At 42.9% G+C, this 144,179-nt stretch overlaps 4 protein-coding genes across 10 annotated transcripts; 2 read left to right on the top strand and 2 right to left on the bottom strand.

The window, feature by feature from the left end:
• Positions 1-18,614: 18,614 nt before the first annotated feature.
• Positions 18,615-33,885, top strand: DDX18 (DEAD-box helicase 18). Its single transcript, XM_044438270.1, has 14 exons — positions 18,615-18,804; positions 19,930-20,118; positions 21,246-21,410; positions 22,403-22,538; positions 23,501-23,601; positions 23,722-23,921; positions 24,008-24,122; positions 24,622-24,761; positions 25,699-25,860; positions 28,416-28,568; positions 29,785-29,898; positions 30,824-30,880; positions 31,950-32,127; positions 33,205-33,885. Exons 1-14 carry the CDS (start codon positions 18,693-18,695, stop codon positions 33,348-33,350), a joined length of 1,968 nt encoding a protein of 655 aa, XP_044294205.1. The 5' UTR covers positions 18,615-18,692; the 3' UTR covers positions 33,351-33,885.
• A 6,293-nt stretch (positions 33,886-40,178) lies between these two features.
• LOC123027389 (hemoglobin subunit alpha-2) lies at positions 40,179-41,081 on the bottom strand. The gene is made up of 3 exons (XM_044438235.1): positions 40,927-41,081; positions 40,633-40,837; positions 40,179-40,421 (listed from the first exon to the last, which is right to left on the bottom strand). The coding sequence occupies exons 1-3, from the start codon at positions 41,019-41,021 to the stop codon at positions 40,293-40,295; spliced, it is 429 nt and encodes a 142-aa protein (XP_044294170.1). The 5' UTR covers positions 41,022-41,081; the 3' UTR covers positions 40,179-40,292.
• Positions 41,082-47,192: 6,111 nt separating this feature from the next.
• Positions 47,193-59,432, top strand: LOC123027388 (5-hydroxytryptamine receptor 5B-like). Its single transcript, XM_044438233.1, has 2 exons — positions 47,193-48,263; positions 56,285-59,432. Exons 1-2 carry the CDS (start codon positions 47,511-47,513, stop codon positions 56,612-56,614), a joined length of 1,083 nt encoding a protein of 360 aa, XP_044294168.1. The 5' UTR covers positions 47,193-47,510; the 3' UTR covers positions 56,615-59,432.
• An 84-nt stretch (positions 59,433-59,516) lies between these two features.
• On the bottom strand, positions 59,517-113,874 carry CCDC93 (coiled-coil domain containing 93). Of its 7 annotated transcripts, none has more exons than XM_044438229.1 (24): positions 113,662-113,851; positions 110,328-110,441; positions 106,151-106,245; positions 104,258-104,369; positions 101,113-101,211; positions 100,125-100,181; positions 96,405-96,505; positions 94,855-94,872; positions 91,833-91,869; positions 90,778-90,870; positions 89,749-89,799; positions 88,154-88,240; positions 83,637-83,753; positions 81,702-81,764; positions 81,132-81,205; positions 79,619-79,700; positions 77,937-78,008; positions 72,140-72,211; positions 71,744-71,852; positions 66,904-66,986; positions 63,287-63,324; positions 61,786-61,870; positions 60,525-60,638; positions 59,517-59,889 (listed from the first exon to the last, which is right to left on the bottom strand). In XM_044438229.1, the coding sequence occupies exons 1-24, from the start codon at positions 113,701-113,703 to the stop codon at positions 59,836-59,838; spliced, it is 1,869 nt and encodes a 622-aa protein (XP_044294164.1). In that variant the 5' UTR covers positions 113,704-113,851; the 3' UTR covers positions 59,517-59,835. The 7 variants fall into 7 exon arrangements, 4 of the variants coding, with proteins under 4 accessions (XP_044294164.1, XP_044294167.1, XP_044294165.1 ...); XM_044438230.1 differs by lacking the exon at positions 59,517-59,889 and adding an exon at positions 70,386-70,570 and having other exon boundaries at positions 60,527-60,638; positions 113,662-113,866; XR_006415507.1 differs by lacking the exon at positions 59,517-59,889 and adding an exon at positions 60,892-60,998 and having other exon boundaries at positions 60,563-60,638; positions 113,662-113,860.
• Positions 113,875-144,179: the final 30,305 nt, after the last annotated feature.

The raw sequence follows: 144,179 nt of genomic DNA, 5'->3' as shown, positions 1-144,179 counted from the left end.
CTGGCAAACACACCCAACATCCACACAGGGCTTGCCAGGACTCAGACATCACATCGACAGCTTTTGTTTAGGCTGCATGTGTCGTAGAAGAAAGCTACTGGTTAAGCAAGTGTTCCACAATGTTCAAGGACTTTTGCTTGGCATTCTTTCTACAACAGGGCTAAGCATAAGAGGAAGTCCATGAATGATACAGGGAGAGAGTCTGTGGAGCTTCACACAGCACTGCTTTATGCTGTTTCAGTAACAAAATTGTTAAAAATGGTGATCCTCGGTCCAGATGACCGCAGAAGACATTGTGAAGCACAGAAACAGACTATTCTCTGTGTGGTTTCAGAAAATTCATCCTACCACATAGGAATTCTGGAACTGGGTCTGGACAACACAATGATCCCACGACAGTAAGGTTTCACCATGGCTTGTCATGTCAGAAGAACCTGTCCAACACATTCATAATGTCATTTGCAATGACCAACAGAGATAAACCACACAAGTCTGATAAACCACACAACCGTCTGATCACTGGGGGAAAGAAGCCGTGATGGCTTTTCCCAGTGCAATCTTCCCAATTAGCCTCACGCTGCAATGGCTGTTATGTCATCCGAAGCTGGTGTGATACACAGCTGAGGACGGCTTCCGCTTCTCATGTTTGGACAACACAGCAAGCCATGGGTCATGAGGTAATTAAGCAAATCGTGCAGTACACACCAGCACGCACTGGTGGGGAAAAGAAGCCAAAACAAAGTGACAAACAGAAAATCAGCCACATTCTTTAGGGACAAGAAGGCCAACTTTTTCAGCATACATGTTTGCATCTGTCAACTGTTTATTTGGGATTTATGGTGTGCGCATACCTCAGGCGTTGTACTAGAGCCACTCAGACTCTTCAAGAGAACTTGGGAAAGCCTCACCTTGAAACCAAACACTAGGCCCAAAGGTATAGTCATTCCTGACTTTAAAGTTCTACACGGAATTGTCCTGGCTGGATCAGTTGGCACTACAACTTTACAATATCTCCACAGACTAGACAGATGAGGTTGCCAGGGACATGGCAATAAAAAAGTCACCTGCTTCAATTCTATGATAACACTACACATCTAAAACAACTTTCTTCATCCTTGTATTTCTGGCCTAGATGTTTTTTAACTCACTTTATTCCAAGCTCAAGATTTCTTTCTTTTTTAATAAGTTGTTATACCACTGAGCTGCTAAGGTCTTTTTGAATGCCCTGCCTCCCACTGTGCTGTAACATGTTTATTCTGTTGCCATTTCAAAGATGTGTGAAGGTTTCACAGAAAACCCTGGGTCTCGCTTAATATTGTTTTATTTAATCTGTCGAGGCTTTCCTGGACATATGCACTGTCTCCTTTACTTCATTCTTTCCTAGCCTCCAGTTATTAAGGTCTCAGGCAGTGAATGAATTCTGTAGCAAAGAATAGCGCATCCGTTATTTTTTTAAAAGTGAATTCCATCAAATAATGGTATAATTCTTTCTCATCACTTTTCTCATTAATGCAAATTTATGAAGATCAGTATAAATATTAAGTCCCAGTTTTTCTGAGACATCTCTCTTTTGATCAGGACAGTGAAATGGAGAGCCTGGGTTCAAATCTCAAATTGTCCTTCTTTCAGCTAAGTCCAAATGGGAAAACTCTGGCATTCTTGGAGGAACATTAGACAGCTGTCCAGCTGAATGCCTCTAGTGGAGGAGAGCCCACAGCCTCCCTGGGGAATTGGTTCCAGCGCCATACTGCTCTGACAGTGTTTCCTGATGTGCACACAGAATCTGCCTTCCAGCAACTTGAGCCCATTATTCTGTGTCCTCAGTCTGGCATGACTGAGAAGAGACCCCAGCCCTCCTTTGTGTGGCAGCCTTTCAAGTATTTGAGAAGAGCTATCTTATCTCCCCTCAGTCTTCTCTTCTGCAGGCTAAACATGCCCACTTCTTTCAACCTCTCCTCATAGGAGATGGTTTCCAGTTCCTGGATCATCTTTGTAGCCCTCCTCTGAACTTTTTCCATTTTGTCCATCATGTGGACAGTGCTAATGAGAACAGCTTCCATTTTGCTGACATGCTCTGTGGAGAAGACAGGCAGGCTCCCTCCACACATTTTGGACTATACTTCCCAGACTCCCTAGCAACTGGCCACACTATCCGGGGCTCCAAGGAGTGGTAGTCCAAAATACCACTGGGCACCATGTTGCTTATCCCTGCTCTGCCAGTCCTGCATTGTACCACTGATCCATGCAACCAGCTATTGCCAGCACTAATCGGTAGCTGGGTTTCTCCAGGGTTAGAGGCAGGATGTTTTTCTGGAGCATTCTGCATGCAAAGCATGTGCCACAGCATAAAATAAGAGGAATCTCCTTCCCAGCAGGAAAAATGCTCATCCATGGATTACAGAAAGCTCTGCTGGGCTTGGAAGAAATAGAACTGGGTTCGTTTTTGCCATAAAGCTCACTTATTTTACATCGGACCCAGCTGGTCAGCCTGACCTACCTCATGGAGCTGTTGTGGCAACAGAACGGGGTCACTGGTGTGTACCATCCTGAACTTCCTGAAGGAAATGTGAAACATAAAGGCTAGTATGTTGAGAAAAGGAGACTGTGGGTCCTTTAATTCCTATAAAGCCTTTTATCCACTGAGAACATGTTTGTAGAAGGGTATCATAAATAATAAAGGGATCCTTTCCCACTGAACTGAGCTAGCTGGTTCATGAGCTTCCCTCTGACATAGCATTGGTATGATTTAATTTCTGGCTGGCTTATTTGGTATTCTGTCTTGCACATCTTTTCTCAAGCCGGTTATCCCTTAAAATTCAGTAGACTTACCCTCCAGAACAAGAATTACTGAACAAGTAAAAACTTCAGATTGTATTCCCAGACCTGCCTGTCTTTCATTCCAGCTCTTTTAAAATTTATATATTTATATTTTGCTTTCATCTATTTAAAAACACTGCCATCTTCTGGCTTGTTGTTAAAGCAGAACAACATTTCAGCAAGAAGTGCTGCTCTGGTTAATGAATGTGTCTGATCATAAAAGTCAAGTTTGCTTTGAACTTTTACAGGAAAATGCCATTGATAATAGAGGAGAGTGCAACTGAACGTACATGGGCAGATTTATTATTACTGTTCTACACAGGTTAAGTTTAAGAGCAACATTATTATAGTCACGGCTCTGCAGTTTAAGACAAACTGCAGGCACTCTTAGGTGAGAGTCACATTCGCTACTGAGCAGCTACATTATCCAATGTAAGAGTCAAAAATTAATTTAGAGGGCTCAACAGAAAGGGCATGGAAACATAAACCAAACAGCCAAATTATGAAAGAAACACTCTGTCTGCCAACACAATAATCACTGTTCTTTTATAGTGTTGTGAATTTGGGTCACCTTGATTGCTGTAAATGGGCTTTTGCTCTGGTTTTGCCTGGAGTGTCACCTGGTGTGAGCACAGGGATGTGGCAAAAGACCTGTGACGGCGCTTGATGGCCCTCACCGCCAGGCACTGGCATCCACTGGAGGGGAGGGGACAGGGGAAGGCGTCCCAGGGGGCACAGGGCGACCCATGGACCCAGACAGCTGAGGCCCTGGGCTGCTCGGCTGGGTGCTGCAGTTGCTGCTGCTGCTGTGTTAATGTAATTAGTGGCTACTTGGAATATTGAGGGGGCAGGGGAGTGCTTTCCCTCTCATTTCACAACATTTACCTGTTCTAAATTGTGTCCAAATCGCCTTTACTGTTGCTTGTAACATACAGAGCCCTGTTAGTGTAACCACAGCGCTGGAAAGGACCTCACTGGTTATCTAGTCCAACTTCCAGACAATGCCATGAATCTACCAGGAAAGAATGCCAAGCAAGGGGCAGCGCAGCTCCCGCTGGAAATAGCCAAGCGAGAGAGAGCCCACCGCCTCCCAAGGGGACCTGTTCCACTGCTGAACAGCTTGCACCAATGCCCTTGCAAGCAATCTGAGTGTTGATTCAGGTTCTGTCCTGTGCAGAGAACAGAAACTGGAGGACAATTGGCTGCATCACCCCCCCAAATATCTGAGTATCCAGACCTTGTCTCTTTCTCAGGCCAAAGAGAACCTCTTTTTCTCAGGGGGCTGTTCTCAAGGCCCCCTGCCACCTTCGTCACCCTTCACTGGACTCTTGCTGATATTCTTCTTTGCATCAGTGCCCCAGGCTCATCCTGTTGGTGCTTGGGCAGACAGATTCGCACCCAGCAGGAGCTCCCCATTTGCCAGCTCTGAAATGCATTTAGTATATTGCTTAGTCCAACCCTGTTTCATAAAACTTGGAGAAATACTGTATGGACTCCACCCAGCCCAAACTGCTGTTTGATTTATTTACTTCCAGCACTTATATACCTCAACACTATGGCTGGTGAAAAGAGTTTCAAATCATAAAACATCAAAACTTGAACATCAAATAGATTAAAAGTCTCATCACCTACAAGGCTTTTATTGTGTTTGCTATTCCCCACGGACAGTAGTTTGCATGTGCTTTCATTGACATGATCACCCTGGGCTTCTTGTGTGCTTTCCAAGTATTATCATGAGGTGGGGGAGAAGGCTGACCAAAGAAAATCTAGCATTTTGGGGAATGGCAAAACGGACGCACAATTCCACTACACCACAGCGCCACCTAGAGGTTATATGGCAGAATGTACAGAAAGAAAGAAATCTGGAAAATACATGTGTCCCACAATGGAATCTGAAGTTGTGGGTTAAAACCCTTGCTGGAAATTCCCAAGAGAAGCATAGCCTCTCCCGTATATGTTTCTTCCTTGCCCTATGTGCTGCGGCATCTTATACATGTTCAATACTCTAGTTCAGAGGAGACACTCTCCTTCTGCCATGCCTGCTGTAATACAATGCCCAGTGCTTTTAGTTGCAGAAGTCCTGCCTTTAGGAGGGGACCACTCTATACATTAGGAGGACAGAGCCAGGGTTTAATGAAAAGGGGCTGCCTCAACCCAAACCACAAGCCACCCTGAGAACTTTGCTATAGTATGGCCTGTGAACACGACAATCTACCAGGCCTTTATAAAAGGAAGCACTGCAATACATATTCCCTGTCTTTCTTGTCTTTGCAGAGAAAATGACAGACGTACTTATCAGTGATCAAATGCTGATTCACTCATCTGCCTTATCCCCACTCCCTGTGACTCTGGCAAGCTGTCTTCCTTTTTATGTTTAATGCATTGCATCTAAACGCATTCAGTGAAGCATACATGAATCCCTTCTTTTAAAAAGCATGATCGTTTTTAAAACAGGCAAAAAACTCCTCTGACTGCAGGTGATGCAATGAAATCACAGGCTGCACCATGTGGGGCACCGCTGGTTGGACCGGCTTCCCCATCACCAAGCCCAAACTGATGCTCTGCGTGTTTACCCAGCAATGGGGCTTCTTCGCAACTTCCAGAGTAAGGATGCTCATGATTGCGGCTTTCATCTCCTACCTCCATGGCGTTTGTGAGGACATTCCTTCATTTTCTCCCATATTATAAAAGGGCTGCCATTTACTCATCTGGAGGAAAGTATAGCAGTTCCTTGGTAGGGACTACTGCAGCAGAGGTAAAACCCACTTCTCAAATTGACATTGCCTGATATGGCTTCCAATAAAGGGGAAAAGTTCAGGGGACGCAGAACAACGTATAGATTTTGCAATGTATGTGCCCATTCTGCAGCTCCGCCATTGTCACCTGCCTGTCAAAACAACAGACAGTCTGTTAGTTGCATAAAGTCTAGCCATCTCACAGGAATGTCGCCTAGATATGTTTACAATTCCTGCAACCCTATTTGGTTACTTTATAGAACATAAAGCTTGCAGTGCATTCTACTAACTTACCTCTTGGAAAAATAGAGGTAATTGCTTCTCCTGGGTTTCAAGGCTGTGATTGTAGAGTGTTGCCAAAGAAACAAGACTTACCACTATTTTGAAGTTTCTCGCTAGGCCCTGACTCCTAAAATTTAAATTCTCTGTAGGAAAATGAGCTGGAATAGGAGGAAGCCATTCGGGGAAAAACAGAATTTAACCTGTACAGTGCCTCACACACACCCTTGGCTCTCTCCACATTTTGTGGTGTTACAACTTGGAACTGAGATTGATTTTCATGGGAACTGTTAGCACTTGATGTATGCAAGAAACTTAACATGGTGCAAGTATTGAGTATTTTTACTGCAGCACAAAGCTCAAGTAAGCAAACACCAGCTGGCACTTACTGGGTGCAGAAGCAGCCACACTGACTCCCTAAGTCCACACTTGGTGGTAGCACCTTTGCAGCAGCTACAGCCTTGAGTCTTCTTCAGTAAGTCTCTATCCCATTAGAATATCTGGATCTGCAGTATTCCTCCACTTGCCCTGACCTGAGCAATTCAGCTTTAGCGGGCTGGTGAACAGATTCATACTACAGGGTCTCACTTGGACTGAGACCAAAAGACATTCAGGATCTTGTTTCTAAATTACTCCACTGGTAATCGGGCTGATCTGCTGGAAAGTGGCCCTTTGCCGCAGTCCCAGGCCATGCAGGCAGGCAGGATGAAGTTTTCCTCTAGAACTGCCTTGTATCTGGCTCCCTTCATCCAGCCCTCAATCCTGGTCCACTTTCCAGTGTTTTGCAACAAGGCCAAAAAGTTTGGTTCTGGTCTCATCAGAGCAAGGAACCTTCTTCCACAGGCTTGCTGTGTCTCCCACTTGCTTTTCTACAAGCGCCAACCATGCTCTGGCATGGCTTTGCTTCAGCAATCAGCAATGGCTTTCTTCCCACCACTTTCCCATAAAGACCAGCTTTGTGGAACCTACAGTCACCCCACGGATGGCTTCTCTCACAGCAGCTGCAGATCTTTCCAGCTCCTTCACAGTTACAGCTGGGTTCTTGGTTGTTTCTCTGATTAATGCCCTCCATCACTATGTTTTGGTGGATGACCTTCCCTTGACAGAGTTGCTGCTGAGTTGTATTCTTCCTTTTCTGAAATAATGATCTTTACAATGCTCTGGAGAATGGTCATCATTTGGCAGTTCTGTACAACTTTATCCTAGGGTTGCCGCACACTGCCAATTAACAATAGCAGGATATGGGTGGCTGGCAGCCAAGGCTGGAACACTGGGGCCAGGAGGTCAGTGTAAGAAGCTAGAGGGCCAGGGGCAAAGGAAAGCCCAAATATGGGCTGAGCTGAGGAATCAGGAAGACTAAGCAGGTTCAGAGATGGAGGTGCAGTCCAGAAACACACTGAGGTTGGACACCACTAAGGCACAGGTAGGTCAGGAACAAGGTGAGGTCAGGAACAGGTACACAACCAGGTGGGTTTGGACCGAAGGCAAGAGCCAAGATTGGAGCAGGCAGGAGACAAGGTACAACTGAAGGCAAGAGGAGCCTGGAAGCAGGACCAGAGGCACAATCCTGGCACCATGAAGGCTCATGCTGCTGTGATAAGGCTGAGCTATACAAGGAAGCCTTCTCGAGAGCCCCTCAGGGCTTCCAGTGTCACTGCATGATCGCTTGGGCTGTGATCCCTGTCAGTCCCTTCAGGACTGATTCTGGTCCTGCAGGCACTTGCAGGGTGAACTGTGGTGCTCTTTAGCATCATGCCGCCAGAGTGAGTGGTGCCAGGGCTTCAGATACTGAAACTGTCCATCGAAGTGCACAGTTGAGATCTGTCCTAGAAGACTGGAGCCGGTGGCAAGAATAGCTTCTCCAGCCCTCCCTACAGCCACCACACAGAGTTCCAGTGAGGGCATCTGTGCTGCCAGCTGGGGAGGTCTCCTCGTGAGCCAGTGATGTGGGTGACTCCTCCCCTCTGCACTGTTCCCCTCTCCTCTCAAGAGGTCCGCTCTGCACGGATGCACAGTGGTTGTCTACAGCACTGGCCTGAGAGGAGACTTCTCCAGCTGACAACACAGCTTTCCTCTCTGCCCTGTGCCACTGCCTGTTTTCAGGGCAGCGGCGGCAGGGAGTGGGCTGGGCCTCCTGCCAGCTGCTCGAGAGGAGACTTCTTAAGCAGCAGGCGGGGGTGAGGTCTCTGCTCCATGCTGCTGCCCTGAGCTCAGCACACCAAAGCAGACTGGGGGCCTCTCCACCTGCTGTTCTCGCATGCTCCCTATTGCACTACAAGGCACAAGACCTCCTTCCACTAAGGTGACAGAGAAGATGTTGCTACTGAGATTGCTACTCATTTCCCCACTGCACAAACAGGGCAATACAAGGAGGTCAGCAACAAGATAGTGGGCAGACCCCTCCCTGCATGTCCCAGTGGAGGGTGGAAGTTGACGCTGCCGTGCTTCAGGGCATCTCCAACAGCTGCAGCCTTCCAAAATCAGCTGGCAGTCATGATTGCCAGAGAGAGGAGACTGGTTCTCCTTTGCCATGTTCCCTGGGATACCACTGGGAGGAAGAGGGGGAAGGAGCGGGGACAGAGCCAGGGACTCACAATGAGCCAATCCTCTCCCAGGCTCATCACAGGTGCTTGGGGGCTCTACCAAACCATTTCTACCTCCCAGGAGATTGTGAACCTACCGATGGATTCTAACAAAATAATGATGATGGAGTTAAACTTTTGGATTGTTCTCCACCACCACCCATTGGCCATTTCAATGTATCTACCAGCTATTTGTTAAACCAGTAACTGGAACAAATGTAGGAAATGCTCACCACAGAATCACAAGAAACCCGAAAGCTATCCCTGGGGATGCAGTGAGGGGTATATACGTATGTGCAGGGTGAAACATCATAAAGTATCAACCATCCTGAGACACACAGCACTTTCATGACTCAAACAAAGGAGAAAAAACCATTGTGCAAATTAAGACCACACAGGATCTAGCCTTTAATTAAACATTAGAAAAAGCTTTTGTAGATGAATAGTATACACTATAAATTGGCAAAAGCTGCACCATTTTGTTGGAACAAAGAATGGTAATTCTTTCATTAAGAGATTTGAAAATTAGTCAAGGCAATACACTCTAGGAAAGCCTTTTACCCCAAAGACAATTGTAATGTTAAGGACCGTGTACCTGCCAAGTCTGTGAATTATGAGTTGGCTGCTGATTCTGCAGCTTTTGATTAATCCACTCATTATTCACTTGACCCAGCTGCAGCACAGCTTGCAAAATCTGCACTAGGTGTGTGGTTTAAATACAGGGATATTCGGCATTCTTAATGCAATGAAAGAATGCCATCATTTTGGAGAATTTAACCACATGCTGCCATTACTCTCACATAACCCCAGTCCTCTACCAGCTCCACTGGCTTCCAGTTCAAGTCCGGTCCCAATTTAAGGTGCTGTTTTAACATATAAAGCCTTGAACGGCTTGGGACCAGGATACCTGAAGGAGTGCCTCTTCCCTTACATGCCCTCACGCCCCTTAAGATCTGCGGGAGAGGCTCCACTCTGGGAGCCCTCTGTAAAGGAGATAAAAAGAACAACTACCCAGAGCAGGGCCTTCTCTGCGGTGGCACCCAGATTATGGAATGCGCTCCCTGGAGAGGTGCACCTGGCGCTGAGTCTATATTCTTTTTGGCGCCAGGTTAAAACTTTTATTTAATTGCTATTTTAAAAATTAGTATTTTATCATTAACTGTTGCTTTTTTGTTTTTGTTTTTATATAATTTTATGGAATTGTTATTGTTTTATTGGTTTTAATTGTATGTTTGTAAGCCATCCCAAGATGCCAAGGCATGTGGTGATGGCATATAAAAGTTTTAAATAAATAAATATAAAGGCCAGTTGATGAAGGCAAGCTTTCCTGGATGATCCAAATCACAGGACCAACATCTAAGAGGAAGCTTCCAGATTTCCTGCTTTGAGGAGGGGCCAGACATGACAGGTGCCACTGCCACATGGGCCAACGTGGCTCGGCTTTGTACAGGGCAGAAATAAAGAGTGACATCACCCAATCCTTTTTTTTTTTTTCCTAGCAGCATAGAATTAAAGACCATCATATTGACCATACAGACTATTTTAAAAAATGGAATAAAAAGTACCAAATAAGAGTAGGAAGTGCACAGGGTTTTCCCTTGAACTCAGCGTGAGATGTTAGCACTTAGCCGGATGTTTGTGAACTGCCGGTGACGTTTGTCCCAAAAGATGATTCCAGGACTAATAAATCCTGCAGCCACATGCCTTAGGAGCGACCCATGTTTAAGCACAGAGGCCTAGCGCATCAGAAGGTCAAGGCCACCACTGGACTGGACGTATTTCATCATCCGGAATAAATGACTGCCCCAAATCCTTGACATATGCTGGGCTTCTGAGCCATACCTGTATTGATATCCAAGCCTGTGTCCATATCCTTCTCTGGAGCCACGTGTATCCATTCAGGCTGGAACACAGAGTGAGCGCAGGGAGTGGTGGCGAGAAGCCGCAGGACAGAGCTCTGTGTATCACTCGGCCTTCTTCTGCCCCTGAGCCAGCCTGCTGCCCTCCAGGGCCACGGAGGGCCTTGTCCCACTGCCAGGGCTCCGCAATCCAGCTGCAGGCAGTCCAGTAGCCAGTCTAGCTTCTCTGTGTCAGGCCGAGGGGGTGGCATCTTGTTGCTTACCTCAGGCAGCAAACCACTAGGACGGCCCTCTGCCAGTTCCCTCTGTAGACATCAAGATTATCTACCTATAGTGTCCTGCAAACCAAGCATCCATGGAAAAACATGGCAGCACAGATTCCTCAAGTATTGTGTTCTCACCAGGAAATGTTAAAAAGATTTAAAGATGTAAGTTGTTTATTCTGTCAGACTGATCTTTCTCTCTCTGTCTCTCCTTTCTGTACTTTTATGTAAACCACTTAAAAATCGTAGGATATCAAGTAGAAAAAGAGTAAAAGAAGCATTGCAAAAAGCTCCCTGGCCCCTCCAAGAGTGCTTTGGTCAGAGGAGAATTTGGGAGTGGGGCTTCTGCTGGATTTATCTCATGCTGCATTCTGAGCAGCTGCTTAAACTTCCTAAAACAGGAAAAGCCACTTTCCTGAGGTATAGGGAAGTTGCTGCTCCACAAGAAAATGAAATTACGCTCCTGTATTCAGGCATACAAATAAAAAGGCACGGAGGGTTAGGATGTCTATGAATTTTTGTCTCTGAACTCCAGAAACAAGCCTGCTTCTGCTTAAGCCAATGTCCATATGAGCCCTTTTCAGTCGTGGATGAGGGAGCAATTGATGGTGGGGGAAGCCTCCTCCCCTCCCCTCCTCCAAGCAGTGACAAGCATTTATTAGAACAGCTGCTCTGGTGGCAAGGTTTCCAGCGCTGTGTAAAGAACCCTCTGCGAGGATGGCTGCTTAACGCAGGCAATTCCTACAGATGTTACTGTAAATGCACAGGCAGCGGACTCCTCTGGCCACTACGCAGCTGGGATTCTGAGTGCAGAGCATCGTTTCCCCACTCCTCCCACCTTGCAGCCAGCACAGAGAGAATATTGCCAGCTGCCTCAAATGTGACCTTGAAGAAGGGCTCTTGCAGGTCATCTGTGAGCTGGGGAAGGGGGGCGGCAGGTGCCACTGCACTTCAAAGTATCCTGGCAGTGCCTCAACCTCCCGCCTTCCTTCCCTCGTGCTCCAAGGCATAATACTTAGAAAGCCAAAACCGTCCAAGTGTTTTGCAGGGCAGATCTTTGCCTCTACACTCCTTCTGTCTGGCATAGCATGCCAGTACTCCTCCAAGCCTGGAGGATTCTGGGCATCCTGACGGATTGAGCCCTAAGCCCTTTATTAATAAACCTACCACCAAAACGTCTATTTTTTCATGTCTTCACACTACACAGAATGAATGGGAAAAGGTTCCAAGTTAGTTGAAAATATTTATTCTCTTTCAAATATTACTCCATTCTAAACAGCACTTACGCTTGAGGTAACCAGTGAGGTATATCCCTAAGCATCACTGTAAATAATCTTGGAATTCCAAACACGAACACACATTAAAACATTAGGTATCTGAGAGCCCTAAATCTGAATTTTAAACAATACCTTTAAACAGAGTTTAGTGGCGACCTTTCTACCTGATCAGCAAGTCTAATTTCAAAGAGTTATTATTCTGTGTGGTTATGGAAGAGAAAATTTCTCTCTGGAAAAATTTCTTTAAGAGATAAACACTGGGATTTAAATACGTCAGTTCAGATTTGATAAATTACTCTTGATTGGGCTCTTCAGTTATTAACTGGCTCACTTCCAAGAAGCTAGAAAAATCAGGTCAGAGAAACTAAGTGAGAAAAGAGTCCACTGTGGACAAACACTGACACCTTTCAGCCTGTGGTCTGCAGAAGCCAAACCTGGAAGTGGCACTCTTTCCCCTTCCCCCACTGATGCAAATTTGTGCTGCATGTGTACAAACCAGGATTGCCTTCATGGCCAGGATTTTAAGGGCACACAGGTTGTCCTGAAGCCTCCATCCCTCCCTCTGAAATGCTGTTACCAGACTGCGGTCTTCCCAACATTGTGCCTTCCAACACTGGGGGCTTCAACTCCCATCAGTGCTAGCTAGCTTAGGCAAAGACCAGGAATGCTGGGAGCTGCAGTACAAACCATGGGGAAGACAGCAGGTTGGAGAAAGCCAGTGAAGGTGCCAAAGATTGCCTCCACTGCTCTCTCGCTCTGCTTTGGGGGAGCATCAGCCTATAAGGTCAGGGCCATACATGCAGCTCCACTGGGTTCCACCTTTAAGGGATTACAGGAAAACAAGACAGTGCATTCATGCTTTGGGGAAAGCCCATGTGAACAGCCAAGTCTACGCTTAAGCCAACAGCTAAAGTTTGCCACAGTGTCTGCCTCCAGACTACATGAGATATGCCGGTAGAGTAGGAGTAAAACACTGTGTAAGTTCAGCCCAAGCTGTTCTGGGCATTGTAGGTAAAAACCACACCCAGAATTGTGCCGGGAAGACAACAGGAAGCTGAGGAAGATGCAGGACCAGCCCCAGCCACTCACTCCTTTCACGGCAGGAGGGTGCCCTGCGTTCCGCTGCAGACCGCCGTAGCTCGTCCGCGTGCATTACAGCAGCCCGACCTTGCGGCATTAGTGCTGCAAACCAGCTCCCCGTGCTTGAGACCTGCTTTGAAGAAAGCACTTCAGGAACCCAAGGCAATCTTTGAAAATATCATAAATCAAACTGCAGCTCTCATTCCTCATCTCTTTGATGCTATGTTCTTGCAGCCAAGTATTCCAAATTTCTGGTGACAGCTAGAGGTATGGATGGAAGGAACTCAGCCACACTCCGTAAAGTTAGGCAATCCTACTGTTGCCTTTTTATAGCTTAGCGATGCTTTCCCCTCAAGGCTTTTATTGTGGCATCAGCCTGCCACATTCATGGAACTTTATGGGGGTTCAAGACAGTGTTAGCTTTTATTTGTAATTCTCCCTGTAACTGCTACTTTTTTTCAGTTAAAAAGGAAAAGGTGGAATAGCTACGCAGTGTCTTTTGATGTGTAACACGAGCAGCCATCGATCTGAAAGCACCTCAGCAAACAAAAATTGGATTGAAAATTGGACTCCATTTTATGTTAGCTACTCAGACTTAGCAACCATATTTTCAGGATCAGGGCCTGAGCAACCCTGCAAGCACCTGCGGAACCAGGAATACCTTTGCAGGTGCTTGCAGGGAACAGCAGAGGAGCAATCAAGCAGTGTGGCCAGAGGGCCCCGAGACGAGTGTAACAGGCCTTCCTGCACTGCTGCTCTTTGCCACAGCATCACAAGATGTCCTGATCCCCATGTGCTCTGGCTTGCTGAATTGCCTGAATCCTGGTTCTTGCTGGCTTGACTGCCCACCTGCCTCATGCCCAGCTCCAGCCTGCCCCTGCCGCCATCCTTGTCTTCTGATTGGCCATTTCTCAGGGAACTTCACCCACCCTCTTGACCTCACCTTGCTCTTTCTTTCTTTCCTTCCTTCCTTCCTTCCTTCCTTCCTTCCTTCCTTCCTTCCTTCTGAAACTTAGCCCTGTGCGTTATTGGATTGTATGCTTGTCTGAACCTTATTGTCTCCCTGGCTTTGACCCTGGACTATTACTCAAACATATATCTAGTTTCTGGCCCACTGCACCTGCTACAGGACTCCACCTTGCACCTGGTCCTGGAGTTCCAACCTTAGCCTCTTGCTGCCCATGCTCCTGACCTTACGTGTATCCAAGTTCAAACTTTCTCAGACTGGGTTTATCATGTGTTGCCCAATCCTGGGTCCTCAAAATATGAAGAAATACAGACTGTGCCATTTGCGTCTTGTATTTGTTTTGAAAAGTGGTCTGCAGGTTAGACTTTGCAAGAAGGGCCCATTTCTTCAAGCTATCAAGGTTTACTGATGGGCTTAAAAAAACCCTCCAAAAATAGAGAGTCACTGTTGTAAGACAGGCAAGGTTAAATTAGTTGACATCTTCCTGTGCTCCTTGGGGAGAGGATGCTTCAGCAAACTGTCAAGATTTAGAATCACAAATTGTGACAAGTGGTGCTTGAAATGTCTCTCTAAGCCAGATAGAATGAAGCCTGCATGAAGGATTTGCACCTCCAATTAGCAGCTCCTTACCTTCAGTGACAACTTGAAATGCATCCCCAAGGTTACTCTTACAGAGTTGTCATCCGGCAAGGCCTTATTCATTCAAGTCATCCCAAACTTTTCTGAAGTTTTTCCTCAAGTAAACACTTTTTAAAAGGTCACCTGTAAAATGCTATCTGATCCAAATTTAAACCAGTTTTTAATATGAATTTGTTGCCAGTCATTTTTTATATATGTTCTCCATAAAAAGAAATCAAGAGTGGATGGGAACAAAAATAAAAGCACTGGGACTTGTTTAGGAGAAAGCTAAACTTATATTCATTCCTGCACCATCTTTCTGCACAGAAGTGATGCCACTTGTTATAAGTTGTAATAAATTATTCCCATTTCAAGAAGACGTTGTGACAATGAAAGTCCCACAGAATAGCTGTTCATTTTGCACCACCTACTGTCCAAGCAAGGGTGTGGAACATGTTTGTAAGCAGATGGATAGGACAGTGTCCTTTGAAGAGGGAACTAAAAGAACAAAAGGTCAAGAGTGTACACTACTGAAAGAAAAGGGCAGTGGAAAAATTCAGCTGCCTGACCAAGTGAAATGATGTTCAAGTCACATCTAGGAATTCAACCAACACGCCTGAATTAACAGTTGAATAAGAACCTAAACAGCTTCCATTATAGATCTGTCCAACATCAGGGCAGACAACAAAACAGAAAGAAATGCTAACAAGACCCAACAATGAGGCATCTCTCGCCCCCTTAGTGCCAGGGCTAGTGAAGTTTTGAAACATCAGGCAAATCTAGACCGGCATGTTTTCACACTGTCTTCTGCCAGTACTCAAGGCCAAAGCTAGATATTCCAGCCTCACCACTCCACGGCTTTCAATACCGTCTAGTTGAAGAAGACAAACGGCACAACTGTATTGTGTATAGCAGTTACTGTGCCCAGCTCCACACCTCTTCACTGCCTGCTGCACAGGGTGGTGGGTGGTGGAGGAACAGCAAGGAAATACTGAATGCAATGCAGACACACAGTGCCTGTTTCCAGTCACCCGGACATTCGGGGAAATATGGGAAGACACATGGTTCCAGTATCCTGATCAGCTATTTTAGGGAACGTCCAATAATAGCCAAGGAGCCAGTGCCGAAAGGTAAAAGGGAAGGTAAGAGGTGCTCATGAGAGGGTACCTTCAGAACCCCAGCTCCACCTTGGAGCACTTTTCTGAGGTTGGAGCTAGGACTCCAAATTATCCTATGACTATCGAGGCAGCATCTGGCAGTTCGTGCCTCAACAGAATTAAAATCAAACAACATGTGTGACATCTGAAAGACATCTCTTCAATGTTCTACCAAATGAAAAAATGCACATTCATGCAGCCATTTTTCTTCTGGTCAGGACAGTTTATAAAGCACTGTAAAATATTTGCAGTATTCCCAGCAGTTACTTAAAATAAATTAAGCCTGCAAATTTATGCACACTTACCTAGGATGAAATTTATTGTAAAAAATGGGTCTTCCTTCTGAGTAGACATGTTTATGGTGGAGTTGTACACCAGAAACAAAGTACCTGGACAAGAAATATTGTCAGCCCCCTTTTTAATTTGTGAATAGAGAATAAAGACAAATAACTGCAAAAGACAATTTCTGTACTATGGAACACCCCCCTCAAAAAATCAAGCTATATGTTATGGATGCTTTAAAAATGGCACTAAGCTTACCCACTGTGCTGCCCTATTTCCATATTATCTTAACACACCAGTGATCTCTGAAGAATATACCACTGCAGTGCTAGCATTATGTGCAAATGCGCCAGCTCATGTAGTAAGTGCACTGAGATGTGACTGGGTTTGTGCAGAAAGCTTACATGGGCATTGGCTTTACAGGAGGCTCATGTTTCTTATCCACAAGCCTCATTTACACACTTCTGTGCTGGAATTAACTGTTGAGAAGCACAGCCTTCCCCACCTCCTCTCAGACACCGATTCATTTTGGGTCGTTTTCCTAGGAATTGTACTTCCTCCAACTAATATATGTAAGCCAAATAAAAGAAAAACATGATGACAAAATTAAATCAGAAAATGCAAATAGGTCATCAGATGGAAGAGATCTTTGAAGAATTAACATCAGCCAAAAATCATACAGAAAGAAGCTACCCTCACACCGCCCTGCAAAAAGTCTGTTGACCTGAGAAATGCTGTACTGAAGAATGATTTTTTTCTATAATAAACATAAACCTTTTAATAAATGTCTGATTGTCTCTATCAGAAACACAAAACTGTTCAGTTAATCCAAATATAAAGGATCTTGCGATATGCAATACATCGAAGAATTCACATATCCATACATTTTCAGTGTGTGTGTGTGTTTATAAAACCTTTATACTACCTGCAGAACTTCTTTCCCAAAGTCTTCAAGGCACCACATATTCCAAAATATAATACACATATTTGCTGCAATAACTCTCCTTGACAGCAGATGCTGTTGATGTGGAGAGAACATCTAGGCATACTTCAGATTCCCAGATCCAGGGTTGGAGCTAGGGATCCATAGTCCCTTCTCTGTCTTCCATCACACCCAGCATGGAGAGATTTGTGTTCAGTGTTTCAGTGAACACAACATCAACCTCAGAGAGGGGTCAAAGGAAGAGTATGGTGGGGGGGGGGACCCCAGGATGCAAAGTATCCTAAGGATCTCCCAGCCTCCTTCACTCCCCTCTGAAGTGCCACAGCTCTATGGCCAAAATAGGCAGTCTTGCCGCAGTGCAGAGCAGAGGGAAGTGGGGAGCCCCTCTGTGGTACTTCCCAATCCACATTGGGTATTTGTAGGCTTCCAAGTTCGGAGTCTTCTGAGCAATGATTGAATGGCAGCTTAAGGTTAATTCCAACCATCATCCTGCTACTAGGTTTCTGTATTGGGGTTGAAGGGCCTTTAGGAAAGAAAATCAGCAGTGCTAGATTACCTTTTCTGGTTTCTTGGACAGAGATGGTATCTACTTTATCTGCTCTAGTAATTCACACATAACAGCCCTAGTATTATCTACTCAACAGAAAGCCTCACTAATTTCAGTAAGACTTACTGCCAGGTAGGTATCTAGAAGAGTGCAGCCTTAATCACAGCAATAACACCATTTAGCACGAATTATTTCATACTTTTCATTATATGTGCAGAAGCTGGCCATGTACAGCATTGGCACCAGTACGGAATGTCTTTCCCTGGCATATGATCAAGAAACATGAACCATGATTCACATTAGCAAGCATTTGCTTTGGACCTCCACATCCAGGACAACTTCTCCCCTTAAAAGCCCTACAAGGCAGTTATAGGTACCACACGGTGCTTTGTAACCATGTTGTCCTTGAACTCTCCTGCATATATGGGATTTCTAGATAGGGTATGAAAGTAGCAGGTACAGAACTCTGTATGAACCTGCAGCCCTTTTCTAGGATATGTCTGTCCATTCACTCGCCGTGCTTTTTCGTTGCTACTTCTGCATTAAAACCGGGAGTGTATGGCTCTCCACAGTGAGGAAAGAGGTCTTCTGCAAGCTCTCGAGTCGTCCCAGGTCTGCCGATACTCCCCTCTTCTGCCTACATGGCTGCATAAGGATGGTCACTTGCAGGAGGTGGAAGCCCTTTCTTCTGGCCAAAAGGCAGAACTAGCTCTAAGCAACCTGTGGGAAGGGCACTCTGCAGCAACAGGCGAGGGACGGCATCCCACACCTGGCATACAGACTCGTAAAGGGATTGCCGACACGTACTCTTATGTACACACGTGCTCGCGCACGCTTAAGGACCTGCTTAAGCCCCCCTTCGCGTGACAGCACAAAGGGCGACCCACCCAAAACAGTCACATCCCCCTCTTGAAAACGCAACGAGGCTCTTTAAACATCCTTCATGGGCTGTTTGCTTCTCCCCGCGCCTCCATGCAAAACGCGGCGAGAAACACGGTTCAGGTCTCTGGGCACCGCGTGCCGCCCGCTTTTGGCTCCAGGGGCGCCGCACAGCGCCGTGGAAAAAAACCCACGAGCCCCGAGCCCCTTCCTGTCCCGCACAGGCGGTGCGCCGTCCTCCCCGAAGCCAGGGGGCGCTGCAGGGGAGCCGGCGGGGAGAACGAGAGCCGGAAGCTAGGGCGCGTCAGCTGACGCACGATATCCGGTCGCTCCTTCCGCCCCGTCTCCTTTTGCCCTGGGCCGCGCACGTGTGGCTGAGTGGTCGCGCTCGCTTCGGCAGGGACGGGATGGCGGCCAACACCGCCAATCTGCCGATGCGGCTGCTACGCAAGAAGTTGCACAAGCGCAACCTCAAGATACGGCAACGCAATTTGGCCCAGCAAGGGGCGGCCGAGCCTGGTACGGTGGGGGGAAGCTACTGCGCTGGGATGTGGGTGGCAGATGGAAGAGGAGGAGAAGTAATGTCACGCAGACTTGTCTGTTGTGCGAAAGGCCAGCGAGGCGCCGGAGTATAAGTCTGTAAAATAGCTAGTAAAAGAAGCAACTGCAAAGCGAGATGTTCGCAGTTGTAGCCCGGCTCAAGCCTGGAGTTGACTGTTGGGCCTTAGGCAAGGCTTATTTCACATACAATATTCTCAATACGATAAAGAGATGATCGTGATGGTGGTGATATTGATCTCCTTTATGTGCCCATGGCAAATAGGAATCCAGTTAGGAGGAGAAAACCACCTCATTCTTTCAAATGTGATGGGGAAAAAATATTGACTAGCCTTATGTGGTTTTTGTGTCAGATTTGTATGGCAGGGAACGAGCAGCTACTCGAGACTGAGGACTACTAATTTATCTAGCAACTAAAACAATGTAAAATTTGTGTGACTAGCTATGGCCTTTCAGTTTCTGGTATGCAAATGTATGGGATTATACAGATAATCGTACATGTAAACTGCATCAAAGCCTTAAAATAGATTACAATTGAAGTAAATACAAGACAGAGTGGATAGACTTCAAGTTTGCCAAATTTGCTCGGTTTGTTTGTTTGTTTTTTTGGGGGGGGCTTAGGACCCCAAGATTCACAAAGCGCTGCCACATGCAAAACACAAGCTCTTAAAACTAGAATCTGGAGATTTGTTTTGAGTACAGAACTCACATTTTTTTCACAAAACAGTTCACTCCCAATTGCCCCATATAGTCATCATTTCAGCAGACCAATTTAGCTGAAAAAATATCCCAGTCTTGTACAGACATACATATTTTCTATGTGTGACTGGTGTTCTGCATTTTGGTGAGCAAAGGTATATAATTAGATAAATAAGAATTTTTATGCTCTGTGTTTTGCAAGACTGAGGGTTGTAGAGATTTGCTTTCAGTGAAAAGCGTTGCCATGTAGTTTTGGTATAAACGGGTATATGCTAGTGCCTTGGTACACAAATGTAGGACTTCTAGGTAGATGATTCTGTGGCTATTCCCTTTGAATACATTTTTTAAAGTGTCAAACCATGCTTGTATCATGGTTTGTTTCATTAGGGGCAGCAGCTGAAGATATTTCAGAAGAAGTTTCTGACATCTCAAGAGCAGTGGTGGAAGAAAACAAAATGATGGATGTAGAGCAACCAGATGTAATACTGAATGCTGAACAGGCTGGATGTACACAAACTGAAGTGAAGAAGAAGAAGAAGAAAAAGAAAAGAAAAATTGCAAATGATACAGAAAATGGTATTTTAAATTGTTTTTCCTTAATTCGTATTCACCTTTATTTATCACTCCATGTTATATCTGCAGTGTTGATACCTTCAGTATAAAGTGTAAGCTGAGTGTTCTTCATGGTCTCTTTACATCACACACATGGCCAGTCCCAAGAGAGCACTGAGACTTGAAAGACGGTTCAGACCCAGGAGGGAGCCCCTTCAGGTCCCTGGTGACAATGGTAGATGAGAGGTCCCTATTGGGATTGAACCATCTTTCATGTTTCAGTGCTCTTGGGGACTGGCCTATGTGTGAATACATAGATGACGACTCAGAGAATGACAATTACAGGTAAGCAACCTGACTTTCATTAGCAAACCACAGTGATACATATATGCTCAGGATGTCAAGTCTGCATTAAGTCAAAACAGATGGCTTTTGAAGAGATTTAGGCAAATTCATGTGGGACAGTTGCATTGATGCCCTGAGGCTTGGTAAGTACCAAGTAAACCTCCAAGCCCAGAGGATGCATATCTCTGCTATAAAGATCCAGCAGAGAATTGCTAATAACCTGGTTACTCCTTGGCTTCATTTTTACCTAGCTGTTCTAATGGATCCATATTGAAGTCAGTGTAGTAGATATAATGTGCGTTGGATCTGAGTCTTCAACATAAGTCATATAGCTCAGTTGAAATTACAGCCATTGTTCCTTTCTGTTTTTACGGACACCCACTGCTTCTTGAACACAGACAAGCCTCCAACCCACAAAAATGTTTATTTCTGGATTGGGACCGAACTGTTATGCAAGCTCAACTAGCCTACCCCATTGCAGAAACATGCATTTCGGATTGCACTAAACCTCTTTTCTGGAAGCGGTGGGCACCACTTGTAGGAGGCAGTAAATGGCTGCCTATGAGTTACTGGCTATAATGACTGATTCAACTTTGTGCAGAATTACCTTGGTCCACCTACTGTGGCTTAGATGCAGAAACGATGGGTGGTGGTTATATAGTACTATGGGTGGGGTAAGGTTGTCCATAGCTTAAATGTTTGATCTTGAGGCTCAGTACACTGCAGGGTTGCACTTTGAGCTCACCAGTCAGGCCGGCCGATATGCAGATATCCACTATTAACAGTTCACTAATTTCCTCGTGCAGGTACAGAACCTAAAAAAGCAAAAGAAGAGGATGAGGGTGCTCTTGTAGATGAGGTCTTAGATGGGGAGCCTGAAGAAGAAAACCAGGATGGCATGAATGAGAAAGAAGCTGATGAAGAAGCTGGTGAAGATGCTGATGGTCCTGTTTTGCCTCTAGGACTGACAGGCAAGCCTTTTCTGTTTGTGTTTCTCACAGTGGCATTTTGTATTTAGACAGTTTTTTCCCTCTTATAACAGATGAATATTTAAAGTTTTATTTGTTCATTTTCTGTGAATCTTTGTCTTTATAGAGATACCTGATTTTTATTGACCTTTGCGATTGAGCCATCTTAGATTTGCCATTAGTTAGCAAGTGATTTATTTTAGATATTGGTTCAGTGACTGATAGATAAGACAGGGCATCCAGTCATATCTGTACAAAGAAAAGAGATGCAGTGACTGGAATAATGCAGTTATTGTTAGGTTTTAAGTATGATTTATGTGCCTTGTAGGTAGTTTCCTACCTGTGTGGAAGCCCCTTTTCAGCAAGCCCTACCGGCATCCTGGCAGGACAGCCACACTGTAATGTGGTAGCAGTGAAATGTGAGAAAGCAAACAAGAAACTGTATATATTCATCACAGGCTCATGCGATGGGGCAGCATATAAGTTGTCTAAATAAATAAACAAACAAAGAAAGAAAGAAAGAAAGAAAGAAAGAAATGTGAGCCCATGCCTGGTATGCAAACTTTAATGTTGAAGCCAGCCACATGAACTCCTTTAGGCTTTTTAATATTGTTTCATGTGACTGTCATGTGACTGAATAGGTTACGTAAGCAAAACTGCACAGTGATGGTCTCATTAGCTGGCTGAAGCCAGTTAGAAGGTGTCTGTGATGGTTGTAGAACACATAAGAGCAAGATCTGGAAGTATCTTGATTTTAACTTGTAAGGAACTGTTGTGAACCTACCAAAAAGCTTCAGCTGTTGGACAATGTAGAAATGATGATGATGATGATACTTTAAAATGTTTGCATTCACATATGTCATAAGTAGATTTCTTTTCTGCCATCTGTGGAAATAAGAATTGATTCCGGAATACCTCATTGTTCAAATTCAGGCATTATTTGAACTCTTGGTAGGCTAACGCACAAAAGAGATTAACATTGCTTGTATCTTCAGGTGCTTTTGAAGATACTTCATTTGCATCTCTTAATGGTCTTGTCAGTGAGAACACTTTGAAAGGAATAACTGAAATGGGTTTTACACACATGACAGAAATTCAACATAAAAGTATCAAGCCACTTCTGGAAGGCAGGTAAGAAACAACCTTTACAAGCCAGGTGTGTGTTGCAACTCTTCTTGAGTCAAAATCAGTGAATATATGAAGAGAAGGTATCTTGTTCAGGAGGAATAAGTAACTTGTCTTTGCTCATTTCTGCTCATTTGCATGAGTGTTTTTGCTGCTGAAATTGGGGGAAAATTGCACTCCCATCTTGAGTGCATCAGCCACAATCACTGCAAAAATGAGGCATACTGAAGCTCACAGATATTAGTGAAATTGGGGCTGTAATCCTTTGCATGACAACTGGAGAACAAGTAAATTCAGTCTGATATAATTTATACAGTCTGATATTGTACAGTAAACTCAGTTTGATCTTAATTTATAATTAATGAATCGGATACATTTATTTCTATGGCAGGGCTAGAATATGGCATTAAATTGAGTAAGCCTGCTATGGAGAATGACTTAAAACAGTTGATTAGCATGGCATATATCCTTTATATAATGAGTAAAGATGACGTTTTCTGTCTTGCAAGTAGCATGTGATTTAGCCTGCACTCTTATACCCAACAGCTTAGTAACTACGGTGACTCAAGAGGCTAAATCCTTGGTTTTGTGCACCTTCAGGCAGTGGATTTTGGCTTCCTGAAATAGGCCCTTTCCCCTCCCCTGCCCAGGAAAGATAAAAGGAGGGAGAGCATCAAGGCATTTGAGCTCTTTTGAGGCAATGGCCTCAATGGCTACCAACATCATATACTCCCCCATCTTGGGGATGGCTGACAGGCTAGGTGATGGGACATGCTAGTGACCATGGGAGAAAGTTCTCTTACAAGTGTCATTGAAATTCATTGTGCACATGTATAGGACTGTGATTTTAGCCTGTATATAATGCTTAATATTAATGAGACTGTTCATAACTGAGAGTTATTTATTCCAGCTGACCTGGTCTCCTGAACCATTCCTAAGCTGTATTTTTTTCATTGTTGTGTATGCAGGGATATTCTAGCAGCTGCAAAAACCGGCAGTGGCAAAACTCTTGCATTTCTTATTCCAGCAATAGAACTAATCTACAAGTTAAAATTTATGCCCAGAAATGGTGAGAGTCATCTTTGGTTTATCACATAAAACCTTAAAAATAACTTTGGGGATACTGTTTGGTGTGATTTTCATTTGAGGGGTGCCTTTCTAAATATTTTTCCCTCCCCCCCCCTTTCAGGAACAGGTGTCCTCATCCTTTCCCCAACACGAGAGCTTGCCATGCAGACATACGGTGTTCTCAAAGAACTGATGACACATCATGTGCACACCTATGGCTTGATAATGGGAGGCAGTAACAGATCCGCGGAGGCTCAGAAACTAGCAAATGGCATAAACATCATTGTGGCGACTCCAGGCCGACTTTTAGATCACATGCAGGTAGAAAGAGGGGTACCGAGTAGCATGTTTGTGGTTTATTTTGTGTGTGCTCGATGGCTTGACACACTGTGTTTAACGTCTTGCAGAATACTCCAGGGTTTATGTATAAGAACCTTCAGTGCCTGGTAATTGATGAGGCTGACAGAATTTTAGAAGTTGGGTTTGAGGAAGAAATGAAACAGATCATAAAACTTCTGCCAAGTAAGTCAAATATTCAAACTGTCTTATAATACATAATAGTGAGCACAGCAATCCACAACTACTAGAGTTCTGTTATCCTGTTCACTTGTCCAGCATTCATTGTATAGTCATTTAACCATTGAACAGAATATAAAATAGGAATACCTTTAATCCATTGAGTTTACTAACAGATTTATAATGGAATTGTACATGTATGTATTTGTGATGTCATTATGTTCAACAGGGCGCAACTTCCAAGGAAGAATGTTTGGAATTGCAGCCTTAACATTGTATTTGGATCAGTACATGCTGATAAAGAAAACATTTAATGTACCGCTATTTCAGATGTGATACGAAATTATTTGGCTTGTAGTTGAGAAAGTTTGAGCTACTGATTTCAAAAATGCTTTTGAAGCATTTGCATTCTTTGGACATCTCTAAAGAGTTTAGTGATGTCTTACCCTGTCAGCATCTGAGAAACTTGTGACTATATTCCATTCCCATCTTTTTCCACTTTCAGAGCGTAGACAGACCATGTTGTTCTCAGCTACACAAACCCGCAAAGTGGAAGACCTAGCGAAGATTTCTCTAAAAAAGGAACCATTGTATGTTGGAGTTGATGACCATAAAGAAACAGCAACTGTAGAGGGCCTTGAACAGGTAACTTGAGCAAAAATATTAAAGCATTAATAAAGCTTTAATTAACAGATACTGTTTTTCATTTATACACCTGTCATCCTTCCTCTTTCAGCTGAAATTAATATACAAGTATAGGTATGCCTTTCTTTTTTCCAGAGTGATTTTAGCTATTGAAATGATGTTTTCCCCTTTAAAATATACATTTTCTTTATCAAGACTGAGTAACATGCGTCTCGAATGGCGCTGCTGTTTCTGAAAAGAAACATGGCAGGGGTGCTTGCCTATCTCCCTAGGCTGATTTACATGGAGTGTTCTTGTGACAAATACAATGTAATCCTGCCAAAATTACACAATTGGGTTGCATGTTAATTGCAGTCTTGCAGGTTCTTTTTATAGCCCTAGCTGCAGTGAACTTGAAAGTATACAATGGCACAGATTTTGAGAATTTAAGAAGCATAGTGTTGTCCAGACATTTTGGACTGCAGCTTTCATCAGCATCATCCAGCATGGTCCATGATCAGGATTGTTTGGGTTCATATTCCAAAACATCTGGAAGGCACCAGGTTAGGGAAGGCTGAATTCAAAAGCAAATGCTACTTAATCACTGAAACCTTCATTCAGGTAGTTTGATCTATTACAATCTGTAATATTTGAACAGCTTCACTGACATATCCCACTTAATTTAGTTGGATTGAGTCAATATATGTAGGCTGGAGCTGTAAGAAGTGTAACTTCTGTTTTTCCCTTTTCAAAATAAAACTTCTGTCAGTTCTTTTCCATTAATTTAACTGGAACTATTCTCCCTTCTTGAATTCTCATAAGAATTATGGTGTTCCCCAAATAAAAGTGAGCAGGAAAGGGGTTAATGGATACTGGTTCTTTTGCCAGATTAAAATGCGATGTAAATCCTTAATTTAAATGGTTACATACAGATAACTGTTTTTCAAATAATGTTTAGGGTTATGTAGTGTGCCCGTCAGAAAAGAGATTTCTCCTGCTGTTCACTTTTCTTAAGAAGAATCGGAAGAAAAAGCTGATGGTATTCTTCTCCTCATGTATGTCTGTGAAGTACCACTATGAACTACTTAATTACATTGATCTGCAAGTCCTGGCCATTCATGTAAGTATGCAACTAGCAATCATCTGCTTTAGAATTAGCACTGCTTACCTGTGACTGCTTGGTAGTGATGGACAGAGATGTGTTTTAGGTGAATATGCAATACATTTTAGGTTTATATGCAAGGCTGTCTTCTGAAGAATTTGAACCTGGCAATAATGCATAGTCTATTGGTTTTAACATGCCTCCTTTCCACTGGATTGGGATTAGAGTTTTGATTGCACTGGCTGAAGCATTTTCAAGTGGAGTTTCAAAAAACTTCCATTGCTGGAAGTTTGAGCAGGGATGGCCTCCTAGCTCTTCTCTTCTGGTCCTTCTGTGCTCCAACCTCTGAAACAATTTTTTGGAGTACATCAGTGACTTCTTGTATGTGTAGAATGATCAAAGATTTCTTCCTGCTCCATGGGGGAGGTGGGCAACTTACCTATGGGGAAAACATCAGCATTTTATGTTTAGGGGGAAATGCAACTAAGGAGAGGCATGGCAGAGGTGTACCAAATTATTCATGGAATGGAAAAAGTAGATGGGGAGGCATTTTTCTCCTTCTCCCACAATATTAGACCCCAGAGTCATCCCATGAAGCTGATTGGTAGTAAACTCAGGATATAAACTTCACATCGCATATACTTGAACTGTGGAATTCATTTCCACCTGTTGTAGTGATAGTCACCAATCTGGATGCCATTAAATAGAGACTGGATAAATTCACAGAGGAGAAGACTGCCAGTGGCTGCTAGTCTTACTTGGCAGGATGCTGTCAGAGGCAGTGTACCTATGTCCATTTGCTGGAGTGCCTCCCCTGGGTGGAGGGTCCTTCTCTTGGGTTCAATGGACCACTGGGTGGCCACTGTGTGAAGAGTGTGCTGGATTAGATGGGCCCTTGATCTGATCTGGTGCAGCTCTCTAATGTATCTGCCACAGTGCGCACATTAGGTTAGCAGTGGTTTCTGCTAGCACAGCAACACCATTGGACTTTTCCCAATATTTTTGGTCAGCCAAACAGCTGTAATTGTTAGTTGATTGCAGGTTTACTTTGGTTTCCTGAGGCCCACCTGTGCTTCTGTAGCCTGGTGTCCCAGTCTAACTTTTAGACTTAACTGATGTGTGAGGTTTTGAAGTTATTGTAACCTGCAGATGGCCCTTATGAAGGTTGGGAGTGAGCAACAGGAATGTGAGTGTCTCAGCAAGATTTCAGCAGTGGACTCATAAATTAGCCTCTGAATGCCATCAAGGGAACCTTTCTCTTAAAGCTGTCTTTACAGCGCTTATCTGAAGAACAGGGTTCTGTCAGCAAGGTTGAAGTTGTTTGTTAGAATGGTGTCTGCTGTCAGGCAACTGTTTTAAGTAGCTGGTCTGCCCAAGTGATTTTTCCAGTGTCCATATAAGGAAAGATTATGGAACATACTTTATTTCTGCATACATTTCTGTGAAAATGAAAATTAGGTGATTGTTCTGTGAACAGTTAATGCTCAGAGCTGTTGTCATGGAAATCTGAGTAGTGTGTGTTTGTTGAAGGCTGCAAATACAGTGGGGCAATCTGGACCTACTTGTAAGGCCTTACAAGGTATTATCCAAATGTGTTATTGCAACCAGGAGCTTTATGGAATAATCAAATAACGTTTTAGCCTTTGCCTCATGGCAAAGGATTTCTAAAACACATCCATGCAGATAGCTTTATTACATGCTGCCGCTCCTCTTTTTCTTCTTTTCCATTTTTTAAACAGACAATAATCAAAGCTTGTTCTTTTCAGCTTTCATAAGTTAAAACTCAGTCACCACAATGGGTTTACCATAATTCTTTGTCCTGTGTGCTAGTGGGGAGTGTGCAGAGTCATTGCTTTTTAAGTAGCTCAATACTTTTGCATTACTTTCTGACTAAAATGTTTGCATGTAACAGGTAACAAGATGCCATGATTTGCATTATATAACATAAACATAGTGAAAAGATGATTGAAGGATGATTGACAGACCAGAATAGAGTGTTGGAAAAAGTCATTTAGGAGAAGAACAGACAGAGGCAGATTTTGGGAAACAGGGAAGAGCATATAGTTAGTAGAGTGACCGTGAGAAAAATTGGGAACCAGGGTAGTAAATCACGAGTTCTAGAGTTCCCAGCATTCCTCAACCCACCATTCTGCTCAATGCCTTCACATTCCTTTACAGAAAGATTGGGAAGCCCAGAAAAAAGCAATATCCCACTACTTTCAATATTATTTAATAGCTAATAAGAATGTTTGAACATGCCATGAGTTGAATCTAAAGCTTTCAGACTATGCATTGTGGCAAAATGGACATCTCCTTTTTGCAGGCCCCACCCCAAATCTTTGGGGGGTTGATGGATTTGAGGTGCTGCAGCAAGGAGCATTGCAACAGATTTTAGTTTTGTTGGGCAATATAATTTGTAATAGTTATATAAGCAGGCCAAAATTTCAATTTAATTTGAAGTTACTTTTAAGTTAGCCTGATAGCTCCACATTACAGAATTGATTTGAGTTTCAAGTTCACTTTCAAGGAATTCTGCAGTTGTTTATGAATCTGGAATACCTGTTTTCTTCTAGGGGAAGCAGAAACAAACCAAACGCACAACCACATTCTTCCAGTTCTGTAATGCGGATTCTGGAATACTCTTGTGCACAGACGTAGCTGCCCGAGGGCTGGACATTCCTGAAGTTGACTGGATAGTTCAGTATGACCCACCAGATGATCCAAAGGTATTGCATCTTCTAGAAAGTTGTGCCATTTCAAGGATATATGGATTTAAAACTATGAAATATTAAAACATACCTGGCACTTTATTAGTCTGGGTTTGTTAATAAGTACAATTCCTGAAAAGCCTGTTTAACTTTTACAGTTTATTCATTACATTTGCATCCTGCATTTCCTCCTCAGTGCTCAGTGTCCAGTAAACAGATTTCCCTGCCAAGAATACCCAACTTTTACCTGCTTAGCTTCAGTAAGAGTACTCTGCTGCTTCTTCATTCAGATGGTTCCCTGTGCTGCTTCTTAATGTATTATTTAGATCCTTCTGTACAATTAACTCCATTGTGGATGTAATAAAGACTGATAGCTTATGTAACAATCTGAAGAGTTAAGAAGAGAATATTTAGCTTGGAGCTGCATCAAAATCCTTTTTTTAAAAAAAATGAAGATGCTCTAGAAAACCTGGTATATGGGGACCAGAAACCAATATGTTACATTTTATAGAGTTGCACGTTGTTTAACATCTTCACACATTACTTACCTTCTCTTCCTTTTCCCTTCATCACAAAGTCCTTACTGCATGCTGCACTGAAGCCTCACTTGGACAGAGGCATGGGTCTGGTGTCCTAATTGCGGATCTGCATGTTTGCTCTCTGCCCACAAGATGATCTGTCAATACGGTGCAGTAACAACAGCATCCTAGGGAGGACAGCTATGGCAGCCAGCGCAATAATTTGAAATTACAACATATTCAGTTACTGTCACATTTCAGGCATGTAGTCTTAACACTGAGCATAGTTCCAATGGTGCCTGAAAGGCAGATAGAGTGGCCTTTAAGGGAGCCATCAGGAGGTGTTACCATCTGTCTTGGCAATGACAAAGAGCGGGGGGGGGGGGCTTGGGCCATCTTGGGGGCCCCCGGCGGGCCCCGGGGCGGGGGGGTGGGTGCCACCCCCAATATCAGTCATGACTGCTGTTCTGGCTGCTGCCAGTCAAAAATAAATGCTTGTTTTTCCCCCCACTGTGTCCAGCAAGACCCTGTTTTTCTGATTTTGATTTTATTTTCCATGAATACAATATGAACTTTTGGGAAGCAGGAAGGACTAAGTCTGATTGCTTATCTGTGTATGTATTAACTTTCTTGCTAGGCTTTTGTGATTACCTTAAAAAATAACCATTTGCATCAATATATTTGTTGCTCTCACTTTGCTTCCTTTTTTAAAAAAGGAATACATTCATCGTGTTGGTAGAACTGCCCGGGGTATAAATGGAAGAGGACACGCTCTGCTTATTTTACGACCAGAAGAACTGGGTTTCCTGCGTTACCTAAAGCAAGCCAGGGTAAGTCGATATGAAATTCTAAAGCGCAGCTGTAATGATTAATCAGATATTTCAAGACACCAACCCTCTAATTGCCTAAAGAATACTTGATGAAACAAACTTAGTAGAAATGCAGAGCAACTGCTACAAAAAACCCCTCATGATTAGCATACTGTTTCCATCCCTTGAATGTGGGGCCGAAAAGAACACAGAGAAAATTAAGTGCAGGTGCCTTAAGGGGTTGTGCAGATAATTCACTGCCCGGCTTTCAGACCCTGGCTCCCGGTTTTATCTCTGCAAGGACAAAGAGAATTGACTTCTACCTCCTGCAATGTCAGGAGCAGCCGTAAACTGAGAGGAAAACGTACTTTGTATGTTTTTCATCATCATGGCAAGAGCATCCTTGGAAATGTTGAGCAGTCCTGCTGTACATATTGGTGAGAGCCTGGGGAGTCATTTGTATAAACTTGTTTTCCTCTCTGAAGATGACTCATATGCATCTTTTATGGGAGTTATGCAAATACAGAAACTTTTGGGATGCATTTGCACAGGAATTCATCAGGCTGATTGTCCTTGGTGGTTATAAAATGTGAGATACCTTTAGTTATACAGGCACTGCTGAAAGTAATTGCAAAGTAGCTGCCCATGCTGCTTTTCTAAAATTGAGGATATTTCCTGAACATTACCTTGCAGAAACCACAGCCCAAATTAGAATGCTTCTCTATAAGCAATAAGTTCAGTCTTGTGGAAGAACAGGGCACAGGACTGCAAAGAAATAATGGGCTCTAGAGGCTACATGAAACTAAGCATCGGGCTCTCCTGTGGCTCTCCCTGTTCTGCTTAGCCACTTCTTTCCATTTTGTCTCAAAAGCATGAACTGTTATTTAAGCAGTTACTTTCCTTCAGTAATTTCTGCATATAACACCTCTCCTTAAATTCCTGTTAGGTTCCATTAAATGAATATGAATTTTCTTGGTCCAAAATTTCTGACATCCAGTCTCAGGTAATGTATACTTTATTACCAGCAGTAATAATCTCGTATACTTTGTGTGCCCAGAGCAATTAGTAATGTAAATATATATTTTTTTAAATCATTGTACAACATTAAACACATAAAGACATAGCACCTTCACTTTTAAGCTGTTGTGGGTGAGGTTGGAATTATGTCCAGATGATTTTTAAACCAGGGACATTACGGTGACTGTAGCCATCTGTTCTATAATGGAGGCTAATTGCTGATAACTTAGCATTGACTAGGTTAACATAAGAGCCAGCCTGCACTCATTGTTGAGATGGGTCATTGAACCGTGTATTGTGGTGTTCTGTGAATCCTGCTATACTAACAGAAACAACCCACAAAGACCAACCGTGGTTTGTTGTATGGATTGTTTGTGAACCAATGAAGCATGGTTTGTGTGTCTGTGTTTACACAGTGCAACAGCCCATACTTCAGCGTTGGGTGTGGGTTATCATATTTTGCAAACCCACCCACTGTATCATACACATGTTTCACATAAGCCACCAGGCCTATGCCCTGTGGCCTTCCAATTCACAGGGGCTTTGCCCTGATGGGTCCAGCATAGCATGGGTATGTAAACTGAGCTGACAACAGCTATGTAAGTCCGAGAGAGAATGGTGGTTTAATAAAACCTTGCTTTCTTGAGCAGTATGATTTGTGATTTAAGAAAGAGCCTATAGGTGGCAACATATGCAGTATGTATGGTGGATTATGGAAGATGGAGGCAAGGATATTTTTGATGCAGCTGTCAGAGTCTCACTATACTAGATGAAATTTTCATGCACTATTGAACAAAGGAAATAGATAATATTTAACTGGTACATCAAGTAACCCCTTTTATCACAGTTTTAAAACTTCAGTATTTCAAGACATTGGGTCCGCTTTGCCAAGTTTTGAAAAATACACTTTGGTAAATTTGTATGCTATTTCAACTGCATTTTCCTAAATGTGCAAATGATAAATGTCAGTGTCAGCTATCTGCAAAATGTTCTGTTTGCTCATTTATTAAATGACAGGACATATTGATTGTGCCTCTTGCCTTTTTAATTTTCAGCTGGAAAAATTGATTGAGAAAAACTACTTTCTTCACAAATCAGCCCAAGAAGCATACAAAGCCTATATAAGAGCTTATGATTCTCATTCTCTAAAGCAGATCTACAATGTCAATAACTTGGATCTGCTCAAGGTTGCGCTCTCTTTTGGCTTCAAGGTTCCACCATTTGTGGATCTCAGTATCCTTTTATAGCAAGTTATTAACTCTTTCACAGATACCCTTTTGATGGGTTCCGAATATGCTGACATCAACTTCTGTTAATCAGTAAATCGTTTTTTAGAAATACTAGTAGAGCTGCTTAAATGGAAGTTAGAAGCTGTAGTTGAAAGTAAATCAAACATTGTTAAAGTGTTTGAAAAGCATAGCCAACACAATATCAATTGAAAAAGCCAAGTAAAAAAGATATCTTGTCCTCTTTCCTAAGTGCAGAGAGTGGATTCTGGTCACCACTCCAGAGAAAACATGTTTCAGAGTTTGGGTGCAACACAGGAAAAGGCTTTTCCTTGGGTTCCCAACCAGCGAACCTCTGCGGGAGAGGTATCTTCACAAAAGCTTCTCTTGCTTATCTCACTAAATGAGTAGTTTTGGATTGAGATAGGTGGTCCCCTAAATAACCCTTAGCAGCCCTAAGCTGCTTGGAATTCACGCCCTGACTTAAGCCCAGAAATCAATTGGCAGCCAGTTCAGATCATCAGTGGGGTGGGGTGGTCCAGTTGCCATGCATCAGTTGGCAGCCTAGCTGTTGCATTTTACAGCAGTTTTGCAAATGGGAGCAGTCAGTTTGATTTTGGACATGATATTCTTCTCTGGCTGGGGGTGGGGGGGTTGCCGGAGTAAATACTATGTATTTCACTTTCCTCTGTCAAACTGGGAATACTTCTTTTGGAGTCTAATTTGCAAACTGGTTTTGTTCTTGATTGGAATTGTTGGGGTAGCCTTTGGAAGCATGTATACGTTAGCTACAAGTTTAATGTAATGATGGTATCTTAGAAGGAACTAAATTAGTTCTTTCTAGGAAAATCAAGTCAGAAACTCAAAAGCATTGATGACCACAAGGTACTTTTTTCTTTTTTCCTATAGACACTTTCTTCTATCTCATCACAGTCACAAGTTGATTCTGAGCTGTGCATGCTGTGACTTTTTAGGGAATGGTACATGGGCCTTCCACTGTGAAATAGTCACCATCCTTAAGAATTGTAATATCTTAAGCTAATCTTTATTTTTATGAAATTGCATTCCTTGACACAATTCTCAGATGTTAACAGCAGCCATGGGAGGAGATTGCAAAAAAGAGGTGGTGGAGGAGGATTCGGCTACCAGAAGTCAAAAAATGTTCAGAAATCCAAGATCTTCCGGCACATTAACAAGAAGAAAACAGATAGCAGACAGTTTTCCCACTGAAGGGCTTACTTGGTTTTTCACAAAATGGCTTTTGAAAGCGAGATTGAACTTCTTCATCCTATACTGTCCAGCAGAACACATAGAACCTAGTAGAGATTTTAAAGATTGGACTTCAACACATGCTCTGCTTGGGCAGGATGTATTCCATGGCGGACATGGGCTCTCCCCTCAGCCTGTGCTCCCCTGGCAAATGTAGAGGCAGTGGGATCAGCCCTGATCACTCATCAGCAGGCCTGTGCCTGTTGCTGGCAGCTCCATGCAGGTTTCCCAACCCCTCTGTGCAGTGCAGGGTACCAGGCCTCCCCAACCCAGCCTGTGTTGAATTTTCCAGGAACAGCTCTTTCTGGTCACAGCAGAGTGGGCCAGACCAGATCTGCACCCCTAAGGAGCTGTGTTATGCTATTTACATGTTAGAGTGTCCTGTATTTTCTTTCAAGACCTCCATAAGTGATTTTGGTGTCTATGGGAATTTCAGTATGGTAGGCTATATGTTGCTTTTGCGAGAGATAATTAATACAATTCTTTTTTCTACTCAGATGTTTTTGTACTGAGAGCTTCCTTACACTGTCTTACAAAGCAGAGACAGATCTCTGTCTTGGTGTGCTATGGGACATTCAGAAACTCTTGAGAGGTTGACTGGCCACTGGGACCTACTTCGAAATTCTAAATGCTTTTCTGTTTTGCTTGCCTTACAAAATGGCATTCTTTTCCTCCAAAGCTTCAAAACATTATTTTACTTTTTGAAGACCAAAGGGTGTTTGAAGAAGAAAGACCTTTTTATCTGACACATATATAAAGTGATACCTTGAAATGCTTAAAGTTTAGAGGTATTGCACTCTATAAGAATTGAACTGACTGGTTAGAACTCAAAAAGAGGAGATCAAATGGTGATCTACTATGTGGTATGCATTCAAGCCTTTATTGCCCCGGGCTGATAGCACCTTCTTTGAATGTTGTTTTTTTGCCAACAAATACTTTTCCTTGTCACTGTTAGAGAAGAGGGATATTTTGTATGGGCATCCATATTATGAAATCTTTCCAGAGTAAATTGCAACCAAACATCCAGAAGCACAAGGCACAAGCACATAGCCAGGTGCTTGTCCTTTTTTCAGTAACATTCATGAATTGCTTGCATACTGATATAAATTGTGTAGGAATGAGCCACTGCAAATTCTCAGAAAGTTCTGCTTTCAGCATGACTAGACTGTGAGCCCTTAGGGCAAACAGAACAAGGATTCATCACCGTATTTGTGTACCCAGTAGTATTATGAACAGATTAATAATTCTTGTGACTTAAGAATAGTCAGACTTCCAAAGGGTAACGTATGAAAATTTAAGTAAAAGTTTTTTGGAAATATTTTCCAGGTATATATAGTAGATTTCCATATATGTGGGTATCTTTTGCTGGAATAAAAATATACAGCACCTGTATATTATTTGAAAAACATTTTAAAATCCCACTTGAAAAAATGAGCTTTACTTTTGTCAAAGGTAATTGCTATATATACCGGTGTGTAGGATGACCCTTAAAATGGAACACAAAAGTTGGGGGTCATCTTATATGTCTGACATAAATAAACAGCCCAAACTACTGACCTTGTCTTAGGTGCAGTTCACCTTATATGCCAATATATATGGGTATTTTTCTGAAACATACTTCCTGTTTGCTTGTTCCACACATTATTACCATATATAATGTAAAAGACAACCCTTGAAACTGGAAATGACAAAGCAAAAATTGAGGGTCATCTTACAGGGCTGACATGACAAACATCCGAAAAAAACCCAAAATATCAACCTTATATGTGAGTTGCCTTATATGCCAGTATAGATGATATTTCAGTAAAATGTGGTAGTTTCCACTGTTCCATCTTCTTGAGGAGATAACATCTTGGGAAGAAGTTTAAAAGTGGGGACACCCTTGAAACAGAGATCCTCAGGTTTCCCCATGGACTTTGGCTGTAACGTGCGATCCTTTTCATGAGCTAAGGTTGCCTGTGCTTGGATGCATTCGACAGCTTATCTATGGGAAACATAAACACTTGAGCAATGCCCAGGGTAGGTACCAGCTGGACCTCACCAGCAGACAATCCTTTGTGCTTGACTCACTTGAGGCTCCCCATTCCTACAGTTGTATAAATGGGATTAAAAAACACAAAAATTGAGGAATATTTTTAAAGATAACTGGGCAGCCTCTTCAAGGTTCCCCTGGGCCATTTAGAAGAGACTACCCATACTCAACCTTGGGTAAAGGAGTCTTTAATTTCTTGGTAAGTATGTTCTTCCACTTGCAAGAATATGGGATTATAAATATTTTGTAATCTTGGGTATGCTGTGCAATTTACATAGGCCCACATCAAACAATAGTCTGATAATGCTGGGAAACTTTGTAGCTTACTTATGTTTGGTCTTACACACTCGTACCTTTCTGTGCCACTAATGACTAGCGTGTATATGTAGTCAAGTGCCCTTGTTACTATTTTTTACCTGAGCTAATTAACTTTTATAGGCTTACTTTGCAAGAATGGACCTACTATAAAGAGATCTCTTCCATTTTTGAAAACTGGCTCTAGCGATACACCAATTCAGAGTCCTTCTCATTTGATTGTGCAGAGGCTATTGAATTAACCTCTGCTTATTTACAGGAGATAAAGCAACTATGAAATAGCTCTGTGAGACCAAGGAAATTTAGTATATACAGTATATGCATGCTACTATATAAATAAAGTAGGATAGACCTACTATAAAGAGATCTCTTCCATTTTTGAAAATTGGCTCTAGAGATACACCAATTCACAGAGTCCTTATTTGTGGAGAAGCTATTGAATTAACCTTTGCTTAAAGCAAGTGTGAAATAGTTCTGAGAGACCAAGAAAATTTGACTTCTGTATTTTGAGCAGCACTGTTTCTCATTTTGGATGGCAAGTCGGTTTTGAAAAGGAGAGGATCCTGGAAAGGCTTCTGGTATGGCATTTGAGGGGAGGCAAGGAGTAGGTTGAGCTGCTCAAAGGCAATGAAAAAGATTTACTGAGTGAGTGTGACCCAAACCAGCATTCTGACCCCATCTGATGTATGCTGGAAGCTTGGGAGGATGGCTTAGTTCCTGCTGAGCATTGGCTCTCATACCAGTAGCATTACAGGACACTGTAAAAGGCTATAAAAATGAACTGGAAGCATAAGGTTTCCTGTGCACTTTTTCTGTTATCAATCTTATGGGTATTTAATAGACCTCAGCCATCACACACTCAAGGCTTGTCTCATAAAGATGACTGATGGTTTGGCTACTAATACAGAGTTTCTTGAGGAATTGCCTCCCACTCAGAAAACCTTGACGAGGAAATTGGACTTTGTAAGCCAGTTAAAGAGAGGTGATCAAAATGATCATGTGGGGAGATTTTAAAAACAATCCTGCTAGAGACCCATAAAAGAACACACAGTTGCCTTGCTGCAGCTCCCAATAATAATGATGAATAAGGTACATACGTTGCAGGAACATCTCCCCAGATTGTTAGAGTGCTCTGCTGTTTTGTGCAGATATAAAATACCAATTATTATCAAAAATCATTCAAGATAAAGTGGTATAGAGGGAAGATGTACTAACAACACAACCCAAGTTTCGCAACTGGCCTCTTGTCTGCCTTTTTGCAATTGGGGACGGGGGGGGGGGGGGTTAGAACCTGCTAGACTTCTCATGAGCTATAGATTAACAGCTCAGTTTCTCCAAATGAGCAAAGGCAGCACATTGGAAGATTTTATTATAAAGGTCACTTGTTATCTCTGCATCTCCCCCACCCCCACCCCTTCTTTTTAAGTGTACTTAAACTGAACAAGTGAGTTTTTGGCACAATCTACTGATTATTGGAGGTTGTGTGATTGTCACTATATTCTGTAACATGGCTCTTCTTGACTCCACTTACCTTTGGTGTGGTGGTTAAGAGTGCAGGGCTGGGACTCAGGATTCTGGATTCTAGTCCACACTCAGCCATGGAGCTCACTGGGTAACTGGCCCCGTCGCAGATTCTCAGTCCAACCTACCTCACAGGACTGTCATTGTGAGGATAAAATTGAGGAGGAGGAGGAGGGGAATTATGTAAGCCACCTTGAGTTCCTTTAAAGGAAAAAGGTGGAATATATAATAAATGAAAAGTTATAAATTTGGTTTTGAAAACTCATGCTGTCCCTCTTTCTAGAGATGGCCCTGTGGTGCTTCATTACAGAAGCCCATCTTCCCTCCTTTCCTTGAGTGATCTTATCCCTATGTACTTGCATAAATATCTGAAATATCCTCTAATACAGGGTGGTCCAACTTTCCATACCTTGTCGGCCACATGAGGACTTCAACATGGAATCCACATTCCACACAGTGAATTACATTTCCATATTGTAAATTAAAGTGTGTGCAATACATTTATTTAATTTAATATACTCAGCCTAGCTAATTAACTATTAAACAAGGGAGAAGACTGAGATGAGGTCTCAGAGTTGGCTTTTCACTGGGAAACAAATTAAATATAGCCCTTCTAGCTGACAAAACTGGAGGTACACTATCAGAAAAGTGAAGTGAGCACCAATATCTTACGCCAATAATAGTTGCAGACTGAAAGCTTTGTGGACCTCTGCAGCCTGGTAACTGCTGCAGGGATCAGGGTCAGCTGCTTAATTTAAGATTTTAGACTAATTTAATGAAAAAGAGCCTGTGATCTTTGCAGAGATCAAAGGCAGCTCCTTCTCCAGCCACAGCCCAACCCAAGGCCCACCCCCTTTCTTGTTTCTTCCGTCCAGGAACCTGCCCATGTGCCACCCCCTCCCCAGCCGCCCTTCCTTCCTTGGAATTGGCATGCTGAGCCACTTGTACTTGAGCCAGCAAGCTCTCCTCAGCATGCCCCATGCTGGCAGGCGCAGAAGCACCTGACTCCTGGGAATACTCATGGCAATCATGCCCATGCCATTGCTGGGGTCCGGATTTTGGGGAGGGGGGGGAGGGGGGCTCCAGGAAGCAAGAGGGCTGGCAGAACAAAGCCTTGGGGGGTGCATGCAGGACCACCCCAATATAGAAGGTAAATATCGATGATATCTGGCTTGTTATTCCAAATCTGTAATCAGTCACATACTACACTGTTTTTCTGCACTGGATATCCTTCTGCACTGGATATCCTTTCACATCCTTGTATGTGGAAGACTCGGGGAAAGTGTTTCCTGTGACACACATCTCCTCACTCTTGCAGGGCAAGCTATGCTGCCTGCACCTGGTTGCAAATGACATGGGGCCACCTTATTAACTAAGGGTATGCCTCATCATGCACAGCCTCTTTTCTAGCTGCCAGATGTGTATTTAGGGTGTATGCAACTGGAGTAACACCAAATTGAAATCTCAGGCAGTGCTGAGGTTGCCTGGGCTCCCTGCTAGGGTCTGCTAGGTCACCTGTAAAAATGCATTCCCTTTCACCTGTGCCGTGGATGTCTGCAGGAGCACATGGGCACCTTGTGCTCTTTTCATAGGCATGACCCAGAGCTCCTAGGAAGCCTTCCCAAGCTCCCTGTGCATGCTATGCTAGACACAGTCCTTTTCAGTTCCCCATATCCTCAATTCCCGAGGCCCATCATACAAGGCTTTCTCACTACCCACCCTATCGCTGGCAAAGACATTTCCAAACAGCAGCCCAGCTGGTGGCTTTCTGGGTGGTTTATCTTCTGCCTGCTGCAGCCAGATAGAGGAGGAGGCCCACCCACCACCCTCTGCAGCTGTGCTAACCAGATCGCAAAAGTCCGACCCCTTAGGAGTTATCTAAACTGAGCAGAGGGGCTCCTCCCTGCTTCCATTACCAGGACCCACATAGGGTGTGCACAGCCAAAATGACCCTTGAGGCTGGGTGTTTGATTGGGAGAAGCATCTCATACCCGGTGCATCTCCATTGGACCAGCCAGCCACATGGTAACAGAAAAGCCATGCTGCATCAGACACAGGATCCATCCAGTCGGGCTCTCAGGGGCAAACCAGCTCCCTGCAGGCACCCACAAGCAAGACATGAATGCAGCAGCCCCCTCCTGCCGAAGTTCCCAGTGTGTATCGGCACAGTGCCTCTGCTAGCATGGAGGAAGGCAGTGTGTAACCAGCAAGACTAGAGGCCACTGATTGCCTTCCATGAAATTGTCCTGCCACATTTTAAAGCTGTCTAAAACGGAGGCTGTCAGTGCATCTAATGGAAAGGAATTCCACCCTGCAGTGATACACTGTGGGAAGAAGTTTGGTTTTTTTTCTTTGTGAACCCCCCACCAATTTCTTTTTGGTTTGACATGGTTGACTTCCAGTAATATTTCCCTCACTGCCTCCTCCAAACCATGCATGTTTATCATGTCTCCTCTCATTTGCCTCTTCCCCAACGTCAGCTGTTGCAACCGTTCCTCACAGGAGTTACTTCAACCCCTTTCCCAACTGTACAATGTCCTTTTTCAGGTGCAGCAACCAGCATTCTATGCACCAGCTCTCTCAACCACTCACTCAGTTTCAATTTGTGTATACCTGAAGCTGGCCTTTGTTGCCCCCACTAGCATTACTTTACATTTTCACAGAACTGCATTTTTCCATGTTGATGCCAGTTCTTCCAACTTGGAGAGATCCTTTTGGAGTGCCTCACAATCCCTTTCTTTTAAGCACTCTAACTAGTTTGGGTCATCAGCACTTGCTGTTGGAATATTTCTGTTCCAACGCAGGAAAGAACCATGAGCTGCTCCAAAGAGCCTGACAGTCTCCAAGACCCAGGGACTGTGAGCAGCCTACCCACGCTCCTCCCACCCCGCCAGCAGCCCAAGAAGATGCCAAAACAACAGTACTTTTAAAGCCAATACAGCTTTATTGCAGATAGGGTGGGACAGAGACGGGGTGCATGGGCAAAGGAGTCCAGGGAGCACCTCTCCCACACAGCCTGGCTGGTATCTTCTTATTTAGCGGTACTTGGAGACAAGGACCTTGCACACTTCTTCCAGGAACTTGTCCAGGGAGACAATCAGACTGGCCTTGAGATGGTCATGCAGGTTGGCAGCGATGCTCACCTCAAGGCAGTGCCTCAGGAACTGTGGAGAAAGGAGGAGAGCAGAGCATAAGGTACACACACAGGTAAGCAGGCAGACAGGGCAGGGCGAGCCTCCAACCTATGCTCGGGGAGGAAGCCTTAGGCTGGAGTGGCTCGAAGGGGAAGGCAAAGGCAGGGCAGTCCCCCAGCAGCAGCAGTGCTGCAGTCCCCCAGCCCAGCCTTTGCACCCTGCTGCTGGGGAAGCGACTCACGCCGAAGTTGACGGGGTCCACGCGCAGCTGCTGGGCATGCAGGTCGCTGAGCTTGGAGAGGGTGCCTCCTATGTCATCCAGGTGGTTGACGGCCTGGTTGAGCGCGTTGGCCACCTTCTTGCCGTGAGCCTTGATGTTGGCCGAGTTGGGGGAAAAGTCGAAGTGCGCGAAGTAGGTCTTGGAGGTGGGGTGCGCCAAGAACATCCTGTGTGGAGAGGAAAGCCCAGCCGTGGTCAGGGGCGCCTTTTCCTCCGCCCCAGCACAGGGCGGACGGGGCCGGGGGAGCTGGCTTACCTGGTCAGGGCATCGGCCGCGATTTCTTCGGCATGGTTATGCACATGGCCCCAGAGGGTCTTCACGTGGGTCTTGTCGTCCTCGGTCAGCACCATCTCTGCGACTTCTAAACTGCGGTGCCGGGGAGGCCCGGGCAGTCCTTTTATCGGGGCCGCGGACCAGCAGCCCGCGCGTCCCGCCCCTCGCTCGGGCCCTGGCGCTTCTCCTCCGCCACGCCTCCGCAAAGCCTCGAGGAGGCTGCGGGAGCGGGGCGAGTCCCGCAGGGGGCTCACCGGCAGCCGCCAGTGCCCAGGGAGCGCTCCAGCCCCTGCGAGGCTTGCGTCCCCGCGCACACGCCCTTCCTCGTGCCGAGCCTTCCTCGCCAGGCAGTGCTCGTCCGGGCAGCCCTGCAGTCGCAGTAAAAGTTTGGGGCGGGGGGGGGGGGGGCTGTGTTAAACATCGGAGCGGTACATCTGTTTTACTGGCCTTGTAAAGACGTTGCAAACTTCTTTTGAACATTACTTCCCTGAGAAGTTGGGGCCTGCAGAGGAACCCGTGGCTAGAAGCCTGCTTGCCTGCCTGCCTGCCTGCGGGGCGGGCGCATCTCTCCGCGCCGCCGTCAAGGCTGGCCGCCGCCGCCGCGGGAGCCCGTGCGCGGCCTGAGCCTGAGTAGGGCGTGCGCTCGCCGCCTGGCGCTCCCAGGCGGCCACCAGAGCGCTTTGCGCCGCGCTGCCTGCCTGCCTGCGCACGCGGAGCCTGGCTGCACCTCGCAAGGGCTTGGAGGGGCTTCTCGGCGCTGCTCCGTTCGGCTGGAGCGCGAATGGTGCCGCGGGCGCTGCCGAGGCCGCCCGCGCGACGGGCCCTCTTCCCGAAGAGCCTTAGAAGAGCTGCGCTCTCCCTTCCTCCGCAAACGCCGGAACGTTATCTCCGCAGTTCTTTGCAGCTGTTTTCTGGCAGCCGTTAAGCGCGGGTGAAGCCCAGTCTAGTCGTAACCACATTTATTCAGAAGTGCCAGTAACTGCAATGGGACTTGCTCCTAACAGCCAGCATAAACTTGCACCGAGGTCTGTCCTCAGGCATGCCCGCGTCTTCTGAAGTAAGTTGGCTGGTGACCAGAGAGAAGCCTTCTTTGCGGTGGTGACAATATTGTTTGTTGAGTTCATTTTCTTATTTAGTCTATACTGCCCGGTAGCTGAGGCTTGCTGGGCAGTATACAACTACGCAACTCTGGTTTTAGCATCGGGCAATGACTTTTACAAGAGAAAAAGACATCTAAGGAGCTTTAATGAAGTTTATGGTATTGATGCAGTGAGGGGATTGGCTCTAAATTTAGTTATCCTTAGAATACACTTTCTGAAATCAGTAGGGCATGTTAGCAAAGACTAAGTCCCGTTTGTTTCTATGGATGACTAAATGTGGATCCAACACTATGTTTGTTTCCAATTGCTTTGGATGTTCTCCGGAAGGACATCACAGAAATACTTTAAACAACAAACTTCATGTCATTTTTCTATCTTTTTTCTTTTTGGAATAAAAATATTTTACTCATAATTAATGCATACAATCAATTGCCACTTGTTTAGGTAGCTGTAAGGGAAGATTAAGAAGTAGCTCATGGAGAATATGACTGTGAGTCTATAGAAACTCCCATGTTTGGAATTAAAATTAAGAAGTAACGAGCAAATTCATATGGTAGGATCTGTAATTGTTAATGGGGGTCAGACTAACAGATTTCATAGTAGAGAAGATGGTTTATAAAAGCAGAGGTGAAATGTCAGCGGAAAATACAGGGTTTGAGGTATTGGTGCTGACAATTTACATCATTTTATCATAGCATAATTTGAAAAGTATCCCAGTTGCTTCAGCTTCTATCTTCCATTAATTCCAACAAAAAGCGACTTCTTCAGGGCGACTTCTTATATATTGTTATTTATTTTATATTGTTATTTTATATTTTATATTGTTATTACTGTTATTTCTTATGTTGTGAGATGCCTCGAGGCTTCGGCGAATGGGGTGGCATATAAATGTTTTAAGAAAGAAAGAAAGAAAGAAAGAAAGAAAGAAAGAAAGAAAGAAAGAAAGAAAAGAAAAGCAAGCAAGATGGTATCTGGACCATGACAATAAGGAAAGAAAGAAAAACAATCACATAAACTTGCAGAGTGGGTGGCAAATAATGCCATAATCTAATTTTTCAACAAAAACATGACTTTTAGGCACACATTTCAGCATCGCAGTAAGTGTGGGAACAGCTGGTGGCTTTGATGTCAGCTTTTCCAATACAGCATATGTACTTATTTCCAGTTTCTATTTTGCCCATGTCCTTCCTGCATATGTGTATTTTCATGTGCCAAACTGACAGAAGAGTTTTGCAAGGAGATTCCCATTTTTCATATCTTTCCCCACTCCCCTTTGTCTTGAGGTATGGGGTCTATAGAAAGCATACTTATGCTATTTTGCATTCATGGCTGGATCCCACACTTCATGCGTTGCAACAAAAGAAATAATAAAAGATAATAAAAAGTTGATTCTATCAGCTGTCAAGACACCAGGCTTCTTGGGATAGACAGGAAATTGAAGCAAGGGCATTCCGCAGATTATGACTGTAGCCATCATGGAGAAAAAGTCAATTTGAACAGTCAGTCTGCAATCCACAGCACCTAATAAAAGCAGCATTTTGCATAACAGTAATTGCAAACATCCTAAGAACTGTAACTCCTCTCCCTTTTCTTACTTAACAATCACATTGTGGAGAGAATAATGCCCATCACTTGATATTTGCCTTCATTTCTATTTAGTACAACAATTGCTTTTCCATTACTTAAAATTTATTTTAAAAAAATACATGGAGACTTATTTCATCATCTAATTCTATCTTTTTCTCAAGATTACAGCTTTGCTTTTGAGTTACGGTAAGGGGTTACCATAGTAACATGCTACAGGACAATAAAATTGACTTTCCCAAAATGAAGTTGTCATTGAGAAAAAAGTAGCAGCAACAGAATGTAAGGGGAGATCCCTCTCCAAATAAAAGCCCAACCGCAGGAAGTGATTCTCCTACAGATACAACCTTTCTGTGCCACTCATGCATGCCATGAAATCCAGCTATGCCAGTACTGCCCTTCCAGTACATCCTTCCATAAACCTTCCGGTAGAGCCTTCCCTTGCCCCTTGCCTAATTTGCTTTCACAGCGTTCTCAAGTAATGCTGCCGATACATCCCGCTTACAAGCTAGCCCCACTGAAACAGATGCTGCCCTCACGGCAAGCACAGTGATTGGCTGCCAAAGCAGGGCCGCTCAGAAACTGCAGAGAGGTATCAGCATGCTTAGCCAAATCCCAAGATACGCCAAAATATAACTCACTAAAAAAATAAAATGGGTGTCTGCAAGGGAGAGCTGAATAAAGCTGTGTAATGGAATTGGCTCCAGTTGGGTGGAAAGCCAAAAGGCCAAAAGTGAGTTGGCCTCCTTGGGCCCCTTACAATGTACATGTCTGTATTCTTGAGGAGTGGATGGCTGGCTCTGACTGGAATCTTGGACTGGAACAAAAAAATGTAGAGTGTGATGGTCCCCCACACTGCTTTTGTTTTTCTTTCTGATGTTAGAAAGCAACAAACAATGATATGCAATGTAAATGTACAGCTTATGGGAAAACTCCAAACATAAATGTCACCCCTTGTCCAAAAACCATTTCTATTCTACCCCTAACACTTGACATACTGATTTTTCCTAGCTATATTGTATGGCTGGAAAATTCTATGACAGCTTCTTACTTCAGAGTCTAACAACAGAACAAAAAGCACAGGAAGTCATTTCATAAACGTTTGTCTAAACAATCCAGGAAAGAAACAAGATTGGAAAAGAAAGTGAGAGAAAATTGGGGGTTTCCATTCTTTCTGTCTTTGAAATGTCTCTCAGCACTTCTACTATCTGGAGACTTCCTAAGACACCTTAGTTGTATCAGATGCAAAACCAAACAAAAAGAACAAAACTCCCTATTTAACAGGGTAGGAAAGGAAAGTAATTCATCTAAAACACCAAGGACTGCATCCAATGTTATACAAGTTGGCCTTCTGCTTGTGCAATAGGTCAGTTTGTGATTTATTACACTGACAGCCCTGGATACAAGCCTGTTTGTGAAATCTTGCTGTAATGAATTGCACCTATATTTACTCATAGTTAGCAGAGACCCATTGAAATAAAACATAAGTTAGTAATGACTAACTCAAGTTGCACTGCTTTCAGTAAGAATTTCAGAGACAAAGGGCTGGACTAAGGATCAGCTTTCCATGGATGGAAGGACTCCGCTCATTGAAGAAGTCTGCCTGATTGTCAGGGATCTTTCTCAGTGCCCCCTTATAGCTTACTTCATTCAGTAATACCTCCTGGAGGAGGAGGTGGAGTGGGTAAATTTGCTTCCATCATCCCAGTTGCACTTACCTAAATCCAGACCCAACCTATTGTGTGTGAAGCAATGCATACAAATAAATAAATAAATAGCATATTCCAGTATGGTGACACTGTGTTCATTTGGAAGGCATTCATGGCATATCCTTTTCACCAGCCATGTGGGTGAGAAAACTGTTTCCTACGGCCATGTATTGAGTATTATGGTGAATAGTTTTTCAAATGGTATTTTTCTTGCAATGTAAACTTAGGCTTGTTGCAAAAGTGATACATAAAAGTAAACATGTTGATAAACTGTTCTGGCAATTAAGGTGGATTGTGTGAATTATGTATTAGTACAAACTGGTCAAATTTGCAGAAGTTGCTTAAAAACTTTTTTGGGAGTTTGTGCCATAACTTCTAAAGTTACTACTAATATATTTCCCCATCTGTTCAACATGTCTTATCATCCCATAAAGTGAGCAATGCAAGACACCAACTTTTTTTTGGATACACGCTGCTCTTGTAGAAGTAGGATATAAATAAATATACACTCATCATCTTCATCATCATCTGTACTTTACTGAAGAAAGAATTGGACATCCTTACTTTGAAATCCAGTGAACTGACATGATAACTTGTTAGGGTATGAGTGGATACAGACCAGAGAAGGATGGTCCTCTCCCCTGCCCCCGTAGGGGTATCGGCATGAGAAAGACATGCTGGACCAGGCCAATGGTCCGTCCAGTCCAGCACTCCATTCACACCATGGCAAACAGGACCCCTTAAGCAGGACCCCTTAAACAAGACGTCCCCGTCCAAGCTCCTCAGCAACTGGTATAGCACACAGCCAGCAGGCACCAGCAAGCTAGAAGCCATTAAAGACAACCTCCTCCACGAATTTGCCCAACCCCCTTCTTAAAGCCAATCAAACTCCTGGCCATCACTCCTCCTGGCTGCAAATTCCAAATTCCATTGCTTAAGTTGCACTGTGTGGAGCATGTTGTTTTTTCTGTCCTGAATCTCCCACCAATCAGCTTCATGGAATTACTCCTGGTCTGAGTGTTATGGGAGAAAGAGAAAAATGTCGTCCTCTCTGCTTTCTCTACATCATGCATACTTTTGACCACCTCTATCATGTTTCCCCTTTCCCACTATTTTCCTAAGCTTGAAGAATCCCAGTTCTAATCATTCTTCACAGGGGAGTTGTTCCAGCCCCTTCATCATTTTAACTGCCCTTTCTTCGCAGTTTTTCTAACTCAGAAATGCTCTGCTTCATGTGTGTTGACCAGAACTTTGCTCAATATTCTAAGACTGGTCACACCAAAGAGCTGAGTAAGAGGAATAAGAACTGGGCAGTTTTATTTTTGATTCCTTTCCTAATTCTAGCCTGTAAAGCTGAAGTATACGGTTGTTACCACTTAAAATGAGATGTTAAAAGAATATGTTGGCAGTCATAGGGGTGTAATAAAACAAAACAAACCTTGATTTCTGGAGGGGTGGGGTTGAGGGAGGCATTCCCTCTCCAAAAACGGCGGTAGTACCAATTTTGTTTCGTATGTGCATTATAGAAACCCCTCCCCGCCCCCAGAAAGAAACCAAGCCCCTAACCATGGATGATTACTTCTATCAGACTGTTCACGCCTCAGTAAGAGTGGACCGGGGACACAACTTTTTCCTCCACCTGTGAGAGAGAAAGCCCTGATTTTAGTGGAGATGTCGCCATTATAGTAACAGAAGTGGGCGCACGTGTTGTGAAGTAATTAGGTGGAAAGTTTAGAAGCAGCTGCTGTGATTTCCTGGCTTGTCTGGCAGAGTGTCGGTTTCCTGGCCGCATTCCCAGACGCGACAGAAGAAAACCGACATCGTCGACAGCTCGCCAGGACCCTCTTCGCCCTCTCGCCCGGCGGCAGCGCAAGCACAGCCGTCCCGCTCGCAGCAGCAGCAGCAGCACGTGACGGGAGCGGGGCGACTTTTTCCAGGCGGCCGTCGCTGGCGCTGTGCTCGGCCGCGGGAGGCACCGGGCGAGCTGCCCGCGGACTGGACTTTCAAAAGCAGTTCCTGCAACGGGGGCGGCGGCGGTGGGTGGCGTGCTTTGGGCTGCAGGACAGAAGGCCGTTTCGAGGGGGCTCCGCCTTGCTCTGCCCCCCCCCCCCCCCCAGCTGCCTGGGGGCTTCATGCGCGCAGCGGTGAGAGCGCCTCTTCCCGCCCGCTGGCCATGTCGCTGAACGCCTCGGCAGCGGAGGGCAACCGCTCCTTGCCGTCGTCGGCGTCGGGGGGCTGCGGCGGCCCCGCAGGAGGAGGGGGCGGCGGCGGCGAGGACGAGCCCTTCTCCCTCCTGAGCCTGCTGGCGCTGAGCCTGCTGGCGCTGCTGACGGTGGCCACGTTCGTGTGGAACCTGCTGGTGCTGCTGACCATCGCGCGCGTGAAGACGTTCCACCGCGTGCCGCACAACCTGGTGGCCTCCGCGGCCGCGGCCGACGTGCTGGTGGCGGCGCTGGTCATGCCGCTCAGCCTGGCCAAGGAGCTGTCGCCCGGGCGGCGCTGGCGGCTGGGCCGCGAGCTGTGCCACGTGTGGGTCTCCTGCGATGTGCTGTGCTGCACGGCCAGCATCTGGAGCGTCACCGCCATCGCGCTGGACCGCTACTGGTCCGTCACGCGGCACCTGCAGTACACGCTGCGCGCCCGCTGGCGCGCCTCCGGCGTCATGATCGGCGTGGCCTGGGCGCTGTCGGCGCTCATCGCGCTGGCGCCGCTCCTGGGCTGGGGCGAGAGCGCGTACGGCGCCGAGCAGCAGCGCTGCCAGGTCAGCCAGGAGCCCTCTTACACCGTCTTCTCCACCTGCGGCGCCTTCTACCTGCCCCTCGGCGTGGTGCTGTTTGTCTACTGGAAGATCTACCGGGCAGCCAAGTTCCGCATCGGGGGGCGCGGCAGGAGCAACGCCGTCGCGCCCCTCCCGGAAACTGGCCAGGTAAACGGGCAGCCGCGGGGATGATGGGCGGGGTGGCTGCACTGGCCTCGGTGTCGCTCGCCCCCAGGAGTTAGGCGCAGCCGAGAGGGGCAAGCCGAGTACCGGCCGAGAAGTTTAGCAGAGCTGGCGGCTGTACCTAACGTTAGCACTGCTTAGCCGTAGACCCACCGAAATGAATGGGATTTAACACTGACCTTAATTTTAGCCAGTACGTAATTCCAAAATAAAGGCCCAGCTGCCTGTTGTTGAGCATTTCTCAAGGGAGAGATTTCTTGGGTTTTAACTTGAGCCAAGGCAAGCATTGACCTTGTTTTCAGTGTCAGATCATAGCCCCTGAATGTAGCACCTTATAAAAACAATAAAGCATGTGAAGGAAGCAGGTAGCCACAACTTCCCCAATGAATCTGGGGGTGGGTGGGGGGATTGCTGATGGTTTACAAGTGTGAATTATAAAGGGAAAGAGGCAAAAGAGCTAGAATTAAGAGGGAGGTGTGGAAAAGTGAACAGGTACTTTATTGTAGAGGTATTGCTTAATCCATCAAGCTTCACTTTATGCCCTTGGAGTCCCTTTGATCCAAAGTATGTGGGGCCAAGTAAAATTACATAGTGATGTTCTGGAACATCATGAAAAAAATCATACTACATCTTGAGATATTCCAGGTCTGTTGAACTTAAGCACGCTTAAGGACAGATGAAATGGACTCTGACTTTGATTAGAAATACTGTATAAGGATAGATGCTTAAGGACGAAGTGCTTGGGAGCATCTCGCTGTGATGTGGCAGGGGATTGGGTAGTTCTGTGATAAGAATTGCAAAGGCCAGGCCAAGCCCGGCCCCCACATCAGGGATGGAAGATAGGCCGGTTGGACATTAGCTGGCTGCTATGATGGAGCTGTCCCGGACATAACATTATGCATATGTGAATGAGCATACAATATATTTATTTATTAAAAGCTTTTCTAGCCCATCCTCTGCTGGCGTCTTGGAACGGCTTACAAAAATGAGTAGAATAAAACAATCACCACAGCATCCAACAATTGAAATACTAAAACCCCAGTTAAAATCAATCAAACATTAAAATAACAGGAAAATAAAAAGTTTTTGCCTGATGCCAAAAAGAATATAATGTCGGCACCAGGCAACCCTCCCTGGGAAGTGTATTCCACAGTTGGGGTACCATCACAGAGAAGGCTCTCTTCCAGGTGCTCTACTTCAAGGGGGCTCCCGAAGCAGGACCTCCACCTCAGACCTCAGGGGGCGGGAGGGCGAAGGCGTGCCTTCAGGTATCCCGGACCCAAGCTGTTTAGGACTTTATAGGTCATCACCACACCTTAAATTGGGCCTGGACTTGAATTGGCAGCCAGTGTAACTGATGGAGGACCAGTATTATATGTGAAAACCGACTGGTCCCCATTAACATCCTGGCAGCTCTGTTCTGAACCAATTGAAGTATCTGGACCATCTTCAAGGGCAGTCCCATGTAGAACACGTTACAATAGTCCAGCCAGGAAGTTACCAGAGAGTGGGTCACCATTGCAAGTCAATGCCCATCCAGGAAAGGCCACAGTTGGTGGATCAGCCAAAGCTGAAGGAAAGTGCTCCTCGCCACCACTGCCACCTGGGACTCCAGGTCAAGGAGCACTCCCAAACTGCAAATAATATACCAGGTATGCTGCCTTCTTCTGTGCTTTACCAACAAAATCCAACTTTAAGTTATACTCATTATCTAAAGAAGACATCCTACATACAAAATATTCATTAGTGCTTACATCTGTTTTAAGATGAGCCCCCCTCCAAAGTTTTGTGTTTTCTTTTGTCTGCTGACACAACAGCATTTAAAAAATGAAAATTATTTCATGCAACTATAATTAGACCTTATGTAGGTTTAGTCAGAAGTAAATTCTATCATGTTCAGTTGGACTTCCCCACATAAGTGTATATTAAAATGCAGCTCCCGTGTACTTGTCTACTCAGAAGTAAGTTGCATTAATTGAGTAAATGTGAAAATTGCTTCCCCACCCAATCTGGGGCTGATGAAACAGCCCAAACCAGAGTATTTACAGGAATGTCTTCTGCATGTTACCTGCTTGGTCTCTTTGGCAGCTTTCAGAGACTCCTGTCAGTGCTCCCGCCAATGGAAACTGGACTGGTACTCCATGACAGGGCCTTCTCACTGGTGGCACCACCCCACTTATGGAATGAATTCCCCAAAACATTATCCTAATGTCTGCATTGTTATCTTTTTGGTTTCAGTTTTAATGACAGCTATGCAGACTCTCTCATAGGCCTGGTTCAAAATGTACTTTAATGCATTGGATTGTAGTGACTTTGAGATAATTTAAAACTGTCTTTCCCAACATTGCCCTGAATATTTTTGGAGTATATGTCCCATCAGCCCCAGTCAGCATGGCCAATGGTCAGAATGCTGGAAGTTGTAATCCAAAACTCCTAAGGCATTAGGTCAGGGTAGCCTGATTAAAAACATCTTGAATGAACCAGATCGCACTGCTGTTGTCCTTTATGTTATAACTCACATTGAAAGCTAGCCTCTCTTGAGTGAATATATACAGTTTAGGCACAATCTTATGTGCATCTAGACAGTATTACAAGCTGAGGAATGCTGGGAGTTGTAAATTTCTGTCAAAACATACGGATTTAATAATTGTGTCCTTAAAATACTAAATAACAGAATGCATAAATATTTTTTCACACATATCTCTTCTTTTCTCCTGCACTAATTTCGTGACATATTAACAACCATTTAAACCATGGGTTTATTTATTATATTTATATCCTGTCTTTTTTCCTTCCAAGGTACTCAAGGTGGCTTGCATAACTCTCCTCCTCCTCTTAAGCTTATCTTCACAGCAGCAGTCCTGTGAAGTAGGTTGGGCTGAGAGTCTGTGACTGGCCCAAAGTCACCCAGTGAGCTCCGTGGCTTGAGTAGGGACTAGAACTCGGACTTCCCGAGTCCCAGCCCCACACTCTTAACTGCTCCGCCTCACTGTCCCATTGCGTTCCTTTGTGTGTGGGTTCAGAAAGGTCAACCCCTGTATCTCTCAGATTCAGCAACTGCTTTATTCATCTAGTCTTCATCATTCTCTTAGATGGAGCTGGTCTCTATGCATGCAGCTTGCAGGTAGGACCAAAGCAGAGAAGGTTACAGGAATTAACACTGCATGTTACCTAAAGGAGAAGAGGGCTTTTGAAGGAGGTAAGAAGAGCTCTGCTAGATCAGGGAGTTCCTTTAGTGCAGCCTTTCCCAACGTGGTGTCCTCCAGATGTGTTGTACGACAACTCTCAGCAATGCTGTAGGCAGTGTAGCATATGTGGAAGGGACTAGGTTGGGAATAGGGGTTAGGAATAAGACAGAATAGTGTCTAGACCAAACAGCATCCTACAGTTCTCTGCATGTAAAGGCACATTCACCCAGTAATTTGTGCCAGACATTTCATATCGGACAATAAAGCCAGTGCTGGTGAAAGCAGAGATAACATTCTCCTTGACATGACACATTCCTCATTGCTTGCTGTTCCAATTCGTGCATGATCTCTACTGCTTTCAGCACAGCTTCTTTGGATTATCTTGCTATTAACAACTTTGATGGATTCCAGGTTGAAATTACCCACATAAATGTTTGTGTCTCCTTTGTGTGCCAAATCCATTTGTTTCCTTATACATCAAACCACAACCTCCTCTGTTTCCTGCTTATGGGTTTAAATTCTTCTGAACCTATTTCTCAAGCATCAACCTATGATTTTTGTTTGTTAGGCTGCTTTAGCCAAACTCAGGCTTTCTGCATTACACAGATAAGGACATGGGGACCTACTCCCTGCTCTGCCAGATAACTGATGTGAGCAAGCAAAACTGGGTCATACCAGGGTCTTGGGAAGAATCTGGCCCAGTTTTACTGGTGGAACTAAGCACACAGATAGTTTGGAAGAAGTACTTCCCATTGCTTCAGGAATGGGCCTTTTATATTTTAGAATAACAGACATTTAATGATAGGATATAATTCTGAACCTGTGCGTTTCACCACTGCTTTGCATACAGCAACAGTCTTCAAAAAGATGACCTTTTAAAGCTTTTAGGAGTGTATTACCTCTGTTCTAGTTCAGCATCTCAGTTTGCTGAAAGTTACCTCTCTAGTCATGAATATATACCAAATACTTTGCTAAAGAATCCTATACCATTTCTCTGGGAGTAAACCACACTGAACACGATGGGACTTACTTCTGAGTAGACATGTATATGATTGCATTGTAGCTAGATCTTTTAAGAAGAGTAAAAAAGAATGCATGTGGAAGTGAGATATAGAAGTGAATACACAGAAGGTAGAGGTCTGATGTCTTGCTTTTATAGCCAACAGCTAAGCCTGCAGGAGGAAAATCTCTATATTTCTTAAAGCAAATTTCCCCATCATTTCAGAAATTGTAATAATGCTTTTTTTAAAAAAAATCCTATAATTGTCACATTTAGTTTACAGAAGTTTGATCATTGTCTGCAGCAGTAATAAGATCAAACCTGAGAAAATCTGAATATGTAGGAAGTGTTTTAGACAGCTGATCATGGAGAAAACGTACTTTGTGGGCATACTCTTCACAAAATTCAAAGGATATCCTGATGAGTCTTGTACCAAGAACACAGGCTTAAATAGAGATGTGAAAATTGCAGGCACTCCATTGCCCAGCAAAATTTTATTCGCCTAGTAATTTGAAATACTGATTCAGCTTCATGCAAGCTGAATATGCTGTGTAGTCCAAATAGAATAATGATTTTATTATTTATTAGGAATTCAAAGTAGAAAATAGTACAAAATTGTTATGTAGAAAACATTGATGTGATTTTCTAACACTTGAGTGAACTTACAAAGTGTCATTTTCAGACTAGCTTGGTTTCTATCCCCTAAGCTGCTTCATGTCTCATGTCCCATTTCCCCACCCTTTAAATCAGCTAGTTCAGCTAGCCTGAGAGTCTGTTTCCAAGTTCATTTTGACTGTATTTGACTGGGGTCCTGTATTTGACTGGAGCAGGACTGTAGTAAAGTCCTTACATTCATGAACCCCCAAGACAGGTCTACACAGAAATATCTGTGGTGTGCTGGTCCCATGCTCATAGGTCTATGCCAGGGCAATGAGTGTGCTGCTCCAGGCTTTCGGAGCACAGCTCTGGGAAGACTCCCACTTCCAAACTTCTGACAGGAGATCCCACAGCAATAGTCCAGAGTGTCCACAGACTCTACCACATTTGTATCTTTTTATGTACATATACCAGGACTTTGCTGTCCTTCCCTGACCTTACATGGTAGAGCAAACCAAAATGTTGCTACAGTGGCCCAGAAAGGTCCTATCCCTTGTTTCCAGAAGGGGAAATATAGTCAGGTAGTTTCCTTCTCTCCCCCCCACCTCTGCATGTCAAAAGGTTTGAAGCACTGACCAACTTAGGAAGAACATTTGGCTGTACCTACCCTGAGCAACAGTTGTGGTTGAGTGCCAGTGTCAAATTCTTCATGTATTTTTTTTAACACTGCACTTACATGTATATCCCTCCATCTTCCCTTTTGCAAGGAACCAAGATGGTTTGCAACTTTCTCTCCCTTCCCATTTTATCCTCCCAACAACCCTGTGAGGAAGATTAGACAGAGAGTCAGTGTCTGGCACAAAGTCACCCAACTGAACTTCATGTCCAAGGGGGGACTAGAACCTGGAGCTCCCCAGTCACACTGCAACATGCGAACCTCCATGCCATGGTGGCTGTCCCTCTTCTGTCAAATTCACGTTGGAACTAAAGAATCTAAGCACCTGATAGATTGGTGGACATTACCAATAACTGTGGGCAGTGCTGGTGTTAAATGTGCCTACTAAAACAGTTCTTGGAGGCCACAGTCAAAACGAGACACCACAGTCAAGGCAAATTTATTTATTTATTTATTTATTTAAACATTCATATGCCGCCCCATTCGCCGAAGCCTCGGGGCGGCTTACAACATAATAAAAATTACAAAGTCACAATATAAAATAACAATATAAAAGAAATAACAATATAAAAGAAATACACAAGACAGTACCTGTGCTGTGGGGAATACAAATGTACAGAATATTCAAGATGCGTTCGTTTGTTCTAAGCTTTTTATATGCCCTTTAGCCAAAAGACTCCTGCAGTTAAGTAGGAGAGTCCCTGCCAGTAGGTGCACGATCATTAAAGGGCACATACAAAGGAAAAGGAGAAGAGGGTGTGGAACATCCATTCTGATGAATGAGAGTTGCCTTTAGCTGCCACCCAGAGGGGAGCTGGGGCTGCTCTCCTCTTAGCATGCTAGAGGGGTCCTTTAGCCATCAAGAAGGTTGCACGAAGGTTGCATACAAATGGAGAACAGAGCTGGTCTCCTACAAATGCACCCTTGAGATAGGCAGAGCAACATTGAATGCCCATTATGGTCTCACTTCAGTGGGAGTGTGAACAGCTCTTTGTTTTATTCTTCAAAGGCTGGTTACTGAAACAAGTTGAGGATGGACAGCAGAAAGATACTATTCCAATCAAAACAGTTCCATATATAAAGGTACTTTATGCAGAGAGATTTGTACCATGCCTGCTATCAGTAAAAAGGGCACTCGGGGTGATCACCAATAACATGCAGAACTATAAAATGAATGCAACCTAAAGACCCTCTTAGTTGTGGTCTTTAGGAATAAAAAAAGACCACACTGCTGGAATAAAAAGGACGGCAGAGAAGAAGTCTTCACTGTTCACCCAGTAAAGTTTCATACACTGAAACTAAGATACGTCCAAGAGTTTGTTCTCATAACAGGGATGTTGCAGGGATGTTGGAGAAATCTTCACTGGATTCAGGTGAGGTCAGAATGCTCGAAATGGCCAGGGACCAGTGTGGCATAGTGGCTAGATGTTGGGCTGTGTCTTGGGAGAGCCAGGTTCTAGCCTTCACTCAGCCATGAAGCCCACTGGATGACTGAGCCTGCCATGGACTCTTTGCCAAAGCTTTCTCACAGGGAAGCTGTGAGGATTAAAAGCAGAGGAGGAAGAGGATTGTGCAAGTCTCTCTCTCTCTCTCTCTCTCTCTCTCTCTCTCTCTCTCTCTCTCTCTCTCTCTCTCTCTCTCTCTCTCTCTCTCTCTCTCTCAGGAAAAAAAGGCAGAATATAAATAAAATGAATAAATTCAGCCTGTGGATTCTACAACTGAGTGGCTTTTTTGTGTATCATGTATATTACATAGGCTAGTAGAATGGTTTTGTTCACTTTGGTACAAGATTTGCATCAATGTAGACTTGCACAAATGCATTAACCTGCCTAAGTTACTGCACATTAGAGCTAATCCACATTAACTAATGTAGATTAGAGTATTTGCATAAATGTGCGCTAGTGCTAACGTAAATTAGCATGTAGATTTTAAAAATCCAGTTCCATCAATGGATGATGGAAAGACAGACATCTGATGATCTGCAAAACAGAATGGATTTTACAAATCTGCACATCGTATTTGTTAGAAGATAGTACTAAACTAATTATACTGACTTCTTCCTATACCAACTCAAATCAGAGTAGTAATCAAGTCATTTAGGGTACAGTTCAGTATGTTACCCATAGCACTCCAGACTTGGAGCATTATGGTTGTTGTTAGCTGCGAAGTTGTGTCTGACCCATTGTGACCCCATGGACTTGGAGCATTACCAGTATCCATTTAGACATGAGCATCCATGGGGCCTTGCAGTTTCATCTTCTGGAATTGGTTCATGATGCTGCTCCACATTATTTCCCAGTAGGAGTAGTAGGATAGGAGGTACTGGCTGTTTCTGGGATGCAAAATTCAACATAGAAGCCCACTTATTCCTTATTTAAATAGCTTTCTCTCCACTCTTCGGAGGTCTAGTTCATTCATAGTTTTCAAGCTCTCAAGTTTGGAGTTATGCACAAATGTTGTGTTGCCATTCTTAGCCAAAGATGATTATTATTTCTTTCAAAACAAACCTGTCTTGATAAGAATTCCTCTTTCCATTTATGTCAAGGTGAAAGAAGTTTCTCAGCCACAGATGGTGTTTACAGCTCGTCATGCGACTGTCACTTTTCAGACAGATGGAGAAACATGGAAGGAACAGAAAGAAAAAAAAGCTGCTATGATGGTTGGCATTTTAATTGGTGTGTTTGTACTTTGTTGGATTCCCTTCTTTGTCACAGAATTAATAAGCCCTCTCTGTTTCTGCACCATTGCACCTATCTGGAAAAGTATCTTCCTCTGGCTTGGCTACTCCAATTCTTTCTTCAATCCTCTCATTTATACAGCATTTAACAAAAATTACAACAATGCATTCAAGAACCTTTTTGTGAAACAGAGATAAAAGGCTGCAGAAAAGACAACTGCTATGTTTATTTTGCGCTACTGATATAACTTACGCAAGGTTTCTTTGATATGTGAAACAGAGCAAGATGCACACATGGAAATTAAAGCAATAACAGAAGTGCTTGAGGTATCAATCAATGAAGTTAATACAGCTCATTGCAATACAGAAACAGAAGCCTAGAATGTTTGTATGTGTGGATGGGTTGGAATTTAATAACTGCAAAGTCCTCCCCCACTTTTGGCTATGGAGGTGTTATGTAAATCCCAAACTCACAGTTTTCTGGCTTCGTTCCATTAAATCATTTTCAGACAAAAATACCATGTTTCTTGCTAGGTGAACAGTCACAACTTCAGCTTTTAATCTCATGAGTGGAAAATCACAGAGTTCCTGCTGCGTTGTATAACTTAACTGCTTCAGTCTCATGAGTATCCAGATGGCTGCTCCCATAATGACTCTGAGTAAAAAACTCAGTGACTGTTAGGATCTTAGAATTATTGGATTCATGTGGCAGAACCTCTTTTAGTTTAAGGTTGCAACAAAACCAAGGGAAGATCAGTAATGCAGAATGACCCAAGAAAGATGAATTTAATTCCCTGTAAGCATAAAAGACCCTGAAATCTAAGTTGTTTCAGGCTTACTTAACTTTTCTTAACTGGATATGCATACACAGAGTCACCATGTGTGTATCTCTCGGCCAGTTAATGCAACTCAACATTCTTATAAGCAAGGTCTCACTTCCCTGGAGATTAAATGTTGGCTTATTCTGGAATGATCATTTTACCTTTCTTTTAGTCTGCCTATTCAAGGATAGGAAAGCATATTGCATTAAATGAGCAGTAACTTGAGACCGTCAATTATAGGCTACTCTTTTTCAGAAAACTTATTGGCACTACATTCCTCTTCTAAAAGAGCACTCATTTGCATTTTGCACATTAAGTGGCTACCAGGCCGCGGAAAGTACATGCAGTCTTAGAACAAGCACACTTGTTTTGCTTTGCTTTTACTAAGGTAAGTGAGGTGATCTTTTTCTGTGAGCAAACGGCAGATTTGGGTTCTCCAAGGATTAATGGTGTAGCAATAAGCAAAAGTAATAAACATTCAGGTTTTGTCAATTTACTGAAGTAATGACTAAATAGATGGTGAATCTCCACCACAACCAGATGTAATACAAAGGGATCATAAACTGTGGAAGGGAAAGTAGGACATTTGTGTTTTGGAGTCCTAATCTCAGAAGCTAGTAATATGAAAGTTCTCTAACCTGACCATTGAACGATAGGTTTCCTGTATTTGAAAGAGTTCTGGTGCAGAACTTCAAGCTCAGAAGCCAGATCCAGCCCTCTTGGGGTGCTGGCTTGGTCCTCTGGGGTTGCTTAGATGCCCATGGCAGCTTCCCCACATCTGCTCCATTTTCTTCAGCCACCAATTGTTTGGTGGTTCCCAGCCTTTGTGCAGTTCTGTTCCCGTTCTCAGAAGGGGAAAGGCCTATCTGAAGGCTTTGTGACTGGAATGAAGAGCTTTAGGCTGCAATACGCTGGCATTTTAGTCCTGCATCCCTTTGCTCCCCTCACAACTCACTGTTAGAATGCCCTGCTGAAAGTTTTCAAGAAATGGAATGTGGTGTTAGAGCTACAAGAGGCGGCGTTCTGCCAATGGAGAGATGTACCCACAGACGCATGCAATACGCTGGCACTGTGGTGACCTCAACATAGGCAGCCTCCTTGTGCTGAGCTGGAGCGCATGGACCCACTGCAACATGCACACTAGTGGAATTGAGTGCACAGGACCTCTTGTGAACTGTATCGTTTTTTGGTGATTGTTGTACATAAGACCAGAGAGTGTCAGCTATTGGGTGGTATGATGATGCAACACCAGTGACATTAGGTAACACAATGGAATTCCCCAGAAAACATTGGCTGCAGTGCCTCCCCTCTCTCGCCCATCAGTGCCAGCTTCAAGGTTGGTCTTGCAAACTCAAAGCTTCAGCCTGTGTGGAAAACTCTGCACGAGCTCTAAGAAGTGAGGGTGCTCAGAATTCAGAGTCCCTGGTTCGACCTCAGAGCTCTTATCCAAGGTAGGAGCTGGAACTCTGACTTGCCATATGGCCATTTAGACAGTGAGATTGGGTCCTAAAGCTCACACTGCCAGTATCTAAGCATTAGTGAGGCATTTCCAGCTATTAGAATGGGAAAGGCTGTACAAAGGCCAAGATCCCACTAAATGAGGATTAGGAGGAAGAGGGTGGGGCAAGGGAATGGCCTGTAGACACCTCCATAAGCCTGCCTTTGGGTTCCTGCTATAGGATATCCCATTCCCCAGGTGCATAATTGGAAGTACCTTCTGTTTGATCACACGGCAATTTAGAGTCCATTCTTTCTGGTCGCAAAGCAGACAATGTGTTCGATGTAACTAATGTGGAGCGAGGCATCTATTGCCATTTGCACTTAGTCAGATTCTCATTGTGTGAGACCTCATATTTGAAACCAGTGAAACAGTAGATTTTGTAGAGGTATTTCTATTTGCTAAATCCATTTGTTTTGGCTGCTTGGACAAAATAAACTTCAAATCCCTTCCTAATCTTCATTTGAAACACACAGAGATACTCATAGTTTAGATCCTGAAGGAGCCATCCAATTCCAAAACAACAGCATGGAAGTTTCTGTGGAGAGTTGCAGGTGCCCTTAAGTGGCAGCTCATCATAGAGGTAGCAAAACTCCATTTTTGTATCCCTCACTCTTGATCAAGTGGTTTTGATTTTTATTGTCCAAAATGTTTCTGTAATGAATATTGTGTACATAAAAAGAAACTTGACTTAAAATGCTTTGTTTCTTTATATAAATTATGGTGGAAGAAAGATTTAAAATGCCTTTTCCTCATGGTATGTTTACAAACAAGTCTGGGATTTTAGTTCAGTGATTATTTATTGTATTTCTGTTTGAAACATAATACATGTTTTCTAAAGCATGTGTATTCTTTCTCACTTGTTAACAAGAGCACAGGAAAGTAAAATAAGAATGCCAATCTTAGTGGCTTCACTACATACACTCACACACACAAGAAATCAAGTTAGATCCCAACTAAGGTAGTAGTATTTCCCAACCGCAATGACACTGCATTGAATTTTTAAAATTAATAAATCCTAGTCATTGGATGGATCAACTTGAAAAAAGGTTGTGGAAAATGAACTCAGTCATACAAAAGAACCAAGCGTCTCAATTTCTTCAAGAACTCCTGGCCTTTAACTTGGCCAGCAGCATTTCATTCTTGCGGCATTCCTGTTGATAAAAGAAACAGATGGAAGCTTTAAACATTACAAAAGAAAACATAGATTTAAATTGTACAATCAAACAATGCAGTCCTCTGCATGGCTTTTCAGTCATAAGTTCCATTTTTAACCAATTCCAGAGAATGTAAGTGAACTCTATTGAACGGTCAAAGAGGAAAGTATTGAAGCAAAGGATGCAACAGTTTCCCATGAATCATGTTGGAAAGCAAAAGGCATCTGACGTGTAATACACTATTTTTCATTGCTTTTAGCCTTCAACTAGTAACACTTCGTTCTGGAATCTTACAGTGCTGAAGCATGAGTGCACCACCACACACACGCACACTGCAGCATCACTAAATCCTGCTCACAATCAGCCCAATTCAGGGATATGGTATCCAGCTACCATTGTTGTTGTAGAGCAGGGATGGGCAGAAGGTATATCACAAGATGTTTTGGACTTTAATCCTCAGAAGCTGCTCTCAGCATGAACAAAAGTAAGGAATTCCGGGAGCTTTAAGTCTCAAGCACCCACAACGACCTTCCATCTGCCCTGATGTACAGGACAACACTTGAGGCAGATTCTCGCTGTGTATAGAAACACTACCACCACCACCACCACCACCACCACCTCCCTCCTTTTACCTCTTTGAACTCTTTGACTGTTTTGAAGTAAAGCCTATGTTTTTCTAGTAGTTCTAGATATTCGTCGTTTAACTGGTCCCTTCTCATTTTGTTTTCTTGCTTTTTCTTCTCCATCTGTTGAGAGAGCAAGGAGAAAAGAGTTAAGAGACCATGTCATGCACAACGACTTCATCCACGTGATTAACAAGCAAACACAAGCTAAGTCCAGCGTTTTGTCACCTAAAAAAGTCTTGCAGAGCCCCTTGTCCAAGCTTCCTCAGACGGGAAGCAAATTTGGAGCGTGCCTTAGCAGAGAACACACAAACAGCAATGGATTAAAAAGTGATGCTGCCACAAGTCAAGTCATTCTGGTAGCAAATTTACTTACTCTTCCTGCCCAAAATCCAGAAAGTAAAAAGGATTATGAAACTTGGCCTCCGCTTAGAGTCTTTGGCAAAGGGGGAGATCATTCCTCATTCTACCTCTATTTATTATCTGGAAATAGGTAAAGAATATCACAGTATGTCTTAAATGCATCTGCTTTCCACTGCTGAGTATGGCAATTTCATGGAAGGAAGACAATAGGTTGGTTCACATGATCAGACAGCTCACCATGGTTTATTTAAGCCCCAGTGGGCTGTGGGAATGCTGGCCAGCTGGTGATTTTGAATGTCCAACACCTGACTGTGCCTTGCTGTATTATGCAACCGTCCTTGCGAAGCCCATTGTCTCCAGGTTTGTATTACATCGCAAACCACGGCTGGGCATGGAAGTGCAAACCCCACCCAGCAAGTGCCACAGCACATAATAGGCTGTTCTGTTTGTGTGAACCAGGGCACAAGTTTTCTGTGAATGAAGCTGAAAAGACTAGGTAAAGACAAGAAAGAATAATGGAAGGACATTCTGGCAGAGAAAAATTACCTCATTGTGTTTAATTCTCATCTCTGCCAGAATTAAAATGCATTTTAACAAGTGAAGGACATGTTGCAGAAGGACATACATTTTCTACATTTCAAGGAATTTGTTTTTAGGGGAGGGAACGTGAAAGCAAGCCACTTCCACCACACTTGGCATACAGGTGTTTCTCTACCCATCTGGTTTTAGCAGAAATGCCACAATATGGTATGTTCATATGCAGAGCAGAAAGAAGACAATGTGGCAACACAAGGAATAAAAGCATCTACCAGATGCTCAGTCATTTGCACCTGACTGCAGAGATGTTAAAAGTTTCTACTGGAGTCTCAGAACATTCCAAGTGTCTGAGAAAATGAAGTGTTCTGACCTTCATTCGACTCTGTTTAATTCCTTCTACGATCTGCTCCATCTGCCGTAGAAATTGGTCTCGAGCACTAGAAGATGCCATGGCTCTGAAAGGAGAATGGATACCAATGGCAAAAGTTAGTTAAGGGAAGTAATGAGTGTCTACACTTGGTGTTTTCATTTTGCATGGATGACTTTCAGTAAATAACTTTTTTAGCAAGTGATAGGAAAATAGAAATCAGAAAGTGACTGGTTGAGATTAGAGTTGGAAAAATGTATTTTCCCAGATACTTTTCCTATTGCAATATGCAACAGTTAAAATCAAGGGAGAAAAAAACTTTAAGCTTATGGGATATACCATAAGCTTTGTCTTCAAGGTCACCAAACAGAGCTGGATGCAAAATAGTGGCTTAGGCAACCAGGCACAGAATTGCAAAACAAGGTGTTTCTGATCACATGCTCAACTTGGGCATTTGTTTTGGGCATTAACACCTGAGTTCACACAAAAATCAATTCATACACAAATCTACCCCCATTTCCATCCCACCCCCCAAAGCTTTGCTTTTTATTAAAGAAGCCTAATTAAGGAAGGGGGAAAGCCTTTTTGTGGTTGTTATTGTTGAACCATTGAGACTTGGACACCCTTGCTGATCTGATGCAAATAGTTCAGAGATTTGTCAGTCATTCCTGATGGAGCCCTTCCCTGGATTAAGTGGGCATAGTAAGAAAAACTACCATATTTGGCTCATATATTACTCAAAGAATCACTCCATTAACTTTATAAGTTCTTGGCTGGTAATAAGCAAACTTTCAGGATGCAAGGTAGGCTTCAGGTTTCCCTCCTTTATATCTTACAGAATTTCTTGGAATTAACTAGCAGTTTACTACACATCTCATACATCCTATGCTCGTTAATGGATCTTGCTCCCAGGTAAGTATACCTTCTGAAAAGCTGCCCAAAAGCTAGGAACCCCCCCGCCCCCGAAGCAATACCCTATGAGCTATAAAGAGCTGTTCCTAGAAAAAGAGAAGAACATGTATCTCAATGAAACACTGATTTTTTTTCTGAAGTACATAAATATCAAAAGGATGTGGCAAAAACACAACTATTCTACACTTTTCCCTGAAAACAGCAAATAACACAATGTCTTCATAAAGCTCTGGAGGAAAGGGAACTGAAACACGTACAACATGAACAATATAACAGCTAAATGCAGCTATATTGTTAATTCGTTTTATATTTTTAGTGTATTATATTTTAATTGATGTTTTGTGAGCCGCCCCAAGGCTTCAGCGAATGGGGCAGCATAGAAATTTTCTAACTAACTAACTAACTTGTCCCTGTGTATAAAAAACCCTTAAAAGGCATCCTATGAAGTATCCATGGCCAGCAATGACATATTTTAAAGGCACGTCATGGTTACTGAAATGAGAGCTGGTCACCATAAGGAGGTGAGATAGCCAAGCTCTGCCAATAAGCATCGTTCTTATGAGCCCATTCAAGAGAACAGTGGACTACTTACTGCTGGAAATTGTCATGAATTGAGTTAAGCAAGCTAACCTGGAAAAGACAAAAAAGAATGCATGTTTATGCCAAGTTTCCTTGGTGAAAAGTTAAATGCAAAGTCAAGCAATATGATCTATTCATAAACATTCACAAGGCTTATTTTGCAGTGCTAGATTCCTTTAAGTTTTACTTAACTATGGGCAAAACAACATGTAGACTTTTGAAAGAACAGCAGGACCCCCATATCTGCCTTAGTTACCACCACTGCACTTAACCAAGGTTGATCATCAGTCCTCCACATGTGGACATCTCTAGGGAACTATGCACTCCGGGGATGCCGTTCTCTTTATCTCGGTACTAGCTAGCCTCATATGTTTATCTTTTAGTGGGCGTGAAGACTAGAAAGTTGCAGTTTTTCCTTAGAGATAGTCAGTTTTTCCACTTTGGTGGGGCTCCTGTGTCCCTTACCCCCATGAATGCAGTTTGCTACTGTCCGTGGTTCCAGGCATCTGCTGGGGGGCTTGGAACCTATCCCTCGCAGATATGGGGGCCCTGCTGTATGAAGGCACTTTTACATGAGAGCTTTTCTTGGTGGCTATGACAGTACACCTGAACATACCCCAAGTTATCAAAAGTAGGCAGGTATGCTTGGACCAGCAGTGTGCTACCCTAATGCAACAAAGAAATGCAACAATGCGCATGCATGCATTTGGAGTGCCACAAACAAAGTATGTCTTGACAAGAAAACGTTATTGCTGTAAAGAAAAAATGGGGGGGGGGCATCTGTTGTTATCAGTTATATATTTTGTTTTGGTTGTGAGCCGCCCCGAGGCTTTGTTGCAATGGGGGTGGCATAGAAATGCTATAAATAAGTAAGTAAGTAAGTAAGTAAGTAAGTAAGTAAGTAAGGACATGTTGGCACTATTTGTGAAGTACTGGGTACATTTATAAAACATACATTGCCTCCTATTAACTTTTCCCTATATAAATACCCTTGGCAGACCCATCAGGAGAAACCTAACGACTGAACAGTCTCTTTAATTTGCTCAAACAGCTTGAAACCAATCCAGAAAATGGGCTTACAAAGTTAAAAAGGAATGGGAATGTAACTCACGTAGTAATATTTATCCATTCACCCACCCAGTGCAGACTTACAAGACATACTTATGGTAAATTTGGATGGTAAGGCCATTAAGCAGCTGAGAAGTTGGTTTTACACAGGCCAGAGAAAAATATTTTGTTAACTGATCTCAATTTGATTTAAAAAAACATATTGAGGCCATAATATTCTGTGTTTCTTCAAAGGCCAAGATCTGAAAGTAGCAGCAAATTGCCACCCTGATTAAAAATACCTAGAAAGCGGGACTGTGTAGCACCAACATTTTATGTTGCATTGTCATGGCTGTGCACCCCATCCTGAGAAAATGAAGGGTGGGCACCAGTCCTCCAGCGGCCGCTTCAGGATGCTACCACCCTGACTCCGAACTCCTTCTCCCTCTTGAACTTGTTCAATCCTTCGTGAAATAACTGATCTTGTTACTGGAAGATAAAGTGTGCCCACGTGGCAGTTACAATTTCTCTCACTGATCCTCACGTAATAAGCATAATGCAGAGTACATTTAAGAACCCGAACACTTTTGCAGATCTATCCTGCTTGTGTGTCAAAGCACCACTTGGCTATTTTAAATATCAATAGGTGTTCAGATCATTCTCCTGTGCCAGGCTGTGCAGAGCTTAAGATTAGGCCAGCCCTCTTCTTGCACTTGCACTGCAACAGCTGCTGGAAATGATTGCGGTTATCTGTGCAGCAGAACAATCCAAGGCAGGGCAAGTCTCAAAGCGCACCCACTTGACAAAATGCAGAAATGAAGAGACACATTGCTGAATTCAACAGGGCAATCCTGTGGAAGAGCAAACAGGAAATTTTTGTAATTGCCTGGTTGCTCTGCACGCTACCTTTGAAGTTCTGCTTTGGCCTATGCTCTTTGTTGTTGTTGTCATTGTTCAAAAGTGTGCATTTCAAACAGGAAAACACACTTTTTTGGGGGGGAGGGAGTGCACTTAAATGAATACATCCCCCATAAAGTAAAGCCTGAAAATGCATTCATTTAAAATTGCAAATTCAAGCTTGGGAATTTGCAAGCATGTTCAGAGAAGCTGCACTCCTACTTGCAGTCAAGGCTGTGAACTGTACATGCCCGCAGTTTACAAGCATACATTCTCATACATCCCCTTCCTTAACTCTACCCAAGATCTTGAAGAATTGCCGCCTGTCAGAGCACCCAAAACTGGGAGAGGTGGAGTAAAGGTAGATCCAGATCTACACTGTTTTAGCTGAAGCCTTGAAGCACTCCAACCCTGCTGGGATTAGACAAGGAGCCCCGCAGCAGAACGGCCTGTCGGGTTTGGCTATCTACCACCTTGGTGTCCTTGCCCCATGAGTGGCTTCAAAGGGTTTCCTGCATAAGAAGGCAGCACTTCTACATGTGTCCTCCCCTTACCCACTAGCAGTGTTCTCTGTATCACTTCTTACATTGTTCTTTAGGATATCCCAGCCCCCAAAGGGTGGCAGCAGAGGTAAACGGGGCAAACCTTCTCCTTCCAGCAGAACTTGGCTCAGGAGCCAACCTGTACCTCCTTTCTCAACCTTCTCACACAATCTTCAATTCACTTGCTTTTCTCCCAGAATGTAGCAGTATTTACGATTAACTAATGAAGCAAGTCCAAGAAGAAATTAGATCATGCAGCACCATGAGTTTGTTAGGTGTGCAAAAAAAAAGTTTACACAAGGCAACCTGAGCAACAGGAAGCTTGGCTGAGTTTCTCACTAGACGGGGGTTGGCAAAATGCTGCCTGTAGATAGCAGGGCTTCCCTGGAAACCTTCCAAGGAAAACTTCCTTGGTGTCAGCCAAAATACGTAGACACGTAGTTTTAGATTTTCTTTCTTGCAGCTGGGACTGCTTCTGAATGACATGGGAACCTCCAGTTCTGGCTATCAAACTTTCCCATGAATGCCTCTGAGCAGGTTTGTCCATCATTGCCCACCCAAGCAGGCCTGAGAGTTACTCAAATTTCCAGATGTAGCCATTGCCTCGAAAGATTGCCTGCCTCTGCATCAGGCCAGCATGAAGAACTTGAGGTTTATTCCCTGACCCTGGGCTTTTTTTAGACCTTTGGTCTCACTTCAAGGCTGGATACATCTGCCAATTTGCCTGTTTAAAGAACCAAAGAAAGGACTTGGACTACTAAATAACATTCAGTTTTTTCAAAACTCACAGGTAATGTGAACAAGGTAAGACATCCTACCTCTGCCAAGCAATTCTGTAGCCACACTAAAGTGTAAGGGAGTCTTTAACACAAGAAATCTTGTTTTGTAAATATCGTAAGAAAAACGTCAAAACACAGAAGGGAAACAAAGGCAGAAAGTGTGATGCTAACAGGCGGCTTCCAAACAAATTCAGTAAATAACTAAACAAACTCAAAGATATTCTCCAGAGCTCCACTAATACAGAAAATAACCTCATGTGAGTTTGGTATATTTATTTATAACCAGATTTATTTATAACCATAGCTTAACATGTAGCACAAGTACAAATATTAAAATTATTAAAAATAATATATCAGCAGCTTACCTCTTTCTCCAAATATACCTTCTTATCATCCAGTGTGTTATAGAGGGTAAAGAACTGCTTGGTTTCTTTGTGAGTTGCTGATACTGCAAACAATTAAAAGACTTTAGCCAAGTGGACCTAAAATCCTTCACCCCAAACATACACTGTTAAGTTGAACAGCTCTTTCTGGACTTAAATGAAAGCCAACTTTCTTGGGGCTCCAACCAAGTCAACCACAGTAAAACACAACCCTGTACAGGTTTACTGACTTCAGTGTGACTTGATCTTGTGTTAAGGATTACAGCTTCAGGGTTTCCCCTTACAGTCACTGTGTTCCATAAATGTTCCTTGTGTTTGTTTCCCTTGGCTTCTGCAATGCCCAAACCTAAGCTGTCCTGTAACAAATTTTCATTTTCCTTTTTTATTTTTTTGCATTTCATTCTATCTTTTTCACATATTATATCAGGCTCCCCATCCTGGCATCCTCTTGATGTTTTGAATTTCAACTCCCATCAGCCCCAATAAGCATGGCCAATGATCAGGAATGCTGGCACTAGCAGCCCAAAATATCTGGAATGCACCAGGTTAGTGAGCCTGCTCTATATGATTTAAAATAAAACCTTATAAAATGCTATTAAGGAAACCCAACAGTAACAAGTAGTCCATCAACTGAGACATTAGAATCTCCCACTATGAGAATTATTATAGTTTGGGGCCATCTGAGGATCAAAACTACTGGAGAGTTCAAATAGGAACTCCTGACATTTCTTTTTTAGCTAGTTAAAATAATCTTTAAGATACTGTGAGGGTAAAACTCACTCAAAGTGGCATATGGGATTAAAAACACACACAAGTTTACAAATATGTAATGAGAATATATATAGTAAAATATTATTTAAAACTTTAAATGACCAATTATATCACTAAAACCCAATTCCATAGATTATGGGAGGGCCAATGAAAACAAGAGGGGGCTCAGAGCTTTCCTGAGGACCTGCAAAAGAGGGTCCTGCATGGAAGCCAATGCCACCAGGCTCTCTCCTGCACCAGCAGTAGCACTGGACAAGTTTCTGCGACAAACAGGAGCCACACCAGTGACAGGATCTGGACATGGAGGGGAAAAGTGCAAGCTTAATTAGGAAGGGCACAAGCCTGCCATGCGTGCACTGTAGTTTATCAACCCTCCCCTGCATTGTCCTTCCCCAGCCACCAATTCCTCCTGTGTAATCACTCCAAACACGTGGGGGATCCTTTGAGCTGGCATTGTGTGGAAAGGAAAACTGGCCAAGTCTCTTCTGACCATGAGAAAGCACTGCCAGAGCACGCACGGCCCCCCTGGAATCCCAGCCAAACTCTAGAAAATGCCAGTTTTGCCAGAGTTCGTTTAAGTTTCCAACATGTTATAAAAATGTAGAGAGGGAAAGAGCACACTCCCAGCTACTCAGCCAGCCTACAGAAGCCAGGCAATATATCTTAACATAAAACCAACATTCTGTGAATTGTAGCTCACATAAATTTATTGGAAGTGACAGGACTTCAGCTTGTAAAGCAAAAAGGGTTATTCTAAATGATTTGCAATGCTCGTTTAGCATAGATCAGGCAGGCAAAAGGTAGAATTCTCCTAAACCATCAATTCAGTACATTAAGCATGGCTGGGGCAGTGATACAATGATGGTTCCGTCCTAAAGAGAGGTAATGCACTTTCTGACACAGAACACTCTTTATAGCCATTAACAGTACTGAATAGCAGTAAAACCCATATATTATTTTGCTGTAGCTACCGATAAAGCATCAGCATACACACACGCACGCACACATAGCACAAAGTAGATTTTATGGAGAAAAACAACGAAGTGACAAATTACTCTGCTATGCTAACAAAAAAACACAGACTGAAAGTATAGCAACAGAGACGGAAAAAAATGTTCAGTACCAAGGAAAAGATTGCTAATTTTTCACAAAGACAAATTTGAGTAATAATTACAAGGATTAAATAAATATCTAATAAATAAATAAAACAAAAAAATAAAGTTCTAAATAATAAATAAATAAAAAAATTTTTAAAAATGCATGCCAATAGTTATCCAGACCTCAAAGTCTTCCACTGAAAATTGGGGTTATATAACAACTGCAACATGCCTATCATTCAAACTGTAACTTTCATAATCAGAAGCACTATGGAAAAACATAGACAAATTCCAAGTGTGAGCACCAGCATTACTGGGCATGGGAAAAAAATCTTAGTTAATGTTCAACCCAAGGGCTGCTCTGGTCCTCCTGACTGTATGGCAAAAACCTGCAACTGTAAATTTCAAGCTATGGTTAAGAAAGAGACTGAGCCTTTCCTCCCTTTCATAGTTCATAATACTCCAGTCTTGCTCATAGCAAAGAGATTAAAAGCAAGGAATAGTTCATCCAAGGCAAGCAGTCTCCCTGTATAGGCAAGGAAGCTCTTAAGTTTTGTTGTACACTATGAAAATTCTAAACCCATCTATGGGGCTTTTAAGATGTACAAAAACTACAGAGAACTTCAGAACAACCCCGATCAGCTCCTACATCCTCCTCTTCCACTCATTATGTCTCATGGTGCCACTGGGAATCAACCAAGGGAAACCTAGCCAACAAAGGAAACATCAATGGAGCTATAGCAAGAACAGAAGATTTCTTTTTAAATAGAAAAAAAATACCTGGGGTTATTGCAAAATTAAATAGCATGGTGATGTTCACTGTTTAAATATACATTTCAAATTAAATGCCCGATTTTACACTCCAAAATGCTTGAGACGCTGATGGACATAAGCAGAATATCAAGTCTTTGAAATTTACATCTTTAAGTGAGACATGATAAATGAGCATTGCTGTCTCCTGAAATTTATTTCTTGCACACATGGAAGGTTCTGTGCAGTGCTGCAACTCCATCTGCTGGAGGCAGACTATCCACAGAACCAGGGGGATATTCATTCCCCCTTCCTGGCCTCACCCTGCCCAGGCACCTCTCTGGAAAATCCACCAGAATAAATTTCAGGGCTACTTGGGAGGACAGGGTTGAAGAAAGTTCAGTGGTGTAGGGGACCTCCAGAAGCCCAGAGGTGCACAACCTCAGGCCTGGGGTCACATGGGGCCTGCCTGGGGTCCCCTTCAGGGCCACCACACCCCCCCCCCACAATCACCAATTATTTGATGGCTTTCTCTGTTTTGTGCTGTTTTTTCCTCCATTCTAAAAGGCTAGTATTTTGTAAGTTTGGCCTTAGCTCTTCATATGCAGCCTGGACTTTTTTTGCCTTCAATTTCATACAGTATTGGATTATGGCCTTTATCTGAAATGAAATCCAGGTGTTGTGCTGAAAGATTTTCATTCGTGTCCTAGCATAACTGATTTAACCCAGAGTTAATACAGACAACCAGCAACTCAGAAGATACCATGGTCATAGGAAGCTGGCTGCCTTCTAGAGTTCTCATCCACAGAGAGATCCAACCAACAATGGATGAATGAGCTTGCTCACCAGTCCACCCCAGTTCCAATGATCCAGCAGTAGCTTTCTTATACTTGGTCCTGTAGATGACACCTGCCCCTCCATCTTTGGAAACAGGGAGGAAGGGATAGAACACCTGGCTTCTAGAGTGCAGAACTCAATGAACAGAAAAGGGTACATGAAAAAGTAGACTAGGTAGACCAAACTGCTACAGCCTGTAGATGGAAAACCAGGGCAAAAGTTATTTGTCCTTGTCAACCCATCTTGGAATGGGCTTTCATCTGGGTAACTAAGTCAAGAACCACTTTCATCAGAAGAAGTATCCCTTTTTATTTCCTCTACAAATGTCATCTGTGTTCCCTTTACTTTTTTGCTTGGAAGCCCCATCATATGAGGAGGCCCTCCAGGAATTAAGTGTGACCACCTGAGTAGCAAGCATTTGAAGAGTGGCTCTAGAAGTGGGCTCCTGTCAGCCTGCACACTAGTGATTATCGAATACAGAACAGAGGACCCTTTCCGGGCATCTTGGTGGTGTTGCTGCTGGAGTTTCCACTAAAATGGTCAGCCACTAACGTATCTAAGCCATCGGAGGACATATCCACTGGGGCAGAAGGGCTACAAGGCTTCCCCAGCTTACCATCCACTGCACATCCATATCCAAGGGCTTGTGCATGCACACACACAATGGGCAACGTCCACTGCAGCTACTGTGCCTCTGCTGTGTTTGTGTCGCACCAGCCATGCAAATGAAGCCAGCACTTCCTACAGCAGCACTGGAAACATGCTGAAACGCAGTTTGCAGAACAAGACAGGCCAGTGGGCCTCCCTTTCTGCCTCGCTTTGCTGATCTGTTCCATTCCAGAAATGAACGTTTTGGTTCATTTCTGGTTGCTTCAGAAAGCGTTGCCTTCTGGTTGCACCAGGGGCGTGTCCTGCTGGCAGTCAGGCAGCCTTTGGTACTGCCTGCTACTCCCTCCTTTTACGGAAGTGGACGAATAGCAGGGGCTGGATGCGGCCCTGCACGTGCCAAATGACATGACCTGTGGCAGGTGGGGATAGCCCTGATAATCCACTGCATGTTCTGGGAATGGAGCTTAGTAATGGCATAACTATACTGGCTTCAAGAGTCAGTTTCTATATACGAGTTGTTTCTCCAAGTGGCTTAGCCGGCTACACACGTATGAAAACCCATTCCAAAGGATCACAACATCAAATCTTCCACCTCGAGGGAATTTTTATAGGCGCTGTTTAAAACCTTGCAAGCAGGCACATCTAAGGTGAATGTTAAGGAGCTGTCAATACAACTGCATTAGCAAGGTGGAGGCGTCATGCTCCATAGGTTTAACGCACTTTGCTGCTAGGAATACACCTCCACTTGATATACATACCCTGACCGTAAAGTTCAATAAATCTCTTCTGGTACTGTGTTAACTCAGCTCTGCTGGGCACTTCATCAATCTTGCGTTGTAAAATGGCTATTTCTCTATTTCGCCGGGCCTGTGGGTGGGGAAGTAAAACAAAAAAAACAAAAACAAGAACTGATTAGGTTTTTAAAAATAAGACTGATGTTTAAAAGCAACCTAACAATGGGGCCAACTGCTACAATGCAGCTGCCTCTCCCTGACAGCTCTTCTGCTACACAGGTAACATTTCATATGATTACTCCATTTAAGCTTTGAAATATTCATTACAAATATAGTGTGACATGCATACATAAACCACAAATTAAGATTGTACAGAACAGGAACGCATTTAAGCAAGTACATTCCCCAACCCAAACTCACCAGAAGGAGTCTGATTTTTTGCAACTTCTCTCTCTCAGATTTGTACTGTTGGTCTATAATTTTAGCAGGTTCCTGACATTCAAGGCATAAAGAAAAAAGACAAGATCTTATATACTGATAAAACAAATTTAACCAAAATCAACTATTTTAATTAAAAGTTCGTTGTTTCAATAATGTACAAGAATACCACATTTTTGAATTCTACTATTTTCTCTTGCCTAGGGTATTGCTGTTCTACAATTCTGGTAGATTAAGATTAAGGCAGGGGTGGGGAACTTTTTCCAGTCACAGGACTGAATTCTCTTTCTGCATTCCACTGATAAATGAACCAAAGGCAAAAAGTTTAGGGCCCAAAATACCAGCATATTTCATCTTAAAGTTCTTCCTGTCAGAGGCATTTCAACTTTTTAGAATGGAGCAAAACTACACAAAAGCTGAAAAACCACCAAATGCAAGGGACACGTGAATCTGCACAGGAATACAAGAAGAACAATTTAGTAGTCCCACTGAAAGCTTCTGGCTTAATTTAAAGGAAGAAAAAATAAGAAAAACATACTTATTGGTGTCAATTACTGACCACCCAGTCAAAAAAAGAGGACAAGGATGCAACCTTTAAAAAGCAACTTGCTAGTGTTTCAAAGAAGAATGATGCAGTCATCATGATGGACTTCAATGTCATGCTGGGAGACCATTTCTGCCAAACATGGCCCCTCAGAGATTCCTGACATGCATTGCCAACAACTCTCTCCAAGAAGGCAGAGAAAGGAACAGAAGGAACAGCTATCCCAGATTTAATTCTAACAGGGAAGACCTACTGGACAAAATAGCAGCCATGGAAACCTTTGGGAAAAGAGACCATGCAATACTTGAATTCTCTTCTTTTAATAAAATTTTATTTTTAAGAGTACAAATATAAAAAAATCATATAATAAAAGAAAACAACACAAAATACACCAAAAATGTTTTTAAAAAACCACAGGGCACCCCTCCACCAGGACCATGGCTTGCTAGTAATTTTTCCTTCATTTTTACACTCTCTCAGGAATACCCCCTGCCATCCAAAACTGCATTATATCCACTGAAGCTTTAATACTCTCCCCTTTTATTAATACATATTCAATAAACCAACCCTGTATTTTGCTAAAATCATTATTTTCCGGTCCTTTTTTCACCTTGCTCTCACACATCAACTTAGCATTAACCTCTGTATTCCAAACCTCTTTATACAATTCAATTAAGTGAAGATCTCATTTCTTCTTCCAGTTCTTTGCTATTATCAATTTGGCTGCTGTTACCGAGTTTACTATTAATTCTTTGATGTTCCATTTCTTTTCACAAAATATTAACAACACTTCTATTTCAGGATCTGCTTCAATGTTTAAGTTCAATATCTTGATAATCTCCTTAAAATTATTATCCAAAATTTCTTAATATTTTTGCAATCCCACAACATATGGAAATAGGTACTCATATTTTGTCCTCACCTCAAGCATTAATTAGAATATTTATTACCCATATAAAATAATTTCACTGGCAGCATATACCACTTCCATACTAATTTATAGAAGTTTCCTTAATTTTAATTGACATACTTTTTAACATTCTTGTATCCCATATTTTCTCCATTCTTCCTTGTCCATATCCTTCCCTAAATCCATTTCCTTATAATCCCCCTTGTTCACATTCTGCCTTGTGTCTCCCTATTCATTACAATGTCCTCAAATCTGGTAAGGTCTCTACAACCATTTTTCTTCAGCTATTCCCTAGTCCATTGTTCCAATCGTGTAACATTAAAGCAAATTAATTCTTCTTTTCCAAGTAGTGCCATTATCCTTTCCTTATTATCCATTTTCTTCATCCAATCTTTTACTCTAAATATTTGTTTTTCTTTTAATACCTTTTTTAAGCTAGCTCTCAAATTTTCTGGAAATCCTCTAATCTCTGTAACAGAAATTATTGGTGAGATAGTTGACATAAGTTCTTCCCTATATTTCACCCAAACTTGCACAAAATTTCTTAAGAAGGGATTTGCTATAAAGATTAACTGCAACCAGACATGAACCTTGGACTTCATGAAAGCCAACCTTAGCAAATTCGGAACAATGATAAGTGAGGTGCCATGGCAACTCACTCTTAAGGGAAAAGGAGTCCAAGAGGGGTTGGAAATCTTGAACGAGAGAGAGAGAGAGAGAGAGAGAGAGAGAGAGAGAGAGAGAGAGAGAATCTCCAAGCACAACTACAAACAATTCCAACAAGAAAAAAGTTAGCAGACGACAGAGGAAGCCCCTATGACGACCTGACAACCTGAAATAAAAAAGAACATGTATAGGAGGTGGAAGAAGGGCCAGGCCACAAAGGAAGAATATAAACAAATAGCAAGAAATTGAAGGGATGGCGTCAAGAAGGCTAAAGCAGAAAATGAACTGAGAATAGCAAGGGATGTTAGGAGCAACAAGAAAGCCTTCATCCAAAACAAAATACATGTGAAAGAAAAAGGTGTCCACCTGCTTAAAGTGGATGGCAAAGCAACAACAGATGGCAAGGAAAAGACAGGTCCTCAATTTCTACATCACCTCAGTCTTTTCCCACAAGAAAATCTACAACAAAGAGGATGTTCAAGCTCAAAGTGAGAGACAGCAGCCCAAGAATGGCAGACAAAGAAAATCTAGATAAAACAAACACATTCAAATCTCCAGGGCTAGATTAACTCCATCCCAGAGTCATAAAAGAGCTAACAGAGGAACTCTCAGAAACACTCTCTTTTAATCTTGATAAAACCTGGAAAACAGGAGAAATGCCACTGCAGAAGGACTAAAATTGTCCCCATCTTCCCCCCTCCAAAAAACCAACCAACCAACCAGAAAAAGACAAACCTGGGAACTACAGACCAGTTAGTCTGACATCAATCCCTAAAAAATTCAGGAGAAAATTATTTTAAAAATCAGTCTAAGCACCTTGAAGAAAATGCACTGATTAAACAAACAAACAAATGTCAGACTAATCTAGTCTCATTTTTTGACTGGGTAACCTCCCAAAAGGACAGAGGGAACACTGTGGACATAATCTACCTCAATTTTAGCAAAGTTTTTGACACAGTGACCCACAACATCCTGATAAGCAAATTAGCAAAAAGTGGACTAGCTAAAAAAAACTTAGGTGGATTCAAAGTTGGCTGCTAAATTGAACACAAAGAGTGCTCATCAAGGGCACCTTCTCAAACCAGAGGGAGGTCACTAGTGGGGTGCCACCAGGTTCAGTCCTAGGCCTGGTGCTCTTCAACATCTTTATTAATGTCTAGATGGAAAAGTACAAAGAATGATAATCAGAGTTGCAGACAATACAAAACTGGGCAGAATAGCAAACACCCTCGAAGACAGAATGAAGATCCAGGGTGATCTTGATAAACTTCAATGCTGGGCTGAAAGCAACAGAATGAGATTCAACAGGGACAAGTGCCAAGTCCTCCACCTAGCAAAAAGAAACCAAAGGCATCGATACGAGATGGGGAATACATGACTCAACAGAACGGAAAAAGAAAAAGACGTCAGAGTCATTGTGAACAACAGACTAAATATGAGCCAACAACGTGATGCAGCTGCCAAAAGGGCAAATGCTATTTTGGGATGCATTCATAGAAGAATTACTTTCAAATCACAAGAAGTAGTAGTAGTCCCCCTTTACTCCTCACTAGTCAGACCCCATCTGTAATATTGTGTCCAGTTCTGAGCACCAAGATTTAAGAAAAAGAAAAAGAAAAAGAAAAAGAAAAAGAAAAAGAAAAAGAAAAGAAAAAGAGGAGGGCAGAGGAGGGCAACAAAAATGATCCAGGTTTTGGAAACACCACCCTATGAAGAGAGACTGAGAGAAATGGGCATGTTCAGTCTTGAGAAGAGAATACTGAGGGGGCAGGGACATGATACCCCTCTATAAGTACCTCAGAGGCTGACACAAGAAGGAAGGTCAAGATCTCTTCTCACTAATAACAGAGCGTAGTACACAAAATAGCCAAGTCAAGTTGGCAACAACCAAGGTTCAGGCTAGATGTCGGGAAAAACTTGCTCACTGTCAGAGCAATACAACAGTGGAAGCCAGATGCCTACAGAGGTGGTGGGCTCTCTCACACTGGAGACATTCAAAAAGCAACTGGGCAGCTGTCTGAGTGGTATGGTGGAAACTGGTGAGCTGCAACAGCAGGGGGCTGACCCAATGACCTTCTTGGCCCCTTCCCACCCTACTACTCTATGAAACAATGAGTGCTTGGAAGGAGGTGGGGAAGGTTGGGGAAGGGCTCTGGCCTTTTGGGTACCATGGAAGGCCATTTTTGTCCCCTGGACCTGAGGTTCTACTCCCCTGGTTTAAGGTCTGTTTCCTTCTATTTGTATAAAACCAGGAAAGAGACTACCTAGATAAACTAGATACAACCAGCAGCAATTACTAGCGGGGGGGGGAGGGAGGGGGAATGTTTGACAGTTCTACCAGAAGTACATTGGTTAAAAGAAGTATACTGATTAAGTCTTCCTTGTGGGGAAGCATATCCTCTTGATATCTTTTGGGGGTTCTGGTTTGCTCTACTTTGTGAACAGGAAATATCATACAGCTCATCAGAAATAAGCAGGCTTGAGCTTCCACTTCTCCCTCTCCTATGTGGCTTTGTGTTATGCGCCAACCATGATTTCCTGTGGCATCCTCATTGGCAAGCTGTGGTTAGCATTTCTTCAAACTGTAGTTGGAAACCATATTCCGACCATGTAGCATGATTATCTCTAAACGGGAAAGCAAAAGGGAGGTGGTTTGCAGAGGTGGGCCAGGAGAAAGCATGAGGTCGGAAATCATTGCTGAGATCAGCAGTCTTCTTCAGGAAGAGTCAAGACGCATGCCTACTTTCTGTACTTTTAAGGTGCTACTTGTGAGGGAAGCATCCTGTTCAGCAATCCAGATATTTAGGCCAACTTGCTTGCCATGCCTATTGTGAAATACGCACCATGTGTTTTTATAGAAACTAGAAAACGATGGACCCCTCTGACCTGCAGAGCAAATGAGAGAGGGAGAACCAAAGACACACGAACCAGCCTGTCCCACACCATGCTAGGCTCACACTGGAAGGACAGAAGGTGGTAGAAGGGCACTGATTTCCCACATTTGGCATTCCTGAAATGCCTTCTCCCCAGTGATTCTACCTTAAGGGAAATAGAACTGTGAGGCAGCTCCAGGGCTGAACTATTCTCGCCCTCATTCTACAGGCATGCTAGGAAATAGGGAGGGGTTAGCTCTTACGCATCCACAGCCCGTCTCCCATTTGTCCTCTTCAACTCTGGAACGGGGGAGTACCAGCTGCTGATCTCTTAGTACAATTATGAAGTCTAGTCTTTCTCTTTCCTATGTCACTCTTCCGTTCCTCCCCAGGATAGCTTCCTAGGAACCACAGGACTGCAGTCCCAGTATATTTTAAATGGGAAACTCTGTCCATTTTTTTAAAATACATGCACCCTAGGAAATGATGTAGCACTTAAGCAGGCTGGCATGCAGTACACTAATTTTTGTACAAGCAACTGCCCCCAGTAAGAACAAGACAGGAATTAATAAATGCACTTGTGTTAAATAAAGCAGAGCATTCATTTGAAAATGGCATGAGATGGAGTTGCATCAAAGCAGATTAGAAAGACAAAAATGCTTTCAGCGTTCTAAACAAGAATGCTACTTGTGCACCAAGGGGGCTGGATTTTACAATTCTAACAAATTAAAGGATAAAGATTTCATAGTACTGCTTCATAAGAATGCCCAGATATTTTCCATTTACCTTTTCTTCCCCATTTTCGGCTGCTTCTGCCTTCAGATGTTCAATGTTTTGCTGGAGGCGTACCATCTCTTCCTTGAAGATCAAGAAACACAATAATTGTATATTTTCATAAAAAGCACAAGGCTCTTTTAGGGAAACTGAAGCCAGGGATGTCTGCCTGTCATAAATTATGCATCCCAAAGAGCCAGAGACATGCATGCACTGGCAACCAAATAAATTGGGGAGTTCTGTGCTCAGGGCACCAGAGGCAAAGGTTGTTCATTATGTAAAACAGCGTGTGGTATTGTAAGTGGTTTCATATTGTGGCAAGAGGGAAAGGAAGCCTACCTTCTATTTCGCATGCAAATGAGGCTGGAAAGAAAGGGGGCGAAGAATGTAAGTTTTCGCATGCCACCTTTCCAACAAAACGTTACCCCACCACCACCACCACCACCACCACCACCACCACCACAGTGTATGAAAAGGACTGAAAAAGGGGTGTGTGTGTGTACGCAGACACACACATTTGAATAATTGCTTTCCAACAGTATATATTTCTCACCTGAGACATATTAAGCTACTAGCAATGAAAACTTGACTTGCACGTTTGCCCCATTTAAGTTCTTTCCTCTTACATTTCAGCTAAGCCCCTTCCTGAACGAAATTATTTTTTCAAGCATCCCAGCTGCCCAGCGGAAAGGACAGATTAAAATTTCAGCCTGATTCATATATCCGGTTGGCAAGGTGTGGACTGCCAGTGCACCATCACACCTGGCATTTGTGGCATGTGAGTATCCAAGCCTGCCTTAAGCCAACACAGATCATCATCCCATTTAGCCCAGTACTGTCAACACTGACTGGCAGCGACTCTCCAGAGTTTCTGACAGGAATTTTTCCATCTCTATCTGGAGATGGCAGGGATTGAACCTGGGGCCACTGGCATGGGATGCATGTGACCCATGTGACTTATGCAACCAACATTTTAAAAAAATGCATGAGCAGCAATTCAGGGGGATCTGGGAGACACTTTTAATGTTCCAGACACCCTGCTACCACAAACTGCACTCCCATGCTAATGACTTTGTCTGCGGCAGCAAAAAACCAAGAACAGCGGTTGCCACCAAATTTTGGCAATAAACCAATACAGGCAGATAAAATAGATACATTTAGCTTCAGATTAAATGTGCCCATTTTGGCCTTTGCAAGAGTTCATTGCTTTACATCTACAAGGTTTCCAGAATGCATTGTATAGCAGGGGTTTCAGCATTAGACTTCTCAGTTCTAACTTTGATTTTTTACTAGAACATCAATATCCACCAATCAGAGCCAAGAGGAAAGGACTTAGAAATAAAGCAAATGGTTTCTGATTTATTTTAAGTACCAGAACTGAACTGAGCTCACACTTCTTTCACCCAATTGTCCATTTCCTTTCCCCCCAAGTTTACTTCAGACTAATTTAAGCAAAACCTGATGACTACTGTTAACCAATGGGAGTCAGAAGCCTGTTGCCCAGTCCGTGCATAGGCACCTGAAGCAGCTTGAGGCCTGACTGGCCATTTGGAAGGTAGCTTTTGATGCTTCCTAAATTGCAAACAAACCCAGGCAACAGATCTGACCACGGGTCCTACTTTGTCCAGACAAGCACAGGAGCCCACCTTGACATCCTTGACAGAAATCCTATGCAGATCCTTCCTAAAACTTACCCTGCAATGTGATCTAAATTCTTGCTCTTGGCTTTTGAGGTTTTCATTCATTGCTACCAGTGCCCGCAGCTTCTGCAATACACTAAATAAAAGCAATTCTTTATTCTTGGGAGTTTAGAGAAAGCAATATGAGAAAATTTAAGATTTGAAGGGGGAAACTCTTTCCAATTATGTTAAAGAAGTTACTTAGACCATGCTGCAAAATGTAAGGCAACAACTGTGCTGAATAAAATACAAGGGTGAAAAAACAACAGCCTGCAGTGCACCTGTTCACAAATTGGATCTCATCCAGTATAGTATCAAGGGTATTTAAAAAAAAAAGATGGAGACGGGCCAAATATGGGATCATCTACTTTGAATATATATAGCTTAAAGAAGAAGATCCAGTGGGCAGGGCTCAATGTAACTTAAAAGTACTTAAATCCCACTGGTTTCAAGGGAAGAAACTTAAGTGCACACTTAGTTCAAACAAGCCTTAAAGTTGCCTTCAACAAGAAACTGGAGCTGCCATCCTATGCAGACTGACCTGGAGTCAGCCCCATTGAACCCAATGAGGCTTATTGCTCAACAGGCACACATAGGATTGCACTCAGGCAGAGCAGTCCTATGGGATGGAGAGGCCGTAAGTTGGTGGAATTCCCTTTTTCTAAGGCTGGGCAGAAGTGTTTCCCCTCTTCCCCTTGGTCTTTTATGGTTGTTTTTGAAGTTTTTCCTTCAACTTTCAATGGAAGTGAACTAAACAGACATAGTTCTTTCCCCTTCTCATTAGGGTCTGTGTCATGGGAATGGCCACACCAGCATGCCTCCTTTTGGCCTTCTGCAATGTCCGGGATGCAGGAAAGATGTATGTGTGGTCAAATCTCTCTCCCTGAGGGCTTGCTCTCTTTCCTTGCTTTCAGAGACTGGAATCCACAAATTCCTACAACAACCCAAGGATCACAGCATCGTGCCCCCAAGTCTCCCCTCTGTAATATTAGACTCATATCATAGGGATTACTGAACTAATACAGTGCCTTGCAGAAATATTCACGCACACACACCTTGACTTGTCCATATTTTCCATAACCTGCAACTGAAATGGGTTTAATTGGCATGTTTACCACTTGATATTCATAAGATACTCAATCCTGGTTTTGTCTCAGCTTTGCGATCTAAGCTCTACACAAAGAGCTTTTCATTTTCATCTTTTCCAATACACAAGTCCTAGATAGAGCTATACTACAACAATCTAGCCCGAATACAACCAGGAGATAGAGCACCGTTTTTTAAGATGCTCGATCTTTTCAGTGTCTCCTAGAAGGTGCTCTGAAAAAACAAACAAAAAAAAACGAAAGAAAACTGGAGGATGACCACCGAATACAGAGTTCACAAGCAACTGTGAGTAAGGAATCACAGGCATACAGTCAGTGTTCAAGTAGAAAACCCCAAAACTGGAAATTTAGCCCAATTTATACAAAGCAAGCCATACAGTTTATACAAAGTAAGCCCGGGTGAAGAGGAACTGAAGACATACTTTGAATCTGCTTGGGATTCCACTATTTCTAAAGCTGCCAACTCCTTGTCCAGTTTCTCGCTGTGGTTCTTAACCTAAAAGGTTGGAAGCAATAATGTAATAATAATGTAAATATAAAAGCAATGTAAACAAGACTGAGTAGTCAAAATATGCTATCAACTTAACCTGGAGGCAAATTCCTCTAAGGTTTATGCATGACTCCCAAAGGTGCATGTAGCTTTTTTCTCAACAAAGACTCTGCAGTGGCTCACAGGACCTAGCACGAGGCCTCATCATTGGCATAAGCAGATTTAGGAACTCCAGGAGCAGCTGTGTCCTGAGCCAGCTCTTTGGTCCATCTAGGCCAAATACTGTCAACACAGGCAGGCAATGGCCCTCCAGGGTTTCAGAATTTCAGAAGGATTTTTTCCAGCCCTTGCTAGAGGCTCTGGGGGTTGCGCTAGAGACCTTCTGCATACAAAGTATGCACTCTGCCACTGAGCCATACCCTCTTTGTTAAGCCTTGCCATCAGGAGCTGAGTTGAGCCCAAGCCCGAGCCCGAGGGTTGCGGGAGAAAACAAAAATGTTACCTCATTGAGAGTTTTCTTGGCCTCACTACATTCTGCTTGTAGGTCTGCACATTTAGCCTGCAACTGTTATCAAAAAGAAAATGACAGAGGAAAAGCCAAATGAAGTAATAATGAATTGGGTTAGCCAGATCTTTAGTTAAGTACAGAAAGTGTTCTTGACTAAAAGAATGTTTGGATAATGGATAAATGGCATTTGTATATTGAGAAAACTGTACCAGAATTATTCCTAATGGTTCTTCTTATAATCAGTGTTCTAATAGGCCTATTTAGTCAAAAAACATGCATTAGAGCATTTAAACCTTAACAAATACATAAAGTATAGATACAACTAAAGTAGTTGTGCTGGTTCATTGCAGTACATTTTTCAGTAGAATGTAACATTTGTTAGGGCCAACAACATAATCTTTCAGGATATACAGTTAGGGCTGGATTGTCAGGAAAATAATTTCAGCAAGTGGAAAGAAATTAAGAAACAGGTACTTCCCCCTTTTATTCCTTGAACATTCAGTCTGAGGAAGAATTCAGTGTAAAATGCACATATTGCATAATGCACATTGATTGGTCATAGTAGAAAGGTTGCATTTTAGTGCCTCTCAAGACATGGACACTTCTCACATTCACGTTTTATATCCTGAGGCAGGCCTCCTGAACCCGGTGCCTTCTAAAGGTGCTAGACTACAGCTTCCACAAGGCAAGCCAGTGTGGGCAACAGTCAAGGATGGTGAGAGTTATAATACAAGCAACTACAAAAGTGATTCACACTAGCAGAAGAGACTACCACTCACACAAGGCAAAGCATTTTAACTCATTTCCTTAATCTACTGCAGCCATCATACAGGGGGACATCATGAGAAGGCAAGACTCCCTGAAGGTGGCAGTCACGCTAGGGAAAGTCAAAGGCAGAAGAAGAAAAGGACAACCGAATATGAGATGGACCGACTGCATCAAGGAAGCCACTGCTCTGATGTCCAAGAGCTGAGCAGGGCCATCATAGATAGGGCATTTTGAAGGGTCTTCATCCATAGGGCCATCTTAAGCCAGAGACAACTTGACAGCACGTACCAACTGCTGCAGCCCTATCTGCTATATTCTCTACGGTTCCAGAGGATTTCCCCAACCATCAGGAATAGCTGTTCAGGAGTTACCAGCAGGGGCTGCAGCAGGTGGAGGTGCAAAACTTAGCGAAGCTTGGTAATGCTGAGTTCCACACACAGAAGTACTTTCCCTTAGTGCAAATCAAGCATTGTATATAACCCAAAAGTCTGCTCGTCTCAACCCTTCCATCACTCTGAGCACTCAAATTAAAAAAAGAAAAATGCTAGCAGAAATGAACAAATAAAGAAGGTGCAAAGGAAATACCACACAGAAAAGTCATTCTGGAAAAACAGGCTGACTACAGTAAATCATATTCCATTGTGCTTCATGGAAACATTAGCATGGGGGAAAAGGCAGATGGTGCAGAGTAAATGGCAATGAAGTTTGAAACTTCACAGATTGTGGCATGTACAGCAATCATTTTAGTGATGGCCTGGTAAAGTCAAGTATAATATTTTACAGGAATGAGTAGTAAGTTGTCACAGGGGAGCCTCCTAGCGTTTGGGAAGGATTTATACAACCAAACAATTCTATAAGCTTGTAAGGCCTGCAGGATTTTATACTTATCCTATACAGTTAACAACTTTAATTCTGACTTTCTGGCAGCTGGTAAACAGCACAGTTACTTATGCAGAGGTCATTAAGGAGAATATGTCTATTTCTCTGTTTGTATAAAGGCAAGAATAAATCCTTTTAATGAATGCTTGTTCAGACACTGATTTCTGATCTATTGATTCTCCTTGACTGACTCTGAAGCTACAAGCAATGTATCCCCATAAGTTTGGAGTGGACAAATTATAAACATTTTTTAAACCATTATTAAAAAGAAAAAAAGCATACTTCATCCAGCTGTTTCGTTTTCTGGAGGATCTGCTTGTTCAGAGATGCCACCTTCCTTCTGTGTTGCTGGGCCGCTCCAAGCCTTTCTGGACGCTCCTCTGCCACAAGTTCTGATTGCTGGGGGAGGAAAATGGGGATAGAGGAGAAGAGAAAGTGCACCAACACATTACTATTGGGCATTTTTTCCATTCCTGGGGATAGTCACTAGGCTAATCTTTGTGCAGGTCTGCCTACAAAGCACTGGATAGCTTCCTACAAGAACGCAGAGCTTTGCAGGTAGAGAACAGGTTAAGAGATTATGGTGCTGCTTCATTTTGTTTACCACATTTGCATGCCACTCAACAAACCTGTCTGAGTAGTTTACAAAGATTCAAACACTTAAGATTGCAGTATTGTACATGTATAAAAGCCAGTTGCATAAAAACATTTAAATCTTTCAGAGGCACTTGGAGAAGGGCTTAGATGATTAACATAGCATTAACCACCCCTGTGTGTGCCTCCTGATTTCCCTAATTACCTTCACTAATTGTTACAGGTGGCTTATGTGTAACTCTGACAAGGTGGCTGGATTGGGTAGTTAATGAAACAGCCTGAAGCCACGCTGGCCTGATTTGCAGGTAGCAAGAAGCCTCTGCAGGTCAATTTCCCTGTGACACTTTATCCTGAATTGTGGCAGGGGCAGGCCATGGCTTCGCATTACCAGTGAATCCTGTGAAAGTGGCCGGCTTTAGTGGGGGCTTGTTACCCACCCCAATAACCAACCTCAGCAGGTTCACACATCACAACTGTGGCACCCAGCAAAGATAATGAGGAAGATGTGCCAGTACAGGCGATTGATTGCTAAGCCACTGTAGTTGCTAACTCCCTGTGTGTCATACAAGCTGGGTTTGTGAGTCTTTGTTACAGAAAGCAAGCAAGAGCCAACATCGGCACTGAGTTATTCTAGTAATAAAGCCTTTCGAACAACTCTATGCTACAAGGAGCGGACATAGTTTGATTATTCTATTTGGAGCACTTTTACACATCTGACCAGTCATTTCCAGAGTCCTAGCATTGCAAATCGTTTTCAGAATCCCTATGGCTCAACAGAGACAAGATGCTCCCACTAGGAGAAAAATGGCCAAGCTTACAAGCAAAGCACTTCGTTCACTGTAAACTGCTTTAGAAACTTATTTTCTTTTATTCATGAGGCTCCCTATTTAGGTATAGATTCCAAATTCTCAGTTTAATTGCTATATTATACACCTCCAGGCTAAATGCATGTGACTGGACTTGCACTCACGCAACAGGACTTCCAACTCTCGTTCCTTCAGCCCACGTCTACTTGCATGTTGCCACCACATCTTTTCCAGGAACCCCATATCTGTTATATTATTTGTTTGTTTGTTTATTTATTTTCGATTTATATCCTGCCTTTTTCCTACAAAGGGCTCAAGGCAGCTTATACCTCCTCCTCCATCTTATCCCCACAACAACAACCCTGTGAGAGTCTGTGACTGGCCCAAAGTCACCCAGTTGGCTCCATGGCTGAGCGGGGACTAGAACCCAGATTGTCTGAGTCCCAGTCCCATGCTCTTCACCACTGCACCACACTTGATTATAGGCTATATCTGTCACACAAGCACACTTGTTCCTGCCCTCCAGCCTCTTGCATCCCACCATTAGAACCTCCAGAGTAGACAACAACAGGGATGGAGAGAAGAACTTGTTTCACCAACAGTGTCCATTCTGCTGGAAGACAAACATCACTGGATGCAATACAACATCTGGCCTTCCAGTGATTTCCCAAAAACCTGTCAAGCATTTTCCCTATTGCTCCTAGGCAGAGATACAGACCTGTATGGCACCATTGGTCCCTCTCAGATCAAACAAGACTAAATTTATCCTGATGCTTTCTTTCTCAAATAACTTCTACTTCTTTAGATTCAATAATGGCCACAAACAGATGGAATGCCTTGCATTTAAGGTGTAATGAAGTGACAGCCCTCTATTAGCCAACATGCTCAAAGACACAAAGAACAAAACAAAACATCCCACTGTTTTAAACCATCTTCATTACACTCTGATGAAAAATCCATTTCATCGGCCCCAAAGCCAAAAATAGCACAGCCAGATTCCTAAAATCTGTAACTACAGAAAGATTGGAAGCATGGGCTAGGGAAATAAATGAAGAAAATGGCAGGGCTGCTTTACTGAGCAGCCGCATCAGTCCGCTTCCACACGGGAAGCTCCACAGGCCGCTCTTCTGCCCAAGTCCATAATCAGCCGCAGCACCAGACATCTGCTTTTGACAGTTCCTCTGCACACTTAATATGCCTCAGTGGGTACAACATCTCTCTCTCCCTCGCTATCTCTATAGTTCAGGAAACGCACCAATGGAGACATCTAGAGCAGGGAGGGTGTTATCGCCAGAAACTGTTCTACATTCCTGGAACCGTCCTGAGGCAGCCTTCTCCAACATGATGCCTCCTAGTGCTCCAAACGTCAACTGCCCTCAGCCACAGCCTGCATTGCCAACCATCAGGAATGCTGGACCTTGTAGTGCAAAACATCTGGAGAGCATCGGATGGGAAAGGCTGCTTTAGGATCTGGAAATAAATGCATTTTACTCTATAAATGGTCCAGTTCTGCAGTTTAAAAGCTGGCTATATATTTTAATATATAAATATTATTTTTACATTTCTATGATATTTTATAACATGATTATAAAAATTAATACTGATGTATGCAATATTAATATCAACGTTTTAAATGTGATTTTAGTGTATATGAGCAAACCACTCGGGTCCTTATTATACTTAACAATATTTAGAAATCAATAAGTAAAATATTTTATTTATTGATTTATACTTTCATTTAGATGTTGCCTACTACTGCAGTCTCAAGTGGCATATAATACATCTGAGACACAACAATTGTAATATTTATTTTTACTACAAGTTTCAAACAAAACTGCAAAAAGAAAAAAATGAATATTTAATTATATATATTAACATATATAAAATACATATAAGTTTCAACAAAGGCAAACCAAATATACATGTATATATTCATTTGAGAGTGACGTTTATTTGTCAAAATAACCCAATCTTGTTGGCAACATTTTGCAGCAGGGGCTGGACATTTTGGAGCACATGTGCTCAGTCTTAACTAGCTAGTGCATGATGCACACAGACACATATCTAGACAAACACGCTCAGCACATTCAGTACCCCTGGGTCTTACAACTTGGTTTCTGATGGGCAAACGCAGGATGTCCATTTGAGGAGTTGAAAAGAGACTTTGCGGAGCCATCTGCATTATAGTGAGGGAGGCCACTGATCCATCTGCTCCTATTCCATTTACTCTGACAGGCAACAACTCTTCAGAGACTCAGGCAGAGATCTTTTATCTGGAGATGCCAGGCAATGAGGCAGGAATCACAGGCATCCAAAACCTGTGTACTGACCCCACCCCCCTTCCTAAGTGCCTCTTGTCAAGGGCTGGTACAGAGGAATAAAAGTTCCTTCTAGATTCTTGTTAAGAACAGAAAGACTATAGCTCCAAACAGAACGCATCTGCCTCCCACAGACATTCCACTGAAACTAGTAGTCACTCTCAAACCAGACAAATCTATGGTATGACCCAGTCACACTTGAAGGGGACACCAGCAGTCATTTAAAAGCGTAGAAAGAAGGATGGATGAAAGACAGAAATATTCCCCCATGCATTTTTCCCACTCCGCAACCACCTCTGTTCAGCTGATTTCCTTCAGTTGAGGCCACTTCCAGTAACGGGCAAAAATGTTTAACAAACGGAATGAAACAGAAATCATTAGGCACAGCAAGAGGAAAATGTTGAGTACTTGACATCTATCTCTGCTGAGCTTTAAGATCACCCTCACTTTACACGTGATTTTTTTTCAAGATCCAGGCTCTACTTCATCAATTTATTTGCAAGAACTGCCCTGGGTAGATTATGGGTATTTGATTGCTGATGGTGCCTTTGCATTTTTGCTGAGTTTTGACTGAACAGCGGTTTTGGAGAAATGCTTTTCTAGTTATCAAAATGCTATTGAAAGGTCAGTATTATATGCCAAAATGTATTGAAATGTTATTGGTATTGATGGATTCTTTTTTATGTATTGCCATTACTGATATTCTGCCCATGTTGTTTGTCTTAAGCCACCTGATAGACTATTTCTTTTGTGGGAAGACAGAAAAGAAAGAAAATTCTAATTGAAAATAATCTTAAACAACCTTGCTTCTGTGATGTGCAAAAAAGAGGGAACAAACTCTCTTCTCTTCAACATCATACACAGATTCATGAATCCATCTGAATTTCATTGTACTGGATCCAGATTATGCTTCCACTGCTGAGGGCTAGAAGGGACCCTCCTTGAGAAGGGTGAAATATGTGACATTTATATTTTATATTTAAAAGCAGAATAAAAAAAGCCAAAGCCCAGATAGTTGAAGCTTTTAATAAGCAATTGTTCAAGCATTGTTTGCTTAAGACAAAAGGTATAAACCTCCTACCTTTTCAGCATACTCAGAGACGATCTGCTTGATCTCATCAGACTGTAGTCCAACTATCTGTCCTACAGTGCTTGCAGTCAGTCTGCCCTGAAAGGACAACACCGGTCTCATTTATTTATTTCTTTATTTATTTGAGTGATAGCCCACCTTTTCCTTAGAACAAACGGAAAGCAGCTTGCATCATTCTCCCCTCTCTGCTCTGTCAACCCTACAACCACCACCACCCCGTGAGGTAAGTAGAGCTGAGTCTGGGACTAAGCCAACGTCACCCAGTGGCTCCATGGCTGAGCGAGCACTAGAACCAGGTCACCCGAGTCCCAGTCCTGCACTGTTAACCACTGCACCACACTCTCTCTTGTTAAGCACACGTGGGCTGCTTGCTGTAAGCCAGTGTAGCCTGAGGTAAAATGCAAGCTCTGTTTCAAGTGAGTGCCATGCTGGCTTCCATGAAAGCAGATGGAAAAGTAGTACATGGGGTGGGTGGAAGAGAAGAAGCAGGATAAAGATGGACTGGAGAGTAGCCTACAGCCACCAAACCTTCACTGATGTTCTGAATCTGTTTACAACGGGGGGCGTAAGTAGCTCCAGAGGCCATTTCTAGCCCCCAGACACTCCCAGTGGGCACTAGAAAATAAAATAGCTTACAGAATTTCAAATGAAGTCTGTAGCAGGCCATTTCCCCTGGCTCCTTCCACGGAGGCAAAGAAAAGGCACAGAGTGAGGGAAGTCCCAGACCACCTGGCACTGCACTTCCTTAGGAGTGGGGCTTGAGAAGCTACATGTGCAGGATGACAAGAGTCCCTCAGCCAGAAAGCCAACCTTTATGACACTCTTGCCCAGAGACTTCCTTCTTTCAGCTTTGCCACTGACCGACTATATCATTCAGGTTTGGACAACACAACAGGTCACTTAGGGCTTACTAAACCCCGGAACAAGCCATGGCTTCTTGGGAGGGTCGCTGGAATCAGGTGGGGTTCACACGACATGCTAATCCACCCTACCCACCCCACCCCGTGACACTCTGCGCAAACCTCCATGGAACTCTTTTCAGCAAATGAATGACATAAAAGGATTATGACAACAGCACCTATAAGAATGATGAGGATGAGTTTGGAAGTCTTTGCAGGCGAGAATGTGCCACTTCCCATTATTTATTTAAAACAAACAGTATGGCAGTGGCCCACTAGCCCACAGTCGTTAAACAGGTTAGAAGAAAGCCAGGTAGTTTTGTCCTCATGTCTATTTACAGGGTAGCTTAATGCCTCAGGCAATCTCACCTCAGTTAACCCTATTTCAAGGGTCATGACAGCCTTCAAGTCAACGTGCAGGTGCAGAGGGGGAACCACAGGGATGCAAGTGAGTTGTCTGGGCTGTGCTACCAAACTGATTTAACCAGTACAAAGCACAACTCGATAGATTTCCTCTATAAAGTCACAGTTTAAACTGATTTCAATTCATTGCCTGATGAAGAAGGAACCTTTCAGGAACCTTGCTTGTGCATCCCTATTAAACTGCCAGATCATTTAGGTGTGTTCTGGAAAACTACTAAAAACGTAAAAAGCAGAGGTAGCATCAACAAACCAAGAACTGCTTACCTCTTCTGTTCCCATAGCAGCCATCTCAGTCATCAATGTTTTGATACGAAGCTGGTGAAAAATAAACGACAATGTCAGAAAAGTCGATTTCTTAACTCCATGCTTATTAGATAATCACGTGTGGCAGTCTTTCCAGTCTGATGTACAAAGCTTACCAAATTGACATTGTGTAGTTAAATTTACACAGAATTTCCCAACAGGTTTTTAAACCAAAGTAAAAACTATGTTTATACTTAGGAAGCACAATACATGTTGCATCATTTATCATTATGATTTATTTGTGAAATTGATGCATTTTTCTCTAATTGACAAGAGTGGTAAATAATAAAAAGAAATGTGATGGGGTGGAGGGAAGGGGAGAATCCAAAAATTAAAAGAGAATTAAAATATTTAAATCTAAACCACAACAGATCAGTCAGGTAAGGCTTGTTTAATGAAAAATGCCTCCAAGCAGGCACTGACACCAAAACATAGAGTACAAACATGAGGAAGGTGCTACACTATGGATGTCCCCTGTGTAACCCAGGCATTCTCATGACATTTGAGTGCTACATGAAGAAGGCATGCAATAGTGCAGGGATGCATAACCACTGGCCCACGGGCCATCTCCAGCTGACATACTGGCCAAGTCCAGCCAGTCAGCTTATGCTTCCCACACGGCCAGGCCTCTTTTCCTTGTCTTCCTTCCCCACAGTCAGTCCGGCATGGACTAACTTTTGATAGATTCCTGACTTTTGTGCAGTTCCCATCTACCCATTATTCGAAAGGTTGAAATGTCTGTCCCAAGGCTTAGTTACTGGCAGGAAGGGCTTTCAGCTGGTGTTTCTGACTCAATCCCATTTGCCTTTGTTCCCAACAGAATTGCTGGGATTTTGGTAGTGTCCGTCACTTCTGCTACCAGCTACTTTCAGTGGTGGTGGAGCTGCAGTGTGAGCCCACAGGTCTCCAAGGGGTCCAGTTTAGTCCCCCAACCCTGTGGCAAATAAATTACTCTGGATCAAGCAATCCCTATTTATTTGTTTTGTGCACCTCTTCCGCAGCTTGGAGGTCGTCCTCAGTATAGGTCTCAGTCTTCCCTACTGATAAAAGCCCAGCAGGCACTGCTATTTTCTTGTCTTCGGCCTGTTAAAAGGGAGAAAATGTAAGCTTAAGATATACGCCCAAGGCAACAAAGTAGAGGAATACGGTATCTACAACTAACAAGGGGAAAAATACAAACAGGAAACAATCACATAAACATGGACTACATAAATACATTGTAGATACGAGTTTGAATTCAGAAAAAGGCAAATGGTGTTTCTACGTTTGGAATGAGGCTGCCCACAAGAACTTACACATAAGATGCTATAGGAGCAACCAACACAGAGCAGGGAAATAAATGCTAACCATACCATGCAGCACCAAGCTATCTGCCTGCACAAGATTCTGAACTCCACCGCCAAGTGACTTAGGTTGAGATGACAAGTTCTGGCTCTCTGAGGTACAAGTATACAACATCAATAAGATATGGCTGTGAAGAACTCCCCTTTCTTGTCATGTCTGGGTAACCTGTGAATTTCTCCTTCACAAGATTAAATGTAGTGATAAAGTTACTGATAAAGATAACTGTAAGTTTTCTTGGGATGCCTGCAGCCCAAATGTCAGAAGAAGACCCAGTTAACTGGACTGAACTATCTCAGCCCTAGCAACCTTTCATTCCTGCCTAGACTGTGCGGAACAAGGGCAGCCCCCTTCCGCCCTTCACAACGGGCCCCTTTCACAACATTGCAACACTTGGACCTTTTGCACATGTAAAAGATAACACAACTTGTTTTAGTCTCTGCAGGATTAAAAACCATAAGCAAGAAAAGGCACATTCACTTAAATTAACTAACCATCTAAGGCAGGCGAGGCCAACTTTGTGCTCGCCAGAAACTTTGGACTGCATCTCCTAGCGTCCCTGATGATTATTTGTGCTAGCTGGAGCTGATGGGAGTTGAAGTCCAAAACAGCTGAAGAACACTGGGTTGGAGAATGCTATTCTTGGGTGAAAAGCACTGTTTTTTCCAATACCTCATTAGGCGTTTGAACAAGAAACAACTTACCTTCCCAGTTTTAACTTGCTTGCTGAACCCATACCTCCTGTAGCACATAAAGGGGAAGGGGTCCGGCAGAAGAGAAAGAGACAAAACAAGTGTTGTGGTTGGATTCACTTCATTTTCACAAAACATGCCCTTTTACACATGCGTGGGTCAGCTTTCAAACACTGTTAGAGCAAAACTGAGACAAGATATCAGCTAAAGGTTAGTTGTATGCTGTGAAAAGGTGCCCTGTTGTTCATACAGAGTGACTGGACTTTAATTTTCTCTCCTACTGCCTTTGGTCAACATAGAAAACTCTTAGGGTGCTTTCCAAACCTTTGCAGGACTGCAGGATGCCAAAAACAAGACAATATCCCAAGTCTACACATGGGAGAATGCAGCCCAGATTGCTGAAAAGGGAAACTAAATTTCAAACACTGCCCACAGCTTTGGCGTGCAAATGCAAGACACCGGAGAACAAGGCTCAGAGGCTTATTGCTGATTTGCTTTCCCACGGCATTTGGCTTTCGTCCTCTAAGGGACTAACAGCCCCATCTTCTTAGTCTTATTCATGTGGCCTCTATCCTGTAATTTCCTCCTCCAGCTGCTGCAGCTATATTTCACCTTCCCACAAAGGAATATTTCCACTATATGCAAGCAGTCAAGCAATACGTTGCAAGGGCTATTAAAAAGTGGAGCAGAAAGAGCTGTGTTTCATGTCCAGTAGCTCCAGGAAAGCTTAGCAAAGGTGCAGAAAAGAACAACCAAAACAGTCAAGAGAGTTGGAGCAACTCCAGTACAAGGAGGAATCACCAAGCCCGGCACTCGATAGCATAGAAAAAAAGATACTGGCATTATTTAGAATAGAATGCAGAATGTGTCAAAAGTGCAGTGAGTTTCTTCCTCCCTCCTTCCTTCTCCCATAATACTAGAGTCATGCCATGAAGCTGAATGGTGAGAAATTCAGCGCACATAAAAGGAATGTCTTCTTCACTTAGCATGTAGTTCGCTACCATGAGGTATCGTGATGGTCACCAACTTTAGAAGGGAACCTGACACTACTTCTGGGTACAGAAGCAACTGGCTTCTGAATACCAGTTGCTGTGGAACAACCACAGAGAAAGGCCACAGCAATCAATTGAGGGCTTCCCATAAACATCTGGCTGGTCACTGTGGGAAGTGTGGTGCTAAGCTAGATAAGTCATTGGTCATGGACCTAAGGCAGTTGGCCCACTGCTCTGAGTTGGTGCAAGACAGCTTCCATGTCCCTACTTCTGTAATAACTGTTCAGATAAAAATATCTCAACATGTTTTTAAACAGCTTTTCTTGTCTCTCTTTCAGTGCTGTTAAGGTAAAGGTTTCCCTGTGACATTAAAGCCCAGTTATGTCTGACTCTAGCGGGAGGTGCTCATCTCCGTTTCCTAGCCAAGGGAGCCAGCATTTGTCCGCAGACAGTTTCCATGGTCATGTGGCCAGCATGACTAAACACCGAGGTGCACAGAACACTGTTCCCTTCCCACTGAAGTGGTACCAATTTATCTACTTGCATTTGTATGCTTTTGAACTGCAAGGTTGGCAGGAGCTGGGACAAAGCACGGGAACTCACCCCATCTGTGGATTTGAACTGTCGACCTTTCAATCAACCAGCTCAGCAGTTTAAACCACTGCACCACCCGCAGTCCCTCAGTGCTATACATTGCTGTTATTATTCTTAATAATAATCACAACAGCCGCAGCAAATACCAAAGGCAAAACCATCATAGTGGCACTGACACAGCTAGAATACACTGTGCAGCAAGAATGACAGAAACATATTGAGCTAACTTTCACAGCTCAGTGACCGCATTCTCACATTTTACCAAGCCGTGGTTTATGCTAACTACCGATTGCTGCTGTGTAGCCATGAACTGCACTGCACAAGCAGACAAGCCAGCATTTGTTTCCCCTCTTCTCATTTGTGTCTCTCGCGCTCATTTTGTCAACCTTCAAGCAGTTTCATTTTCAGGCTGCTCTGGCTGAGGTGCCTGTTTCAAGGCAGAACAGCAGTGCAAACAAGCCAGGGTTCAGGGTCCAGCTACCACAACAAGGCGTGGTATAAACTAGTGTGGGGTAGTGGTTAAGAGCATGGGACTGGGACTCAGAGGATTTGGGTTCTAGTCCCCGCTCGGCCATGGAGCCAACTGGGTGACTTTGGCCCAGTCACAGACTCTCAGCCCAGCCTACCTCACAGGATTGTTGTTGTGGGGATAAGATGGAGGAGGAGAGATGATGTAAGCTGCCTTGAGCCCTTTATAGGAAAAAGGCAGGATATAAATGGCAATATAAATAAAAAATAAATAAATAAACAAGGCAGTCGCATTGCACTGCCTGCTCATGCCTGGCCTAGGATTATTTCCTCTTCACATGCACTGCTGCCATGCCAAGCCTCCCTGATCCCATATTTGTGCCTGTGATTTTCTGTACCTACATTCAGGACAGCACGTTTTATCTGATGGATTCCACCCAGCTGGTTTTCACCCAGGGTTCCAGCCTGTTTCACTCAGTTGACAGCCAGCATTAGCATTACCGACAAGATAAAGGGGTGCCATTCTGTCAGCACAGCTGAGCGCTTGGATGCAAATCTAAGTGTGGCTGAATATTTGGATGAGTTCATTCTGATTTGCTTCGGAATATAAATTTTGGCAGGACTAACAGCTTAAGAATGAATACAATGCAGGATTTGTTTGCGTTTGATGACAAAGCTGCATAATGAACTCAAACTGCTTTTGCCTTGTAATAGTATCATATTTACTATGTGATGCAGTGACCTACTGGGGAATGCTCGTATCAACACTTATGAACTGCTCATTCCTCCTCACCCCACAAGAAAGGGGTGGAGGGTGGCATTTTTTAACTTTGTCCCACCTCCCATAGCAACTTTCACGCAAAAAACTGAACTTTCATTTAATAATACTATTAAATATCAAACTTAAAGGCATGTTAACAAGAAAATAATGCAAAACTCAAGTGAAAGAAAACACACACACACTCACAAGAAATACTCACAAGTAATAATCACTGAAACTAAGAGAAGGGATAACAAAACAAGATGTAATTGAATATAGGATTGAGACAACCACAGTAGAAAACCTATTAAGGCAATATATTGATTTTTTCTTCAAGAAAGACAGGAAAAAATTAAAAACACACGTTAAAAATACTTGCTAAATTAATTTCTTGGCCTTTGACAAAATGCTTACTTTTCCTGCAGAACACTGGAATTAGCAAGTGCATTAGATATGCTCACCTTCAAGAAACCTGAAAGAAGACACTCACTGTATGAGTGGCTTACGTTTCCTTAAGTGCCGAGCAATTAGTGCACCTTTCCGTACCTACATCATCATCACTGGTAGACTTCTTCTCTGTTCGGGGCTACCTTTAAAGACTGCTCAGAAGCTGCAGCTAGTGCAAACTGAGGTAGCCAGATTAGAATCTGGTGCATTTTAACACTAATTCTGGCCCAATTGCATTGGCAGACTCTATGCTTCTGAGCCCAATTCAAGGTGCTGGTTTAATCTGGGGAAAGCACTGTATAAACAGGCACAACTGCTTGTTGCCCAGATCCCACACCATGCCATATCCACAGTGGGAAACCAGGTTCCTGTTCGTGAACTACTGATGGTATATGTACTGACCCACTGTACCAACAATCAAACAGGAAGTGAGGGCCAAGCATGAGATGCAAGGAATCAGTATATGTGGTTCTTTAGTTAAACATAAAGAAAACAGCATATAAAAAAATTAAAACATTTGTACCCCTCCCTCCTCTTTTCTTTCCCAAACTTTTACAGGTATGAAAAGGCTTACAACGCTTGTAAGATATATGAACCCATGTCCCAGCCATCTGACTAATTATTGTTCTTACTATTATATTATTATTATTTCCATTTCTATGCTAGCCAGTATCTGAAGCTCTCGGGACAGTTCCCAACAATTCACAACTGTTAACACTATTCACACAGGAGGTTTCAAGGACATGCTACCAAAAGAAACTCTTCCAAACCAGGCTAATTCACACCTCATGGTAGCAAAGTGCACGTCCCTTGATTCGTTGAGACACCGGCCATTTTTACACTCTGTAACCAACTTCTGATTGATGTGATCAGAGGTATCAGCATGACATGCAAAGCTGGACAGGTGGGCCATTTTGCTCTGAGCTGTTTGCAGTTAACCCATGGTTTGTTATTAAATAACTCAAGATTTGCTGCCATGACATGTGGACATGCTCTTTGACTTAATGACTGAGGAACTCTGTGGTATTGTTACAGAAAATCCTACGGTGTATCCTAGAGGATTTCTGTAGAGCATCAGCTGAACTTCATAGGCTCACCATCCGTCCAGGTGAACAGAGCATGCAACCAAAACACATTCATTGCTCTACTGCAGCTAAACTTGGGATGGGGAGCTCAGAAGAGCTGGGTAAGCAGTCTTCCAGAGCTCTCTTGTCACTACTGATCTTCTTAATCACTAGGGAATTCTTGAAAAGCCTTTGAGGTATCCGAGGGTTCTCCGGAACACAATTTTAAAAGTCACTGCTATTCACAAAATTAATTTACCTGCCATATTCCAAAAGTGTAGCATGAACTTTAGATTCCTCATCCACTAACTTTTCTGCTCCTGCTTGCCGTTGGTATTTCCTTTGTGGCTTGTAAACATCCTGAAAGACAGCAAGTGAGCATAATATTTTAAACTTCAAATGGTTCAAGGCAATGAAAGTACCAATCTCAGCCTTTGGATTTTCTCTTGGGGTTGAGGCTCATTAAAGCCAAACTCCAGGAAAGACCAAAAGCTTAAATGTTGCAGACAACATCTAACTTAAGTGGGTGTACATTCACTTCTGTAATGGGCATTTAACCTTCTCTTGTTCCCCCAAATCTCTCAGTTTTCTTGAGCAGGTCTTGAGGATACAAAGGGGATCACTCCTACCCACCGCATTGATGGAAGAACTTTCATAGGCAGAAGATGGTAACTGGGTGCCATACTTAGAGGAGATACACTAGATGACAGAAATGTAGAAGCTATTAAATCTCTGTTTTGCTGTTACACAACTGGTAGGTGCTAGTTATTACCAGAATTCACAATTTATTCAACCTGTCTGCAGTCATATCTGCAAGACAACTGAAAACAGTAAGGAAAAAAACCCCCACTGGTATATTTTTAGAAAATAACCTTGCATGATTAAACAGAAAAGTCTTAATTTTGAGTCACTGAAGCTCTCATTAATTGTACTTCTAGTTCCTTATTGAATAATTATGCTTAATTGCCAACCATTTAATGATAGCTGCTTTAGCCAGTCACACAAGAAAGGAAAATTGATTTTAGCATAACTAGGGTGGAGGAATAAAGAAAAATGCTTCTAGCTTGTCATTAACTGTCAAAAGCAATAAAGAAAGAGCTAGAATATTTAAACTCAACGCAATACCCAAATTTGACCCACATCTTGAATCCCATGCATCTATTTTACTTTGAGAGTATGCAAGTTATAACTCACTGGGCAACATTCTAACTCTTGACAATAGAACCCAGTCTTTTTTATTATATTTATATCTCATTTTTTGTTTCCTTTCAAGGAACTCAAGGGGGCTTACTTAATTCTCTTCCTTCTCGCAATCTTCTCCTCACAACAGCCCTGTGAGGTAAGTTGGGCTGAGAGTCTGTGACTGGCCCAAAGTCACCAAGTGAGCTCCATGAGTGAGTGGGGTCTAGAACCCAGGTCACCTGAGTCCCAGTCCCACAGTTTTAACCACTGCAGCACACTGGCTCTCACATTTGTAATAACCTCACATTCACTCCAGGGCTCAGATTTACAGACCCCAGGCATACTTTTACTGAAGTAAATACTGCATTCAATCCACATACAACAGAATTAGTGGTTGTCTTTAGGCTGCAATAAGCAACATGTAAAGGACACAGTTGTTTGATTCAGAGTGAATGGAAGGGTGCAATGGGAGAGAGGAGGAAATACTAAAAGAAAAAACAAAACACAAGAATAAGTTGAAGGAAAGCCTTTAAAAACCCAGTTTCCATACAAACAACAGTTCTTGTATAGTGCTACAAGAGTGAACACCACTAATGCAAAACACCCTGTATAAGAAAGATGAGAAGAGGAACATCTGAATCCCTTCTAATGACATTCCATTCTTTCCACCAGACATAGCGACCCAGACAGTTTACTTTCTCCAAGTTACAGTGTCAGACAAAACCACTGTTTGCACAACTTAGCTTCTCTACTCTGTTGACTCTACCTGAGGAAGAGTGTCAAAAGCTTTTTACCTTTTATACCCTGCCTTTTTTGTATCATTGGCTTTTGTTTTGCTTTTGGGAAACTGGTCTTGATCAATGTTGGCAGTTTCACAAGTGAGAAATCTTTTTAAACAATAGCATACCAGCTAAGATGTAAAAGCCATTCAAAACCCTGCATCTCTGAGTTCACAGCAGCAGCAGTTTTTATTTTATATGGTATTTTAAACTGACATCACTTGACGGAAACAGAAACAAGAGGGAAAACTATATACGAACAAACAAGTGAAATGCTTTTAGCTAGAATTTAAAGAATGGGATTTCAATTTATCATTTTTAAAAACACGTTTTAATCCACATCTTTTAAAAAACCCCTAAAGATGCCAAGTACCACTTTAGGAACAAAGGAAGCCAAGTTAAATTAATGGTTCATCCTGCTTTGTATTGGCCACACTGAGTGGAGACAGCATTCCTGGCTTCAGCACTGGGGTTCTGGAAATCAAACCGGGGACCTTCTGCTCACAGGTTTGGTGTTTTACCAATAATTCCCACCTTAGAAGAGGCACCCCCCTTTTCTGTTGGGGGGAGGTAATCCCTCTAATGTTATCCCAGCTATGACATGTGGCTTTAGTTAAGAATATCGTGTGCTTCTTGTTTCAGAAACATGTTCATCCATATGTAAATTTTACACACACACACACACACACACACACACATCCATATGTAAATTTTACACACACACACACACACAGAGCTTTCTCTTTCTCTCTTTCTTTGCAGCTGCCATAGAAGTAAGCCCCCATATCTTCAGTAGGACTTACTCCTAAGTAGGCTTGCATGGGAGTGGAGCCTAAGACAACCTGACAAAGCAGTTTCTAAAGCAGCACTTCACTTCTCCCACTGTATGCTTGAATCCCATGAGGGAGAGAACAAGAACAGGCTGGTGAATAGGCAAGGTGGTCTAGCCCATCCTAGCCCAGTCTTGCAGGCCGGAAAGCAGAATTCAACAACATCTCCAGATATTTGCTCTAAGGCAACAGCTTCTCTGGGCAGGAGAAGGGCAAACTGCACACCTGCAAGCCCCACTCATTCATTTCAAGCTGTAATTTAAAAAGCAACTATCATTTAACATTCCAGTGGAAAAAAGATTCCTTTTCTTCTTGTACTTCATCATACATGACTCCAAACTGAGAGTGACCAGCTCACAAGCTTGTAGCTCTTAGACCTTGTGACATTTTAGTCTGCTTGAGTATGCTAAACAATTCATACATCACATCAGAGGTAATGTGACCACCTTACAAAGGGCTACTGCTGTCCTCTATCAATTGCAAAGCGGCATTCTTACACAGCAGTCCTGTATCTCAACTCAAAACTAAGTCCTGCTGAGCTCTGTGGTGCCTATTTTTAAGCAAGAGGTTAGAATTGCAGTCTCACAAAGCAATCTTGTGTTACTACCAGACGTAAGTCTCACTGAGTGCAGAGGGATTTCACTGCAGAGAAGTGAGTATGAATTGCAGTCTTACATTTCCAATACATGGTCTGACTTCAGCTACAAGTCAAGATATTACACACAGCATCTAAACAAGGCTGCCTTCTGTTGTAACCCAGGAGGAATGCTCATTAGAAGGCTGCACTTTAATTACTGTTAATGAGTGCTGGGATTCTCTTCAGCATTTCACAAACAATGCCAATAATGGGGGATGGAAAATTTTCTACCATCTGTGACAAAAGATATTTCTAAAAAACCCAAAAAACAAATGCTTTCATAAAATGAATTAGGACATGACAAACAGATACAACTCAGTCAAATTGGGCAGTTTCAACTTGTCATTCACCTGAAAAAAAATGTGGTTCCTGGGAAAGAGAAAAATTGATATATCATACTTGCCTGGTCTATTTATCTGTAAAGAGGAGGGGGAATAAACAGGAGGGGTCAATTGAAATGAAAGGTGCACATAAATCAGATTTCAATCAATCTGGAGCAGGGTGGAAGCAGCATCTTCCAGAACACCCACATCCTGGCGTCTTTTACTTACACAGATCTCACTAACTGTTTTGATAGCCTTCTCTTTTCTTTGCATGAAGTCATCATCCTGCAAAGCAATTAAGACAACTGTAAGCGGCAGTCATGCTTGTATGCACAGTCGGGGACTGAAGTTCAATCGTGCTGACAAAGATGTGTCACTTCACAGGTCAACATCGCATAGCTGTGATGTTCAGGTGTACAAAGGGAGAAGATGCGTCAGTGCTGCATATTCACAGCAAGTCTTACCAAAGAGCCACTTAGCTGGCTATAAAACCCGCTGAACCCAAATGGGGCTTACGTCTCAGCTTGAGTGCCTGTGCACAGGATTGCTCTGCCAGTGTTTCATGTCTACATCAGAGAAACGGTGCTTGCAGAAAACATGAAAAGGGACTTGGTCCAACAAGAAGTAAGAATGTATGATTATAGCTCCAATGCATTCAACAAACGAGACACGAAAAGATGCTGACTGGCTGCACAAACAGGACAGAGCATTCTCTCATACAGACTAAGTTATGTTCATAAAAGTTTCTAAAAATCTGAATAACAGATTTTAAATTTTAAAAAAATCTTTTACTCCAATGGGCAAATATGTTAAGATGTTCATTACCAAGAGCCAATCGCCTTTTCCTCATAGAGAAACATTTCTTCTGGACTTCCATTCCTTGAGTATTTTTCCTCCAAAAAAGTGGGTAAGCTACCCATAAGCATGGGACACGTTAGTGCTTTATGTCCATTCCAGATCATCCTATGAACATACTTCAGTGCACTACAAAATCCATCCATCCTCATGATATATACAACCAAACATGTAAAAGTTAAAGAATGTGATGAATTACCTGATGGAAATTTTCTGCTCCAAAACCAGCTCATTAAGTTTTATCCATCAGGACATGTCCTAAAACCTGTGAGCCAAATCAGCTTTGCACTGGTTTTAAGATGCTTATGACAATCAGTTTTGTCTCTAATTCTGAATTACAACAAATGTAACCAATGTTTACCTCAGGTAGTCTGTGTGTCTTTTGAAACTGAGCTATGGAATATGAGCGAATATAATCTCCCATTTCTTCACGTGTTTCTATTGCACGTTTCACCAGCCACTGGGAACAGGAAGAAGAGAGGAAAGGAAGTGAAAATACTGACATTGGAGCAACAAACTGCAGATACAGTATTTTCCATTCTTGTGTACATCTATCAAGGAAAACAAAACCAACGATTATTATAAAAGAAAACATTTAGAAGGAAGGCTTGGATCCCCGTAGCCCTGGAGTATCCAATGCCTTGCCAGGCCGCTGCCTGTAGGGTGGTAGGAATGACAGAGGCCAGTTTCATCTCTTCGTTCTCATTTCATGAAATTAGCCTCTGAGCCCGAGAGAAGCATGATGGAGAGGCCAGGGCTGTCCTTCCTCTTCCTCACCATCTGGAACAGCTCTTTTTCCTTCCCTCCAAGGTAGCACTGCAGACCTCAGCAGCACCACTGTGACCTTTTCCATGGCAACTGCAAGGGAGGGGGACTGGAACTCAGAGCTCCCCTCTCAAGGTCAAGGCAGTGTCTGCAGCCCTGAGACGCTCTCCCAGGCACCACAGGATTGCTTGGAAATATATTATGCCTGTATCTTCTTCATATTTGTGAAGCTGCCCCGAGGCTTTGTTGCGATGGGGGCGGCATAGAAATGTTTTAAATAAATAAAATAAATAAATATTTTGAAATGTTGGGGCACTGACTCAAGAGATGCTTGTCCAGGATCTGGAGGTCTTCTAAGTAACCTTGCCTAGATTTCATATTTGGGATGCTATTAGAAAAAGCTGTTGCACAATCAGTCATGCTTACTTCAGGCAGAAGCTTGGTGTGCTCCTTTGGGAGAAGACATTTCATTCACATCTGATGAGACATGTTTCCTGCTATAAATGGGCAATAGTAGAATTGGGGTAGCCATTATCTTTCAGCCTTAACCACTTTGTCTTTGTCCGCTCCCACCAGAGGAATGCGAACCCACGAGTTTCTCCAAAAAAGAACCCAGAGCTTGGGCTGAAAGTGTTCCTTCTCCTTGATCAAGACATCAGTTTTCAGCAAACTTGCACTGGGCACAGACAGGGTATCAAGAGTCACTGTGACATAGACAGTGTGGTATAGTGGTTAAGAGTGCTGGATTGGGATTTGCGAGATCTGGGTTCCAGTCTTCACTTAGACATGACTTGGGCCAGACACAAACTCTCAGCCCACCCTACCACACAGGGTTGTTGTTTTGAGGATAAGCCATTTGGGGTTCCTTGCAAGAGGAAAAAAGGTGGGATAGAATATATAATTACTTGGAATGAAAACAAAAATAGCACTGAGACAGGAGAGACCTGGATTTAAATTTCAATCAGTCATAAAGCTGAGGATGTGGCAATGGCCCATTCACTCTTCTAAGCTAATCTCCCTCGTGTTATCCTGGAGATTGTGAAATAAATATGGAAAGTGAGAGTGCAACCTAGCATGACTCATGTTAGGTCTACCTGCTAGATATTGCAGATCAGTGTTGTCTAACGTTGTGCCTTCACATTCCCATCAGCCCCAGTCTGTATGGCCAGTGGTCAGTGCTGGAAGCTGGCTGGGAAAATCTGGTATGGATTAATCCAGTCTAATGAAGGAATTCTTCCACAGAGGAACTGGGCTAGATGGAATTCTGAATCCCACTTTACTGTGATGCATCACCAACATAAAACTCATGCGCACTGGGCAAAACCTAAGCACTCAGGGATGACAACCTGAATGCCTAGATCTAAGACGCCATTTGCATGGCAGGTTGCCTGAAGTCCGAGTAGGCTAACAAAGCTGCAATGGGAACACACTCCCAGTACACAGGACATGAGGCTTAAATGTGAACTAAACAGAAAATCTTAAGCCATGTTGTCACCATGTTGTCAAACCCAGCCCTTTAACTGGTGCTGTTAGGTCACCTACCCTCTTCCCCAGTTGTCGATACAGAAAGAAACAGAAGGTGAGGATGAAAAAGATGAAAAAGAGGTATGCAAAGAGACCTTGTCTTTAACCACTACTAGGGATATTGGCTCCCTTCTAATCTCTCTCCATTCTGGAAAACCAGTTCTTGACTAAGCTATTGGTGTGAAAATGAAAGCCACCCCTTCACCCTGACTTGGAGTACATACCAGTGGTGGGGAAGCCCTTATACCTTCCCTTTAAGGAAAATGTTTCTCCAGATAAAATAAATATCAGTATTCACCCACTAAAAAGAAATGCATACTGTGACAACACAATAACCCTCACTCAAGTGTTGTATATGAGTTGTCATTGAACCATGGGTTGTTGCTGAAACGTGGATTATCATGTTGTCTGAACACAACTGTGTTAACAAACTGTGGTTAACTATGAACAACCCATGAAGAGAACCCATGCTTTGTTCTTGGCCTGTGAACAGTGGGCTGTTCCTCATGGTTGATTTATCTTGGCTGTGTTCAAACAATACAATAACCCATGTTTCAGCAACAATCCATGGATCAATGACAATCCACACACGACCCAACTTCAGTCCTTGAGTGTGGGTTATGCTGCATGAAGTACTGAACTGAAATACCTATATCACTTAAATCAGTTTACCTGAAACCTCAGCAGTCCAATTAAGCACTATCAGTTAATAGCAGGACAGTCTATCATATGTAGAACTATAAAGAAATGGCCGTCTTTGCCATAGAAGACCGTAGAAGACAATCTGAATTCACATGCCTTGTTACATGTCTTGAACATAATCATTTATTTTACATAACATGGGTCGGTAATGTTTCAATAACATTTTTAAGGGTCCACATTAAATAGCCCATTTAGAAAATGCAGCTCACTTAGTATCCCTTCAGGATCTAAACCTAGAGAGAAGTTTACAGCACCTGCAGATGCATCTAATGCATTTTGCATGCAACAGTGCAAAGAGCTCTCATTCTACACAGTTCTGAGATTAACCAATTGACAAGCATTTGTTTGCCATTAGGGAAACACATCCTAACTCATCGCTTTACTTCCACCTATGCTATTTCTCCAGTCAAATCACTCGGAGATGATTAGGTATGGGTATCCCTCATTTTCAATCTGGTGCTTCCCATTTGCATCAGCTGGAGTACTGGAGCAGGGTGGCCCCAAGGAGCACCTACCTGCACAACTGGAAATATGTGAATGAAGTCCAGTCCCTGTATTTGATGAGGCTCCAGGCGATGTGGGCACTTCATTCTGGGTAAGACTGATACGATTTTCTCAGTTAAGGCGCTGGAAATAAGTCAAGGATGAAAAGTTAGTGTGCAAACAAACAAACCAGGTACTAGCCTGAATCTGCCCTCTAGTGGCCAAAATCAAAAAGAAGGTTTAAAAAAGCTGGGGGAGAAACACACGGAGCATTTAAAAACTGTTGTCATAAAAGAACAGTGCTGGATACGCCGTTTTGCAGGGGGATATGCTGTTTCATTTGCTGGACACGCTGTTTCATTCATCAGAAAGCCAGATGACCTACACAAAGGCTTGAAAGCTCTGAGTGAATACCTACATCTTGCAAACGTTCAAGGGCTTAGGACTACAGTTCCCAGAGGTATGCTGGGATCACCCAGCACTGTAACATTCATGATACTAAGCAAGCTAAATGGATTCAGTCCAGGGCTTCGAAGAGAAACAAATGGGAGCCCTTTGGAATCTGTTCCTGTTTTTATTATCTTAAATAAAGTACGTGGTACAATCTAAGTAGTTTAAAAGTTTACTGTGGTGACATCAAGATCATTCCCTAGAGTCCTCTTCTGTTGTCCAGTAAGACCAAGGGCGTAGCTACAAGGATGAGGTCTGTTTCAGCAGCAGTACCATGTTTGTGGAAGGCTCTCCTCTGAGAGGCTTGTCTAGCGGCCCCATTATGATCTTTCTGATACCAAGTGAAGAACTTTTCTTTTTCCTGGTAATTTAAAAACCATTTGAGTGCTTTTATTTTTGCTGCTAGATTCAATTAATTCAGTTTCATAATGTTGCTAAAACTTCATGATACTGCAGTGCCTGATTCTGGTTTGATTTGGTGCAGTTTTTTATTTTTTGTTTGCATGTTATAGTGTTATGTTTTTAATATACTGTAAACTAGAAAACTTCAGCCAGAGAGTTTAAAAGTATTTTAAATAAATATATGAATAATAAAAAATAGGTAAAAACAAATAAAGAAATGCAGCAGCCTCTGGCATGTGTAAGCTTATTTTTACCATTCCAGTTAGCATTTTGCATTATTTCCATGCCTGCTCTAAAGAAAAGGACAAGAAAATGCTTTATAACTGGGTAAGAGGCATTGGAGCAGCTGAAAGACCAAGAGACAAAATAGCCTGGAAAAAAGTATTTTTAAGATAAGAGGCTTCTAGGACGGTCCGGATACTTCAATTGGTTCAAGATAGAGCTGCCAGGCTGCTGACGGGGACTGGGCATTATGTTCACATGACTCCAGTTCTCCGTCAGCTTCACTGGCTTCCCACTGAAGTACGGCCCAATTCAAGGTGTTTGTTATGATCTATAAAGCCCTTAACGGCTTGGATCCTGGTTACCCGAAGGAGCGCTTACATCCATATATGCCCGCCTGCACCTTGAGATCAGCGGGAGAGGCCCTTCTCCGGGAACCCTCCGTGAAGGATATTACAAGGGTAAGTACTCAGAGGAGGGCTTTCTCTGCAGTGGCGCCCAATCTATGGAATGCGCTCCCCAGAGAGGTCCGCCGGGCGCTGTCGTTATTTGTTTTTCGGCACCAGGCGAAGACCTTTTTATTTAAGTGTTATTTTAATTGTTAATATTATTTATTTATTTTATTCTTTGGCCAGGTCGACTCAAATTATATTGTTTTTATATTGTGATTATTTATTTATTGTTGTGAGCCGCCCTGAGGCTTTGGCGAATGGGGCAGCATAGAAGCTTCCCAAATAAATAAATAGGACTACAGGTGACTTCCTGAAAAGTTTTGCTTATAAATGTGATTTATGCTGAACATGTCACTCAACTCAAGGAAAAAAGATATGTCCAGTTTCCTGCCAACTTACATTTTTTGACCAATGGTTGAGTTTTCTTGGAACAGTAAGTCAACATCAATGTCAAAATTGCATGTTGTGATACACCAAGTCATGCCACCAACCACCTAGAATAAGGTAAACAGACTCATTTTAATACTGATGAATACTGAAGGGAAGAATTAAAAAAGACCACAAATATATTTTTAAGAATTAAAAAAGAAAAACAAACCACTGCATCTTCAGTCTAATTTCTCCAGGAATGTGAACATTATACTAACATAGGGATACATAATGCAAATCATTCTGAAGGCATCTTTACTAATTCAGGAGTTCTGTGTGCCCACATTAAACAGGGAGAAGCATTTCTGGCACCAGTGTGCTTTTAAACCCCATTTCTATGAAACCTCTTTCTCTCTGCACCAGGAGGCAGACACTCATCTCTGGAGACCACTAGCAAGCCTTCTTTTCCCCTCTCCATTTCACAACATGCTCAGCATCCCATAATTCAGGAACTCTTTTCTCTGTCTGCACCATGTCATGGCTGTGCACCTTGGCAGTGCAATAACAGGTCATGCGAAAGCTCGGACAAGTCGCGGCTAATGAGTCATGGCTCGTGATGTCATTGCCTGGCGCCGCTACTTCTTTCCGAGCATGCGGATGGCCCCTAAGTGCGCTGTTACCTGATACTCGGCTGCTGCGGTGATGCTGGGGTGACTTGGCTCGCATGATGGCAGAGAGGGCTCTGCATGCCTGCTGTGGCATGTATGCCATAGGTTCACCACCATTGCCCTAGCCCTACCCTGGTGCACTCCCCTAACCCTAATATAGGGCTAAAATACCATTGAAAAAGACGATTTTGAAAAGGCCTTCCTTGAGTAGCGTTTTCTGCAGAGCTCATCCTTTCTTCCCATTCTAAACACATTCCAACCATCAAAATAATGCCAGGACACCTTGTTTTTCTAACCCTAACCCTACCCTGGTGCACACCCCTAACCCTAATATATGTGTGAAATACCATTCGAAATAGGGCAATTTTGAAAAAGCCTGCCTTGTGTACCTTTTCCTGTGCAGCTCATCATTTCTGCCCATTCTAAACACATTCCAACCATCCAAATCATGCCAGGACACTTAATTTTTCTAACCCTAACCCTGCTCTGGTGCACACCCCTAACCCTAATATAGGGCTAACATTCCATAGAAAAGAGGGCGATTTTGAAAAAGCCTTCCTTGAGTAGCTTTTTTTTGCACAGCTTATCATTTCTGCCCATTCTAAACACATTCCAACCATCAAAATCGTACCAGGACATCTTGTTTTTCTAACCCTAACCCAGTGATGGTGAACCTTTTAGAGATCGAGTGTCCAAACCACAACCCAAAACCCACTTATTTATCGCAAAGTGTCAACACTGCAATAAAACCTGAAAACTGAGGTTTTAGTTTAGAAAAAACAACTTACAGCCAGTCAAAGCAAATGTATATATATCCTTGGCAGCACACTGATCGGCCATGTAAAAGCTCGTGATGTCATCGCCTGGCGTCGCTACTCCTTTCCAAGCATGCGCATGGCCCCTAAGTACACTGTTATCCGATACTCGTCTGCTGGGGCGATGCTAGGGTGACTTGGCTCATGTGCTGACAGAGAGGGCTCTGCGTGCCCCCATGGCGTGCGTGCCATAGGTTCGCCACCAATGTATTAGCTCCTTTGTGCAGGTTTCTTTCCCATAGGAATCCCTCTCTCTTAAGTTCCTCCTTTTACTTCTCTCCTCGAGCTTTTGGATTGCTTTTTCATTCCCGCTTTCCCCTTCTCTTTATTTTTCCTGACTGGCAACAGTGCAAGAGGGTTTCCCTCTCTCAGCATTACATGTTGGTCGCAAGCAGCCCAATGCAACGCATCTGACTGTCTGCATTAGCCTAGAAGTGATGCCACCACTACCATATTTTTTGGAATCTACGGAGAGCAAGAGCGATGCTGAAAGGGTGAAACAGACATTCCCCCAGCCACACTCTCAACAGGCTTCGGCAAACTCTGAAGCACTTTTCCTATGTTGCTCTGAAGGAACAGAGGTCAGCAGTGCTATACCAGCTTGGAACTCCTAGCCCCATCCCAAATGCATGGTCAGTGGACAATTGGAAGCCTATAGAGTCCTCAGCCAGAGTCTGTGCTATGTACATCATTCAACAGGCATTTTGCACATTTATTTATTTAAATATTTATATGCCGTCCTGTCACAAAAAGCCTCAGGATGGCTTACAACATAAAATATAACATAAACAAATTCCCGACCCACACTGGCTGCAGTTAAAAACATAGAAAAGACAATATTAAAACTTACTAAAATATTGCTGGAATAAAAAGGTCTTAACCTGGCGCCAAAAAACAAATAATGACGGCGCCAGGCAGACCTCTCTGGGGAGCGCATTCCATAGATGGGGTGCCACCACAGAGAAAGCCCTCCTCCGGGTACTTTGCCTCCTAATATCAATTCTTCCACAAGAAATTCTTCCACATCTTCTGCTGCGCATGGGGCAGAGCCAACCACCACGGTTCCACACTCCCTTTGATACACGCGCAAGTGAGTGTGGGAAAAGCACTTTGGATATTGTCAAAGAACGGGCTGCAAACACATACCTTTATTTTCCAGTCCCACAGCCTCATGCCTGGATTTTTGCCAGGAGCTCAGAAAGCATCCTCAGAAAGCGCTGGTGTTTATGCAGCCCTCCTGTGTTTTCCCACTGCTTCTTTCATCTTTTTTCTTGCCAGAAGAAATCCACAATGGGGAAAAAGACAGAATGGCTGCACAATCCCTTCTGACTGTTTGTGCTAGATGCTCACTGTCCAGAAGCACCTCCGGGGAGTACAGGCAGAACTGTTTTCAATTTCATTGCTTAATTCCCACACTTTCTTTCCTAGCACACTACTGAACAGCTCTGTTTGAGAGTCATGCATGCCTGTGGAATGACTGAGTTGCCCATACTCTGATGATCCTTCCACATATTACAGCTGCTACATGCAGCACTGCACCAGAGATACAAATACAGGAAGGAAGAGTGGGAACTTGGCTCCAGAACAGCAAACATCCTTTCCGAAAGAGGGGCTTAATGGACAGACTGTGGATTGCAGAGACAGAGCTATGACCTTAGAGGTGAAATTCTTCATGTTCTCCAACTAATGCAGAAAGCTCCATGGGGACTCCCCATATGAGGACGAGGAGAGGGGAAAGGAGATGTGCTGGGGAGTAGGGGGCTCCTCTACTGCTCCTCCTGCCCTGCCATCAGCAGCCTGGCAAAGCACTGAGATCTCAGCAGCCCCCAGTGTAAAAGAACACTTTCCAGCAGCTGGCAGCCCAACAGAGTTGCATCCTAAACTTCAAATGCCTGCACAAAGAATATTTCCTGCTCTCCTCGGGCTCTGCATGGGGTGAGCATCCCAGATCAGTGTGAATCAGGACACACCAGGGCCACAAGTTCGGAGATAGGAAGCTGGACTTCTCAAAATCATTAACCAAGCTCCCTTTCTTAGAGAAAGATCCCCTACTTAGCACTTGACCCTGATTGTTTTTATCAGCTGCACACATTCACCTGTTAATGGATTAAAGAATTAAAACGCTGACTTTTAACCACTCAAGCACATTTACGTTCATCTGTGCATTACTCGTCATTACTAGGTATCTTTTTGAGATCATGAATACCTTTTAATAAACACACCTATCCCTTTTTGTTACAGGGAAGGCCAGTTTCAATGTTTCATTTGGTCTTCCCACAGATGGTCCAGGACATTTTGATGCCTGAGGCAGAAAATCCAGTTGGCACCTATTACCTCCCACTGGTGGTAGCAGCAAGCATATAACTGGCTGCTCTTGAATGGTACCTCAGCTTCTGTCACCCAAGGATGGCCTACCTGACAGTAGTAGGGCCTGTTAATTCTCTAGTACTCCAGAGGACAAAGTATGAAGCCATTGCACTCTTAATCCGCACATCAACTGGCTAACATTTGCTGCCATAGGTAAGGTTGGCCCCTACTAAACTAAAAAGTCAGCTGATGGAGGAATCGTTTCGATAGGACCCCCCCCCCCCCCGATAACTGCCAACATTCAGCAGGCTAGCTGGGAAATGCTGAGAGTTGTGGAAGACTTTTTCTGTAAACATGCATAGGATTACGTGCTAATTTACCCAAGACCACCCAAGCAATACACAGTAAAAAGCTTACCTTGTCAAAGGGGGACAGCCCTTTAATTCTTGCCCTGAAGTATCCAGCTGCCACCAAGAGCTCTAAAATTTCACTCAGCTTAATGTTTTGCTCCTCATCTTCTCGGGTTTCAACCTAAAAAAGGTAATAAAATGACTATATTTTTAAAAGTCTTTTAGAGCAGGAGTGAACGGATTTTTCCCCTCCTATGTTTTGGCCAGGACTCTTTTCTAAATCTAAAGGGAGTTGCAGGCCAAACATCTGGAGGAAACCAAGTTGCTCACCTCTGCAATGCATATAGTATCAGAATTCTGGAAACTGTTTCCTCATAGCAGACACATTACAAATGTGCATCACCCCCTCCTTTTTTTGCAACCTCCGCAAGAAACTGAAGAACCAGCTCAAAAGAAGGACCACAGACTTAAAATCACATGTCCATTATAAAGATTATAGAACCAAGTTCCCTTAAAAGAAAAAAAAGGCTTCACAGCTCTGCCCAACCCTTAAAATCCTGTTTTTAAAAACCCACTATGGTGTAAGCAGGAGTGTGCCTTTCTATTTCTAAATAATAAAAAGTCAATAGTGCCACTTAAGAGAGTTCATGTTGATATGTTTGGCATTTGTTTTGTGAAACCTGAATCTGGGATGGAAGCTTTTGACCCAATGCAAGCATACCTCTCTCCTGTCCTTTCAGCCTTTTAACAATTCCATAAGGTTGGGCAGAGGAGGGAGGGAGATTTGGGTATCAGTGGGGCTGCTCGTCCTTTACAGCTTTTCTTTTGAGTTTTGTTGCAGCCATGGTGCTGACCTCCAGCACAAAGAAGATTACCACCATGCATAGCTCTTATAAAGCTCAAAGGACAAGCTGTAGCAGAGGAGAAGCCCCCCAACATAGGAGTCTCCTGCCTCTTTGAGGGCAGTTTAGGGCGCTCAAGGCCATCCAGAGAGCTCTAGAGCTCAATGGAGGCTTGAACACAGATCTTCGCAACCCTGCTGTGGCACACTAACCACATCAGCTCTCTCTCACTTCTCTGACTCAAGTTTTAAGCTTTTCTATTGAGAATTAACTTGCCTTTCCTAAAATGACTTGTGATACAGTAATAGTCAGAAATGCTTTTCTGACTCCTTAAACAGGCTATCAGTGGGTGCCAACAGTGCCTATTCCTACAGAGGACTTATCTGGCTACAGTCACACAAGCCTTAGTTACACCCCATTTGGACTACTGGAATGTATTCAATGAGAGGCTGCCTTCACAAACTGCTCAGAAATTTCAGAAAGCAGGGTGTATACATCTCCCTTGTTACAACAGCTTCACTGCTTCTGGCAGAATTCAAAGTGCTGTCTTTAAAACCTTATGGAGCTCAGAAGAAGGCTACTTAAAAGACCGCCTTCGCCCACGAGCTTGCCCCGTCTTCTGCACATGCCCTTCTTCCTACAGAGGGCCTCTGGAGTAGTGTTTGGTGCTGATGCAAGAGGGCCTTCTCACTGGCTGCCCCCAGGCTCTGGAACTCCCTGCCAGGGGATGCAAAGTTTGCTCCCCTTTTGCCATACTTCCACCAGCAGGAAAAAATACCTTTTTATTCATGTAGACCTTCGTTATGTAAGCAGGTCTTTTGGGCTGGATGTTATTTATATTCTGTGATTGTCATGTTTTTATTTATTTCTATTATTTTATTATTTTAATCATGTTTTACTAGTAATTGTAAGTGGCCCTGAGCGTCATTTTTAAGCAGGGCACAAATCAAATCAAATGAATAAAAATAAAAGATCTTCCCTCAATCAGAATTAACAAACATATGGGCAGGGCAATCCTAAATAAATTGTATCCAGGGGATGTCCCAGACTCTGCACTTAGATGGCCAATACCAGCTGTTTATCTGCTTTTCAAAGAAAGTAGGGTATGAAGGTGACCTTTGCCCCCAAATTCTTCCCATCTTGCACAGGATACCCATAATCCTCTGAGTTCAGAGGGTTGCAGATATCCCCATGGAACTGCATCCTGAGAAACTGAATAGCACAATGCCCCAACTTCTTATTATTTGCAACTATGCATTTCACAGCATGTCTGCCACCCTTTTGGGTTGATGAAGATTTTAGGCAACTGAGCAATCATTTTGGAAAAAGCCCTCCTCTAGATACAACATGTTCTGTATTTATTCAGGTCAAAGCTGATATGTAGTAAATTTCGTACCTATCTACGGCCAATGTTAATGTTACAGTTTCATGCAATACGGATGAAATAATGCATATTATTTGCAATAATGCATGTAAATGCACATAAATTTGTGTACAAAGGCATGCGGGCTTGGTTACGTTATCAATCCCAATCATGCATTAAATATTCAGAGGCAGGAAATTCCAAGTTGAAAAACACATGCTCAGAGATGTACAACTCCATAACCGAAAAAGTGGCATAAACCACTGAAGAATGTCAATAAACTTGGAACCTTATACAATCCCATTCTCAGGCCCTCATTGCATTTGGGTGGCAGAGTTTGATCTCAAGTTAGGGCCTGCCTGACCCAAGCCAAAGCAATGCTATTCCATACTAATCTCCAACCAAAATCACTTGAAATGTTAACCAACATTCCAAAATCTAAAAAAATCCAAAATATCAGTTAAGGCAGTAACTCTTTTAAAATCTGGATTTCTTATTAATTGAGGGACATGGTTATCTCTATTAATTGAGAGCCAATGGGGTGTGTTGAGGGGGGCTCAAGTTCCCACTCTCAGGGTGACATGGGCCCAGTCAGCAACACACTGCCCAATTCACAGAGGTGTTGTTGTGAAGATAAAATGGAGTGGAGGAGCACCCGGTTCCTTGCAACTGCCCTGTAGCCCTAACGATTCATAAAAAGTGCCTCGAGCAGAGGCAGAATGAGACACCCAGATCAGATCAGTTCCCTTCCCTTCCACTCCAACTCAAACCACACCCAGAGCCAGGATTTCCAGGCAGCCCAGGCTCCTCGCTGGAGTCAACCTGCGTTATGTATCTGGCAGAGGGGAGCTTCGGAAGGAAGCCAGGCTCGATCAGAGGGGGCTCAGCCCCAGACTCTGCGCGCTGACGGCAGTCTGCACCTCTCCTGTTAGAAAGCGACCCTGCTTTGAAAGGACGCACCCTGCAGTAGCGCCCCACCACGAACCACGCGCCTCCCGCTCTAGCGGGTGCCCCGTTTTTAAATCTGCCTCAGGGTGGTTCCCCCTTCGCTCTAAAACTGCATTCTGCACGTAAGACCAAAAGCAAGGGAGGGGAAATAACAACCGCACAGGGCCAAGGTGCCTTAAGAGAGTGGGTGCAGTCCAGAAAAAGCAACACCACGGCCGTCTCTGCCAAGCACCTTCTTCCCCTTTTACCTCCTGGGGAGGCTGATGCTCCTGTCCCTTAAGGGCACCCATGCCCACTCTGCCTTTCCAGCAGCCCGATCACTCTCCTTTCTCTGTCACATCAGCGCTTTATCGTGCAAAGACTCGCCCAGCTCCGTGCAAGACAGAAAAGCTTTTCTCCTTCCGCAAAATAAATCTCTCCCCTTTCCGTTCATTGGTTGGTCCCTCTTTCTCTTCCCGCTACGCAGCACGCCGGGCACATTCAGATAGTACCATTCTGCCGAAAGGGGGGGGGGGAGAGGCATCACAAGCTGCTCATGTGACTGTTTGCAACGGAAAACGTCGAAGGGGCGGCGTTTGGGGTTAGCAGCGGCCAGCTGGTCTGGTCATCAGAGCAGCCAAGAGTCTGCTGCAAGGACAGTGTTTACATTTGAGGAAAATTACTTGCCCGCCGGACTGCAATTATTTTAGCATCGTGCATAAGCCAGACCGCTTTTCATAAATAAGTGTCCAAACAGATGTTTGTTGGTTCTAAGAGCCATGACGCCCCGTGGACACCGGGGTAATAAGGAACTTAATATTTTAAAGCAAGGGTGTTTGCGGACCACGGGCTCCGGAATTTGAGAGACTGTTGTGAGCAGCACCACAAAAATCAGTGGCTCACGGCTTTGGCGTCTGCCTGTCGCGGCGTCTTAACCATCAAAACCTGTTGTTTCATGTTTATTGGGTACTGTAATGTCTGCTTAATAAGGGATTGTCTAGTTCAGCGAATTGTGGTGCAATACAGCCAATGCTTCTTTAAAGCCTACGTTTTGCAATGTCCAGTAGCTGCTTCTTTTTGAGGTAAGGTAATTACACAGATAAGTAATATACTGGAACAGTATTTAATATTCACTGATGTTCACACACTCTACATTATTTACCTGTGTCACGGAAATTAACGAATAAGGGGGAAATGGATTATCTGCACCCTTCTGAAAGCTAAAGGACTGATAGTACAAAATTAGAAGGAAAAGCACACCTCCAATGATGCAATGGATTGAGAACTTTATGTCCCTTTGGGTATATGAACAGGTAGTATTGTGGATGCCAATTCCAGATGGAACCTTGTTAGAATATTTGGTCCAGTTTTGTAGAAACCTATGTTTCATTGCTAAGAAATGCTATGCATTTCATAAAAATCATTGTATGCCTATTTTTAAAATAGGGGGAGTATTTGGATGCCTGTAAGCAGCATGTTGGAGACCCATGGCATCTGTGGGTACCACATTGCTGCCCCATGTTCTAGAGAGTACACTAGGCTCTGCAGACTCTTTAATGTCCTTAAGGTGGCACGTCTTGGGATGGCCACGTTAGCTATTGTAGTTGTGAGGTTCACAGCTTAGATTCTCCCTCCTCCTAACACCAGGGTATTGGACTGGAACCTGGAAGATCTGAGTTCTAGTCCCCACTTGACCATGAAGCTCAGTAGGTGACTCTGGGCCAGTCACTGATTCTCAGCCTAACTTACTTCACAGGATAGTTGCTGTGAGGATAAAATGGACTGGAGGATGACTATGTTAGTTGCCTTGGGTTCCTCACATGGGAAAAAGGTAGGATATAAATGAAATATAGTAATAGTAGTAGTAGTAATAGGTGGCAAAGGTCCAAGCCCTAGTAGTTCCACTGGCTTTCCTGGTGGAGATGTACTATAGTGAAACAGCTCAAATACACAAGGAGAACAGTTCAATTTTACCCATTCTGGAAAAAACTGTCCAAACATAGGATAGTGCTCTGAAAAACAAACAAAACTTGAGGATCACAACATCATCTAAACATCTGTAAACATCTGTACATAAGGACTCGAGTGGACAATAAACACCTCATGTGTAAAAGTAACTCTTAGGAGAAGCATTTCAACCTTTTATGATGCTGTGCGGGAGAGAACAAAAAAGCCAGGAAAACACCAAAAAATTGATGGTTGGGGGAAAGGGAATAGAAATTGAAGAAGAGGGGGTGTGGCAAACTGGGGACCACTGGAGGGCCTGATTCAGTCCCTGGCTTGAGGTTACACACCAGTTTTGAAGGCTGTTCCTTCATCTCAGAAAGTGCAGCTCAATAAGGATTGGCACTTATTTTTGTCCGTTTTCGCTGCTCCCACCACAGCTCAGCAAGTGGTAGGGACCAGGATGCTTCCTTCTTTTGGCAGGATTGGTAAGTTTCTGACTTCAATGTATGTTATAAGGACTAACAGAACACCCAAGAATTGCAAAGAAATAAAACAATACATTTCTAAGAGGTCTTTACTTTTTAAATGTCACCATAACAACAAAAGTATGTTAAAACTTATTCTTGACTTCTCCCACCTAGCACCTTCTCAATTTGTTAAATTGCACCTTCCATCATCCTCACCAGTTTGCCAGCTGGGACTGATGGAAGTTGTAAACCAGCATACCCGAAAGGTCCCAAGCTGGGAAAGGATGCCCTATTCTAGCCCACTAATATTACTTTGGCTTACTCTAAAGATGTAAGAAAGTGCAATCTTAAACTTACATTCATCCAGACTGACAGTATAATTTTACAGGATTCACAACCAGGTGTCATCCATATGTTTTGGATTTGTTCTCCATTATATATTTTTCTTTAAGATCTTCTGCAGGGCAATCTGTGATGGCTGTTTCACAAATAGAAGTTGCCATCTGACCTTGCAGTCAGCACCTGAACAACACGTCTGTGTGAACTCAACCTTTCCTTTCCAAGCAGATGCTTTTAGGACAATAGTAAATGATCATATGCTGCCATCATTTCTCTTACATGAAGGAGATGCAGCATGGGATCAGGAGGGGGCAAAAGACATGTGCTCCATTAAGAGTGAATCTTTCTTAGATCAAGAAACATGTAGAAATAGGAGAGATTTTCCTGCATATTTGTCTACTGTATGTATTTGGCATATTTGTCTACTGTATGTAAACTTGTTTGCGAGGGTGTAAGCTGAACCCAAAGGCATTCTGGGAGCATAATGGTTGTGGGTGGCTACAACCTAGTTGTGGGTACAACTTGATTTTACAGTGCCAGGATGACTGTTGCTGGTTGACCACCCTAGTAAAATCAACAAAAAAGCAGGGGGGTGCCTGTCCCTGCTTCCAACTCCTAGCACTTGGTAATCCTACCAAGAAGGGCTCACCTATCTGGCACTTACACACACAAGAGGAGGACCTGAAGAACATTTAGCCCAAGATCTTGTCAAAGCTGACACCTGCCCTGAATAGACACTGCTCACTTTGATAGTGCCACCATGAATACAGCTTTGGTTACTGCTGTGCAAGATGGTTTTGGGGGCAATGCCAGTTCTAGTGACATACACAAAATCTCTCCCTTATACCCTGGGTTGTAACTCATGCAGACTCGGCTTGCATTGCCTCATTCTGCAGCCATAATCATCACTCCATATTTGACTCCTCTGTTCACCCCATAAGCATGCACTGAAAAAGTGGAAGGGGAAAAGCTACCCTTTAACTATGTTAACCATACTGGTTGTGAATACTAGTAAGCTGCAAGTCCAACAAGGTGGCTAAAGTTTCAGACATTACAAAGCAGCGTCGTGATTCGGAGTGCAAATTTTTACACAAAGCATAGAAGTGGATAGAAAAGTTAAGGCTTATTGTCTGAGTTGGTACCAAAACTATTAATTTAGGCTGTAATTTTAGGCATTCTTATACAGTGGAGCGTACTTCTGAGTAAGTACGTAAAAGACTGTATAACTGTAATTAAAAAAAAGTATGTGCAGGGGAGCTAGACTGATTATTTCTACTTTTAAAAATTCAATCAGAATACTGCTTAGTATTATCAATACATGCATTTGTACTGAGGTGCCAAGTGCTTTTTAAAAATTATCTAAAAGCAGATGTATGCCATTTCAACATTCCATAGTTATGTTCCATATTTACATTTTGCTCATTTTGTAAGATTATTTCTAACTACACCCAGAGCAGAAATCATTCTAGTATCGGAAAATCGAGCTGTGTTCTTGCCACTTCATGGCTCACCACTTGCTATCAGCAGCGCCTGTAATTCTGATTTGGAAAAAAGCAACATGACAGCAATTTCCTTGTTGGTGCATGGAAAAGGTATGATAAACTATCTCCCACTCTTCTGCAGTGATGCCAACTTCTGTTCTCTTCAGTAATAACAGTTGTTTGTTAGTAAGCCAAGCAGGTAGCAGGAGCTGCTGTGCCAGATCTGGCTCACATCTTGCAACTGGAAGGAGCTGATACCTGCCACTTCAAAGGGAAACAAAGAAACAACACACACAGCACAAAGTCTTGCTAATGCATGCCTTTACCTTTGAGGGTTGTAACCTCAGCTATGTAATCTTGGGAAAAAGTAATACCAGCTGTTCCAACTGCGGGTACAGCAGCCTTCCCCAATTGCAGTGCCCTCCAGGTATTTCGACTGCAGCTCCCATCATTCTGATAATTGATCATGCTGGCAGGGCCCGAGGGAGTTGTAGTATGAAATATCTGGATGGCATCGAATTGGAGTACATGAGGCTAGAATTCTGGGGAAAATCAGCCTACATACCTGCATGTGTGGGTACCTAACACAAATGGTCCTAACCCAGAGAACATTGGTGTGGATTAAAATTATTTTCAAATTATCTTGCTGTTGGTGCAAGCAGTACCAGCTGTAAGGAAATTGCTTGCTGATGTTATTTCCTCACTGGATGTGCAGATGCTTTTTTTCATTTCACCAGAAAGTACATGTACACTTAGACAAAACACACACACACACCCTGACACATTCACAGTGTAGGCAGTATATAGACCCAGACAGACAAGATGATTGCAAAACTGCTACAATAAAACTAAGTAAGGTTATACCCATTTGAAATAATTAGAAATTAGTTTATGAATCTTTCTAGCACCTGATGTAGAACTAACCAAGCTGGGAAATAGATTTGTACTTGGATGTGCATCTTCAGTATGTTGCTATTTAACTAAAGCAAGTAATTTCCAAGTTTTCTATTTTATCAGGTTTCTTTTCTGCCTTCCAGTGTCTTGCAAATGTCAACCATGCTGCGATGAACATATAAAAAAATAGATCTGTGTGATGCTGAAGCCACTTGAGAAGGTGTGTTGCTAGTATGATGTGGGGGGTGCAACTGGTGGAGATCCGGTTCCACCACTTGCACCCCCACATCCACTCTGCCATGGAGCTCACTGGGTGACTTTGGGCTATTCACTCCTCTCAGGCCAACGTACCTCATCGGGTTGTTGTTGTGAGGATGACATGGAGCTAGGTAAGCTACCTAGGGTTCCTAATAAGGGGAAGAAGATAGGATATAAATGTAGTAGTAGTAGTAATAATAGCAGCTAAACATTCTTAGTGTAGAGAGGAAGTACTGTATGCCAAAACTTGACAATCTCTAGCATTTTTAGCAGAGATAGTAGAAGTCTCCCTAAAGTCTCTTCTGATTCCAACTTTAGGGAATAATCCTATGCATGTTTAGACATCTTAAGACGTCTAAACTTCCTTCCATGCCATGCTTTCTGGGGCATGTTGGGAACTGCAGGAATTTCAAACTCTAAAGCTCCTTAAGATTGCACCCTTATAGATGTTATGTATTTTCTACATTTGGATGCCATTCTAAGGTCAGATTATAATAGTTCCTGGATGATTAAAGTTGTTGTGAATTTTGAGCTTGATTTCTGCATTTGCAGAAATGTGCGTTTTTGCATTTGGACATGTCATTCCTATGCAATGTTTATAACAAATAATACGGTAATTACATTAGATGTAGTGGGGCAAGACTCCTGTGAGAGTACATTTTCCAAAACTGGATATAATCCTGCATATTTTATATTACATTTTATTTAATTGAGAAACTTTGCAATTGCAGGTATAGATGAAAGGGGTATCGTGTTGCTATTTGTTGATTAACTTGACTGAAAGAGAGTGCAATGTGTCTTACCTATAGATTTTTCATACTGACCAAGGTTGCTTAAAACTACCAAGATGGCGATTCAAATGGAAGGTCCATCAATGATGGTAAAACAGGAGCACCTACTTACTCCTATACCAAGCCATGAAGATACAATTCACTATGCATTAATTATCTCCATACTATTTCTCTCTATTTTGCTTTCTTATCCATACAGCAGCTTTCAAAGTAATCTTATTACCCTGGATAAAGCAATTATTGTTGCATTTTTTCCTTTAGTAATTCTAGTAACCAGATTCATCTGTTGGCATAACAGCAACATGTTCTTTAAGCCAAAACCTCCTTCTATGTGTGATCCTTAGCTATAAGTGTTGATTCAACATTTTTGTTTGCTTTGTTTTTTGTTAAGCACCACCCTCATTATTTGCCATTTGAACCCAGCCTTTCAAGACAAGGATGTAAAGCTTGTCTTGAGACAGGATGGCCATGCATAGGATTGCACTTTAAAATTGTGTTATGCAAAATGAAGCCTTTTATGCTTGTGAGGCAAAAAGCAAGGGCGTGTGACAAGTCCAATGGACCACTGTTAAGGGCAATAAATCCTGGATTAACACCTGTTTTTCTCTGGCCTATGGTGCTTGTGATCAAGGTAAGAGACATAGGCAGAGCAGAGTGAAGGCCAGCACTCATATAACATACTGATTCAAAGCAGTAAATTTGGAGTGCTTTGGAGCAGGATGGGAGGGGGAGAGCAAGCAGATTTTGGACAGATTGGGCCCTGAACTAGCCTCACTAGCCATAGCTTCTTGTGGCAACAGCCAAAGAGGGGAGGGAAAGATAGGATGCCCCCTAGATAGGGAGGTATGCAGATTACATAATTCCTGGAGGAATTGCTTTGAAGAATGGCATTCATGTTTATCCGTTGTTGGATATCTATCTGGTATCTATCTATATCCCTCACTTTATCAGTTGTCTGACACATGCAGATTAAACAGGTGAAGCCTTTCCTCTTACTCTAACTCATTTCTGAGTGAAGCTTTCCTGTCTAAAGGTCTGTAGGCCAGGCTACTGTTAAAAATACAGAAGTAGGGCCTATGAAAACTATGGTAGCTTTAGGACAGTTCCATCTTTTCTGAAAAGAAACATGAAGATTTTGGCAGTCATTTATATTCACCATGCAATGCTAAAATTAATTTTTTGCTCTTTATTGACATGACTTCTCCGATTTCATAGTTATTTCCCTTGGAAACAACAGATGGCGCTGAAGTTAAACAAATGGATGGCCCTAAACTAGGGAAGGAGCAGTCTGTTCTGGATGTGTGTTTATAAAAACCCTGTTTGTCTTTGAAAGCAAAAAATAAATGCTTTCCAATGGCTATACTGATCACACATTTGGGATCAGGCAGGAATGGTTGCCAGTTCGTTTCATTTGTTGTTCATGGCAATACACAATTCCTCTTGCTTGGAATGTGTGCATCATTTACACTTCCTAACCCTCTAAGCATCTTCCTTGTCAGGTGGGCAGTAGCAATCTTGCTTTCCTTGTATGACTTAGTTAAAAGCTGTTGGCTGAATAATTAGGACTTGAAGGTCCCAAAGCGTTTTTGGAAATTATTAACTTCTCCCTTTCAGAGGCACCCATGGACTGTCCAGTTGGACAAGACCACCGGCCTGATCTTTTATTGAACTGGTGCCTTTGAGATGTTCAGAAGCAGGGCATGATGGAAATAGCTGCCCCCTGCTTCTCTGTTCAGTAGGGGAAGGATTCCTCTGAGTTCAGACGGTCCACATTTTGCTATTAGGACCTTCATGAATTTATCTGATCCCTTTTGAAAGCCGTGAGACCTAGGGACCGTCTCCGGATCCGGTTGCTCTGCCATGCACACAAAACAGTGGCATGTAAAATATATTTTCCACATAACCTAAGTTCTCCTTTCTTCTAGCAGCAAGAACTTGGTTGGTGCTTCTGCAGAACAACTCCAGCCACATGGTCTGCACAGGAATGGCTTGCACTCCTGACTGCGATCTGCAACTGGAAACGCACACACACGCACACTCACTCACACAGAGTGAGAGAGAGTGAGAGAGCCAAGTCCCTTCTTCCTGCATATAGATCTGCACTCACAGCAGGAAACCGACTGCATGGAATTCCTGTCCTGCCTCCACATATGTGACCTGCCAGCTGTTTAGGTTGTGGTGGTTAGTAGTATGGATTGATATATACGGTGCCTATTTGCTTTAGGGAATGAAATTGTAGAGCTTGGCTCCCAATGTTAGTGGCCCATGATTTCTCAGCTTTAAGGTACTTCCAAAGGGCAACAACACTTTTCTGTATGGCTTTTCCACATAAGGCATTTATTGTATGCTTGCCATCCTCTATTCACAGACTATTATGCTTTATTTAGATAATATTTTGACTCTCCGGTCTCTTCAATAGCTCACAAGCACTTTGGGTGATTTTTTAAAGAGAAGTAAATTGCAGTACTTAATTGTGAAAGTGAAAGCAACTACTTATTTCACTTGTGTATTTGTACAGAATAGCAAGAAAGGAAACACCTTTTGCCTAGTGTTTGGATCTCTATTCTGTGATCAAGCCAAGAGTAGCTAGAGCACATTAAAACCCTCATGTAGAAATATGTTTGTTTATCTAATGCAATTGCCTATTTTGTAATCACTGTATATTAACTAGTCCCCTCTGAAGACCCATCCAGCCTTTCTCCCTATTATCTATCGTTGTTGCTGCTAGAGGAGGAAAAAAATGGGGCCTTTATCTTTCCTTCTTTGCTTTGCCTTGTGTATGCCCTACCATAGATTATAACATCTTGCGGTGCTCACATGTACTGTAAAATTCTGATTTGTTTAGGGTGTCGTCCTATGCCTATTTAGACAGAAAGAAGTGCTACCATCATTGCATTCCTCACCCAGTCAGGGCTGCCCTCTTAAAGGCACTTTACAGATGATCTCCAAGCCGGCTCATGCTGAAATAGCTCCCCTTTTCCTAGAGCACTAAGAAAGGCAGCCTTCTCAATTCCACCTTATATGTTTTGCTCCATTTGCTGCAGATTCAAGGATTTGGTTTTGTTTTTAAGAAGTAATACAGAAGCAAAAATACTATGAAGATTTCTTCCAACCATTGCAGCAAGTGACAAAAACAATCATTTGCTACTGCAGAGAAATTGACAAGGAACTTGTTAAGGACCTCCTAGTAAAGAAGAAAGAGAAACAGTGAACATACTGATGGAATGGCAGGTAATGAGGAGAGGTGGGATTACATTCCATCATCAAGTGCAGCAAAAGCTACACCTGGAAACCAGATGAGACAGCAGTGGTGCCTCAGTTCACACCTAAAAGCATTGTGCTGCTATTGTGATAGATGCTCTAAAAATTGGTCCAAACTAGATCCTTATAAAACGGGGTGTCACAGGAATCCCAGGGTTTGGAAAGAATGTCATCTGGATTACTCAGAAGTAACAGGAACAGAAATGGAATTAATAATATCAGTAGGAAAAGCTGATGTGGAAACACACTGCTTGTTGCTGTGATGGGGAAGGCTGATTGTGAAGGGTGTTCAAACTAAAAAAAATCATGTATCTTCATTATTATCATCTTTGTATATCATTCAAGGACCAGAATATGTTAAACTATTAAACTTCTGAAAAGAATGAACCAACACACATTTTTATCCTACCAACTACTGTTTTTATTTGGAAAAATTATGTTCTATTCTGTAGAACATTTAACACAGAGCAGTTCACAGCATAAGTTAAATCAACAATAACAGTAAAACAACAGCACATTCAACTATCAGTTCAGAGCAATTCAGTTATGTGGCATAGCGGCATGCGGAATCTCACCTATTGCATATTTCATTCCCATGTAATGTATTCAAGTTAAATGGGACTTAACTCCCAGGTAAAGGAGAACAGGATTGTGGAGCAAGTGTCTTAATTTGGTCAATTAAAACAGAACAAAGTAAATCCCCAGGAAGGTTTGTTTTCTTCCTGTTGGCCAGAATAGGGCATGAACAGCATGAAGAAACGATACAGTATTTTTAATACATGAATAAAAATTAAGTGTTACAAGGAATATAAATTCTGAAGAACCAAGCAACATCTTTTTTCCCCTTTCTCCCTGAAGTTTTCCCATTTAAGTTCCCACTGTGAAGGTAATGGCATACTGGACTACATGCTAAAAAATTCATGTGCAGGGGAAAAGAAAAGCAAAAAAGTCAAGCTTTATTTTCCTTCCGAGTAGAATTTTAAACATTGATTTAGGAGCCTATTTAATTCCAATCCCATGTCTAAAGTAAATAGAGGCATCACAAAATATATCCGTTAGGAATGTGGGATTTACCATTTCTGATCAAGTTAAATGTTTTACACGTTCATTGTCCTGATTGCAGGAGGGCTGGTACATGAGCCTCTAGAAGCGTCGGCCTCTGCTCTCCTTGCCCATATATAATGCATTTAAGGGGCAATCCTGTGCGCTCCCAGCATTGTGTAGGGGAAAGCACTGAGTTATTTGGAGCCCCGCTTCCTATGACCTCAGCACAGGCTCCCCTGATGCCAAGGCCCTGCCCCACTGGGCAGCTGGCACAGAACTAAACTACGCTCCCTGCTTCCTTGAAGTCACAGCTGGGACTTGGAAGGATGAAGTGGGGGGAAGCACTGGAGGTGGAGGTGAAGGAAATGGCCAGGCCCAATGGCTTACACCAGTTCCTGTCAGTGCCCCAGCCTCCTTCCTCCCCCGACAATCTGGGTGGTTGCAGACAGAAGTGTAGGTAAAAGGCATGGCAAAGGCCTGAAAACAGGCGAGTTTGCCACCGCTGCTGTATCTTGCTCCATTTACTGGAATATTATGGGCCTCATAGTTTGGAGGCCTGTGCGGATCCAAGGCAGAGAGTACTGGATTGCACCCTTAGTCAATGAAGCAAGCTTGTGCCAGAGAAGCTTAGCAGGTAAGCTGAGGCCTGTCCATCAAGTTGGGGGTGGGGGGGGGGTGCAGCGAAGGAATCCTCATTGAGTTGAGCAGGTTTTTGAACAGGCCCTCAAAAACTCTAGTAGGGAGTTTTCCATGTATTCTATAGCTGTGGTTTATTGTGCATGCCTAAACAGGCATCCCTGAAATGGATGGATGTGTTAAGAAAGGTGGTTAGTACCCTGCTCTTGGAGTCACCCAGGACTGCCTACTCATTTTACTAGTTGTATCATAGCAGCAGAAATTCATACCCTCAATTCCCAGCTCTCTTGTCATCAGAAATCATGTTTTAAGGGCACAACCTAAAATGTATGTTTAAGCAGAACAAGTCCAAAACTCCAACTTGCTTAAGATTGCGCCTTTAAGGCCCTGCTAACATTGTGGTTACATTTTTTAAAAAATATGCAAGGCAGACTATTTCCAATGTTTGAAACAAACAGAGGATGCAGTTTCAAACATTTGTGATGGAGCCAAGCTTGGCCGGAGTAATCCTATATCCCTTCGTGCCAGAGGAAGAATGCACTGCCACTGTGCTGGTAGCACATCATTGCATCTGATGTGCACTTAGCCTGGGAAGGCAGGGGGAACGCACACAGCCAGAAAACACAGGAATGCCATGAAACCAGTGGTCCCAGTGCCCCTGGAAACACCACTCGGCCGCTCATCAAGGGTGCTCGTATTGTGCCCACACAAGCCCTGTTCAGGTGTTTGCCTGAACATGGAAAGGCTTAAAGTGGGTAAAGGTTTTGTGTCTTCAGACATGTCGGCCCTGCCCCCTGATTTCAGGTGTTGCTCTTTTGAATCCACAAAGTCTTAAAAGAAGTCCCACTCACAATCCACTTGAATGCCTTAATTTGACCTTACCCGCATCAGGACGCACTGCTGTGCAGATACCAGGTCAATGTCAGTAGCACATTCTGAGCCAATGCAGCAACATTCAAACGGGGGTGAGCAAGCCCAGCACACCCGGAGACAGAGGGGTTGGGGCCGAAGTATAAGTTCCCCGCCCTCTATTCACCTTAAGCTCTCGTGTCCAGGCAATGCCTGAGCAGGGATAGCGGCAGCCAAGGAACTCAGTCATGAGTTTACACCCCCATTGCAACAAACCCTGGACCCATAGCAAACCCTGCTTGTGGTACTGTGAGAGAGAGTGGCATTGAGCTATAGGTGCTTATGCCTGGTGTATCTAGTTAAGTGCCCATTAAGATTCTCAGTGTAGATGAGTTAGGAGTCGACGCAAGTTTCCCCTGCTTATTCTGCACCCAGGCTGCATGGTGCAAAGTGTCTTATCCCCATGGTCTCCCATCAGCAGAGGTCTTCCTTTTAAGCTCCAAGTTCAGAGAGATCTCATGCATGACACAGAGATATACTGGCGGTGGTGTGCTGGGATTAGGTGCAGATGCAAAGTATCCAGTGCTCTGTTATGGCCGCTGGTGCAGCTTCCCCTCCCATTAAGTTAGTGGGAAGGAGATCCTTTGCACCAAGCCTGGAGCTAGTGTCCAATGACTGGCACTGTTGATGGGGGCCTGGCTGCAGGGACTATAAGATACAGTGTTCAGTGTGGTCCTCCCTTCCACCTCCCACATTCTGTCCATAAGTCTGCCCCAGACTGGATATCCCACTGGCAAAATATTTCACTAGTATATATGGGGTGAACTGCTGTTATATCTTCCGTGGGCATAGTGGGTCTTCTTCCAAATCCTGCAGACCCTCAGCTAGTGGATCTTGAATATAGGATTGTGCCCTTAATCTTTTAGGTCAGTCCATGCCAAAAAAGAAAAAAAATATGGCACATCAATTGCTTCTTAGATTATATGTGACTGATGCATCTGCCAATACAACTCAGGTACAAGTCAAAGAATATGTAGCTCAAGTCAATCCATAAATGTCAGTGAAAATCTTTCTTAAGTATCTCAGATTTGCAAAAGATGAAACCATTTCCTGGTGGGTGAAACTGAGAAATACCAAAGGTCATAAATTTTAGTTTTAGTACTGCTGATCATCAAGCTGGACATGGCACAGAGAAGTTAAAAATGCAGGATAGGAAGTCTGACAACTGTTTTGTTAATGATCTCCAAATGGGTCTCCAAATAGAACATAGTCTTACTTTATATAAGCCCTGCTCATGAATTCAGAGCTTATTATCTTGGGGATATAGGAAGCTTGGGAATATAGGAGCCAAGTCAGACCATGGCTCCACCCAGTTCTGTACCATCTGTGCAGAGCGGCTGTGCGTGCAGAAGTCAGGGACTTAACCGTATGCCCCACCCAACTCTCTGCGCATATATTTTACATTGCAGACCCTCCTCCTCACTGTGGCCAAAAACAATATCCCAGTATCTATATCCAGATTTAGATTTTGTACAGCTCCAACAAGAGCATGATTCTGCTTGCAAAGAAGACCAGGGCTTCCCACAGAGCAGCCTTAGTCCAACACCCCAGCAACTACATCGCACCTGGTACAGCTTCACGTTTATTTAGCTCCTATAGCAGGCAAATGCTGTGAAGCAAGAATAATTAGTAGTCCTCTTCACACAGTTGGGGGGGTCTTCCTTAGGGGACCAGAAGGAAGCTGGCCAAGTCAGGCAGGTTCCCCCCTAAAGTGTGTGGACTGCTCTTTCCCCCCTTAGTCTCCCCTGGAGATGATCCTTTTGGGAATTCTTGGATGATCCATGGCAATGGAATGTTCCTTCTTACAAACCATCCTTTACATTGCTTTCGTTGGCCTCTACTTCTCAAACTACGTTTGCCACATGTACCCAGTAAAGCTTATGGGATGACTCTGGAATCATTGGCATGTCATTCTACACTTCTAAAACCAAGGCCCTTACAGAGTACACCCTATGTACTATAGTTCTGCTGCAATGGATTGTGATCGCAAGGCTTTGAACTGATGATGTGGTTTCTCTAAATAAATGTTTTAAAATATATTGGGCATGTGAAGAAAGAAGAAAAGAAAAGAAGAAAAGAAAAGTGAACATTCAGCTGAGAACTTTATAGAAAACACCACTGAATTAACTTACAGTACATTTGTTAAACATGAATAGCTCTAATAATGACATTTCATTTAACAATGCCCTTTGTCTTTTCAGTTCATCAGTTACCTATTTCAGTAATGAACTGCAGTCATACCATTCTGATTTTCTCCTAATGTAAAGGCTGAGATCACTTTGCTGCCAGTGGAGCATGATGCTATTATTCAGTTTGTGGCTTAGGAGAAAAAAAAAGCTATAGAATATAGCGCTCTTCTAATTGGCTAACAGATACCGACATCTGGGATTGTGAAGGGCAGCTGGTAATTCTGTTTAGCTTCCGATGGGAAAGAATAAAGTAAGCAAAGGAGAGGGAATGGATGAAAAAGTTGCATATGCCATGGTGAGCAGCATTCATTAGGAGAACTAAAAGACCAGAAGCCGTATATTAAATGTCATGTCCATTGTTCTTCACTGAACAAGCTTGGTCTTAATGGGAAAAGTTTTAACTAGAGTCAGGAAAAAGCAACATGAATGTTTCACCAAGTCCAAATCAGTCTTTCTGATGGTTGAGGGAATTATATGAATATAAGAAGTCCTTTTTTGATTCAGTGTAAACATAAGACCATCTCTACAGAAGGCATGGTCTTTAAGGCCCTGAAGGGGTAATGAACATGCATTCAAGGATTTTTGCTGGTCTCTTTTTCAATCTTTGCATTTCCAAGAAGTCTGGAGCTTTAAAAAAGAGATACTTTAAAGTGTAAGCTATCATCATGTTCCAGACACACATGCAAACACACACACATATGAGCTGGAGAAAGAAGCTCATCCAAAATATAATATTCACCATAAAGAGTGATGCTTTTCTTTCTGCTAACTAAAATTCCAACAATTCAACACCAGTCTTTGGAGAAGCGGGGAGAACACACACAAAAAAGCTCCCCGCAACTCTCCACGCCGAGTACTGCTACATCTATAGATCTCTCTCAATTACCCACAGTAAATTTAGGCATTGTACAAGAGCAAATTTTACAGTCCATGAAGAGATGAAGTGAAATCTAGATGAAATTCATTGTGACAGGTTTTCCGTTAGTGCCCTGATGTGTCTGTATTACAGAAGATAGACATTCTATTAGCATGGAAGCTCCCATAATGGACTGTGAATCATTTCAGGTAATAGAGATGCCAAGTGGAATGACTGAAAAAGCACTATTGAATTCCATTAGAGGTCTTTGTTTTTGAATCAGTCATTTCTTTGTGAATAGCCAACTATATACTTCTTGACCCTATCGCGGAGTAATAATTGTGAACTAATATCACAAAACATTAATCTGAGTTACTGTTCAATTAAAGCTACTTTCTCTGGGATTATTTCTCTACCACCAAATGTGAAATAGCCTGTGATGAGTACTGCAAATATGTTTTTTAGACTTCTGCTATTGGAGAATGCACTTTCTCAATTATGCTTCTCCAAAGTTCAGTCTCAATTCATTAGGCATACAGAAGACAACTATTGTATATTTGTTTTCAAAACAAAACAAAAACACACAACTGTATTTACTGGAGATCAGTAAATGCAAGCAGTTCTACAAGAAACACTGTGAATAGTCCATTGGTTAATTATTACTAAAATCAATAAATAACTCCCCATCTTACAAGCCAAACAGTGCCACCTTATCTATCCATCACATATGATTTATCCAGCTTCATAATTGCTTGGATAATTAGTACAGGACTTAGGTTCATTTGGCATGCCAAACCCTTTGGGGATGGCTGAATAATTACCAATTGTGAAGACGATCAAGTTATGAATTATTCTTTCCCATACAGAAAGGTGGCTAGGGAACGTAGCAGTATGTCTTTCTTCACTCATCACCCTTAATACAAATAGGAGTTTATGCATCATTCCATGCCAAATGTCCTTCAGATTAAATATATTTTAGGAAGATTTTTTTAAAGCCTGTGAGCTCTCATGCTGTCAAATACATTTTTGAGATGATGGCTACTGAGCTAGGCAGAGAGGAAGAGGATCAGATAGCAGGACTAATATGGTCTATGCCCCTGTGCACTGACAGAGACACTGTTTCTCTGTCCTGCCCCCATGTAAGGAAGTGGTTTCAGGCATTCTGGATCACAGTGATCAAAGTGTTGCAAACTGCCCAGAGAGCTTTGACTGTGGCAGTATAGAAATGAAATAAATCATCATCATCATCATCAGCAGCAGCAGCAGCAGCATCCTTATCATCTACGATCATGTGTGTATGTGCTAAGGATCAGTGCAAGTTACATTGTTTCCCAAAAAGGACAAGACAATCAAGCGTTTATTTTAGATCCATGTATCCTTTCTTGTTTGTCTTAACAGGCTTTTTAGAAAGTGAATTGGGGCCAAAGGGAGAGAATAAGAAAGCCAGTAGGATGCATGAGTGCATTTTCCGGTTTTTAAGGCAGGATCTTAGAATGCTGTTGTTAGCTTGATCTTGATCTTAGAATGTTATTTTTAGCTAATGTGTCACTCTAATGAATGCTGAAAATCTCTTCCAACATTTACTAACCAAAACCCTTCCCTGGCATTAAATGTTAACCTAACTTGTTAAACAATTGTAAAGCTGTTAAAATGTGTCAGAAAATATGATTTTTTTTTTTTTAAGGGACTGCTTCTGTTTTTTGAAATAATGTACCCACTGAAGAGGGAAATCAGTGATGATGAACAGTTTGCCTTAGGCAGGATTTTCTACAGTGCCTTAGACATAATATTGCTCTAGGGTGAGGACATGCAAAGTGGTGCTCCTGGGCACCTTTCTTGGGATCTGCCAAGGTGCTCTACCCCTTCCACTAGCTCATCTCCAGATTAGCACATGTTCATACTGACGCCTAGGTTTGAAATAGATTCCTGTTGCTGCTGAAAACTGTGGGTTCAATGCATTGTTTAGTGTGTCGGAACCCAGATGATGCCTTATACTCAGCTTTTGGGCAGGTTTCTAGAACCTTCCTTCTGGGCAGCCATTTTGTGGTAGTGCCCGGGGCAGTTTTTTAAACTGACAAATGGGCCCATGAAGGTTGACTGCCCCTGTTGTAGAGGGCATGTGAAATATCCCCCTGCATTCTTCAGAGCCACTAAATTATAGCTCCGCTCTATAACATACCTTTCATAAATGGGATAGTATCAGGCAGCATGGCGTGCTCAACTTGCCCTGCCTAGGTTGCCACTTGCAATGCCACATTGGTAAAAGCCTCATTAATTAGCCACCTAGGAAGGCCTCAGCAGTTATTGGCAGCCTATAAGTACATGTATAAATAAATACATTATTTGTCATCACAGCTATAAGTATCTGCAGCAAGGGTGGGTAAATTGTGGCCCTCCTTGTGTTTTGGCGTACAACTTCCTTCAGCCCTGCTCAACTAAGTTAATGGTGAGGGTTCCTGGGAGTTTTAGGCCAAAATATCTGGAGGACTTCAACTTGCCCACCCACAGTCTCCAAGACAGGGATGGCAGTCATTTCTTGACTTGGTTTTCCTGAGTTATAAGAAAGATAACAAGTCATTCAAGGATGGGGGGCGGGGTTGAGGGGGAGCACTCCCTATCTAGAACACATCTAAATGCTGCTTTGTTTTCTCTTGACATAAATTCCATGAGATTTTTTTTAAAGATGCCATTCTATGTTTTCCAAAGACAATCATCTATTTAGATCTATTTAGATCCAAACAATCGATGCTATCTCTCTGCATTGGAATTATCTGTGCCTGCGACTTGAGAATGAGGTTTTCCTTACTGTTGTAATGACAGGTGTAAGATTAACTTTGTTAGGTGTTGAACCACTCATGCAAACTAAATTAAATTAATGGAACAAATTTCTATCATAATTAAGATAAAAATTCATGTCAGCTGTAACCTTGCTGTACACTAATTATGTACAAATGATTTATCATCTGTTTCACCCAGAATATTAATCCTCACCTCATTGATAACTCCAGCCAGTGTTAAGAGATGAGAGTTGATGAACAATGACAGACCGGGCAGCCACACTGCAGAGCGCCTGCACAGCCAGGGAAACCAATACGATTTAAATGGCACTTCTTATTTAGAAATCCATTCCCATGGAAACAGATGCATGCTTAATGAAGGGAATGGAAATGATTTCAATAATGATGGATATTGGAACAGTGGGCAGAGCCAATCAATAACAATTAAACACTTAGTCTACTAAAGCTATGGTTCTGTAAAGGAGGTTATATACACATTAGTTGAAACTTGGTTCAAGACGTGTTTCACAGAATGTCTTCATGCTTTGCCATGAATGTTATTTACTTTAATAATGGTGGAAGGCACTGCATAGATTATGCATGCTAACAAGGCATTTCCCCCCTAATTGTTTTAAAAAGAAAAATAAAGATGGAAGAAACCAAAATTCACTTCAAAATCCTTGGAATGGTCCCTATGGGGTGCTGGATGTAATAATCACATCTCTCTGGATATTGATAAATCCTTTGGTGATTCCCCAGTTTCATGTACCCGTTTGGGTTTCTTGGGTGGCAGTATGAGAAGAAGTGGCAGGCGCAATGAGCTTAGCTCTCATAAACTTCTTCATGTACCAGCAGAGCTTTGGCACGCAGAGGAAACTGAAGTCACAATGGATTCACACTGACCCCTTTATCTCTGTTCACCTCTTTCTAGGTTTCAGTCCATGTTGTTATTTCTATTGTTGAGAATAGTTTTAGGGGCTCCAAAGACTGGACTACTACTGGAGAATGCAAGGTCCTTGAAAAATGTTGAAAATTGACAATTGGCAAATGGCTTAGAAACCCTGCAATGTGTCAGTTCCAGACAAAAGATTTAATTTACAGATTCATTTCATTTTCATTTAATTGAACAAGAAATGAATGAAATCATCCTGAAGCTGAATGAGCAGTCTAGATGTTGAAGTCACAACCTTGAATGAGCCCATTTCAGCCAGCCTTGAACCTGCTGGCTTCTGAAGGGCTAGACATTTATGCTTGGTTATCTAGTAGCAATTTGGTAAAGCTTCATTCACCAACACTTATGTTTCCTAGTTATCTGCATGGTTTTTTTACCACCACAACCCTTCCCTCTTAAAGCAGGAAAAGGTGTACATGGCCGTAGTGAGGTGGGGACAGAAATTAATAGTTTTCCGTGTTAGCCTGCACAGATCGGCAAAACCATAGTAAATTAGTGTTTGTTTTGAAAGTTAGCAGTATTAGTAGCATAGAGACAATAGCATACAGAAAATTTCCTGATTCCTGCTGCACACAGATAGAAGCATCATCCATGAGAAGCCACTGAAAGCAGAGTTGGCAGGCAGAACCAGTCCTGTCGTTGGGTAGAGTGAGGTAGTGACCTCAAGCGGGAAATCTGCTGGGCAGTGGGAGACTTGCTGGGAGGAAAGTGCCTCTGCCAGCTCCTGTTCGCCCATGTGGCTGTGCCGTCCCTGTTCCACAGCTGGGGACACTGTCTCACCACTGGTGTTGAAGCTGGGTTTCACTGCCAGTATAGTTGGCCCCTTTACATGGAAAAGGAGACCCTCTTGTGCTTTGTCTCTGGAAGGGAAATATAGTGTCCTCCTCCCACAGAACTTTGGCTGTGGGGCAGTATAGTGATGAAATAATAGCATAAGAATAATAATAATGGGCCAGCCCTGTCTGCAAAATGGTTGTTTCACATGTACCATATTTTAACAAGAACCCAGGGAAACAAGACTTTGTTTTGTACCTCTCCTAAATATACAAATGTTATAAACATTTTTTTTGTCTCTTATCAAGATATCCAGAGAACTAAGGGTCTACATTAATGGCCTTAAGAGCCATGCTGCTTTGCATTCACCTTCAGTTTATTAAATCCCAGCTTAAATTAAGAAAGAAACAGGGTTCTTGCAGTTCCTAGTGAACAGCATTTCTTTTTCTGCACTTCTAGCAATTTCAGGGCTAATTGCCTTTGAATGCGTAAATGCAGATAATTAGAAGAATCATATGTAGAACGGATTAGATAGAGTGTATGCAGAACAAGTCAAGTATTTGATTCTCCAATTTAATTTTGGATCTAATATCAACTTTAAATAACAGAAAGAGCCATAAGATTTATCATCCTCTCTTCTCTAGGGGAAACACATCTGCTCTGAACCTAATCAGCCACATTCTGTCTGCAGTGCTGTGCTCTATACAAATGCTAATGGGGGAACATTTATGTGGCAGAACAAAAATGGATCATAAACACTACAAGTCAGATGTGGCAACTCAAAATTGCCCTACGCATTCTCATGAAGATTCAGTGCCTCCGTTATGCAATGTCTATTACTTTCCTCCCCCCACGTCCATGAATAAAAATTAGGAAAGGGAGGGAATCCCAAAGGGGGGTACATTACAAACGAAAATCACATAAGTGTGTGCACACCTATAAACCACACACATGCTCACAATCACTATGCAGAATAATATCTCTTGCGGTAGCTTAATATTCTTTACATGCAGTCTACTGTTCGGTAATTCGGCAACAGTCCATTGTTCTGAGAAGCACCAGGCACATTTGAAGCAGCCTTAAAGGCTGAGCTTTGGCCTGTCTCCAGCCCAGTACTTGTCACCTTTGACAGCCAGCTGGTCTCTAAGGCCTCAGCAGAGGTCTTTCCTGGTCACATTGCCTGGCATCCTTTTTTAACAGGAGAGAAAGAGAATGAATATGGGATCTTATACATGCAAAGCCACTGCATAGATTCTCATGGATAGCCAAGGCCACAGGCCACGTTTAAAATGTGAAGGTCTGATAAGGGATGTGAAGAGTGGTTATAACATTATTGTTTTTGTGTCTTCCGGTACTGACTACCGATCTCTGAGCAAGACAGAATATGTTTGGCCAAATAAATCTGGTGTCTCATTCTTAGATTTGTTAGCTTAATTTATCTAGATGTGGCCACCCAAAGTTCAGTGCAGGATATAACTGCAGTGGCACACCATGATAAACCACGACACCTCTTGCAATCATAAGCACATGGCTTTGCATCCTTCCTCTGATAAGTAGTGCCTGGATGTCCCATGCTCAGCCATCATGTATCTGTTTCTGGAGGTATTCCCATAGCGGGCCTTGAAGGATCCTGTGGAATCACCCAGTGGAATCAGCTGGAATGGAGGCCCAGGAGTGGGTTGGCAGGGCATTCAAACTGGGGGGATGCCAATGATGTCTTCAGTTTACACGAGCTTAGGATCCAACCCACATCTGTTAGGACCTCCATTGTATATCACTAAGACCAAATACTCTTCTGACAACAAGATCTGGGAGGAAAGTCTCCTGAATCTGATAATCAGAGCAGATGAAGGGGATTGATCTGTGCAGGGGCATTGAATCGAAAAGCATTTGCTTGCTTGCTTGCTTGCTTGCTTGCTTGCTTGCTTGCTTGCTTGCTTGCTTGCTTGCTTTCAGATTTGCTTGCTGATAACACAATAAATTCTCTCTTAGGCATTGCCTAGGCGGGAACCTTGCTTGGAATGGACCGATCTCTGGATCATATAGATTTCATCATTAAAAATGAAGACTGACCCTGTGGTTGATGCTAACCACAAACTCTTTGTAACATCCTGCTATAGGACAAAGGGAACTTTAACCCTTGTAACTAGCCAGAAACATGGAACAATATGTACGGATACAGTTAGGCAGGGTAAATGTTACCCCATGGTACCACTGAAGTTGCCCCAAAGTGATTTTAACAATGACACCAGGGTTGCTGGTGTTTCAACTGGCATCTGGAATCACATCTAAATAGCTGCTTGATGTGCCAATGATACTGTTCATCTCTACACTGTGAAAAAAAAATACCCTGCATATTGACTGCTGTTAAGAGCATAAGAACAGGCTGTGCCATCGCTTTCAGGTCAGCTGGCAATCTTAAATGTCCTCATGGCTCAGTCTGGTTGTAACTATCCTAGTTTGGTAACAACTTGTCACCGCCAATATCTAAGTTTGGATTGGTTTGGCATAATAAATGCTTCTTCCTGCATTCCTCTTATCCACTTCCAACCCTTCCTGCCAGAGATAATTACATGAGTCAGACAATGCAAACAAACAATGTTATTTTGGGATGCAATAAGCAAAAGCTGCTTTTGCAGTGTAGAAGCCATTCTGTTCAAGACATTTCTGGTAAACAAGCAGTTTTACGCAGTTATCTTTAAAAGAGGAAATTAGCTTGCTGCCCTGCTAGGCTTTAATGAGGATTTGAAGACAGGGTCATAGGTGTATTTCCTCTCCACTAGCCTAATGAGGAAAGTGACAGACACTGAAACACTTCACAGTTGAATAATTTCCCCAGCATCAACAACTGCAATGTTCATAGAAGGCCAGGCTGGAGCCCGTCCCCCCTCCCCGCCCTCCAATCCCTGAAAGCTATACAATAAACATGGACTGGATGCGCTGACCAGAATAAGTTATCATCAGGACAGAGATCCTGGGGCAGAGTCCCTTAGGAAATTTAAATCCAAAGAGTCAAATTAAGGCATCCCTAACAGTGCATTCAATTAAAATTAAATTTGGAGGGGGGAAAAAAGAAACAAGGATGGGGGTCAGAAAGAGAGATCAGCTGCCGTTCCACTAAGCCACCTGCCCAAAAGAAAGAAGGTGGGAGGGGAAAAACAAGGCAGGCAATGGTCTTGCACCATTGATATCTGCAAGCTGTTCGTGGACTGGAGGGCAATGTCTACTTTTCACAAGTGTTTACCATTCAAGTTCCATTGAAAGAAAGGAACTAGCAGCAATGACTTGTCTCTAGGAAAGAACGAGGGAGAATTGCCTTTTGTACATTTTCAAAGCACTGACAATCAGCTTTGGGGAACCTCCAGAGGAAGAAACGTTTATGGCCCAACCTTATGCATAGTTAAATAAAGCAAAAAGGCCCACAGCTCCCACCAGTTTCCAGCCAGCTGTGCTCTCTGGGGAATGCTGGGAATTGTAGGATTTTTTCCTGCCTACACTTGCATAGGTTTGTGCCCATAATGTAGGAGGAGGTGGAACCTTAATGCTGACAGTTCTGGCTTTTTCTGTGCCAGTGTAGTCTCCTTTGCACCCTGCTTGCTTTCAGCTGCCAAACCCCTCAAGGCCCCGAAGTGCTGAACCTTAAGAAATAATTCTGAAACCTGTTTGATTCTTCTGAAGTCTCTGATGAATCCACACATGCCACTTTTCACATTATTACACATATGTTCTTTCTTTCTCTTCCATCTCCTTCCAACAGTCTCCCAGAGCACCACAAATGGCCACATAGGAATATATGACATTATGTAGAATGATGTATTTTTAAAAAACATGGAGTTGAATAAAAAGATGCTGCAACCTGATGGTGCTTCTGCTGCTTCTTTAAAGGAAGATTTTTATTTTTAATCTGGATGTCACTGTTAGCTGCCTTGAAGCAAAAAAGAAATTAATAAAATAATGCCAGTGAAAGCTTGGCTGGTCTTCCAAGCTCATTCTCTCCTCCCAGGGCTGCACCTGAGCCCACCGCCGTAATGAAGCACCAGCTCCCCTCTTCATGGGAGAAAGCGCAGAAGTCTCAGCATTTGGCCTGCTGCTGATTTCCGGCGAGGACTGTGGACTGAGGCCTGCATGCAGCACTGCCAAAAGAGGAGGCTCTGGGTCTTGGTGCCCTTGCAGGCCCAGTCCAAAAGGGGCAGAAGAGGCTCTCTGGAGTGTGGCAGGTGAGGGGTGAAGTGGCTTGGGGGAATGCCCCAACCTGGCCTTTGGGCCAGGCCAGCATGGCTCTGAAGTGGCCAGCCAGGACTACTCCTTGCAGCAGCAGCAGCAGCAGCGGCAGCAGCAGCCTCCTTAATTTTTAAGGGCATAGCCATACCATAGTGCCCATAAGCCCCTGAGCTCTGATGCTTAGTCACAGAATGCAGAGTGGGGAGAGCAGTAGGAGTGATCTTGGCCACCTCATGCTAGGTGATCTTTGGTCTGTCTACCTGGAATGTTTTGGAGGGCGAGGGAAGGAGGCTAGCGAGGCACCAGAGTCGCTCCTGCCCTCTCCAGGCTCCTCCCTTCCCTGCCCCTGAAGCATCCCTTTTACCCCTCTCTGCCTGTGCTCATGTTCCTCTTCCTGGTAAGCTGCTCGCACTATTCTTCCTGTGCTGAATGAACTGGCCAGTGGGCCCTATGATGATGCCAGGGGCAGAGAATTGCTCCCTCTAACATATGAGCATTAAAGGGCAGCTGACTGGGCACACACGAAGTTGCAATTGCTTATTATTTTTACTTTAAGAATATATCCCTTTTTACAGCAGACACAAACCCCATTTTATTCCTCTAACCAGGCTAGTGCCATGAATTGAAAGACAAATTGAACTTGCTCAGAGTATTCCTTTTTCCTCGCAAATGGTTTTGTTTCCTTGCTGTAACATATCAGGGAAGTAGATGTGCTTGTGAGTCAAGGAATGGTGGAGAGGGGAGAAGAAAACGGTCAGCCGTGAGCTTTGCAGATGAAGTGATACATTTGGCCAACTAAAGGGGACCTCCATAAGGCCATTCAGTTCAGGATCTAAAATCACTAGCTGCAACACTGCTAGTAAATAAATGCATATGGCACCAGGGTGTACCATCCAAGCTGAATCTGGATGAAAATCGCAATATGATTCCAACCAGTGGATAATAATCCTATAATATGCAATTACCATTTTGAGACTAGAAATGCATGTGAAAGGTATCTTCCAAAGATATATAGAGAAATAACCTCCACCGTTATTGTCAAGTCTAATCATTCCTTGCTTTAAAGAAAGAAAGAAAGAACAAAATCAATAAAAATGTGCCATGTATCTTATGTGAGTACTATAATTAACATGGAGGCTTTTAAAATTCCTATCTGATGCCCATGCTAGTTACAGAACATATTTAATATATGCAAAAGCGACTTCTTTTCGAGGTTTCTTTTACTTTATTCAAATTACTAATCATTTAGATCCTATCTGAAATCCTTTCCTCCCTCGCTCCCCATGCATGCTTAACCTAATTAACTATAAATGAGAAAAAATGCTATTCGCATAAAAAGAAAATGTTAACCTATAAATTATCCAGCGCTTCCGACTGAGGCTGGGAACGCCTCCCTTAGAAAAGCTAAAAAATTTGGTGAAGTAGCGTTGGCACATCATGTGGGTAGAATCACTAGAAACTATTCCGAGAAAAAATCCCCAGCACCATTTTATATAATTGATGACAAATTTTGCTTGTGTTAAACTCTCTGTTGTTTGCACTGCCATAAGGAGCCCTACATTTCTCTAAGAATATTTTCTGTCAAATTGAACAGATGGTCCAGTTGCTCAATATGACGCAGGGCTTACTTTGAGCTATATTTTAGTTTTGGAGCATGATTTCTATGCCTGGGCTTAATTTGCAAATACATGAAGTATTTTTGAGCATGTGCAGGCAGGTTTCGGGAAGGAACCTGAGTTCAGTAGCAGACCGCATGCTTTACATACAGAATGATCAGGGTCCAGTCCTTCCCATCCTACTTAAAGGACCAGATAGTTATGGAAAAGACCCTTCCCCGATACTGCAAAAAGTTACTGTCAGGCGGAGGAGACTATACCAGGCAAGAGGGACCGATGGTTTCTCTCTGTATAAGGCCACTTTCTATCACTGATCAGATATCTCATCACTGAGTGATCACACAGCCAATTCATGGGTAGGATAACTTTTAGGTCTTTAAAACAGAAAGAAAAGGACTTACTTCCAAGCAGGTCAATGTGCCAGCACCTATAGATTTAGGGAGGCAAACACTAGTAGAATATATCCATAAAGTCCTTAACTCCAGGCTTGACAATGTGGATTTTTAAGCCAGCTTTAAATCAGAGCTGTCAGATTTGACATTCTTGTAAACAATGCATATACAGATTTTATCCAATCAAACCTGCGCATGAAATTATTTTCCCAGCCACAAATTATTCTAGGATGTTATTTAGTTGAGACAACCCTTAATTAAAATAGCCTCAAAATATCACCTGCATTGATAAATTGCAGCATCTATAGCAGTCAGTTAACAAGCCGTTTAATTGTCTAAAAGCTAAAATGTTAATCAGCTGACAACCTTAATTACTAGCCATGATGGGCATTGAGTAGGAGCCATGATTCAGAAGCCAAGAATCACAAGTTAGTAGCCAAAGCTGGGTGTTCAACACAATCATACTATTACTGCCTGAACAAATTCCTGCCCAGACAGACTTTGTAGTTCTCTTAGGTCAGGAGAACACTTCACAAGTAACATCCTGACCAAAAGCTCCAGTGGTTAGTTATTTATCACACAAATCATGAGTATTTAGATCTTTGGGTTCTCAGTTCTTGCTTCAGCATCTCCTGACAATGACTAAATCAGAGGTTGTCTCTACATCATGGTTATGCTACAGTTTTGTTTCCTGCTTCCACCTTCTAAAGCAGGGAAATGCAACCATTTTGGCTCCAAGGGCTGCATAGGGGGTCACATATAACATACAATTCTGTCTCTCACACACATATACCAGTCACTCACCCAAATCCAATTCCTTCCCAAGAAAGCATTTCAGAGATGCGGGTCTTGTTTAAATTACGTAAAACCAGCATTCATCTTCCCAGAAACCTTAGCTGTCAAACCAACCAGCTGTCCAGGAATTCTGTCTCTGAGCCCTTCTTTCTCTAGTAATCCATTCTGTAACTGAAGGATCCTGACATCCTACACTTGTTATTCCCATTTTTCCCAGGAAAAAAAGAGAACAGAAAGGAAAGAGCTCTATGGGCCATGCCACAGAAGCTCTGTTCCCAGAATAACTTGAAGACCAGCAGAAGGCTTGAGGTACTGCTTCTGGGGATGCTTCAGGAATGCGCCACATAAAAGGCCTCTAGGACACAGCATTTTTCTAAACCATTTTTTCTTTTTATGGATTTTGCTGGGAGCCTGGGAGGGGTGCAAACATGGTTTGAGAGCCGTCTTCAGCCCATGTACCCCCCCCTTTTTTTTGCATCCCAGGCCTAAAGCTTGTCCTCTTTCTATAATAGATAAGGAAAAGGTGTGTGACTGTCAGCACCATTTCTCAACGACCATAAAGCCTAGCTGCTTGAAAGTTGGTGTATATACTAAGAGAACTCTAGGGAAAAACATGTCAGAGCAACTTGAGAGTTCTTTTTTTTTAAAAAAAAACCCCATGTATTACTTATTATATTTAATTAAAATATGTCTGTGGCTTTGAAGGCTGCAGTACTACCTTTGGCCACTAGGGGACAGACATCAGCGGTGCCTAGCACTGCAATTGATACAGGTTGAGGTTGAGTCATCTGGTTGCCCATCCCCTGATGTGAAGCGTCTCCTCTCAGGGGAATGGAGTGGGCAGACCCTTCTCTCAAAAGGGTATAAGAGTCCACTATGGCAGAGTCATGCCTAGGGCTTTATTCAGACAATGTAGGCACAATTTGCCCAGCTCTGATGGCTGTGCCATTTCCCTGTACCCAGCTAAGGGCTATTCCAACCCATGCAAAACCAGGTCCATTCACTTTATTGTTGTTGCTAGTCACAAAGTCACGTCCGACCCATCGCGACCCCATGGACAACATTCCTCCAGGCCTTCCTGTCCTCCACCATCCCCCAGAGTCCACTTAAGCTCACACTAGTAGGTAATGAAGAATAATGTTAAAGGAAATGAAATGAAATCATGATTTTTTTTTTCTCATCAATTTGATGCTTTCACATGCAGTGGGAATTCTATCACTGAGTCAGAACTAGATTTTACCTGTTTTCTTTAGCATATGGTTAAGCAAATAATTCCTAACAGACAAAAGACTGCGATGGTAGCATGCCTACATTATTACTGTTGTGCCAGCAATGCAATGAAATGACATTTTTGCCTTACTTTTCAAAGTGCTTGTTTCATTTTTTAAAAACATAAAAAAAGGTGTCCAGGTGGCTCTCCAGCCAAATATAACACATTGGGAACAAATATATCATAAGGAATAATTTTAAGTTACTACAGAAACATCTAGGCAACAAACTGCTTTCCATTGACTCCAAATTATATAGTTCATTTTTTCTTCCAAAGGTTCCTGGGAATTGTAGTTTGAGGAGGGTGCTTCTCTGCTAAAGCATCTGAGGCACCTGAGACAGAATCATTGTTATTGTGTGTAATGCAGTGAAGTCATTGTGTACCTACCACTATTTGTTCTGCAGAATTTGATGCAGAACAATGTTTGGAAATCAGATTTGTATGAGTCTGAAATCATACAGGTTATTTAGTAGCTCAAATTGGTGTCAAAGAAGGAAACCAAAATGCTTTTTAAAAATCCTTTATTAGAACCAGCAAGAATTCCACAAAATATGCAAACTTTTCAGTGCTCAGCCTAATTTATTTGGTCTGAATAACTCATAACGGTATTGCCTAACAATGGATTTTGGATTTTTTTCCTCCTTATAAACCACACATCTTTTTGCTATTTTAAAGACTGAAATGTAGGCTCAATCAACAGAATATATTTTCCCCCAATACCAACATATTTCCAATTATCTCACAAATCCTCTCCACAGCTGGCTGAATCTATGAGCAGGATAATCTATGTTTTCCAGCTGCAAGTACATTTTGTTGACTACCCTTTCTAATCATTAGTCCTTACTGAAGAACACAATGAAAGTGGTTTGTTAAGATTGCATAGAACACTGGTGAACAGTTGTGTTTGCTCCCAGTTGTATTTCAGTCATAATTTAAGGGACTTAGATTGTGTTGTAATGCCCTAAACCAACTCAGCCATAACAGTTTAGAGACTACCTTTCCTCCATGCATCATCTGTTATGATCTTGGTAACACAATCAGTCCTCAGGTCTGGGCGTTATCAAAAGGGTTGTGGTTTGAGGCCAGCTAAGCTTGACTGAAGGGTGCACCTTGCTAAAAGGGCTGTATGGCAACAGCAGTGTTCCTGTTTCCTATGGGGAACCACCATTGTTCAAAGGCAGGGCACGTGTTTTGCCTGCAGGAAGTTCCAGGTTGAATTCATGAATTTTTCAGCTTAGAAGGCTCCAGGAAAATCCCTTACCTGTAACCCTGAAGACTGGCTGCCTGCCAGAGCAGATTGTGACTGAGTTCAGATGACGTAACATAGAAACAGAGCGAGTCAAAAGGGGTCTCCCGGGCCATCTAGTCTGACCCCCAGCTCCAGCCGGCTCTGCTCACGACATGCCCACAACCCAGGGTGGCTTATAAACCACAGTAGGTTAGTGTGTCATCTGAACCCAGACTGGCACCACACAGCTTCCTCATATCTCTACTCAATTAGTTTTTGACCATCTCATCTTGCATCAAACCTTTATCTTGAGGACCCTGAAAATGAACAGTTGATTTTAAGACAGGCGAAGATGATGTGACAGGATACTACTCCTCGTGCTGTGCACAGTTTAACTTCTTCATCCCACAGTTGGCTCTTATCAAAAAGACTGTGTACCTATTTTCTACCTGTTTTATAAAGCATCAAAAAACTTGCAAAACCTGTAACCAGAGATGACACTGGTTTGTGTATGACCACCAGAAGTAACCAGCTCTGCTTCAGCTTTCTTGAAAAACATAAACCCTGTTGTCCATTTTCAGCTTAAAAAACAACTTTTTCTCAGTTGTTTGAAACTGTAGGACTAACTTTCCTTACTACTTATTCTATTTTGAGGATGCACATAGCAGAATCCAGCACGATGAAACTGCTATAAAAAACATAATATTGCATTGTTAGAAATGCAATAGCAATAGTGTTAGCTGGTGCAGCAATTTTCCTAGACAACTCAGTGTGCCAGGTAACACTATTGGTGCTGTCCTAGACAAAGTTTACAATAATGTGGTCTAATTTATGTTAGGGGTTGTGCCCTGTTGATGTTGTCTGTTACCTTTTGAGATCTGGAGTTAAATAGACAGATGATAGCTTGAATTCTGACATTAAAATTTAGGGTTCGGTCCACCCCTAAATTATAGTCATACTTAGATGGGATCTACATTATACTGCCATTAGAATGACTAATTCTTGTTCCAACTCTTACGAGTTTTATTGTCTTTACTGAACATTGATTGAAGTGTTGTGTTGCCTGCCTTGCACTGGCAGTGTAGAAACCAATTCACCATATAAATGAAATAAGTAATCTTTTTTGTAATACTGGCCATTTGCAGTACTTACAACTCTTCCTAGTGTGCCTTTTCCTAGAAAGCTGAAAGGTCTTATTCAGAGACGACACACTCCAGCAGTTTGATAAATACATAACAACTTGAAAAGGAGTTTCTTGGGACATTGCGTGTTATTCATCAGGTCTTAGATTCCTTCCACCACTACCCTGCAATCGGCTCTCAGAGTTGTTTTTTATTATTTTTATTATTATTATTTGACATTTTGAGCTGACTTTCTTGATCCCCCTTTGCCAAGGTACACAAAGAGAAAGAGCATCAAGGACAAACAAAACCGCACATACAGTGTGGTGAAAAATATGCTTATATACTTTTACTGGATTATCTTGCAGCCACTATCTGACAAATGAGGGTGCGGGGATATTGTAAAGTCATATTCTACAGCAGGCATAATGCTTATCAGTTTATTTTCCTTTGACCTTCTGCCGTAGAAAATTAATTCACTTGAGCTTTCCTCACACTCAGAACATTAGCAGGGGGAAAAAATAATGTTAGCGCTAGTGAATATAATCTCTGCAGGAAAGCTGTGCAAT

Source organism: Varanus komodoensis, unplaced genomic scaffold (assembly GCF_004798865.1).
Source record: "Varanus komodoensis strain SLA01 unplaced genomic scaffold, ASM479886v1 scaffold32, whole genome shotgun sequence".
In the NCBI taxonomy this organism is placed as follows: Eukaryota; Metazoa; Chordata; class Lepidosauria; order Squamata; family Varanidae; genus Varanus; species Varanus komodoensis.
Note: the sequence above shows the minus strand (reverse complement) of the source record. Positions and strands in the feature narration are given on the sequence as shown.

What these genes read in the sequence shown, in the direction of transcription:
- DDX18 (XM_044438270.1), top strand. Translation starts at nt 18,693, where the DNA reads ATGGCGGCCAACACCGCCAATCTGCCGATGCGGCTGCTACGCAAGAAG. An exon ending in TGCAAATGATACAGAAAATG is followed by an intron (nt 20,119 to 21,245) that starts GTATTTTAAATT and finishes TTCCTCGTGCAG; the next exon opens with GTACAGAACCTAAAAAAGCA. An exon ending in GTTACCTAAAGCAAGCCAGG is followed by an intron (nt 29,899 to 30,823) that starts GTAAGTCGATAT and finishes AATTCCTGTTAG; the next exon opens with GTTCCATTAAATGAATATGA.
- LOC123027389 (XM_044438235.1), bottom strand. Translation starts at nt 41,021, where the DNA reads ATGGTGCTGACCGAGGACGACAAGACCCACGTGAAGACCCTCTGGGGC. An exon ending in GCGGCCGATGCCCTGACCAG is followed by an intron (nt 40,838 to 40,926) that starts GTAAGCCAGCTC and finishes CTCTCCACACAG; the next exon opens with GATGTTCTTGGCGCACCCCA. An exon ending in TGGACCCCGTCAACTTCGGC is followed by an intron (nt 40,422 to 40,632) that starts GTGAGTCGCTTC and finishes CTTTCTCCACAG; the next exon opens with TTCCTGAGGCACTGCCTTGA.
- LOC123027388 (XM_044438233.1), top strand. Translation starts at nt 47,511, where the DNA reads ATGTCGCTGAACGCCTCGGCAGCGGAGGGCAACCGCTCCTTGCCGTCG. An exon ending in CCCTCCCGGAAACTGGCCAG is followed by an intron (nt 48,264 to 56,284) that starts GTAAACGGGCAG and finishes ATTTATGTCAAG; the next exon opens with GTGAAAGAAGTTTCTCAGCC.
- CCDC93 (XM_044438229.1), bottom strand. Translation starts at nt 113,703, where the DNA reads ATGGGTGCCCTTAAGGGACAGGAGCATCAGCCTCCCCAGGAG. An exon ending in AGACACACAGACTACCTGAG is followed by an intron (nt 100,182 to 101,112) that starts GTAAACATTGGT and finishes ATTGCTTTGCAG; the next exon opens with GATGATGACTTCATGCAAAG. An exon ending in AAACAGTTAGTGAGATCTGT is followed by an intron (nt 96,506 to 100,124) that starts GTAAGTAAAAGA and finishes GCTGTCTTTCAG; the next exon opens with GATGTTTACAAGCCACAAAG.